Genomic DNA, 144179 nt, shown 5'->3' on the forward strand with positions numbered 1-144179 from the left:
ATAGCAGATCTTTATAAGTTATTGGAAAAATAGCCGTGGCAGTGTATTGACACAGCTGGCTCTCAGATCAATACATCGAGAATGGGCAATACATTTTAATTTAAAGCTGTTCAAACTTTAGCAGCAAATCCATGCGGCTCAGAGCGAAGCAGCCTCCTGCCTGCCCCATCCCGGCAAATTCACTTGCACACATACTCGATGAGAACACGACACGCACACTCATAGGTTGAAAAAGATAGCAACCCAGTCTGCTCGATCACACGCATTGAAAGTAGGGCAATTCTCAGCTACAACTTTGTAAAGTACTTCTAAAAACGCATTTCATCTAATGGTGAACTCAACTGTTAAGTGATACTAATAAACTGTAACAACTAAATTAAAACCGATTATATAAGTGATTAGTAATCAAAAGACCATTTTATTGTCACAGTTATCTAAAAAAAATTTTGTGAGCATGAATGCATGTCTTCACCATGTGTCCAATGTGTACATAGAGCAAATAAGTTATTCATTAATTTTGAGTCATTTTTAGATCAGAAACTAACAGCATCTGTAAAGGCCCAGTTTTTGCACAGGATGAGCAGGGCAGTTCTGACATCTGTTTCCAGCCTGCCTAATTAACATAATTAATTAACATGAATCGATTGATGCAAATTCCTTTATAAAGCTGGAGAATTAATCACAGGACTTTTCATTCTTTAGTACTGGCAAATCGTTTATTGATCATCTAACAAGTGAATCGGCAGCACTTGTATTGCATTTCTATTCATTTCTGTGATCTAAATTCTAAAGTAGTCTATCATTACGAGATCATTTTCCAACAAATTGTGATTGCTTACACTTTTCCAGGAAACCTGCAGAAAATTTCAGCTAGGTTCCTAGTAGTTTACATATTATATTAGATTAACAGGAATTACACTTTTGAGTCAATCAGTCAGTTTAAAGTGTCATTGAGATTTTCCTATTTCACCCAAAAACATGGACCAGTGATTACAAACACTGTGGTTAATAGAGCAGTGAGCTGGACATGCTAAACCAATAAGCAATTTAAAAACAAAATGTAGACAATGAAATTATCTTTTAGAAAAATTATAATTGTACTGGTCCAGTATGTTTGCATTACTTAAGTCAATTTCAGCTAAATTTTTAATGATGAGTGTGTGACTCTGCTCAGGGTTTCCCCAAGTGCTTTTTAGGTACAATCAGTACAGGGTATACGTTTGAAGTAGGCCTGAACGATATTGGAAAAAACTATTTTTGCGATTTTTTGGGGTTTGCGATATATTGCGATATTATATTGCAATATTTAAAAAATATCGTTTTTTTTTAAAGAAATTTTCACTAGCTGACGAATAGCTGTTTGGAAAGACTTTGGATGACTCACCATCACCACAGTGTACAGTGATCCCTCGTTTTTCGTGGTTAATGTGGACCAGAACCCGCCGCGATAAGTGAAAAACCGCAAAGTAGCGCACCCCCCCACCCCAATTTATTTGTGTGTGTGTGTGTGTGTGTGTGTTTTTGTGCTCAATGTATTTATTCAGATTTTGCATTGGAAAGAGATACATATAAGACATGTTTTTTTTTCTCACTTTCCTCCCCAAAGTGCTTTAAAAAATGTTTATAAATAAATGGTTTTAAAGCACTTCAAATGTCATAATTATGATCAGTTTTAAACATAACTGTCCAACCAAATCATTTTTGAACAAGAATAAAGTACTATAGTAGATAAATGCTTGGCTTTATTAAATGCTTCTGTTTATCTACCTTAGCTGTGACCGTTAGAGTGACATGTAGAAATTTCAAACTCCTCATGATCACTTCTGGCATTTATATGTCTTCAACGTTTCCGCACACACACACATTCATTCCAGCGTGGCTTCCTTGCAGAAACTGTTTAACAAGCTAAACGATGATTGACAGATGCCCGTGTGAAGTCTGCTTCTTTGGCCAGATCAAAGCCATGTTAACTTTAATAAGCAAGTGCCGCAGTGACTGAGAGGAACAAAGGGGAGAGGTAGGGTGTGAGGCTGTGCGCAGATCAGAAAGCAAGGTTATGTGGATTAAAAAAAAAAAAAACTATCGCACGTGCTTGCGATGGGACTATCGCGCCCGCGCACATCGCGATGGCGATGTTTAAACGATATATCGTTCAGGCTTAGTTTGAAGTGTCTATGTATAATTGTAAAATTGATTACAAACCAACTTTTTGACATCTACTGTATGTATGACTATTTTAAAAAATAAGACTGAATACACACAATTAATACATAGGTTAACAAACTTCTTATAAAATCCCCGAAGGTTTACTGTAAAAAAAACTTAGGGGCCATTTACATGGTGACACTTTAAGAATATCACAAATTTCATGTTTACATTTTTGGTTGGTTCAGTCTCCATTCAAACGATGTCGCACCTCCGCGTGAAAACAATGTAGTATTCATGCCAGACCCTAGACGGCAGTGCAGTTTTACAAGGTGACAGCCAATGATTCACTTCCTTAACAACAACTTCCTCAATCCGGAAGACATCATACCTGCCCACTCGATGCAATGGCAGTTTTATTCACGGTTTTTCTGTATATTTAATTTTTCTCTCGTATTTCTTGTACATTTTCCGTTCTTCACAAGTTTAAATGACCGTATAATATTGCTTGTCAATATGAAAAAAAAAAAACTCGAAGCAATGACATCCATGCATTTTATTTTGCTTCAAAAGGCAAAAAAAAAAAAAAAAAAGCAACAATAAAATATATTTAAATGAAAAATATAATTAAAAACAGTAAATTAAATCCACCGTTCCACCTTGTTTGCTGTTTTTAATGTTTACTAGCAGCGACTGCGCATGACGTGTGCGAGTGCTGACGTCATCGGAGCGAGAGCGTGTCATTCATCTGGTTGTGGAGCAACCCCCGCAATTGAATCCTTCCGCTCTGGAGGACGGAATCAAAAGTTTGCCTCTTCGACTTCCGTTTTTGCCGTCACCATGTAAAAGTGAGGCCATTCCGCAACAGAACTGTTGCATCTTGGTGGCGCAGCGTCACCATGTAAACGGCCCAATAGTTTCAAATGGCACTGGGACACATGCTCACACACAGGCTCTCACATTCCCACTCAAACACACCTAATATTGTTATATAGCTGTCAGCTTGGCAATGGTGTGGGTTAATCAGAGAGGCAAGGGGAAGGGTGCTATCTACTCACCACACTGCCACATTTATCGATTCCATTTACACACAAATACACTTGCACTCAGATGTGCGCACACACATCCCCACACAAATTGACACCCATTTTCTCCACAAGAACAGGCACCCATAACACCCCTTTAACAATTCTATTGGCCCCAAATAGATTTTCCCATTTTACGCTATAGAGGCAGGGGAAACACTGGTGCAGAACCGAAAGTGATATAAATGCATCAAAAACAGATGAACAAACATTGGGAGAAGATTTATTACTGAGAATTTTAATAAAAGTTGGAGGCGGATGAATTGATTTTGGTTTAAGGGCGTGTGTTCTAAGAAACAATTTATTGGGATGGCCCAGGTAAGATGCATTATTTTCCAATTGTTATCCGGCTCCGCTGTTTAAGGGGCTGATTTGTGTTGTGTGTTGCATTTTATGGGCAAGACGCAAAGGGGAACTTTCAATGATTTAGGTGGGATGTATTAATCAAAAGCAGCTTGTGTGAACCATAGATCGCGATGGCAAGGAGGCACAGGTGACAGCTCATTCAGGGAAAGAATGTTTTGGGGCTGCACATCACCGCTTCTCAATTCGACTTCCTTCTTCTCACTTTCTCTACCTTCCTCTTTTGGCATCACCCCTTCCTGCTTCATCATCCTCGTCAACCCTCTTTCCATCTCTTTTGTAGCTTGCTATCCATGCCTCTTGGCCACAGTTCAGTGCACACCTGCTTTTAATTTTATGAGGCCGAGAGTAGCATGTAACCATCCATGCGGCAAATAAACGGGGATTAGAAGTATTTAGTGGTTTCCTCCTCTCTAAAAGCCTCATACTTCCTCAGTGCTCAGTGACCTTTGCCGCTGCCTCTGACATGTGAAGAGACAAGCCCATCATCATCATCATCTGACATACACTTTCACTCTGCTTCCACTTGATACAGCAGCGTTTGTAAATGATGTACTGTTTGCCTTTGTGAGAATTGCTTGCTTGCCACTCAGTCAGCAACTCAACTTTGGATGTGTTTGGTCTCTTAAGTCACATCCACTCATCTAATGGAAACCTCCTCGCACTGCCCCCACAAATAACACACCAAACTTGCTGCGACAGACCTTCCGTCATTCAAAAAATTGCTAAAAACTCACCTTTTCAACTGGCTTTTAAATTAATAATTTTTCTGTCTGCTGTTTATTTCTGCATCATTTCTTTGTTTTAACTGTAAAACGTCCTTGAGCATCTGTAAAACCACTCTATAAATAAAATGTATTATTATTAAAGAGTTTTTCAGTCAGTTGATTTCTTTGACTGGTACTGTTGAAGCAAGGGTTGGGTGAAGTACTTTTTTACCTACAGAAGTCATTTGAACTAATTTGAAGTTACATAATCATGTTGTGTTTATTGTTCATTGTTCATGTATTTGTTGGACACACGCCCACTTGGGCAAGGTTCACACAATTCAGATTTTTTTTTTGTTAAGCCATTCATATTCCAAAAGCATATTTGACTTGGAGCATGAACAGAAAGCGACCGACGCACAGCAACACGTAACGACGTGACACAGTGTTTATGGAAATAAATCATCACTCTCTTAAAATAAAGGTTCATGTTCGAAAATGTATTTTTTTTTTTTTTTTTTTTTTAAATCATCAAACGGTTCATTATTTGTGTTTCCAGAAAAATCTAGGGGAAAATTCTTTCGATTATTTTAAGAAGGTGTCAAAAAATGGTTTCTTCTGGATTTTATGCAACTGGAGTCACAGTTTTTTTAACCTGATAGTTTCATATGCAGTATCAAAAAGGCAAAGGTATTTTTTGTGCCTTTGCCCAAAATTGCGCATGTTTGCTGGTAGTGGGCATGTGCATTCCCCCAGGGCAGCGGTTTCATGAGCCCCGCTGTTTTGGATGTAGTGCCATTTGACAACTCGAGAAGTCATGCTCCATGATAGTTAAACTGCACACATTCATGTGCGTGTTTCACTTGGAGTAACACACAATTTCTTTTCGTGGTTTATTGTTCCCTACACATTTTACAATACTTAAAGATATTAAGATAAGATACAAGATATTAACGAAGTGTCCAAGAAGTGCACGAGGAGCTCGTCACAGTTTGTTCACGTCAGGCAAGTCAAGTCAGTTTCACATTTTAGATGTTGGGTGGAGTCGCCGGAGAGCCTAATGCGCTCATCAAAACAGCCAGATATGGCTCGCGAGCCCTACGTTCCTGACCCCTGCTCTATCTAAATTCACAGCATAATGTGTAAACTACCATACACACCTGGATAATGAAAGGCTATTTGGCCAGGCCCAGTCACCTGTGGACAAGGTTGATTTTGTTTACTTGAATTTGTATTGCTTCTATAATGAATAGGCTTTGCGACATGTGGTAGTGGACATGCACACTAAATGTGAGATACATTATTGCTTATGCAATCTAGTTCCCTCACTGTTACAATTTTTATCTTCTTAATTATGAAAAGGAATACGTGTTTTCATATTTTGGATTTAAAAAGATTACCTTTGCATTTACAAACAAAGCCTCTCGGGTACATTTAAACTAAAAGCTCAATCATGGTAGTCATTCAGCTGTGAATATGGAGTTGGAAAAACAAATCTATGTGCACATTGCGAAGGGATAAGGATAATGGCCAAACTGGCCACAGCCAGTCAAAGTTCTTTGGACACACACTGCAAATCACAAATGGGAGGCTGTTGATGCGTGTTATCGCGTGGTCACTAGCAGCAACCAGTAACTACTTCACATTTTAAGTGTGGCTCGAGTATCCTTTGACCACCAAGAGTTTTGATTTAGCCCGACAAGACATTGAAGACAAATACAGTTCAGTGCAATGGACATAAATGGAATAACGTACCTAATATTTTAACATTAATTACATTATTGTATTCTTTAAATATTTAAGCCATAATTTGTTCAGCACCTCCAAATGACTTCAGCTGAAGGTCCTTTTATTTAAACAGTATGGCACAGTGAGCGGTTTTGGTATTAGATCAGATATTTTTTTCCTATTCCAATATAGTTGGATAAACTACAGTTATTTTGTTCTATATTGGGGTGTAAAGTGATTATATAGTAGACAATAGATGGATAACCTTAGATTACGCCCACAAATTGCTTCAACAAAAATTGACAAATTATTTAATTAGAAGCCATGCTAGTTACCGTCATACTTTCTTAATTCTATGCCCGATTTTAAGATAATAATAGAAATTAAAAAGGACAGAGATCGTGATTCAACACATCTATCAGGTACAACCAATACCAGTGACCTCTGTCAATAATCATCTTCTGGATGAATGGATAAACATTTCTACAGACACCCTGGAAAGCAAGTATTACACTGTACAGTTATAAAGGACAGACCAATTCAACGACTGGCTTTCACGTCCAGAAATAGTCATGGCCAATTGTCCGACTACCTTTCTCTCTATAGAATTAAATGTACAAGCCCTTTAATCCCTACAACACAGACACAAACAGATAAATGGCATCAAGTGCTTCTGTGGCCCATGAACAATGCCCAGAGACCCATAGGAGTCAAAGGTCAAGGTTTGGATGAGGGACTTAAGAGTGCCAGACAGGGAGGTAGAATGTATTTTGGCATTGACCTGCTTCTTTCTCTACGAAAGTGAAATGAAACGGGGCACAAACATTGCTGGTCTTCAACAGTGATACCAATGTCATCATTGTACCTTATAGTTTCGGTGGTGGTCCTGTACGCTCACAACCAAAGACCCCTAAAAACTGCGTAATTGGTTAGGGGGAGCAATTGTCAAGGGAACACAGAGGCCCAAAGGCAGGTGCGCCCCAAGCAACATGAGTCCATAGCCATTACTGCCTGCCCGAGGCTCACATATAGAAATGATGAGATGGGCTTGATATGCCTGACTGGCTAATAGTGGGTGGCTAATTTGCACATTTTTGTTCAGTCCACTCCACAAACTGAGTCTCTAGCAGGCCTACAGGCCTGTATATGATCTGTTCTGTACACATGATGGACATCAGCTCTTTTATCAGGCTAAAACAGCAATTCAATACAAAAAAGTGACCATTTAGCAGACCACCATTTAGAATTGATGATTCATAAAAAAGTGAGGCTAAGTAAGCATGAAGAAAGGAACTCTGACAATAACAACAGATGTTTCTATAAATGTCCACACAAGAAGCGATTAGTTAATCATTAAATGACTCCACATGTCAGTGCTTTAAATTAAAAAAATCCTCAGTCTCTCTGAGCTATGTCCGTTGTACTTTTCCTGTGTGAGCATGCTGCTGTTTGTGTGTCAGGCCTGATTGCTCTTGACTTCATTAATCTCTACAGTGTGGTTATGATTAGGTCTGCAAGGCATGCCAGAGGACAACTGACACACTCGCACACTCACCGTCAGGTCTGGCCACCTCTCAAGCCTGCCATGCGCCAACCAATTAGCTGAAGCAGAGGAAAAAATTGAAGCAACGTCCAGTGACATCCTTACTTCTTTTTGATCGTGATATAAAATGTCTCTCTCTAGAATGTCAATATTCCACACATTCCATACAGTACCTACATTAATTATGTGAACGTTTTGAACTGTGTAATTCCTGCCTTAACTTTGATTCTCAAAGAGTGGTGCCCAGATCATTGTTAACAAGAAATCGTAAGTGGTCAGCGAGAAACTTTACAGTTGAATTTTCAGACAATGCTTCAGTTTAAAAATCACGTAATGTTTTTAAAATAATAACATTCCAAGTAAGCATTAGTTGTAACAAAACTCATACAACACCAGTACCTCTACTAGGCCTTTAGCTTTTTTATTACAAATCGGGAAAAAGTCAAACCTCAGTTTGGTTTAACATTGGCAAAATCCCCTCTTATTAACCATTTTCAAGATATTCCTACATTTTTTATGATTTATAAAATCCATGTAGAAGTAAAGACATAAAAGTCAGCTCACTGCACACATATCTTACGAAAGTTAACGTGCATGTGTGTAGATTTTGACATATGAGGCCAACATAAATACAGGAGCCATTTTGAACAGCTATATGCTTAAAAAATGACTAAACTTCCTAAATAGAAAATACAAAACACCCAAAACTTAAATTCTTGGAACAACTGAACTACATTTCATTCAATTTGTTTTACTTAGAAATGTGCAAAACATGTTCTCCATATTTTTTGGTGCCAAAAGCTGCTTAATTTGGTTGGGCAAATTGTCTTGTTTCTAATTCTTGCCTGAACACAAGACCCACAAACACACACATTTACAGCAAACATGTTTCCACATGAATCTATTCGTGTGATTGTGCGTCAACACAAGACAGTGCAGTGACAAATTGTTGAAAGGAGGAATGAGAGGAATAATGATGGACAATAATGCCACATGTGTACTGTAGCCAGTGTGTGAGCATGTGTGCCGATGAATCTCTCATCGTGACAGCGAGGCCGGCAGCAGTGAATGTCCTTCTGGGTGGGACACACACACACACACGCACACACTCTCACACAGATGGAAACGACCACACTAATGGATCACCCTGTCTGCACACAATCCGCCACAAATAATGATGAACCACCCCTGCATTAAACTATTTTACACAATGCTCAATTCATTACTTCTCTCTCCCTCTTGCTTTACCCCTTTCTGTGTGTATAGGTGAGCTAATAAAGGTATGATATTTCTCCTCTACCGGCACAATCATAGTTTTTATCCATTAGTACCATATTAGGATGGGAAATGAGGAGAGGTGGGAGGGAAGGGATGGAGAGGGTGGGAGGAAAGTAGATGGTTTCAAATTGGTTTAAAAGCAACAGAAGCCCCAGGCATTAAAGATGAGGACAAAATTTCCTCATGAAGAACAACACTTTTGGACCACCGGTGAGCTTTCGGTTTGAAGGAATGCTCACAATCAGAGTTCACTCAGCTTTTCAATGCACACAGAATTGCAGAGGGAAAAGGGTTGTTTTTTTGTCTTAGCAGAGTTTGATTCAAGTGTAATATATGATTATGTACAGTAGATAATGTTCTATTCTTAAATGAAAAATAATATGTTTTACATGAGTGGTACAGTACAAAAACATCAGAGCACAACTGCATATTCATAGTTAGTAAATCTATTCACAAAATAAATTGTTGACCACATTTCTGATTTTCCCTCAAATAATAATGGTGATAATTAAACTCACAAATTTGGTTCCATTAAACGACATCAAGAGGCGTTGTGTGAATACAGCCACAAACATGATTCCACAGTCCACACACATAACACTAAAAACGGTTAAAAAAAATAAAAACAGGAATAGGTATTGAAAATTATGCGATTGGCTGGCAACCAATTCATGGTGTACCCCGCCCGTTGCCCAAAGTTAGCTAGAATAAGCTGCAGCACACCTGCAACCCTCATGAGGATGAGCTTCTAGGCAGATGAATGAATGAAATTTATTGAACTCCCATTTTAAAACATTTAACAAGACGACTGCTTTTAGTGTTCATGTATATTTAAAAAAATATATATATATATAATAAAGTCTTTTTGTATCAATTTTAGGAATTTGATAGCTTTGTTATAGACTGCAGAGATAGCTATCCAAATTTTTATATACTTATGTTTTAGGTTTTAAGTTATTAATAAAGATCTGGATAACAAAAAGACAAAAAGCAGCAGATCAAATATCTTCCCTGTTCCATGTTCTTATTTTTTTTCATGGTTAAAGTGTCTACTCATGTTTTAGAGGTGCGGAAAGCTACTTCAATAGCTGATAGACTGGTAAAATCTACACACAAAAAATCACTGGCTTGCCTCCTTGTTGGAAAGAACAGAAGAAAGAGTCATTATGGATTTCAATTAAGTGATCCCTGGCCAGTGAGGGATGCGTCAGAGTGGGGGGATTAATGTGCTGCAGACAGATGTTTAATAATAACGGCCGAACCGGCCCTGCCGAGAAACACACATTCCACTCACTGCACCCTGCTGTGGCACGCACACCCAGGCACACGCACGCACACTTCTAATCACTCATACACCGCCACACACAATAATGAATCATGCACAGTGGGGAACGGAGTGTGACAGTCTTACTCACACATATACTCATCCATAGATCGACATTGTCACTATATCAGAAATGTGTGTGTGCACGTGTTTTTTATGACCAGTGCTGGCCACAGTGCATATGGCCCTCATTTAGGAACAATGGGCATGGAGAATGACTGGTTGGATGAGCTTCCTGACTGTGAGAGGTGACTGGAGGCATGTTAAATGACATGCCCCGTATGGCGCGATGGAGCACGTAGCAGACAGAGAAAAGACGAGAGGGTATGAATGGAGTAAGGCTGGATAATGACTGCCTCACTTTGGAAACAAAACATTTTCTTTCAGCGTGATCATGAGGATAATGTAAGAGGAATGCAGAGGGAAAAAAAAGAGAAAGAAAAAAAAAGCAAATGAGTCCCAGGTTAAAAATGGCGTGTTTGACCTTTTAGCAGTGCTTACAGTGCTAAGTATCAGTTAAGATCAGTTAAGATATTTTAATTTGTGCAGTTAACCACTGCACAAATTAAAATAAAGTAAAACTACTTACACTTTAGTAGTTGCATTTCTTTGGTATGTTGAGGTCAGTGTTGTTTTTGGCAGCCCTTTTAATTTTCTTGGTCTTAGTCTTTTAACCGATAATATTTATTAGTCTTCGTCATATTTTATTCATTTCAAAACTTTTCGTCTAGTTTTTGTCGTCGACGTTTACTCAAAATGTATTCGTCTGTAAAATTAAAATCTTTTAGTCCAAAAATAAATAAATAAATAAATGAAGGTTTCCCATAATTTCGAATGGACAGACAAACACTTATTGTAGGGTCTACAAGGCCAACGCCAACTTGGTGATAATACCCACTTGCAAGAAAATAGTCCATTATTTTCAAGATTGCACTCCGTACTCTGTACTGTACCTTGATTCTCCCATATCTTACATACTGTGTGGAAGTGTGGGGCAATACCTATTGCAATACGACAAATCTTTTAGTCATAGTACAGAAACGAGCAGTTCGCATCATCCACAAGACTGAATTTCTGGATCACACCCATGAACTATTTCTTCAATCTAAATTGTTTAAATTTCAAGACCTAGTCGAGTACAACACTTCCATAATTCTATGTAAAGCTTTTAACAATACATTACCGGCAAATTTACAAACACATTTCACTATTCGTGAAAGACCTCATAATTTAAGAGCTTACACGGAGTTCGTACTTCCTAGATTTAGAACGACTCGTAAGAGCTTTTGCGTGTCTGTACGTGGGGTTAAAATATGGAACAATCGGAGTTCATCACTTAGAGAGTGTAAAAATATTCACATATTTAAATTGCACTATAAACAATTCATTTGGTTTAAATATATTCAGGGTGGGTTTTAAATGTATATCTATGTTTGTGGAAGACTTCTTACCATATTGGTATGGACAGGGTCGGATTATGGGGGTCTGGGCCCCAGGGCCACGAGTTTGCAATATAATTTATAATTTAGTTTAATATAAGAATGACTGCCCCATACATGATACCGCCAGTATCTAGTGTTGCCAATTTAGCGACTTTATCACTAGATTTAGCGACTTCTGGCCATGTCAGGCGACTAAAACCTCATCTAGCAACTTAGCGACTTTTAAAGTGAATCTGGCGACTTAAAAAAAAAAAAAAAAAAAAAAAACTCTTTCTCTCGAGTGTCAAAATCATTGTTTTTCAATGTAACTTCAGATCTGCACTGCCACCAGAAGCTTATTTCATGGTTAAGCAGCACCGCACATTAGCCCCGATCTTGAAACTGTACCCTTTGGGATTGTCAACACATTTTCTTGAGATCAGTGAGTCGTGCGTGACGTTATGACATCATAGTAACGTTGTGACGTAATCTAACAACATTTCAGAGAGCCACTTTACTACCAGTATCGTGCATAGTGCTCTGATCGTTCTGCTGCAAGTATGTGCGGTTGCGCACGTAAATTAACCATGAGCCCTAAATCGAGTACTTTCTCGGTCTACTGTAAAGCAGTGCGCTTGAGTCGCACTGTACGCAATTTGACAGGCTAGTACTGTCCCAAATCACACACTGCCATTTCCCCCCCGGGCCCCTGGACCCTTGGGCCCCTGGGCGCCGGCCCCACTGGCCCGGTCCGTAATACGGCCATGGGTATGGATATACGCAATATAAGTGTGTGTGTATATATTTACACACACACACACACACACACAAACATATTATATATACAGTGGGGAGAACAAGTATTTGATACACTGTCGATTTTGCTGGTTTTCCCACTTGCAAACCATGTAGAGGTCTGTAATTTGTATCATAAGTTCTCTTCAACTGTGAGGGACGGAATCTAATACAAAAATCCAGAGAATCCCATTGTATAATTTTTAAATAATAAATTTGTATTTAACTGCATGAAATAAGTATTTGATACATTACCAACTAGTAAATATTTCGGCTCTTAGTTCTTTTTTAAGAACCCCTCCTCTTCTCCACTCATTACAGGAAGTAACCGCACCTGTTTGAACTTGTTACCTGTATAAAAGACACCTGTTCACATGCTCTAACAAACAAACTCCAACCTCTCCACAATGGCCAAGACCAAAGAGCTGTGTAAGGACATCAGGGATAAAATAATAGACCTGCACAAGGCTGGGATGGGCCACAGGAAAATAAGCAAGCAGCTTGGTAAGAAGGTAACAACTGTTGGAGCGATTATTAGAAAATGGAAGAAGTTCAAGTTGACGGTCAATCTGCCTCGTTCTGGGGCTCCATGCAAGATCTCACCTCGTGGGGCATCACTGATCATGAGGAAGGTGAGGGATCAGCCCAGAACTACACGGCAGGACCTGGTCAATGACCTGAAGAGAGCTGGAACCACAGTCTCGAAGAAAACCATCGGAAACACATTACGCCGTCATGGATTAAAATCCTACAGCGTACGCAAGGTCCCGCTGCTGAAGCCAGTGCATGTCCAGACACGTCTGAATTTTGCCACTGACCATCTGGATGATCCAGAGGAGCAATGGGAGAAGGTCATTTGGTCGGATGAGACCAAAATTGAACTTTTTGGTCTAAACTCGGCTCGTCATGTTTGGAGGAAAAAGAAGGATGAGTCCAACCCCAAGAACACCATCCCAACCGTGTAACATGGAGAAGGAAACATCATTTTTTTGTGGTTGCTTCTCTGCCAAGGGTACAGGACGACTGCACCGTATTGAGGGGAGGATTGATGGGGCTCTGTATCGCCAGATCTTGGCTGACAACCTCCTTCCTTCAGTGAGAGCCCTGAAGATGTGTCTTGGCTGGGTCTTCCAGCATGACAACGACCCAAAGCACACAGCCAAGGCAACTAAAGAGTGGCTCCGTAAGAAGCATCTTAAGGTCCTGGAGTGGTCTAGCCAGTCACCAGATCTGAACCCGATAAAAAATCTATGGAGGGAGCTGAAAGTCCGTGTTGCCCGGCAGCAGCCCCGAAACCTGAAGGCTCTGGAGAAGATCTGCATGGAGGAACGGGCAAAAATCCCTGCTGCAGTGTGTGAAAACCTTGTCAAGGACTACAGGAAACGTTTGGTATATGTAATAGCAAACAAAGGTTTCTGTACCAAATATTAAGTTCGATTTTTGTGATGTATCAAATACTTATTTCATGCAATTAAATGCAAATGTATTATTTAAAAATCATACACCGTGATTTTTTGTTTTTTGTATTAGATTCCGTCCCTCACAGTTAAAGAGAACTTATGATACAAATTACAGACCTCTAAATGCTTTGCAAGTGGGAAACCCAGCAAAATCGGCAGTGTATCAAATACTTGTTCTCCCCACTGTACATACATATACATATACATATTTTTGTTTTGTTGTTCTTTGTTTTCTCTATTGCTGACTGAGGGAATCGACATTGACGGTTCTGCCCTCCCGTTACACGTATACTATGGAAGTAAACAAAAACAGGTTGCAGGAAAATAATTTATTTTGATGATAATTGATAAATCGGGGTGGGATTCGTCTTCGTCCCAGTCCCTTTCAGGCATGTTTTGTTTTGTTTCTTTTTTTCCTCTGTGTTTCTTGAAAGCAAAGATCTGTATTCATGAAGATGAATGTAACTGCCTGAAATGAAATGAATAAAAAAAATAATAATAATAATAAATTAATTATACCCACCTAGACGCCAGGAACTTTATTTAAAAAAAGTTTTCCGAATGTTTAAGAGGATGCAAGCCGTTAGCATTAGCCTAATGCTAACATGAACGCGATGCTAACGCTACAAGTTACGTTCAGTGTGTGATGATCGCTCAGCACAGACCTTTAAAGGCTAAAGCTATATTGCATATTCTCTCTTGCCAAGATAAAACAAATCTTGCCGTGTGTTTCAAAACAAACAAGCCTGGAGAGGACATTGGTGAGTTGAGGGGGGGCTGCAGCACGTCACATGAGTGACACAACCAGACACTGCTGCAATATAAGTTAACTATACATAAAAATGTACACATTGTGAACATGTAACGGAAACTCTGGTGCATTTTCATCTCATTCTTGTCCCGCCAGACGAAAACTGGCATTCATCTCCCTATGTTTTAAGCCATGTCTACACGTAACAAGGTATTTGGCAAAAAGAAGAATTTTTTTCTATGGTTTGGCCCATCATCCACACGCACATTTAAACGAGGGTTCTTGAAAAGTGCCAAAGTGAAAAAGTGCGAATTCGGCATTTGTGGCACTGATATCCGAAGATTTAACTGTGGAAAACTTCCTGATGCGACTAACTTTGTCCATACGTCACACATGAAAACAATGTTTACATTTGCAGTAAATTAGGCAGGTGCTTTTTTTGCTTCCATTTATTTATAAACTCTTATAGTGCTTCATATTGAAGAACACATGCCAAGGATGGGGGTATTATGGACAATTATTTTTCGCCCATTGTTTTGAGTGCACTTAAAAATGAATGAATGTGGTTGGCTGTGGAAGCTTTTTTTTCTACAAACGTGCTGGTGTGGATGTAATTATTTTTTTTCCCCAAATTATTAGGGCACGATCCTCGGTTTAAAAAAAAAACAAAAAAACACTAGGTGTAGACATGGCGTCAGTCTCCCTAGACATGCTTTTACCTCGTTATCCGCTCATCATCGTCATGAAAAATTTGTTCGTCGATGAAATATTTTTGTTATCATCAATGTTGACAAAAAAAACCCCACTAATTTAGGTGTGTTTCCAGTGTATAATATGTACAATATTCTAGCATCTGCTCAATCAAACTGATGTTTGAGTATTTTATTAATTCCATTGGATTGGATTGAGCAGCCAGATCCGTTCTATGTTTCAGTTGGTACAAATAGCAACTAGCGACAAAAAACAAACTGGTTCCTTGTTTGTCATTTTGGCAGCACAGTGGACTAGTGGTTTGCATGAATGCATCGGCCATTCCGTGTGAAGTATACATGTTTTCCTGTTCTGGCTTGAATATGTTTGCACTATTAAGAAAAGCAGTACATACAGTCAATGGATAGAAGGCTTATCATTATACTTTTCCTCTTTGTCATCACGCCCCCCCACCCCACCCCCTACAACAACCCCCCCCCCAAAAATTCTGAGCATGTTTTCCTGACATTTTCTAAAACAAAAAATGGGGGATGTTTTACTTTGAAGGTTTCACTGTATTGGAAAACAAAACAACAAAGAACGGTGGTATAACTTGGTAGTGGGTCATTAGACATTGTGTAGACATAACATCTTTCCATGAAGTCATTTCACTCTTTTTTTTTTTTTTGCGAGTGCGACCCTTCCACCTGGTGACACCTAATCAGCAGGATGGCGGGACAAATGGCTTGCTGCAGTCATCAAAGTCTTGTCAGAAAACGATACTTCGCATTCAGTGTCCATGCGGTGTTGTCACAAACACATACCTTCAGTAATTACCCAGACGGCCACCCTCGTGCCGCCCACTCGATGGATGGGCTGAAGCGTAGAGGTTTCGCCCTGGAGTCATAACTTTACATAAAACAGATTCTTTCTCGTAGTCTTCACATCCACCGTGGCCCATGGACAGCAAATTAGCCTAAGAGAAAAAGAGAGATGAGAGAGAACTTGATATTTAAGCTCCCCACATCGGCCGTGCCTATATGCAACACACAATTCAATTAACATCTACTTTTTTAGTTAGAAGATAGGGTTTCCAAAACTTTCAATCAGAACAAGAGCAAAAAAATTGTTGGCAGGTTCGTGAATCGCGAGTGTTCTCTATTCGGGTTGTAGTTCTCTGAAATATGTTACCTGTAGAAATTACATCAGTGAAACTGTTTAAATCTAGCCTTAAGACTTGCCTCTACTGTCTGGCTTTTAGTTAAAATCGTACGTTAGCCATATTTACTGTTGCTTTTATTTTCTCTATGTAAATACTGTAAATGTGACTTATCAGTTACTGGAGTGAAATGCTGTCCAGGCAAAACTATTTTCTAGTTATGTTTCTTTTAATACATTGTTGTCTGTTTTTTTCTTCATCATTAGCTTATGTGCTTTTTGTGTCCATTTAATGGCTATGTATGTATGTGTATGTATTTCAGTTCAGTTCCAACCCTGAAGATGAATAAAATATTTCGGGTTTTGAGAAAAACTTTACAGAAGCTTTGATTTAAGGAATAATCCATAACACGTAGGGGAGACAGATACTGTATCTTTGCTTGCACAGACAGACATGCCGCTGGGATCATTTCGACAGGTGAATATGGCTGAAGAGGAGGAGAGGCTGGTGAAATGAGCGATGAAGTGCAGGTAGAAATAAACTGATAACTGCATGATGAAGAGGGAAAGATGAAGATACTGTCAGGAAAGAGGCGAAATGGATGATAGAAGGGAATGGAGGATCAGCGGACTGGCAGATCAATCAATACACACAATCTGCATCCACAGAAGAGGAATTTTAAACTAGTTCAGAAAATATTTGTTGCCCATTCCTGCTTTAACTCTGTGTGTGTTTTAAGAATTTTAAATATGCAGGAGGTGTTAATTTTTATGATTGAAAACTCATTTCTTGTGTACTTAAAAAAATGTTTGCGAACATGAATATCTATTAGATTTGATTGATTTCTCTTTTTATTGATTGATTGGCTATTTCATTTTCACATATATAAGGCTGAAGGAAGAGTAAATACTAAAGCAACAATTGTTACTGTGCTGAAATTTATCATGGACTCAGTCACCGGGGTATTTCTTTGCAGATTCTGTCCAATATTGGCTGTACACATATGCTGTTGTATAAATTTTCATTGCACATTTTAACTACCATAAAACTCAACATAAACTACATGCACCAGACTAAACAACACATTGGTAGTCAGCAAACAGATAAAAATAAATATGTAACCCACCTTTGGGACTGAATAAGAACTAGCCTACCACGTTGTAGGGACTGACGCTACCCTCCATTAGCGTAAAATGCTTTAAAACAATGTGGTTGCTACCAACGTGCAGAGTAGGGAAATTTAGCGTCAGTGTATGTAAAAGCAAAACATAAAAACTAATCTCGCTGTCTTTTTACAAATGAAAAGAATAAGCTCCAGTCGAAGGACCTCCCTCAGAAGAAATAAAAAATAAAATACAATTAATTAAAATGTTAAAAATAAATCCCCCCGGAAGTGACCTGCGGCTGGTCCGTAGATTGGCAGCTGTGTTTCCATGACAACCGAACAAGCGAATACTCATGGCGGACCTCCAGCAGATTCAGTGCGTGCTAGTCGAGTTCCGAAAGCTAAGGTTCTACAAATCAAGGTATCACCAACGTTGCACGCCACTAACGTCTACACATTTATGCGGGAGAAGATGAAAGCTCACGGCTAAAAGTAGGCTAACGCTAAATTAGCAGGAGTTTGTGAAGACTTTCACATTATGTACCTGTGTATAATTTAAAGTAGCTGCCACATGAAGTTTTAAATTGAATCAAAAGCCGATTTTTTTGCAGCAGATTTAAATTAGTTTGGATAACATGATGTAAAAGTCATAATTAAGTGTGCACATACTTTATTTGTCAAACATATTTTTTTTCTTTTGTGAGAAAAATCAGGGGAGAAAATAGTTTTCTTTTTCCTTCTTCAGGTTAGCTGAGGCAAACAGGCAGCAGGAAAGCCGAGCAGCACTCCGAATTCAGAAATGGTATCGAGGCTGCAGGGTGCGCCTTTACATCAGGTAATTCTTTTACTCAGGTACCATGTCTTAATTTGTCATGTGACACTGACAGATTACATGCTCTTTATTTCATACAGCCCAGTCATTTTATCTTCTAAGTTTCCTCCAGGGTTTATAAAACATCTAAGGAGGCATGGCTATGTTGATTTCCAGGGAATACCCTGCTACTGACTCTCTCCCATAATTGTAGGACTTGTAGAGCTTTGCAAATGGCCCGAGGAATAAATGTCACTTGCCCCATGGGCACCTTCCGCACACTCTCCATGCCTGTTCTATACTGCGACCCCAGCACCATTCTGCAGGGTCAGCAGACAAACTTCCAGACAGTAGGTTAATTCAGATTACTTTAGTTAATTGATCAATACGTTAAGTGGATAATTAGCAACAATTTTAGCTGCCTAAGTGCAACTCTGGGGTTGTGCTATCCCACTATAAGCATTGATTTTCTGGGTGTATAAATGGCCTTTTGGAAATTGATGGCCTCATTGAAGGTGGAGATTTGCAATGGACTTGCATTTAGAGTATGTTTGAAGATGAATACAAATGTGTGCCGCTGCATAAAGGGGGAGACAGGCTCATCGGGCAAGATAGAAAGGCCTGGAGGAGCAGCAATTTTCAGTGTCTGTGTGTTACATTAACGATCCTTTGACCTTTTAATTCAATTCTTTTACAACATAACGCTTGTGCGTAGAAATCAAAATCACTGTTTTCCTTGCTTTTCAATAAAGTGGGATGAGTTCATAATTGTTTTTTCTCTATTAGTAAACACCTAATTTAAATGAATTTCATGCAGGATTACTTTCTACCTTTTTTATTTCCATTTACAGCTCTTGCGGATGATCATGTATTTTAGGTTTTATTTGACACACTAACAAAGAAATTCACAATTTAATTTTAGTTTTCCGCCCCATTTCAGCCGCACAAAATACCCATCTAATCCTCTTCCCAATATGACTTCATGGCAGGCGTCTGCACGAGAAAGCGGTCATTATACAGAAGATATGGCGGGGCTTCAAAGCAAGGGCACGTTGCAGACAAATGGTGATGGTAAGGCAGAACTAGGAACAGCTATAGATGTATTGATTCAGTTATGATAGCATGCATTAGAATTCAATTGCTATATGCCTAAGTCACTGCATCTGACCTTAAGAAATATAATTCACTCATTACACATTGGGAAATTAGCACTTAGGATATATGATGTAATATGCGATGGAATTTTATCTGCATCTCAATTCCTGGGATGCATTTAAAACAAGTGCGGTGAGGAATAGAGTGAGGCAAATGGATATAGTAGGAGTGTGCGTAAGCGCGTGTGCTTGTGTTTGTGTGCTTTAGTAAAACAAGGCCGCCTTTTCGGCATATTGCCTCCAACTGCTTCTTAATTGAACAGATTGTTGATACCGGATCCAATACCCAGTGCTCTCACATATAATTTTCCCCTGGATTGAGTTTTGTAAACGTATCACAACAAGCTATTTATCATGCCCCTAAATTGACTGTTTGCTAAAGCATAACTGCCAGCCGCCATTTGGGACACGTTCAAAAAAACGGGGGAGATGGCAGCGAGGGGCACTGAAATAAACGATGAAGGATGTGTCACATTGCGCATATGGGCTAAAAAGAGGCTGTTTGGGAACAGACGAGCGCTCATTTAAATCACTCACACTTTGCACAGTTTTGAATTAGCCCACTGAGGCCCCATTCCCCTACTCAAGGGATCCCCCATTAAAAGTTTTTTAAAAAGTCCAATTCAGGAACATTTCTTAAATCCAATGTTCGGAGCGCAACAAATGGTAGAATACTAGAATTCATCATAAAGCATTGCCAAATAATTTGTCCCCCAACGAGGAGGCCAAAATTGAATTTATAAAGTCAAATATGTTCTATTTTTTTGATATTCTGAAGGGCACCAATGTAGATAGTTCGGGTGCAGTAATAATTTCTTCCAACATTCCAAAATATATGCTGAAGAGAAACACATTCTACATAGTTTACAATAGCATAGCCAGGCTGATTGGACATCCACAATTCTGTAAGGGTATGATTTTGAGTATGAAAGGTTGTTTGTCTATGTAGTGAAGAAAATAAGTATTTGAACACCCTGTGTTTTTGCAAGTTCTCCCACTTGGAAATGATTTGAAATTTTTATGGTGGGTGCTTGTCCACTGTGAGAGACAATCTAAAAAAACAAAAATCCAGAAATCACAGTGTATGATTTTTTTTTAACAATTGATTTGTATTATACTGCTGCAAATAAGCATTTGAACACCTGAGAAAATCCATGTCAATATTTGGTACAGTAGGTTTTGTTTACAATTACAGAAGTTAGACATTTCCTGTAACTTTTCACCAGGTATGCACACACTGCAGCAAGTATTTTACACCACTGCTCAACACAGATCTTCTTTAGATCCATCAGGTTTCTGGACTGTCACTGAGAAACAGAGTTTGGGCTTCCTCCAAAGATTTTCTGTTGGGCTTTGGTCTGGAGACTGGCCAAGCCCATCTAGAACCTTAATATCGTTTTTATGAAGCAACTCCTTGGTTGTTCTGGCTGGGTGCTTCGGGCCATTGTCGTGTTGGAAGACCCAGTCACGAACCATTTTCAATGCTCTAAATGACATTCGCACAATACATGGCCCTGGTCATCCTCTCCTTAATACAGTGCAGTCGTCCAGTCCCACGTGCAGAAAAACACCCCCAAACCATGATGCTACCACCCCCATTCTTCACAGTAGGGATGGTATTTTTGCGATTGTACTCATCATTCTTCTTCCTCCAAACACTTTGAGTTGAATTAAGAAAAAAAAGTTCTCATATGACCACATGACTTTCTCCCATTACTCATCTGGATCATCCAAATGGTCATTGGCAAACTTAAAATAGGCCTGGACATGTGCTGGTTTAAGCAGGGGAACCTGCCGTGCCATGCATGATTTTAAACCCATGTCTTAGTGTATTACCAACAGAACCCTTGAAAATGGCGGTCCCACCTCCTTTCAGGTCATTGACCAGCTCCTTCTGTATGGTTTTTGGCTGATTCCTCACCATTCTTAAGATCATTGAGACCCTACGAGGTAGATCTTGCATGAACCCCCAGTCCGAGGGAGATTGACTGTCATGTTTAGCTTTTTCCATTTTCTAATAATTGCTCCAACAGTGGATCTTATACCACCAAGCTGCTTGGCAATTGCCCCGTAACTCTTTCCAGCCTTGTAAAGGTCTGCGATTCAGTCTCTGGTGTCTTTGGACAGCGCTTTGAGGTGTGTGGTGTGGGCAGGTGTTTATATGCAACTAACTGCCTCAAACAGCTCAAAAAGTCAGACTCAAAAAGTCCACCTCCACTCATTTAGTAGAATAAGTATCATACAAATCAATTGTTAAAAAATCATTCACTGTGATTTCTGGATTTTTTTTTTTTTTTAGATCATCTCTCACAGTGGACAAGCACCTACAATGAAAACTTGCAAAATCGCAGGGTTTTCAAATACTCATTTTCTTCACTGTACGTGACATACGATTGGCTGGTAACCTGTTGAGTGTGTACCTCACGTACTGCCCATAATTGGCTGGCATCAAGTCCAGTCAGGATAAGTAGTGAGGAAAATGAATGAATGTTAAAGTTTACGTTTCATTACTTGGCTGATTCCTCACAATTCTTAGGATCATTGAGACCCTACGAGGTAGATCTTGCATGAACCCCCAGTCCGAGGGAGATTGACTGTCATGTTTAGCTCCTTCCATTTTCTAATAATTGCTCCAGCGGTGGATCTTATACCACCAAGCTGCTTGGCAATCGCCCTGTAACCCTTTCCAGCCTTGTAAAGGTCTCTAATTCGGTCTCTGGTGTCTTTTGACAGTGCTTTGAGGTGTGTGGTGTTGGCAGGTGTTTATATGCAACTAACTGCCTCAAACAGGTCAAAAATTCCACTAGCTAATAGACAGGTGTTCAAATACTTATTTTTGCAGCAGTTTAATACAACTTAAGTGTTAAAAAAATCATACACTGTGATTGCTGGATTTTTTTTTTAGATCGTCTCTCACAGTGGACAAGCACCTACCATGAAAATGTCAAACCCGCCCATCATTTCTAAGTTAGAGAACTTGCAAAATCACAGGGTGTTCAAATACTTATTTTCCTCACTGTACTTGACCTACAATTGGCTTGTAACCTGTTGAGTGTGTACCTCACCTACAGCCCATAATTGGCTGGCATTGAGTCCAGTCAGGATAAGCAGTCAGGAAAATGAATGAATGTTAAAGTTTACGTTTCATTATAAACATATTAGTGGTGGGACTCGATTAAAATTTGAATCGAGTTAATTACAGGGTCTGTAATTAATTCATCGAAATTAATCGCATTCTAATTGAAAACCATATATTGACAAAACAAATCATGTTCTCAATAAAAAAGCCTTTTTGAGCTTAACAACAAATTTATTGCTGTCAATATGTAATGTCATCAGCAAACCATTGGTCAAAGTGCTCATACAGCTGTTCAGGTTTCAAGTGTTTCAGACACCCTGATTATTCATGTTCTTTGAAAACATTTTTCTTTAGATATGTAAACAGTTAAAAAACAGTAACTAACTACTTTCCAGTGCGTAGTATACAAGATAAAACTATGAGGCATAAAATATTGCCAAACATTTTCTATCAAATAGTGAAATATAAACACTGATAATAAAACTGCAAGAAAATAACAATTAAAGTGCAACACAACACTTCAACATTAAGTTTTTTAACAATCCGTACCCAAAAAAAATGGTCTGCAGTTTACTGCATAGTGTCTGTCGTGGCTTTTTGCAGTCAGGACGAAAGACGCCAAATACCATTCATTGTTGACGACTTGTATTGTATGTGCAGTCACTCCAAGATAGTTAGAATTGATCAATGAAGTCCAGTGGTCCCGTGTTAAAGCAACATACTCGACAGACTTCAATAGGTCTTCTTTGTAATCATATAGCAGCTTGCACAGGCTGAGGCGGCCCGCTGGGGGAAACCGCGACCGCCAAGCCGACCCCGCCGGGACCCTCGCCGCCACCGCGCCCTGGTTAAAGGCCGGGTGGGAAGAGGGGGGCGAGGAAGGCGCGCGGCCGCGTTGGCAAGTTGCACAAAACGATGCTCTTGTCCATTGTCCCATCAGAACGCGTTGTATAGGTAAAAACTAGCCCCTAACTGTCCAGATACAACGTCATCTCCCATCACTGACACTGTTAGCGTTTGTGTGTGTCAGATTTACCGGCGTACCAGAAACACATACATGAGTAGGAAGGTTCCGCATGCGGACAATTGGAGCTGAAACAATTAATTGCGTTAAAATCTTTAACGCGTCAAAAGCTTTATAATTAATTAATCGAAATTAACGCGTTAAAAGTCCCGGCCTTAAAACAAATATAATGCACAATAACAGTTTGAGGTTAACAGGTTGAGCATGTTAATTTGGTGCAATGTTTTTTTTTTAATATAGTGTATATCAAGAAATAATTCTAATACTTGCTGCTACTAACAACTATACAACATCTATCACATTATTTGTTGCCATCTACTAAAGTGGGTGGAGTGGCATGGCACAGTGGTAGAGTAATTGTCTCCCAACCCATAGGTTGTGGGTTTGATCTCTGTACTGATGACCATTTCAAAGTATCCTTGGGCAAGATACTGAACCCCACGTCGCTCCTGATGCTGTGTCATCAATAGGTGAATGAGGTGACAGTATCAAAGTGTTTTGAGGTAGAAAAACGCTATACAGTTCAAAGAGCATTTACCATTCAAGTTTGCTTCGCACGCAACCCCTTGTTCTACTCGTAAGTCTGCTCTGAATAAATGATTTGATTGGCTGAATTGAGTAATGTGTGAGGTGTTCATATGCACCCCAATGACCTGTGTCCATTGTGTGCTATATTACCAGAACCTGCATCAAAACTTTCACAGGTTGAATTCCAAATAAGCATTTAATATCTTGGCAGATAAAGTAAGGCAAGTAACCCAGCCAGGACTTATACTGTCTTACCTTGTCTACTGACTAACATGAATAGGGTTAGTTGAACAAAATCCTCATCTCAAAACACAAAGCTGAATTTACAGCTCCTTTTCAAGTATCCTTCGTGTATTCCCCTTTGTTATTTAAAAAAAAAAAGGGAAAAAAAGGAAAAAAGATTTCTTTTTAGATATTGAATTCTTTCTATTTGCTACCAAAATGTGCCCCCAGTGGTCGGCTCAGCACAATTGCTGTGAGTGTGCCACAACATATTCTCTGGCCTTTTGTGAGTCTCTTCTGGCAGCGCTGTCATTGATTATGAAATCCAGAGGAGAGCGTTTGGCCGTCATACATCTCCATTAGCTCGCTGCTTCAACGCCATAGATTTTCCTGGCCCTTGCGTGTGTTGGTGTATTAAAAGAGCACTGTCCTCCCCTTGATACAAAGTCCCCCTAATCACTCTCTCTCGCTACCTCCAAACCCCCCTGACTCTTTGTCTTTTTCTTCTCTGGTGCTTTCCCCTCCTCTCCTCTCCTCTGGAGTGGCCCTATCTGTGCTGCCTGTGTGAAATGTATTATGTATAAAGAGCTCTTTATCTTTGACGCCTGCTGTGGACAGATCAGAGGGCCGCAAGACAACATGTAACGCCATCTTTTCCTTTTGTGTTCACAGGCAGCATATTTTATCATGAAGATGGATTTCTACAACGCGATGGCGGTCAGGGTAAATATTGCCGCTGTGTCTGTTAACAAATATACTGTCATGATGGAGGGACACACTGTGATGGGACAACTGATCTAGAGTGGCTATAGTGAGAATATCATATACCTACGTTGTGGCAAAATGACCATCACAGTGAAAAATGTCTTTTGATTTTTTTCAGAATGGAATATGAGATAAGTCAGAAAATTTCACAAAGATATTTATATTAATTACAAGTTCTCCCAGCCCGCCCCTGAAAGGATACTTCCAAGATCCTCCACAGCTCAATTTGACCCCCTTGAGTTTGAGGGAAAAAGGAAAAAAAACTTCCACACAGTTAGGTTGCTCAGTATGTTGATGTTCTTCTCAGCCAGGGAAAACTATCAGTTGCTCGGGACAACATGAACGAGCGCACTGTCATGGTGAAGTTACCACAACGCTCACGTCTTCTTGCGCATCGAATAAAGCAAAATCCACACGATCTTTTTGCAACGTGCATGTTGATCTTCTGGCCGAAAGCAAGTTTGTAAAATATGTTTTGTGATACCAGGCTTTGAAACTTTTTGAAACCTAATATTTAAAAGACAATATATTGATCTTCAAAAGTTGGGGGTGCTAAAAAAATATCCTGAGGTGCAAAAAAAAAAAAAGTTGGGACACTATACAAATTGTGAATAAAAACTGAATGCAGTGATGTGAAAGTGCAAAAATTTCTTTTTTCAGACTAGAACATAGGTTAGCGGGCAAAGTTTAAATTGAGAAAATGTATGAAAAATATGTTAATTTTAAATTTTATGGTGTCATCAAATGTTTCTTTTTAGAATCCGGGTTGTATGAACATTTTGAGAACACATCAGTACAGTGATCCCTCTTTTTTCGCAGTTAATAGGGTCAGAACCCGGCGCGATAAGTGAAAAACTGCAAGTAGCATACACCAAAAACATTTTTTTTTTCTGTGTTTAATGTTATTATCCAGATTTAGCATTGGAAAGAGAAACATATAAGACATGTTTTTTCAATATTTTCCTCAAAATATAATTTTAAAAAAAGTTATCTATATGTATATATTTTAATAAATGTTTTTTTAAGCACTTCAAATGTAATAATTATGGTAAGTGTTAAACATGTTCCTGTCCCACCGAATTATTTTTGAACAAGAATAAAGTAGAAAAGTGCTTGTCTTTAATAAATGCTTCCTTGAATGAGTCCTCTCAAATCCGCTCAAGCTGCTCACTCACACACAATGAGTTGCCACAGCAACTATTTAACAAGTTAAACAGTGATTGACACATGCGGCACTTTGAAACTTCGGCTTCCAACCATGTGTAGCAAGATCAAACATTAAACGTCTGTCAATCATCGTTAACTTTAGTAAGCAACTCCAGCGCACTGCCTGACCAACAAAGTGCAGCAGGGGGGAGAGTGAGACTACGCGATCGGCTCATCTGTATTTTTTTTTTTTTTTTTAAACTGAATCTGTCTCACAATGGTCTAAACTTCCCTGTCAATAGATGAAGGCTTTCACATGTATCTTGTTGTAATGTTGAAAAATCAATGCAGTATTCAAACTTTACCTGTCCATAGGTGAAGGCTTTCATATGTATCTTGTAGTAATGTTGAAAAAACAATGCAGTGTTCAATTTTCCCATTTATTATATGCAGCTGCTACTTTCCAGCCCCTATATCACACACACGAACTATGACACATGTTTTTGGCGTTTACAATACATTTGCACGGAAACCTAATAGTTTTTACAATTCAATCTTTTGGGGGGGGGGGGGCTAACGGCTTCATTCTGTGTCAACAATTAGGGGTTTTATAGGCCAACATAGAGGGAAAAAAAGACACACTTTAATGAAGAGGTTGTGTTGCTGACCAGCTGGATGAACATTTGTCAGAAAGCTTGGAAATTGAATCCATTTAAGTTTTACAATTTTATTGGGACAACAACTAAAACTGACCACCCAATTACTTCAGTAAATGTCATATTAAGCTGATCATATATCCAGGAGGAGACACCGCCGGTGTAGGTCACTGAGATGAAAGGTCAGGGGTTGCTGTTACCATGTGCAGTTGAGAAAAAGCTTCTTAAGGTGAACTAAGAGCTCCTTTATGGCCCTTATAAAATATCCCTGCTTCCTTTTAGAGCACAATCGCAATTTTAATGGAAAGAAAGTAAACGCGAATGGAGCAGGGAATTGACTCCGCGGTTGATGTAAGAAAGATCTAAATTTGAAACCCCACGAGGGCCAAATAAGACTTTTCTTTACAAAGTTAGTGTTTCACTTTTACAGATTAATGAGGGTTTTGTCTGGAATTCTTCACATCGTCCCAACACTAAAGTCAAAATGAGCATTATAGGAACAGACCTGCCATTACCTTGACCAAGGCACTGGCCCCAGAAGAGAAGTTAGTTATAGCCACTGAAAAATGAACTGCAAAATGACCACAAGTATCTTAAAATAAGATTATAAATGGTTAGTGGTAGTGTACTATGTTTGATATTGTTACACAGCGTAGTTGTAAGTTGTAAAAGTGTTTATATCAAATAAAAGAGTGAATATGTTTTTTTATTGCTACTATTACTATTTAAAGAACTTCAGTGGACATCCAATTTTCCCAAAAAGGGCTGCCGTAATTGATCGACTAATTGATTATACAATTAATGAACAATATTTTGATGATAGTCGAAACGTTTAGAGACGTTGACCTAAAAATTGTCAAAGTCTACATTTTTTAGCCTTTTTCATCTCATATACAGTACTGTATAATTATATTTAATAGAGGAGGCGAAAATTTCCAATTCTTAGATTATTCGCGATTCGGCCGTGGAAGATTCGAGAACGAGTCATAAACATCCAAATTCGGACTACTGAATTATACCAGGTAAAGCGGAACTAAAACTCAGTCAGCGCGGTCTTCGGGACACAATGAGGAACGGACCGAGAGTAAATATCATGTTCAACTCATGCCGCTAGATAAAAAAACAATAATACCGATACCTGACAGCTGCTGCAAACAACGCCCAGTTGCCAGTTGCTACAAACATACCGCCACATACGGCTACGGTAGATATCACATATATGTAGATCTAGATGTGAAATGACAGACTTGCCTGTGTTAGTAAACAGTCGCCATCTCAAAGCAGTAGACTTCTCCAGAAGGCTCTGTTGTAGAGAACCTAATTAACTTTTTATCTGAAATACTCCTAAATCCGCAAAATCTTATCTTTAAATGATGAAACGGTTTTAAAACTTTGACATGTCAAAAGTAGACATGGGAAATTATTTAATAACGGGAGCAATTTTAACAACTTTACCGGTTGATTCACAACATAAAATTAATTGAATGTCTTTTCAAGCTGCTGATACAGAATGGGGACTTGAGCATTTTATTTACTGTTATTAACTGTTAACTTGATACTGAAACAGTAGTTTGGTTTAGCCTGAGAGGATTTTTGAATGAACTAATGTACAAAACATTAAAAGTGTGGGGGGGGGTGCATCAATAATCGATTTATAATCGAATCGGAGCCTCTGAATCGTAATCGAATCGTTAGGGGCCCTAAGATTCCCATCTCTAATATTTAATGTAAAATGTATATAAAATGTTTGTTTTTTTATTTATACATTTTTTATTTTAATAAAAAAAAATTAAAAATGGAAAAACCAAATGTTTTTATTTTTGATATGTGAAAAAATATTTATTTTGAATTTTAAAGAAAACAAAAAAAAACAATACGACTACAGAAATTTGAGTTCAATTTTATTTAGCAAGAAACATTAAGTCGATGCACGTAATTTACAATTGCAGGCACACAAAATGATGTAGCGGGCCAAATCTGAGTTTGACACCTGTGCCTTAATGACTTGTTGAGGTGTGGCGTAGTTTTATTTTCTGTTTTTATTATTGACATTTTGGCATCGAAATGTGCACAAAAGTTAAAGAACTCGCTTTGTGTTGCAAAACTTGCGTGCGACCTCTCACTTGCACTCTCTGCAAGAGTACGTGCACATGCGAATAAGGCTGAAATTCAGTCCCAGTGACCCTTTACAAGAACGAATCAGTGAAGGGCGTCGGTACTCTCCAAGCCTTTATTACCAAAGAAATATTTGGTGGCGTGTGAATGGAAGCGAAAAGACACAGTGGGAGAAACAATCATCTTCGAATCCCCCTGTGACACTTCCTTTGAATCATTCTTGTCATTCCCCTCCAGTTTATGGTGCCACGCTAGCTAACGGAGGATAATGTATTAGCGCCATAATAGAAACCAATGTTTACATGCTGCACCTCGGATTTGTATCAGATTCAACAGCATTGATTTCACTTGTCAACAAAGGTCAGCGTGAACTCGAGAGGCGGCAATTACTTTATTTAAAATTATCTATTGACTGGCAGATCAATGCTAATTCTCATTTTGCTCTTTGTTGTTTTTCTTCCCCATCCTCCATTCGTCGTCTCTCCCACTCCTTCGTCTGATAGTGTGATGATTCTTTTACACGTTGTTGTTTTAATCTCCTAATTAGTCTGAAGGACATCCAGGCTTCTGCCTCACAATGCTTCACTCACACATGTGGGTGTGTGCGAGGAGAGGCTAATCTGCAGCCCCGACAATCAATCTGCAGCGTCGCAATAAAACATATGGAGCTCTGACAGCTGTCCATCCCACCTTGGCTTGTCCCTCCATCATGACAGTGAGAAAATGCCTAATGATATGATGTGTGATTTAAGGCTGTTGTTCAGGCCATTAATATGGTCATCTATTTACGTAATGTCTTCTTCCATGCTTTCCCTCTCTCCAGATCCAACGACGGTGGAGAGGTTTCTATGTGCGGAAGTACATCCATAGCTTCTATTCACGCAAGAGCTTTCTGCAAAAGCTATGCAGAACAAATGAAATAGTGAGGTAAAAAAAAAAAAAAACATTATTCATAATTTCATTTTAAAACCTTACAAAGTGTACTTTTAAAAAATTTTTGTACTTGATTCAAATTGTAACATACAAAGGACTACATAGAAACTCATAGAAAATGAAATGTATGATATAAAAGTCATAAACGCACATAAAAAAGATGAAATGTCAGAAATATCTTTGAAATGTAAATGTAACAGTAACCAGGAACCTAAACAATGTTTACATTAAATTTTCTCAGACTAACATGAGATAATATAATAGCTCTACTTTTGAGATTATTACTTTTTCTTAAAATTTTACATATTTTTATCCTTGTAAAATAATACATTTACATGTGCATCCTTGCAGAAAAAATCTTGATAGTTAAACACACAATTTATTAAGTATTTCCAAGAAATGTTATGCTGGACATAGGAGCACACAATTTAATCAGTGCGATACAATTTCATCCAATCAAATGCGAGTATCCCAGATTACACGCCCTTCCTAAAGATGTCATCAATGCCCATTATCACATGCACCTGTGATCAAGTTGCAACTGACGTAACTTTTTTTTTAAATTGTTTTCTCTATTATCAGAGGTTTAAGAAATTTGACTTTGTTTAGTTCTTTCACATTTATACTACATATTGTCTTTCCTTTTAATCCTCATATTATGACTTCCCCATAGCATTACAAAGTTATTCTATTTATTTTTACAAAGGTTGTAAAACATGGTGATTTTAAAGCACTAGATAAGTTTGTTCATGCAGTATACAGAAATAACAGTAGTGTTACAGTGCACAATCTGTTTTAAAGTTCTATAACAGAAACATAAGGTTGATCAATAATCTCCTGAAATGACTTCATAAGATCTGATTGGTTACCTCAGACGTGTGTGTGAGGGACCAAGCAAGAGCGACATTGGTGCTGAGACTCATCCTTGCGAACAAGATATTACCTCAGAGAAAATGTAAGGGAATAAAAGTGACAGAGAGAGACAAAGAGCCAAAGCGCTAAGAAGAGGGAAGGAGAAAAATCCTTTAAAGTGCTTGAGGCTAAACGAAAGGAGAAGTGAACGATGTGAAGAAATTAAAAATTAGCCTCTCATGTGAACCCCAGCTGCTGCATTAATATAACACCATGCGCTCCGGGGCCTACTGCTAGAGCTACACCATCTTTTACTCGTGACAAAAAAAAAAAAAAAAAACACATAGTTAATAAGTCATATTTTAACTTTGATAATATATTTTATCACAAAATATCTTTAGGCTTCTGCTAAAATTAAATGTAAATTTGTTAGCGTACGCCTTGGATCACTGACTTCCCACCTACTTCCCAACAGCATTTCCACCTTCGGTAGAGGGAGGTAGGAGCAGGCTGTTTAAACTCATTAAGCAAGTGTTGCCACTTCACTACATTAACAAAGACGGATACATGCACAACCTCATTTTGATACCTTTTTTGGCCTTTTTTTGTTGTGTGTGTTTTTTTGTTTTTTTTTTAATCATTCACACAAAATGAATCCAAGTGCCTGTTATTAAACACATCACTGTCCAATCTGCAAGATAAGCATTTGTAATCTAAAAAACATCCAATTGTATTGGCATAATTTGAACGCATCAACTTTTCATGCTGTTGAGAAACAAAATAAGGTTTAACATTTCTTTAAAATAAGGGTTAACGTTTTGTTAAATTTAAACAATATTAATATACCAAGATTATTCTAAATAATTTAGCTTGTTAAGTTGTCATCTCTGACGTTCTCAATGATTCTACAAAGCCCCTCAACTGCTGCGGTGAGGTTGTTAAGGTCATTTTGTCTCCACTTAATCACATGTTTATTTAGTGCCACCGAGGTCACGATCAATTAAAACCGCTCGGGTGTTTATTTGAAACATCCGTTCTCTGTGAGCTGCTGAGCTCCTCGCTGCCTGATCAGTCATCACGTAAAGGTCTGCTTTTTAATCCACCAGCATGCTCCTTTCCTCTGTAGGACTGTATGCCTGTCCAGCGCACTGAATGAATTATTCAAAATTGGACTAATGGATCCCATTTAGCACAGGCCGATCAGCTGTGCATAGTAATCTATGATTTTACTGCCCATTCTCGTTGACTTGTATTACAGTTTGCACCTACATTTTAATTTGGTAATTTGGAAAAAAAAATCTATATATATAGAATAAACTCACATCAATTGCATAACTATGTTTGTTGCGTTGCATCGTTATTCAGTCTGTCAGTCACATGCCATAGAGGCAAATGGCACTATGACCATAACATTTTCAAAGTCATTCCCAGAAAATGCACAAAAACAACCATGCAACAACTATATATCAAGGAAAATTATAGAGTAACATGTGATTATATAATAGAGTTAAATAATGTCTCAATACTTTAATACAATGTTAATAAAACAATATAACGATCACAAATCAGATACAGACAAAACATTTGATTGATATGAAGTAAAACCTTAATAGTTGAACACATTAATTCCGGGTTGCTAGATGATGATAAACGTTTTGTTCAAAATATTTTCTGGCACACGGATTTACATACACATGCGGCACAAACGTGGATTTCGATTCCAACCGTCGCGAAATAACCATAAATCTTTAAATATGACATAATGACAAAAACGATCAATAAAACGTATATATGGTAAGTGAGCATGCATTCCACATATTTTACATCTCTGCTAATATTATTTCTCATCTTAGGGAATTTCAAATACAGTGATCCCTTGTTTTTCGCGGTTAATGGGGACCAAAACCCGCCGCTATAAGTGGAAAAAAACACAAAGTAATGTGCCCCCCACCCCCCAAAATTTGGGGGGGATGTGTGTTCAATGTCTTTATTCAGATTTAGCATTGGAAAGAGATACTGCATACAGAAGATTTTTTTTTTTTTTAACTTTTTTCCCCCGTATAATTTAAAAAAAAAAAAAAAAAAAGGTATTTAAGCACTTCAAATGTAATGATTATGATTTTTAAACATGTTACTGTCCCACCGAATTATTTCTAAACAAGAATAAAGTAGAGAAATGCTTGTCTTTGTAAAATGCTTCTTTGAGTGAGCCCACTCAAATCTGCTCACTTACACACAATGAGTTATCACAGCAACTGTTTAACAAGCTAAACATTGACAGACACATGCGGCGCTTTGAAGTTTCAGCTTTCAAGCATCCCTGGCAAGGTCTGTCAATCAGCGTTAACTTTGATAAGCAACTCCAGTGCACTGCCTGACGTAGAAAAGCAGCAGGAGGGAGAGTGACAGATCGGGACAGCTTATCTGTATTTATTTATTCATTTTTTAATTTTAAAAAAAAAATCTGCAATGGACTGAGGCCGCGAAGTTTGAAGCGCGAAGTAACGACGTATCACTGTAATGTATTTTTGTGTCAAACTTTTGTATCACAAGTACACGGTGTATATAAAAAGTTACACACCTGTCTTCAAGTTACAGGTCTTTTTAATATTCTTATTGAAGATTTAATGAATTTTATAATTTCTTTTACATTCTAGAAGTTTGAAAGGTTTGCTAACAGACTGCTATTTCAGACTTTGCAAAATTTCTACATTTGAGTGCAGATGTTTTGCATCTACCGTATAAGCTTTGAAATAAGTGTTTTTTTTTTTTCTCATCAGTGTTTTGTTTCAGTACAATACAGCATCTGAGCTAGAATTCTTTATCTACTGGCCAGCATCTCTCTTCCTCTAATTCCACTTTGTTTGTATCTCTCTCACCCCCAGCACCACTGCCATCAGATCACTGTGCGTCCAATGTCCATTCTCATTCATCCTTCCTCGCCTTCTGCATAGCCTAATGAAGTCAAGACCCCAGTGCAGTCCCCACTCTGCCACAGTTTTCCTTGGCACCCCAACAATTTATCACTTTGTCAGCGAGACACTTAAAGTTCCTGGGCTTTAATAAGGGCATGCGGTGGGACAATGGGGGCAATTAGGAAAGCAGAGCAAGGCTGTTTTGCATATTTACTAAATGTGCTGGAGTCATCGCCGCTGCCACCAACACGGCCTGTTGGCTGCATGAATTATTCCTCTATCTGCCATAAACAGCTGGGTAATTATTACTGCCATCATCTGATAAATATTCTCCCTATGATGCTGCAACAACACAGAAACATTTGAAACTTATTTAACTTCAACTTAAAGAAATGTGTAGACAGTGTGGCAGGGGTTATTTATTGTCTTCTGTGGCGTCTCACATCTTCCAGTTACTTTTTCTCCTGTCTCTCTTTTCTCCAACCTTCTTCATCATTCCCTTTCTCATGTCCCTCTCAAGGACATTGATGAAAGGCGAGCTGCTACACTGGAGTGGGACCTGCACTGCCAACATTCCCTGCTTCTATGCGTCACTCTTTCTTTTGCCGCTTCTTTCTGATCCAGTTTGGGTGGAGACAAGTTCACTCCCTCAGTTTGATTGGATTTGTATATTGAACGTGTGTGTGTGGTATGTGTGTGGTGTAGCATAATCTAGCTGCTGCGCTCTCCTTGACTCTTAAGAAAATTACTTTTGAGGAGGAAACAATGGTAAGAGATGAGAACCATTTGAGAATGTTTTAACTTTTCCAGAAGAAGACCGTGATTGGTTCTAAAATATAACTGCGTGTGGCACCAGTTTTTGGTATTTTACAGAAGGAACTGATTAATTTGTGAGTTACTTAGAGTAGATGGAAAGTCAGTGTGAAAAGCTCAAAGTATTGAACTGGTCATTGAATCAATTGGCTGATACTCCTTTCACCTCCTCCTTGCCTGCTATTGAATCATTTAATTGAAGCAATTAAAGTAGCCAATCAGGTCAGGCCTCCATTAAATATTTAAAACTTGGCCAATTAGTTGCACTGTTGCTGGCCTTGATGACCGCAAGTGTGGCTCGCTGTCCCACAATGCCTCAGTCTCTGATATCCCATCAGCCCTTGACTCCCCATTCTGATCCAGGAGGTAAATTATTGAGCAAGACTGGGAAATTTAGCTGTACTATATTAACCATTAAATAGGTGAACAGACCTGGGTCGTGTCGGTTCGGGTTCCAGTTGTTTAAAAGTGCTTGAAGTGAGCTTGATTAACACCTTTCACGATTTCCACAATGTTATATTTTCACTGTTCTGTGAGTACACTACTGTAACTATTTTTATCTTGAATCACTCTGAAACTTTTTAGATGAACTGGAATGTTTTAGTGAAACACAATTCATTCCAAGATGTTGGCTGGCTTCATATCTGTCTTGATTTTGGGACGGGGGGTGGACAAGATTCATTAGGAAGTAAAAACACAAATGCATATCTTTTTTGTGTACCGTATTTTTCGGACTATAAGTCGCAGTTTTTTTTTCATAGTTTGGCTAGGGGTGCGACTCAGGAGCGACTTATGTGTGAAATTATTAACACATTATGATACCATTTCACATGTTATTTTGGTGCTTTGGAGTGACACTGATGGTTTGGTAACCTTGTTAGCATGTTCTTTATGCTATAGTTATCTGAATAACTTAATAGCTATGGCCACATTCGGTTCTGCCTTTGGCAATGTGTGTTCAATTGTATTATTGACTTTTTTATTATGAAATGCATGCTTTGTGGTGCTTTCACGCCCACGTGGGGGTGCACTTGCACTTGTTTACGTGAAGAAGAGCACTCACACGCCAGAAGAAGACCGACAGCTACGTAGCTGAGTGAGTGGGCGAGTTAGCGAGAGAGAAACACAGCTGCGAACCTACGTTCATTGTTTATGCTTGTAAAATATCTCTACAGAGGCAACGCCTGTGTGGATCATTTTTTCTGTTGTTGTGTGTTTTCCACCCGCGATCGGACACTTAGAGCCAGTTGTGTGGTTGTTTGAACGATACGCTAATGCAAGCGAACGCATGCTATCCGTTTGTGTCATGTCATTGCTGTAAAAGCACCTAATTATCATTTATTTATGTCAATGCGAACTTGTTTGGTATCGAGGACCAAATTGATTCAGCAAATTATACGGACGTCCAGCATTGTCATTTGGGAGTTTAGCCCGGTGAATAGCCAGGACCGAGCCGTAGCGTCCTGTTGGACAGTATATGTGCATTTCGTTGTTCATGCACTGTACGCTGTACACTTATTCAGCATGTTGTTCTCTATTGTATTTTTATATTAAATTGGCTGTCAAGATGACACGTGTGTTCTATGTGTTGGATTTTATCAAGTAAATTTCCCCCAAAAATGGGACTTATACTCCGGTGCGACTTGGATATGTTTTTTTCTCTTCGTTGGGCATTTTATGGCTGGTGCGATTTATACTCAGGTGCGACGTGTAGTCCGAAAAATACGGTAATCATAGAATTGCAGGCATTTTTTTACCAATAAATTGAAAATAAAACCTTTCAAATAAAGTTAAAGGGAGATACAACACAGAACAAATGGCATCCATTTATAAAACATGTTTGCTTAGTGTATGCATGCAAATTGCATTTTTTGTTTTACACCTCTGATAATGTAAAGCATAATGTGTAAACACAAAAAAAGACACCGTTTAAAGGCGCAAACATTTTGTGATGTCAGTTCTACCCACACACACTGGTACTGACACTGACTTGTGCAGAGATGGTAATGGGCATAATGACGTAACGAGAAAGGGCGGGAAATTTGGATACTCACATTTGATTGGCTAAAATTGTACCGGTATTGAGACAATGGCTAATCTCATGTCAGGCGACCACTTCCTGGTATAATGACTTTCATTTATGTTTTTCTCCACTATTACACAACATAAAAATATCAATCTAAATTTACCAAACAAGACTCCACTGGGTTGGACATAATAAAGGTGCTATCATTCGCTTTAAATAGTTAACTGCTATTTAAATGGTTAAATACTGTAGTCATGGAAAAAGTATTGCTGGGGTCTTACGTCAGACCATAATCAATTTGGCCTTAATCACGACAAATTTCTCAAAGGGCTTTATGCAGGCCCACAGTTGAAAGACATTTACATCTATTAATGTGAACATCTAAAAGAGAAAGCCCCAAAACCCCAACAGAGGTAAATGGGAAATATGTAGAATTTGTTTAGGCTTACTTCACAGTGTACATTGCACCTCTTTCCATGCAGCAAAAAATCCCAAGAAAATGCAAAGAGTATCCAAAGGGTTCGTTTTTACTGAAGTGAAATCTCATTGGGAAGCTTTAAATCTTAAATTCTCAAGGTGAGGGCAACTCAAAACAGAAAGTTTGGTGAGGCATCCTGAGGTGTGTATTACTCCAAAATGTTCAACAGGGCCCTCCCATTTAGACTTTCAAATAGGTTTTTTGCAGGGATTGCACATTAGCAAGATAAGTAAGACATAGTGATATAAAGGGGCCCGAGATGTGTTCCCATGCATATTTGCAGTTGCTTTGGTGCCCACATGTGGCATCTTGGTACCAAGGAACTATGTTTAAGTGATACAGGTAGCTTCATTTCATCAGCCCATTGCCAAAAGCAGTTATTTGCAACTGAAAGCAATAATAAACCTTTTGGCATAAAGTAGTTACAGATTCTCATTTCTCAGCAATGACATGATAGTGCTTAAAGTAAGAAGTCTTTATCCCAGGACCCCAAATTCCTAGTGACACCCCATGAGATGAATGTATTATCTGCAAAAAAAATAAAAACTTAAATCATGTGTTGACACGGTGTTCTGCTTAGAATGGAGTTTTAAGAATGTTTTCCTCTTTAACATTCGGCATTTATTTATTCACATATACACGCACGCACACACTAAGTGCATGTTCAGCGTGCCGAACAGGGCTAATGAGGGTTGTATGTTGTGTCGGCTGGTTGGGTCGACACAGATCGAGGTCCCTTCAGCCGTTACAAATCTGTTTGGCTTTTGTCCACTACACAGCAATTAATAACGTTGAGGCTGGGGGCAGGGAAACAAAGGTCACCCGTTCGGCCGACACACATACATACACGCACATTCGTCCTTATTGCAATGTTCAATGCAGAACGCACAATCATGAAAACCCTTTGAAAACTATATGAATATTGACACTTGCTGTTATTGTCAACTTTGGCAGTCACTCACCATAAATTTTGAACAATATCCATTTAAAAAGTAATGCATAAATGAACATAACTGCACTGATAAAGTACTCTGTTAGGTGTGCACATTCAATTAGTTTGCGAACCTTGCTGTCCCAGAGTAGACCCAAACTTTATATTTCAAATTAATAAGTCATATTCCTGTTAGCAGGGCAACAAATAGAGGCCAAGCAACCTCTATATATTTATGCATATACACACTATCATACATAAACATACACAAAGTCTTAAACTACTTAGTTTAACACCCAAGCACACACACACACACTCACACACCACCTAAGCGTGTGGGTAATGTTCTGCATATTTCATTTATTTTGTAATTTAATCTGATGCTGAGAAAGAAATGAGAATGCAAAGGCAGCGGGGACCGTGTTGTGATTTCTTTTTAAATGCCACTAGCCGATGAATGTATTAACCTGCCATTACAGACCCACTAAGAATATTCTGATTCGTCTGTTGAGGTCTGTAATTGAAAATAGAAGTTGGCTACAACAGTGGAGTGGAAGCTGTGAAAATTGCTGCGAATTGTTGATGAGCTAAGCCAACTCGTACTGGAATTGCTCTTGAGGAAATAGATTGGCTGTACGCGTTGTGCGTGTTTCCACATTACTGTGATATGAGTGTTTTAGTAATTGTTTCCAATTCCCACTTTTAAGTTATTACCCCCTTGTAACAATAAGGCTTTGTGATTGCCGGATGAAATTGCTGTGTATGGGCTTTTAATGCATCCCATTTAAGCAGCTTGGCTTAACAGATGTCATAGACAGACCTGTCCTGGCTGTTGTGATGAAATATATTCATCATCCTCCTACTTATACCTTCACACTCGCTCACTTTTTCTCCCTCCTGTTCTTGTTTTTCTCCCACGGTACCTCTGCTGTCCCAGCCTCTTATTATCAGGCACATTTTCATTCATCTGAAGGACACTTCAGGGAATTACCACCAAACGCTGCATGATAAATACACAGGCACAGCTCCACATTAATTGTCCTATATGTACTCAAATCTTCATATGTCCACGAAAGCATTAAGCGTTCGGCTGTACTATCTTTATAAGACATGGAAAATCAAGATTATATTTGGCAATTAAAACACACAAAAACACATGATCACAATTATTTTAGCTTGAAATATTGCTTGTGAATATTTTCAGCAGTGCGCATGGAGGTGCACCACGAAAATGTTTAAGGTTGAAATAATCAATAATACTACGGTAATCATTTTGTTGTTTCAGGAGAGAGATGGATGAACTTGAGGAGCTCCAAAAGAAGGAAAGAATCTGTCTGAAAAAGTTGAATGAGCAGAAAGCCAAAATGTACCAAGCTTACAGATGGCATCACGTACTCAGTACAAAACAGGTTGGTTGAGGACACACAACCCACTCTCACAGTGTCTGTAGATTTGACCATGATCAGGTACAATTAATGGTCCAGTTGGAGATCCCACGTTCTTTCGTAATAACAGTTTAATGTATTCGTCTGCATGCAATGTGTCTGCTGCGACTTTGGCAGTTATGTCCTTATTATTAGAATATCAGCTGAAAGCGAACAAGTTTTTTCTTGGGGGGGGGGGGGGCTGTAAGATCCGACAAAATACTGTACAGTCAAACAATGTGTGTCAGTAGATTGGGATGCTACAGTACTATGTTTCTCCTAAACCAATGCTTCTGATTCGTCTGCTGGAGAAAAGGTGACACAAAGCCACATAGTTTATGTGTGGTTCAAATAATCACAAAGCATTTGCTGTCTATTGTAGGAAGTTGGCAGTGACGTACAGTGGAGCAAATAACTATTTAGTCAACCGCCAATTGTGCAAGTTCTCCTACTTGAAAAGATTAGAGAGGCCTGTAATTGTCAACATGGGTAAACCTCAACCATGAGAGACAGAATGTGAAAAAAAAACACATTGTCTGATTAGTAAAGAATTAATTTCCAAATTAGTGTGGAAAATAAGTATTTGGTCACCTACAGACAAGCAAGATTTCTGGCCGTCAAAGAGGTCTTCTTCTAACGAGGTCTAACGAGGCTCCACTCATTACTTGTATTAATGGCACCTGTTTTAACTCGTTATTGGTATAAAAGACACCTGTCCACAATGTCAGACTCCAACCGCCACTATGGCCAAGACAAAAGAGCTGTCGAAGGATACCAGAGACAAAATTGTAGACCTGCACCAGGCTGGGAAGACTGAATCTGCAATAGGAAAACCGCTTGGTGTAAAGAAATCAACTGTGGTAGCAATTATTAGAAATTGGAAGACATACAAGACCACTAATAATCTCCCTCGATCAAGTGTTCCATGCAAGAACTCACCCCGTGGCGTCAAAATGATAACAAAAACGGTGAGCAAAAATCCCAGAACCACACGGGGGGACCTAGTGAATGACCTACAGCGAGCTAGGACCACAATAACAAAGGCTACTATCAGTAACACAATGCGCCACCAGGGACTCAAACCCTGCACTGCCAGACGTGTCCCCCTGCTGAAGCCAGTACACGTCCAGGCCCGTCTGCGGTTCGCTAGAGAGCATTTGGATGATCCAGAAGAGGACTGTAAGAATGTGTTATGGTCAGATGAAACCAAAATAGAACTTTTGGTAGAAACACAGGTTCTCGTGTTTGGAGGAGAAAGAATACTGAATTGCATCCGAAGAACACCATACCCACTGTGAAGCATGGGGGTGGAAACATCATGCTTTTGGGCTGTTTTTCTCCCAAGGGACCAGGACAACTGATCTGTGTAAAGGAAAGAATGAATGGTGCCATGTATCGAGAGATTTTGAGTGAAAATCTCCTTCCATCAGAAACACAGCCAGGGCAACAAAGGAGTGGCTTCGTAAGAAGCATTTCAAGGTCCTGAAGTGGCTTAGCCAGTCTCCAGATCTCAACCTATGGAAAATCTGTGGAGGGATTTGAAAGTCCGTGTTGCCCAACAACAGCCCCAAAACATCACTGCTCTAGAGGAGATCTGCATGGAGGAATGGGCCAAAATACCAGCAACAGTGTGTGAAAAGCTTGTGAAGAGTTACAGAAAACGTTTGGCCTCCGTTATTGCCAACAAAGGGTAAATAACAAAGTGTTGAGATGAACTTTTGGTATTGACCAAATACTTATTTTCCACCATGATTTGCAAATAAATTCGTTAAAAATCAAACAATGTGATTTTCTGGGGGGGGGTTGCCCACATTCTGTCTCTCATGGTTGAAGTTTACCCATGTTGATAATTACAGGCCTCTTTATTATTTTCAAGTGGAGAACTTGTACAATTAGTGGTTGAGTAAATACTTATTTGCCCCTCAATTGACAATGCACTACACAACCTACATTATCATTAAAAACATTTATATTCACATTTCAAAATTCTAATTAGGTTGTGTATTTTATTGAGTTGTCCAATATTATCAGGTAGTCGATAATATGTCCGATATTATCGTCCGATAATATTGGCCGATAAAAGCATTTTTATAGACCCTACCCACGTGACGTCACAACTCCACTCTCCTGACTGGTGCCGCCCACTTGTCCGTCAACACATCGTGTTGACCTGTTACGGCTACGTACATTCCTTCTATTTACGGCGTGTTTTTCTGCTCGTTAACATTAAAAATCAAAATGGTGAAGGCGTGTGTGGCGGTCGGTTGCAATAACAGAGAAGATAGACGGAGAGACTTGAAGTTCTACCGGATTCCGAGAGACACGGAGAGGAGAGAGCGAGATGGGCTGCTGCAATTCGACGAGAAAACTGGGCTCCAAACGATTACCACAGATTATGTAGTAGTCATTTTACATCTGGTAAGATGCATTTAATATATATTTAGAGGGTTTTGGGCTGACAACCACAATTAAGATCATTGCTAGGCTAATCGCCGACAGCATACACGTATGTATGTAGTGAGAGTGCTATCGCTAAACCATATAAACATTAAAAGCCCTAGCTCCATTGACAAATGACATGAAATACATTAGACTTGACAGTGGATGTTAGCAAGAACAAAAGATTTTGAATTGAAAATTTCGTAACTCACCTTCCGAGCACAAGATTCCTGCCGAATTTTCGTGTACGAGGACCTGTTTCACCCAACCAGCAACGTAGCATTTATAAGCCTCCAAGCTCTTAAAGTTTTTCAAACTTTCGTGAGAATAGACTGATTTTGTGTGGACAAGATAGTTGTAAATATCAGGGTCAGGCAGAGACGGCGAAGGCAGCTGGTCAAAAATCATCGATTTAGGCATCAAATATGGATCTGGCGACTGTATAGAACGAAGTTTTTCCGCATAACGCCTTTTATGCAACACATCCAGTGAGTTTACGGCATCAGAAAGCACCGGGTCTTCCATGAAATGCATTTTAAATTCCTCGATCAATTGAAACCAATGCTAATACGAGACAAAATGACGGACAAGTGGGCGGAACCATACAGCGAGCACATGGTTTTATGACGTCGGTGGGTAGGGTCTATAATGATATCGGATAATATCGACATCGGTTTTTCGTTATCGGTTTTGGGCCTATATGCATGTTGCCTTCAAAGTGAATGTAGAAGCCTTCTGCCTTTCTACAAGGGCTGGTCACAACTTAGCACAGCAGTTATGCTTAATGACCATTAATTGTTTCCCAAATTTAAACTGAGAACTTAAGATTTGTTATGTGAGCAGGCCATTTGACCTGCGCATCATAATGTGTGGAGTCCACGACCTCATATATTGATATCTGTTTAATATCGGTATCAGATCTTTAGAGACTGACAATATCGGGGTATCGCTTATTGATTAAAAAGTCATTATTGGACAACTTGAGTATTCTAACTTTATTAACTCATTGCCTGTCATTGACAATGATAGACGTCCATTTAAACTTGAATAATAATAATAATAATAGTAATAGATTTTGTTTTTAACGCACTTCACATTTGAAAAAAAAAATCTCAAAGTGCACATTGCCATGTGAAAAAATAATAAAAATAAAAAGACTAAGACGAAAATTTGGCAATGTTTCCGTCATAAGTTCACAGTTTGAGATATTTTCTTATCATATGTGTAGTTAGCACACATTTTAGCAGTGTTTGATTGTGCCACTCATGTGACGTGCTGCGCCTCAACCCCGCCACACACACAGGCTTAAGCGTGTGCCCATTCCTGGCTCCTTTTGTGAAAATGTGTCTGGTGCTGCTTAATAAGTTTTGTTTTCTTATCTTGGCTATGCCATGTTGCTTTAGCCTTTTTGTGCTGAGTGGTCATCCCACACTAAACCATGGGTGTCCAAACCTGTCCGCAAGGGCCGCTGTGGGTCCTGGTTTTTGTTCCTACCAATCGAGCACAGACAGTTTAACCAATGAAGTTTGTGCTAAAACAAGCAGCTCCTGACTGCAATCAACTGATTACACTTGTGAGACACCAGATTGATGAAGAGATGTCATCTTGTTTTGTAGGAATAAAATCCAGCACCCACTGCGGCCCTATGTGGAATAGTTTGGACACCACTACACTAAACTAACTTGTAGCGTTAGCATAGCGTTTGCGTTAACATATCGTTCACATTAGCATTGGCATTTAGTGCGGTGATTCGGTGAGTGTCTTCTTAAACTCCTGGAAATCTTTTTACATACAGTTATTGGCATCCAGATGAGTTTAATTAATTGCAAATAATGTGTTGTTTTCCTGCTGAGTGTGTATTATCATCATGAAGATATCGATGTCCCTGTAGATTTTACAAGTATGTGCTCGTCTGTCAATGTTCATTCGAAATTGTTGGAAACATTTTATTTATTATTTATTTATTCACAGACTAAAACTTTTGAAGTTTATAGACGAAAACATTTTGACAATTGCTGACTAAAACTAGACAAAATTTGTCTGTTGACTAAAACTAAACGAAGATGAAAACATTTTGATTTGACTAAAATATGACTAAGACTAATAAGTATTTTTGTCCAAAAGACTAAGACAAAAATTAAAAGAGCTGCCAAAAGCACCAATGCTCGCAGTTAAAATAGATTAGACATTTAGCATCGTCAGTGGCAGCCAATTAGTTAATTACTAAGATTTTTAGTCCAGAGGAAAAGTTGTGGTGCCCCCACAGTCTTATGTTCGTCCATTCATTTCTCTACATACTGTATATTCTGTTCTCCCTTTCTGCATATGGCAAGGGACTCTTTCCCTTCATAGCGCTGACCTTGTCAGTAGTGAATAGATGGCTCTCCCACACAGTTCATCCTTCTGCACTTCTCGGACCCTTGCCCACACACATGCACGCACACGCACACACACAGGGATACTCACAACTTACCAAAAGGCCCCAAGTCCCTCTGACAGAGATAGAGATGCTGTGTTCTTGGGGTCAACATCATTGCTCTTCCCATAGCTACTGTGGGATTAGGTGCGTGTAGGGGTGTGCATGTGTGATTGTATTTGTGGCAAGTGACATGTTAGTGTCAATATTTGTGTGGTTTTGTTTGTTTTTGTTTTGTATCTAATATTTTTCCAAGTCCCTATCGGTTAATGTAGAAAATTGGCGATAGATATTATTAAGAAATTTTGTGTGCTACTTTGTGTTTGTGTGTACGAACGTAGGTAGTTTCACGCTTAGTACCGGTAAGTAAAAATACATACAAAATTTTTGGAATACCCTCATGCTCTGATATCCAATTGTCCAGCTTTTTATTCAACAATAATTACTTGAGTTTGTTTTTAAAATACAAACTAAATCCCTTCCGTTATTAAACAAACCATCATGAATTAACCAGTCTACAAATATAATATTTTGAAGAGAGCTGAGACACGGTAGTCTCATTTCCAACTTAAGCCCTTTTCTCATTTACAACAGTGTCCTAAATAGTAAGTGGTGTTATTAGCATATAAAGTAGATTCCTCCAACGCAGAGCTTTGGTCTTGTAATTAACATGCATGCAAAAGGATCACTGTGGTGTGAATATTTCTTGCTAAAGCCCTCTGAAACAAAGTTCACTTCAGATCATCTATGTGTAGAGTCAGGTCCATAAATATTGGGACATCAACGCAAATCTCTTTGAATGAAAACACCACAGCCATGGATTTAAAATTTTTTAAAAATTGACTTGAATGGTGAATGGTTTAAGGGATTACATCATTTTTAAAGCTTCACGCTTCTTAAGGAACCAAAAGTAATGAGACAACTTAACAATACTTGCTTACAAATACTTTCAATCAATTTCAGCCTGACGTCTGGTTTCCATCGAATCCATCAAAAGCTCGTGTTAATTTTCCTTCATTTTTATTTGCAGCAATTGAAATACATACTTAATCAGATTCAGGTCAGATTATTGGCATGAACACTACAACACTCAAAACATTGTTTAGTTGTTTTGGGTCGCTGCATTTCCACTAATTACAATTGAAAGAGTTCTGAAGCGTTTGACTAAATGTGAGCAAATTATATCGCATATAACACTTCAACATTCAGCCTACTAGCTGCCTCTGTCAACAGTCACATCATCAGTAAATAAAAGGAACCTAATTCCATTGTTAATCATACTGCACATGCCTATGCCATGATACTCCCACCATAATGCTTCACTGATGATGTAGTATATTTGGGGGCCTTTAGCAAATCATTTCCCATCACGATGGCACAAGTTGGATTTTGTCTCATCTGTCTATATGATGTTTTTTTTTACCCCAGAAGGGGAATCTAAAATTATTCGACAATCTACCATTCCTGTTTTTGAGGCTTGCCAATGGTTTACAGTGATCTCTGGTTTTTCGCGGTTAATGGGGACCAGAAACCGCCGCGGTAAGTGAAAAACTGCTTAGTTGCGCCCCAAAACCCCGCAAAAATAAATTTGTGTGTTTGGAGTATTTATTCAGATTTAGCATTGGAAAGATACATACAAGACATGTTTTTTGACTTTTTTTTCCTAAAGTATAATTTCTTTAAAAAGTATTTTTTTAAATGTTTTTTAAGCACTTGAAATGTAATAATTATGATACATTTTAAACAGGTTACTGTCCCACTAAATTATTTCTAAACAAGAATAAAGTAGAAAAATACTTGTCTTATTAAACGCTTCATTGAGTGAGTCCACTCAAACCCGCTCAAGCTGGTCACTTAACACACTTAACACAATGAGTTTCTACAACAACTGTTTAACAAGTTAAACGATCGACGCATGCGGCGCTTAGAAGTTTCGGCTTTGAGCATTTCTGGAAAGATCAAACCTTAACATCTGTCAATCATCATTAACTTTAATAAGCAACTCCAGTGCATGCCTGACCAAGAAAAGCGGCAGGAGCAAGAGTGAGAGACTATGTGATTGGATCGTGACAGCTTCGGATCGTGACAGCTCTATAAAATACTGCACTTATTTATTTTTAATTAAAAACAAAACAAACAAAAAAACGCAATAGACTGAGGGCGCGAAGTTTAAAGCGCGAAGTAACAAGGGATCACTGTACATCATTTAAACCAGTGGTGTCAAACCGGTCCTCAAAGGGCCGCAGTGGGTGCTGGATTCATTCCAACCAAACGAGATGCGTACCTTTTCATCAATCTGGTGTCTTACAAGTGTAATCAGTTGATTGCAGTTAGATGCTGCTTGTTTTGGCAGAAACCTCATTGGTTGAACTGTTTTTGCTGGATCTGTTGGAACAAAGACCAGAACCCACTGAGGCTCTTTGTGGAATCTGTTTGACACCGCTGGTTTAAACCCTTTCTATTCACGCTGGTTGAATAATCCATTTGACACACATACAGTACATTCCTAATCTGGCCAAGTGTTATGAAGGTGTTTTTCTCACCAGGAAAATACTTTTATGGTCATCAGTGGTAGATGAAGTACTCACTTTTTTTACTTAATTAAAAGTACAGATAGAGGGGCAAAAAAAAGTAAAAGTACAATTATCAAAGAAAAAAAAATATTTAGGTAAAAGTACAAAGGTACTTGCTTTAAAATTTACAAGTAAAAAGTAAAAGTATTTTCTTCCGATGCGAAAAATGTGATATATATATTTTTATATATTTTTAATATAAATATATCATATAACTGTGCAGAATGTAAATAAATTACAAAATTGACTGTGCTTTAAACAGAAGCTTAACAAGCACAGAAAACTTTTATCTTAATGGAGGCGCATACCCCCACCTACTGTAAAAGAGTGTGCAGCACCCATATGAAGGCACGCTGCTCTCACTGATGTTGTTTCATCGGTCAATATCTTGTTCACCTGCCTTATCTTGCTTGTACTCATGTTGCTCCCTCTAGTGCTCAATAACAGTATAGTTGCACGGGGCTTATTGATTGCGCTGTAGGCATGAAAACGAAACTATGAATTCACAATCAGAGAAACACAAACAAAAGTAACGTTTAACACAGGTGACAGTTTTAAAAGTATTGAAGTAAAAAGTACAGATAAATGCTGTAAAATGTGGTGAAGTAAAAGGTACCACTTCATTTTTGTACTCAAGTAAAGTACAGATACCCAAAATGTACTTAAGTACAGTAACAAAGTACTTTTACTTAGTTACATTCCACCACTGATGGTTATCCACCACAGTTTTTTTCTGTGCCCTTCTGCTCCATTTGTGTTGAATGAACACTCTCAAATTAATGCTGAAACTTGGAAGTGAAAGTACATTTTTTTCATTAATTTCCAATTTATCGTGATGTTTTTTAGAAACACAAAATACTGAATTTTAGTAATATACCAATATTTGTGGACCTGAATGAATTGACATTTGATCAGCTGTATGTTTTTTGTGTCTTCATCATGCAACATTATGTATACAGTATTAGTGTGACATTGGCAAATTTGGAAGAGAACCACTCTCTTTATATTGTTCTTCGATAGAATAACTTATCTCTTCCCCCCCACTCGGTCTTTAGCGCCCAGGGGTGTTCAACTCTCCATTCAGGGTGGCCCCTCATGAGATGGAGTCACTTCTGAGGCAGGTCACATACCAGGCCCCCATCAGACTAGTCGCTAGGGAATGCGATCAGCTCACACCTGAAGCTACACCAGTCGGCAGTTTTCATCGGACTGCTGAATCTCCAAGGGGCAAAACCAGAGCCTGCTGTTCATCCAGGGTCGTACTTCCACCCATCACTAGTGGAAAACAGCACGTAAGATGCTATTCAATTAAAATTGCACATTCACTGTCCTTCACCAAAAGCCTCAGTTCACAAATACGCTTAGTGGTATATTAGTCCAAGTGTTTTTTTTTTGTTTTTTGTTTTTTTGTTATTCAAAATAAAGTCATCTTCTATTAGCAGTGAAACCTCTCAGACCATTTATACACGGTTCTGCAAAGTTGATTGGCCTCGCATAAAACCTACAAATCAACTACACAATCTTAGCTGTTAGGACCAATAAAGGTGTGAGGTCAAATCCAGGTGTATCTCTGGTATGCCCCATTTTAAAACAATTTTATTTGTGATACTAGTGTAAAAAATGTCATTGTTGAACTTAACGCAAAAAACGTCTTAACTTTAATATGTAATTGAGGGGTTGCATAGGTGAATCCTAAAAAGTGCATTTCAATCTTTCTTGTCAAAGATTTAAAGGTTGAATCCAGCCATCCATTCTTCTGTGGATTTTTCTATACAACTGTTCAACAATAGGGTTGCAGGCAGGTATTTAATAATAACAATAAATGTTTTGAACTGAATGCTAATACAATACAAAAAATAGATAAATAGCTGCCATTTGATATACTGTATTCTGACTAATTACTGTAGACTGACCATTTTTTATTTATTTTTGCAAGAATCCCAAACAAGCATGATAACTATCTGGTAGTGATGGATAAGGTTGAGGTGCAGCCTGTGGAAGTGGTCAGGCAGGGCCACTGATCCTCTGACGATAGGGGCAAGGACAGGTTCCCTCACACCTACTTCTCCCTCCATCTTCTTCCCATCTTGCCTTTTTAACAGCCAACAAGGTGACCTCAGCATAGCAACAGCATGTTGCAGCTGTTTGATATGTTCGGCACTGTCTAATTAAACATTTTACAAGCTACACATGAATGCGAGTATCGCCATTTAAACTAGAAAATTAAAGAGTATATGCAGTCCAGTAATCTGTTTTACAAAAGTGGATAGGGGTCACACTGAAAAGAAACAAAAAGTAACATACAAGGGAAAAGTGTTACAAGAGCTTTAAATTAAAGATTTTTTAGTATCGATTTAAATATTTCTAAATGAATGCAATACATGAGTCCACAAGCTAGTGGCTGTCTCAAGAAATGCAAATTATTCATTGAGTAATGTCATTAAAAAATAAAAATAAAAACATGTATTTCGGTGACATGATGTACGTTTGTCTGCAATCTTGACTCAATGATTAGTTGGAGCCGAGCCGTCATACACTTATTTGAGCACATTTCTTGTTTTGTCTTCATCTTTATCTGTTCATCTTGCTTTGCACTAATCTTTTTCATCCCTCAGTCATCCTCAGAATGCCTTGGATTTACTCTGCGTAATTTTTTCCCTCTCAACTCTTTCCCTCTTGCCCTATCTCTTGGTCTCTGTGTCACAGGAAGGGATTGGCCTCTGCTTTTAGCTGTAAACCATTACCACCTATGAGATAGGGATCAGACAAAGACAGAGGCGGGAGGCTGAATTGGAAAGAAACAGTTACTGTATCATTATTTGATACTTGGGATTCTCTGTGATTATTTCAGGTCCGGATAAGAGACCCCAGGGAGATGTGGGAGCAAGGTGAACATTTTCCTGAGCCAGCTGTGGGAATGCAGACCTCGTGCGCACACCTAGAGGAGACTCCGAATGAGTTGCAACTTTGTGATGGCACACTGTGAGTCACACAAGTTATACATTATATACATTCACACTGATTGTTAATTCAAAACCTTAATTAAGCACAACATGCAAAGTCCAGACAGAAGGCTTGAACTAATTTTGGAAATAACACTAATTATTAAATATACAATTTCAAAGGTGTACCACAGATATAAAGGATATTGCCTAATCTTCTTTGGAAATCATTTGAAAGAAAGTGCGAAACTAAACCTGGCCCTAAAAGGAAACTTACTTATAAACATTCCTGTCACAACCCTCGGGGGCCAAAATATTAAAAATGTACACAACATGATGCATTTAAGTTCCACACTAGTTCTCCAATGTAAACTACAGTATACCAAAGTGATACATTTTTTGCATAAGGGCATGATGACGTCCTCCAAAGAGTGGCTTATAATCTTTGAAATGGAAGATTTACCCAAAGAAAAGAGAAACAAAGCATCTATCAGTCTTGCAGGTTTACATAATGTTGTGGGTGCTTCCTATACTAAATATACGTAAATAATGTGTTTACACATTTAACACAAGCACATGTATTCAACATGAAGTACCAAATGAACACATCCCCATTATTACATGTAATGGGTGGATGCCTGGTGATTATTATAATACTGCTTTCGTACCCATGGTGTTACAGGCTTTTCCATGTAATTAAGATGAGTGTGTGAGTGTGTGTGTGTGTGTGTGTGGGGGGGGGGGGGGGGGGGTATATATGAAACAAGTGTTGCTGCAGTGCAATTGTGACTTCGTTAAACATATGATTATAACCTCATTACTACTCCCGGGCTAATCTACTCAGTTGTGTGTGAAGTGCTTGTATTAACCCTCAGTTAGATCTTGCTCACTGTAATTTCCGTGGCAACAGAACAAAAGACCACCCAGTTTTATTGCCATTGTACTCTTCTTTGGTATTTAGCGCCGCTTCAATCAAACTGAAGCTACATAGACAAGCACAAGAGCGTCTGACATGGAAATTTAGTGGCTATCAGCAATGCCAGGTGTAATAACAGCTTGTGATTGAATTGGTACATCAGACCTTGATTTAACTATTTGGCAGGAAGATAATGAATAATGAAAATATTAGAAACCCACTTCCTGATGCTCTCATTTTCTGTTGTAAAAAGATTTTCTTTTACTGTTAAAATTTATTGCGCATTTGTTTTTTGTTTTGTTTTTTTTATACTGGGAACTAAAATTGCGCCATTTATGGGAATGACCCGTGTACATACAGTATTTTAATTTAGCTCTTATCTTGTTTTTGCTCTGTACTGTTCTTGCCCAACCAGAGACCCAGGAAGTCTGCGCCACCTTTTGGACCAGAGGAGTAACCCCATCTCTAATCCACAAAATGCCAACTTCTTTGTATAGCACTCATAAATTGACACCAAAAGGAAGGTAGGTTGGCAATTATGAATAGAATTTTACAATATAATTTTTTTTCAACCACTTAAACTTATTCTTGGAGATGAGCCATCCACTAAAAAGTTGGATGAACGGAGTGCAGAGATAATGTACCTCAAAATGCAGTATACTGTTAAGGGTCATGTTCACCTGGATGGAGGCCTTTTCCAGCTACAAATAAATTGAGTTCATATAGAAATAAACCATAAATGGGGTTGATGCAGGATTGCTAGTTCTCCTGTCTGAAGTGTAACACAACACCTTCAAATAAAAATGGAAAAACACAGACTTGGTGCAGTCAAGCCCTTTCAATTTGAGTTGCACAAATTTGTCAAAAGTGACAGCAATTTAATAAATTGCAGTTCTCTATCACACGCATATGTACACCCACCCACATACGCCAACACAATTCCCAGTTATGCCCTCCATTGCCCCCTCTCCATGTATACGTAAATGAGGTGTACGCATGGTTGTGTGTGTGTGGGTGTGCCTGCATGTCGGAGAGTGAGAGTGTGCGCGTGGGCCCTGCGGTCTGGTCCAGGCATTAGGTAATTGACTGTGTCTTTGCTCAAGGCCTTTCATGGATCACCATCCTTTATTAGCTCACTTCCCAGCATGCACACGCATACATATATGTGCATGCACACACACACAAACTTCCCAGCAGTTCCACCCCAACCTCTTACCCCCCACCACCAGAAGCACCCAGGCCCAATTGCCCGGAAACAAGGAGTGAAACAAGCGAGAGAGAAAGAGAAAGCGAAGAGCGAGAGAAGGAGAGAGCAGCGTCACGGGAATGAACTAACATGGCCCCAGGAAGTGGAGATAAATAAGAATGGGGATTGAGAGGGTGGGTGAATGGGGTCTTCTCAGCTGACATCTCGGGCTGGAGGAGTACAATCTGTTTTGATCATCTGGTCTATTCAGGCTTTGTAAAATGCAGATTAAATAACGGTGTCTTTAACGCAATGACAAGATTAGTACTGATTCAGTTGCTGATCATCAAGAGATCACCTTTTTAGACACTGAACCGTTGCCTTGACTTCAACCAACCAAGCATAAGGTTGTATTTATCATTAATTTGGTTAGACAACACACAACCCAACCTGAACTGTAAAGACTAAGTGTTTTGAAACGTAACATGCCCCTCTAACCTTCACAAGTTGTACCTTTAAATTAAAAACCACCTTTAAATACAACAACAACAACTATATGTGCTTAGAGTGCTGTCAAATCCAATCAAATTAATTAGTATTATCAATAATAAAAAGATTATTATCTATTTATATTTTCCTGTGGTGGTCATCTGACTGGGGTTAGCAAAAGGTTGTCAATGTTTAATAGTTCATCTATGAGAGGTGCTAGTTCTCCAAATAACTCTTACAGTGCAGTCTCTCCAAAGTAAAAATTAAAGGGTACCATGGATAGAAAGACATGAAGTTCTTAAAAGATAAATGTTATTGCGAGTTATAATAATTTGTTATTAAAACCATTCTTAATGTTTTCGTTTTAATAAAATTTGTAAAATTATTTTAACTAGTAGGTCACCATTGTTGTTGCCGTCATAGGGCGGTGACGTCACATGGGGACGCTGACGAACTTCCACAGTGTCACTCTTTAACTTACTAAACATGTCATCGGGTCTGCCCTTCCAATTTGAACCTAAGTGAAACATTAATGAGAAGAACAGCAAAAGCAAAATAAACAGGAAAGACTGGATGAGACAAATAGCGTTCATGTATCAAGTTGGCTAGTGACAGCACTCTCCTGCTCTAGTGACGAGAGCAGGAAAGTGTTTGATGTCAAAAAGTGTTTGCAGATCTTCACGGTAAACTATTGTGTGATCCAACCTATTCCAATATTATTATGGACATAGTTAGCATTCAGAGCTGTTGTGTGTTTTACATATGATTAGGGTATACAGCTTAACACAGCAGTTTGATTGTTTTTGCAGATAGCCCGTGCATCACAGCACACGAAAACATTGATGCAATTTGCCTCTACCGAGACGTCTAATGGCATCTAATGTTTATTTATTTATTTATTTATTTATTTGGGCAAGGTGCACTTTGAGATTTGTTTTTCAAATGTAAAGTGCGTTATAAATAAAATGTATTATTATTATTATTATTATTATTATTATTATTACCTTATTTTTGTCACGTAAAAGCCCACAGAAAATTCTGTTCGATTGCTATACAAACATGGAACCCACCAAAAGAAAGATTAGACTCTCTTCTTTCAGCAGAAAAAAAAGTCAATTCAAATATTTTTTTTACATTCTTTAGAAAACAGCATTAGAAAATAGCTCAGTTTGAGCATTTTTCCAATTTCTGATGAAAAAACGGAGAAATTGAGTTTTTACATTTCAAACATAACTTTGACTTTGACTTTAACACAGCTATTTTATGCTTTAGTTACATCCCAAACATCTGAATAATGTTTTCCTTTTACATAAAAAAACAGAAACAACAAGACAAATAGAGCTTTTGATAGCAAAGTAACAATTTATTTAGACATAACTAACTGAAAGGTGACGTTGTGTTGGCCACTGCAGCGGGTTAAACTTTTCCCTCATCGCCGCCTGTTTCAAAAAGATGAATTTTTTTGAGTCTCTGAGGGCTTTGCTCTCGAGCAGCACGGACTGTACGGCATCTAGTGGTCCCGGTCGTTCTGCTAGGTCGTCCAGCGCCTAGCATCCCGGGCGTTCTACCGGTTGTTCTGCTCGGTCGTCCGCCGCCAGTCATCCATTCAGTCGTCTTCTGCCGTCTCCCCGGCTTTGCGGATTGGCCGTTGGTTGCCGTTGAATAGGGTTGTAGGTCTTACCAAATGCGCTACTGCCCTCCAGTGGCCAGTTTTATTGCTTTAAAATGGGTTTTGAGCTTTGTGCATTATATCTGAGATACATGGGAACCTATAGATACCGATTGTGGAAAAAAAAACGTAAAAGACGTATAAATAAGTTTTTGGGACACTGAAGCAATTAAAAATAGAACGTATTTTTACGTTTTTGGAAGCAAATGAGTTAAGAGGGGTTTTAATATCAAAGTATTATAACCCGTACTAACATTTATCTTTCTTTCTATCCCTGGTTCCCTTTAAGGGGCTATTTTGGCTTTTTATTTGAGCACAATTATAAAAGTTGAGTTGGTGTGGTGCTTTAACCCACCCTTGATCGAATAACGTGGCTGCTTTTGCAGGACAATGTTGTGGAGACAGCGTCAATTACTATTCTTAGCCCACTTCTATTTTAATGCTGGCAGTCAGCGCTCTTCTGAGCATATTGCCGTCTGTTGCTTCATCCTTGTGTGCCTCTCTACCTCTATTTGCGCACTCTTCTCTGCCTGTGTGGTAATTAGTGCGTAGGTCCTATCGTTGGAAGCACCTCCAGCCACAGCAGCAGCCAGCAGAGCTTTTTGTCACAGCTCAGAAGGCCGATGGAGTGGACAGCTCAGCCTTGATACTCATCATCTTCATACTGTGCCGGGGCCATGCCTCCCCTGCAGCCACATTATCTGGCTATGCTATCCAACCACGCTCCTAATTATTTTCAAATCCCAGCCGAAGCCCTATCACCCACCCTGCCACATTACCCTGCTCTGCTTGTAATCATCACCTTAAGCCTTGCTTTGTAGCCTGAAGTCCCGTCATTAGCATAGCCCAATTTTTGCTAACTGCATACTCTGCCTCTCTGGCTTGACCATCACAGCTCTGGAAATAGCCCATGACTTCTGGACCTTTATTTACCATACCCATCTGTGTCACAGCAAGAAAGGCTGTCAGTGTTAATGTGGTGTAGCCTGTCACGACTTACAGCCATCCACACATAATCACACTGATGACAGCCCCTACCTCTCCAGGAATTCAATGGCCCCCATCTTAGACCAAGGGGTGCTCGCCCTTTCTCCATCGTCTATGTGTCCTTGCCCTCATTACACAGGGCCTTTTACAAAGATAAGCTTCATGCAAGTCAGCACTCTTTTGTTGTATGACTATATGCGCAAACTACAATAATTGGCTAAAATTCTCTGTTTGCCCATTAAGAACATTTCACAACAAAAATATATTTCCGTGAGACTACTCATCATTTCGAGTATGTACTTGTCTCCATTTGGGTCCAGTGTTTTTGTCAACGGTGACGATAACGAAAATATTTGGTCAACGAACAATTTTTTCATGAAGATGACGCGACAATGACGAGCTAAAATCAAGTCTTGGGAGACTAAAACATAACGAGACGAATGCCAGTTTTCGTCTGACAAGACATGACGGAAACTTTGGCGAATTTTCATCTCATTCTCAAGTTCACAATGTGTGACATGTTCTTAGCGTATGTGTAGTTAGCACGCATCATAGCAGTGTTTGGTCATGTCACTCATGTGCTGTGCTGCGAACGGCCACCCCACCTGCCCCACACAAACGCTTACTCACCGATGTCCTCTCCACGCTCCAGACTTGTCTTTTGTGAAACACATGTCATGTGCTGGTTGGTGAGCTTTGTGTTTCTAGGCTATAGATGCCCTGTTGCTTTAGCCTTTAAAGGTACTATATGTGCTGAGTGATCATCACACACGTCAGCATAGATAGATAGATAGATAGATAGATAGATAGATTTATTAACAGACTCAAGGTCCAACAACCTTGCACCCCTCTTTAAAATAAACTGCTGTATTTTAGGCCAAAAGAACTGTTGTGTTTGATAGAACAATATGTCTATATGCTGCCATAGCAGATTCATGGCCCATTAAGCCCCCGAACTATTTTTAATTTGTCCGTTTTACCCTGGAAAACCCCGTTTACAGATGTCGCGCAAACGCTTTTGTTTCAACCCAGCCATAAAAATAAGGTAAGTACTTATATTTATTATTCGAAATGTCTGTCATTTTTAGCTTAGAAACATTAGTTGATGTCTAATATTTGATTCAAAAACGACTTTAAAAAAGTATTCACTCGCAAAAATTTAAAATTTTAAACAAATTACGTCACGATGAAAAAAATTGCGTCTTTAAATAAGTCACGGATATCTACCTTGTAACTATCGCTTAATTGTATTTTTTTTGTTACTGTCGCATTTTCCCCGTTATTTGAGATGATAAATAATCGATCCAAACAAAGAAAATTTGAAAGAAAAAAAAAACGTTTAAAACGGTAAATATATGAAAAAGAAAATCTCGACCACTCCTTGATGTCTGTGATTTCTGCATCGCGACCCTTGTTGTACAGTGGGGAGAACAAGTATTTTATACACTGCCGATTTTGCTGGTTTTCCCACTTGCAAGCCATGTAGAGGTCTGTAATTTGTATCATAAGTTCTCTTCAACAGTGAGGGACAGAATCTAATACAAAAATCCAGAAAATCACATTGTATAATTTTTAAATAATAAATTTGAAATAAGTATTTGATACATTACCAACTTAGTAAATATTTCGGCTCTTAGTTGTTTTTTAAGAACCCCTCCTGTTCTCCACTCATTACCGGAAATAACTGCACCTGTTTGAACTTGTTACCTGTATAAAAGACACCTGTTCACATGCTCAAACAAACAAACTCCAACCTCTCCACAATGGCCAAGACCAAAGAGCTGTGTAAGGACATCAGGGATAAAATAATAGACCTGCACGAGGCTAGGATGGGCTACAGGAAAATAAGCAAGCAGCTTGGTGAGAAGGTAACAACTGTTGGAGCGATTATTAGAAAATGGAAGAAGTTCAAGTTGACGGTCAATCTGCCTTGTTCTGGGGCTCCATGCAAGATCTCACCTCGTGGGGCATCACTGATCATGAGGAAGGTGAGGGATCAGCCCAGAACTACACGGCAGGACCTGGTCAATGACCTGAAGAGAGCTGGAACCACAGTCTCGAAGAAAACCATCGGAAACACATTACACTGTCATGGATTAAAATCCTACAGCGCACGCAAGGTCCCGCTGCTGAAGCCAGTGCATGTCCAGACACGTCTGAAGTTTGCCACTGACCATCTGGATGATCCAGACGAGCATTGGGAGAAGGTCATGTGATCAGATGAGCCCAAAATTGAACTTTTTGGTCAAACTCGGCTCGTCGTGTTTGGAGGAAAAAGAAGGATGAGTACAACCCCAAGAACACCATCCCAACCGTGAAACATGGAGGAGGAAACATCATTTTTTGGGGCTGCTTCTCTGCCAAGGGTACAGGACGACTGCACCATATTGAGGGGAGGATGGATGGGGCTATGTATTGCCAGATCTTGGCTGACAACCTCCTTCCTTCAGTGAGAGCTCTGAAGATGGGTCATGGCTGGGTCTTCCAGCATGACAACGACCCAAAGCACACAGCCAAGGCAACTAAAGAGTGGCTCCGTAAGAAGCATCTTAAGGTCCTGGAGTGGCCTAGCCAGTCACCAGATCTGAACCCGATAGAAAATCTATGGAAGGAGCTGAAAGTCCGTGTTGCCCGGCAGCAGCCCTGAAACCTGAAGGCTCTGGAGAAGATCTGCATCGAGGATTGGGCCAAAATCCCTGCTGCAGTGTGTGCAAACCTTGTCAAGGACTACAGGAAACGTTTGGTATCTGTAATAGCAAACAAAGGTTTCTGTACCAAATATTAAGTTCGATTTTTGTGATGTATCAAATACTTATTTTATGCAATTAAATGCAAAATTATTATTTTAAAATTCCGTCCCTCACAGTTGAAGAGAATTTATGATACAAATTACAGACCTCTACATGCTTTGCAAGTGGGAAAACCAGCAAAACCGGCAGTGTAAAATACTTGTTCTCCCCACTTTATTACCAAGTTTCACCCATAACATTTCCCAAAAATCCGGCTGTGGCCATTCACAGCTGTGTCTTGACACTCGGTGATACATGCTACATGGAGTTTTTGGATCAAAAAGATGGAAGGATGCGATAATATCTCGTTAAAGTCATGGCGTCTTTAATTATGCTCTCTCGTGCTCTCACCTCCAGTTAGGGTTTTGCTGTTTAATTTTTTTTGTTTAATAATGCACTCCTGTTCAAAATTTTTCTTCCCCCAGAAAATTGAGATTTCAAGCTTTCCAATGATGTATCACACATGCATATAGGACAATTTTGAAATTTGGTCAAATTGGGGCTCAGAGCGGAACTTCAAGTCACCTGAGTGTTATCCGCCATATACATATAAAGACTAATAACTATTTACTGGTTAGGTCACAGGGGAATAGAGCAAAAAAAAAAAAAGCAAAAAAATAAAAACAAAGGAACAGTGTGAAGTACTCTCTATCAGCTGTTGAAACCCTATTTCTATTACATTTTGTGGTGTTTGACTTGTCTATTTTGCAGATTTGTAACATATTTGATTTTTAACATTCCTAAGTGAATAATTGACCAGAGATTTAGTGAGAACGAGATACAAAATGTTGCACACTGAACTAAGCTATTGTTTGTGTGATAAAAAATTGTCACGTTTCTCTTGTTAGCCGAGTTAAAATAGTTCAAAATAGGGAAAAGAAAAAATGAATTCGGTGAAATAGATCCAGTGATAATATTAAATACTATGGTTTGTTCGTGATTCCTGCTATCTGCATGACTAATGAGTAATTTCAAATGCAGTTATGGGAAAGCCTTCTTTGTCTAGGCTAATTTCGTGGCTTCGTTATTAGCCATGTCACCAGCGGTACTGCCTGTAACCATAAAGGATAGCTAATTAGGAGGCCACGTGCTAATCAAATACACTAGACTGAGTGGTCACGTCTGTGTTTTCTTGCGCTCCCAGCATATCTTTCCCCTCATATTAGACCGGCTCCCATCACAACTTTCAAAAGCTGACCAGGACCATGTCTGCAATGCACAACAGAACACATGCATAGCCATCAAATGCATTCTTTAACCTGTGCAAATACTAGGCAATCCTTGCCAACCGACATACATTACATATTGACCTTTCAGGTAAACCTGCAAAAGCCTATTTGATCCAGTACCAGAGACATTTTGTCTTTACAAGCCAATAATGTTCACCTTTGCTTTATGAAGTTAAATGTAGCCCAGAGCAAAATATTGAAGCATTATACCCAATAATGTAGGCCAGAGAAAAATATTAAAGCGTTATACCCAATAACAACAATAGAGGGCATGAGCGACATTTGAATGAAGTCAGAGACTCACAACTATGACGTCAGCGCATGCGCACTTCCTTTTGGAACGTTGGCTTTTCTAACTAAGGGGGAAAAGTTTTGTTCGCCCAGAAAGAAATGAGAAAAAGAGAAAAAAAAGCAAATTGACGAATGCATCAACTGTTGCTGTGTGGCGTCTGTTGCGTGAAGCGAATTCAGACGGTCACGTGGTGAAAATATTGAGCAGAAACCACTCGGTAAGATGTGGAAACGATTCGCTAATTCGCTAATGCTAAATTTGCATTCATGGCTAACTGCTAGCGCCTTATTCATGCAGGCCAAAAGCCTTGTGTGAGAAGAAGAGGACCAGGCGTCGTCAGTTAAGACTATTCGGTGAGATAATTTTATCAAAATATACTGCTGTTTGAAATGGTATAAACTATAGTTCCATTTGAAAGGAAAAGAAATGTAATTATTAATGTTGTTTAATGGAAATGTCATTTATTGCGTACAAAATGCTTTGTAAATGACTAGAAGTATATTCTTGAGTGTTTACACTCAGTAGTGTTTGAAAAAGTTGTACAACAAAAATGAAACTGAAACATTGAAACTGAAAAGATTGTAACCCAAGACCTGTGTTAAATACAGGTCAGGTTTTTTTTCTGATTGGAAAAAAAAGAAAGATCATCAGATTGGATTCAACGATGGCGAGCTAACCCAGAGTGATTTGAAGAACCAAGAACATCGAAAATTCTGGAATAACAGACGGACTGTCTGTGTGGTAGGATTGTATCAGTCATCGGACTGATACATACATTTTTTTCTTCGAAAAGAGTGCACTCCAACGAACATTGAAAACTATTGCAATAGAAAAACTGAGACATTGAATTAGTTGCCACTACAACTAATATTGGACAAATTTTGACTGACAAAACAATTGACTGAGACTCAAGACTATTTTTTTTTTCTATCTTTCTTGTTGTGAATTTTATAGTGTGTTATTTCTAATTCATTGTTGTTTAATTGTTAAAAAAATTGTTGTTAATATTGTTCATTAAAAAATATACAAAAAAAAGCATTCCGATTGCCTAAACCTGATGTTAGACGTGGTTATCGTAGCCAAACCAAATAAACCGAACCTAGATTGCAGCTCCTATCGGTGTACATACAGGAGGGTATAGATAGGGGCTACATAAAAAGTGGCGAGCTAGCCAGGAGATACTTTGATACGATTACTGCACTGCATCAGGTTTATGTAATTCTTGCACTCAGTTGAATACTAAACATTTTTTGGGTGTCCTTTAAAAAAAAAAATGGACATCATTGAGAAAGAAAATGTAAAGGTTCCAAATTCTGTGATTATCACTGGTTTGTCTAATACAGTGGTAGATGAGGAGATAATGGATTACTTGAAACAATATGGCGCTATAGAGAGACATATTGTAATTCCGCAGTTGCCGGATCATCTAATAGTAGAGTTCAAAACTGGTGCAGCTGTTGAATTTCTAAAGCTGCCATTTGACAGAACCGCCGAAGCAAACACCACAGTAGTTCACCATGTTGATGCATTAGCCAATACATATTCTAATGAGAAAGGCAATGACATTGCAGACAAATTTTTGTCTGATCTTAAAACCATGGCGAAAATAAGTGGTAAATCATTTGAGAATATTTTGAGAGAGGGCTTAACTAGAATAACGGAAGTTATTGGAGAGTCAAACGAAGAGCCTGCTGATGTTGAAGGACATGAACCTGATACATTCAGAACTATTAGTTCAGAAGTAAATGAGAACATTGCTCCAGCCACAGTAACTTCAGAATCCAACAGAAAACTTCCATCTGAACAGATTATCCCACCAGAAGTGCAACGTTTAGTTGTCGAACACATTGTCAAAACCCCAGATACCTCTTCGCAGAGTATTTCCACTGCAAGGTTGCGACCATTTTCAGGTAGGATGCCATGTCCAAATTTTGAAGTAGACTATGACACTTGGCGAGATAGTGTTGAGTTTTATTTAGCAGATTCCACAATTTCAGATAGACAGATCGTAAGGAAAATTGTTGACAGTTTATCATCTCCAGCTGCGAGTGTTGTCAAGTCGTTAGGTCCACACTCAAATTCCAGAGCGTATTTAGAACTTCTTGATGCTGCATTTGCTACAGTGGAGGATAGCGATGAATTGTTCGCCAAATTCCTTAGTCTGAACCAAAATGCTGGTGAAGCAGCATCCAACTATCTTCAAAGACTTCAGAATGTTTTGAACAAATCTGTACAAATGAAGGCAATTTCAGTCATTGATGCAGATAAGCAGCTTTTAAAACAGTTCTGTAGGGGATGCTGGGATAATGACCTTATAAGACAGCTTCAGCTAGAAAGTAAGGTTAAAGACCCACCCAGTTTCTCTGAACTCTTATGGCTGCTGCGCACAGAGGAAGATAAGCAAGCTACAAAAGCCACACGAATGAAACAACATTTGGGCTTCACAAAACCCAAAGCCCAAACCCAAGCTCACAATATCAGTTTTTGTGACAAGACTGATAGCATCTCAACTGCTGAAATGAACAAACAACCTACAGAACTACAGAAAATTCAGAAGCAACTTGTCAGTCTTCAGTCTCAAATTGCAACATTAATGCAACTCAAAGAAAATAAACCTACAATGAACCAAGGAGAGAAAACCAAAAACAAAAAGCCTAGTGACAGGAAGGAATCATCTAGTGTGAAGCAATCTCCAGCCAAACCTAGCTCTGTGTCCAAACGACCAAGACCATGGTATTGCTTTCACTGTGGTGAAGACGGACACATTAAAACATCTTGCAACAATCCTCCCGACCCTGCACTTGTGAATGCCAAGAGACAAGAGCTGAAAGCCAAACAAGAAGCTTGGGAGAAGAGCAACGCAGCAGATAATTTAAACGTAGCTGTTTCCATTGAGGGGCAAATGGGAACAGAAGTGAAAGAAAGTCCCAAAACTAACACTGTGCACAAATCCAGAATTTCACTAAAACAACACCAAACAGTCCAAACAAGAACAATTCCAAAAGGGCTTGTTGGCACCAAAACTGCAGCTAACATTAAAGTCAATGGAATTGAATGTAATTCACTACTCGATACCGGTTCACAGGTCACCACGGTTTCAAAATCGTTTTACAATTTGCACATGTCAGACCAAATAATGCACCCAATTAGTGATATTCTTGAAGTGGAAGGAGCAACTGGTGATTTGGTCTCCTATGCTGGTTATGTACAGTTAAATGTACAATTTCCTAAAGAGTTCATTGATTGTGAACCTCAAATTCAAACTCTAGCCTTGGTTGTGCCAGATGTTCGCTCCAACAGCGACACTCCAATACTGATTGGAACTAACACTTTAGATCCACTTTATGAACAGTACTGTGACTCCATACCTTCAATTAACCCTTATTGTGGTTATCATCAAGTACTGAGGATTTTACGATTTAGACAGGATCAACAAGATGACCAGTTTGGGTTTGTAAAATTGCGAAGCAGGAAACCAGATGTTATTCCAGCTGGTCAAAAAGTTGTATTAGACGGGTTTGTTAATGTCAGTGGTGTCAGCAATGAAAAATGGGCATTGCTTGAACAACCCACCCTGTCATCATTACCGGGTGGAATCTTTATTGACAGTTGTCTCATTACTCTACCGGCCTGTTTCCCACACAAAATTCCAGTTGTGCTTAATAATGAGACCAACCGTGATATTTCTTTGCCCATTAATTGTGTTGTTGCCAAACTTAGTGTACCCCAGAAAATTACTGACATCCAGAACGTTCCGCTAAGTCAGAAATGTGAAGGAAGTTCTGAAGAGTTTGCTAAACCGACAAATCAACAGACATATGACACATCAGGAAGTCTAAAATTTGATTTTGGAGATTCCCCACTTCCAGAAGAGTGGAAGGCTAGAATCATTAAAAACTTGAATACATACTCTGATGTTTTCTCTCATGATGATCTCGATTTTGGTCATGCAACTAAAGTTAAACACAGAATACAGCTAAAAGAGGATACTCCTTTTAAACAGAGACCTCGTCCTATACATCCTCAGGATTACAACGCTGTAAGACGTCACCTCCAAACGCTCCTAGATGCTGGGGTTATACGCGAATCAGAATCACCATTCTCATCTCCTATTGTTGTTGTAAAAAAGAAGAATGGTGATATTCGTTTGTGTGTCGATTATCGAAAATTGAACAGCCAGACTATCAAAGATGCGTACGCTTTACCTAACCTTGAAGAATCATTCTCGGCACTCAATGGGTCTCAATGGTTCTCGGTTATGGATTTAAAATCGGGCTACTATCAGATAGAGATGGAGGAGAGCGACAAGGCGAAAACAGCATTTGTATGTCCGCTTGGTTTCTGGGAGTGGAATAGAATGCCACAGGGAATAACTAATGCGCCAAGCACCTTCCAGCGCTTAATGGAGAAGTGCATGGGTGACATCAACTTGCGCGAAGTTTTGGTTTTCCTTGACGACATAATAGTTTTTTCAAAAACTTTAGAGGAACATGAGATTCGTTTAGCCAAAGTTCTTGAACGGTTACGAGAAAATGGTTTGAAATTGTCACCAGAGAAGTGCCGTTTTTTTCAAACGTCAGTTCGATACCTCGGACATATTGTGTCTCGAAATGGAGTGGAAACCGATCCAACAAAGATCGAAGCTTTAAAAACCTGGCCGAAACCTCAGACACTTAAGGAACTGAGATCATTTTTAGGCTTCGCTGGGTACTATCGCCGGTATGTGGAGGGATATTCAAAAATCACAAAGCCCTTAACCAACCTTTTGCCAGGCTACCCACCTAGCCGTAAAATGACCAAAGTATATAAAAATGCCGATCAGTACCACGACCCAAAAGGCCAATTCGGAGAAAGATGGACAGCTGATTGTCAAAATGCATTTGAAGACATAATCGAGAAATTAACGTCATCTCCAGTTCTCGGTTTTGCTAATCCCGAGAAACCTTACGTCCTTCATACGGACGCCAGCACAACGGGACTTGGGGCGGCATTGTATCAGGAGCAGGATGGGCAGAACAGAGTTATTGCTTATGCGAGTAGGGGTCTTTCAAAGAGCGAAGCCCGATACCCAGCACACAAGCCGGAATTTCTAGCTTTAAAATGGGCTGTTACTGAGAAGTTTCACGATTACCTGTATGGAAATACATTCACGGTTGTAACAGACAACAATCCACTCAGGTACATTCTCACCACTGCAAAGCTAGATGCAACCAGTTACCGTTGGTTGGCCAACCTGTCTACTTACTCCTTTGATATCAAATACCGGGCGGGAAAACAAAACCAGGATGCTGATGGGTTATCAAGAAGGCCACATGGAGAATTGATCAATGACCAAATCTCTCAAGACGAAATGATGAGAATTCGTGATTTCACCTCACACCATTTAGTTTCTGAAGACGTAGTCAAGGCAAGCTGTCAACATCATACTTTGGTACAAGAAGAAGAGCTAGGTCAGTCTCCTTGTTTTATAGAGTCACTAGCACTCCATCCGGATGCTATTCCAGCCGCCTTTGAAGAAGATGGAGAGATATCTGATGAACTTTTCACATTCCCAAAGTATAGTGATGCTGAATTAGCTAGACTACAGCAAGCAGATCCTGTGATTTCTACTGTCATTAAGTCCCTTGAGTCAGGGGATCCCGTACCTGACAGCTTAAAGTTAGAGCTGCCAGAGCTTTGTCTGATGCTTAGAGAGTTACCTCGTCTAGAACTGAAAAATGGACTTTTATTCAAGAAACGGCATTGTGGCAACACAATAGTGTATCAATTTGTTCTTCCACGTGCATTGAGATCATCCATTTTCACTAGTCTGCATGATGAGATGGGTCATCTTGGAATAGATCGTACTCTTGATTTGGTCAGATCCCGGTTTTACTGGCCAAAAATGGCGTCTGAGATTGAGCTCAAAATCAAAACCTGTGCACGATGTGTTAAAAGAAAGAAACAACCAGACAAAGCTGCACCTTTGGTCTCCATCACAACTAGCCGTCCAATGGAGCTAGTCTGTATGGACTTTTTGTCATTAGAGCCAGACAGTCACAACACAAAAGATGTTCTCGTTATTACTGACCATTTTACAAAGTATGCAGTAGCTATCCCAACGAGAGACCAGAAAGCATCTACAGTAGCACGTTGCTTATGGGAACAATTTTTCATCCACTACGGATTTCCCGAACGTCTACTGAGTGATCAAGGTCGTGATTTTGAATCTGTGCTCATCAAAGAACTTTGTACCTTACTCGGTATAAAGAAAATAAGGACAAGTCCATATCATCCACGAGGAAACCCAGTTGAGCGGTACAACCGTACGCTTCTCAGTATGCTGGGAACTCTACAAGAGAAACAAAAGATGAAGTGGCGTGATTATGTGAAACCTCTAACTCACGCATACAACTGCACGAAAAATGACGTAACAGGGTTCACACCCTATGAACTCATGTTTGGCCGGCAACCACGGTTACCGATTGACATAGCTTTTGGGTTGCCGGTCAAGGAGGGCTCCATTCCAACACACGCTCAATATGTGAAAAATTTGAAATCTTACCTGAAATCAAGCTACCAGATTGCGACAGAAAATGCAAATAAAGTGGCTGACAAGAACAAGAAAACCTTTGATGTGCGGATAAGAGAAAGTACTCTAGAGATAGGCGATAGGGTACTAGTGCGTAATGTCCGTCTCAGGGGTAAGAATAAACTTGCTGATCGTTGGGAGTCAACCATTTATGTTGTCCAAAAGAGAGCAAGTGATTTGCCAGTGTATACTGTGTGCCCTGAAGGTCAAGATGGACCAACACGTACTTTGCACCGGGATCTATTGTTACCTTGTGGATTTCTTCCCGAAAATGAGGAAACACTTGCTAAGCCAAAGACTACCACCAAGAGTAGAACAAGAAATGACACGCAAATGGATGATGACCATCAATTTCATTCTCTTGATGAGGATGAAGATGAAATTCAGTTCTGTTCCCCGGACATTGAGACGGTGTTTCACCCTGTCGAACCCATGGTAAAACTAACAATACCAACAAAGGATAGATTAAAACCTGTACCAAACTTGGAAAAAGTACCCGATGTGGAAATGGAAAAATCAATTCCGGTGAAACAACCCAATCTGTCAGAGTTGATCAACACTCAATTCCAAAAATCGGTTGTGGAAGAAAATGGACACTTATCCCACGATTTAGCAGGAGAATGTCAATCACATTCTAATGATTCCGAGCCAAATGAAGAAAATGGAATACAAACTGAAAATCCACTAACCGAAATGGAAGAGAATGTGTTTAGGATTGAAACAGAGGACCTAACTAATGCAAAAGAAAATGAAATGGGAAGCAAAACTGATCAAGTTCTTGTTGACAACTCCTTCCAAAGTTCAGCTGAATTTGCAGAGGTTACACAAGAGAGTAACCCTTTACCTGCAGAAGATACAGGTGAAAGTGATCAATATTCCCAACAATCATTACGCAGATCTGTACGCCAACGAAAACCACCTGAAAAACTTACTTATTCTCAGTTAGGAAAACCATTCCTTTCTTTGATTCAAACTGTTTTCGATGGTTTCAATACAGCATTAGGCGAAATGTTTGAAGAGAGATTGAGAACAGAAGCACATGAAGGGACTCATGTTATATAAGGGGGGGAGGATGTAGCCCAGAGCAAAATATTGAAGCATTATACCCAATAATGTAGGCCAGAGAAAAATATTAAAGCGTTATACCCAATAACAACAATAGAGGGCATGAGCGACATTTGAATGAAGTCAGAGACTCACAACTATGACGTCAGCGCATGCGCACTTCCTTTTGGAACGTTGGCTTTTCTAACTAAGGGGGAAAAGTTTTGTTCGCCCAGAAAGAAATGAGAAAAAGAGAAAAAAAAGCAAATTGACGAATGCATCAACTGTTGCTGTGTGGCGTCTGTTGCGTGAAGCGAATTCAGACGGTCACGTGGTGAAAATATTGAGCAGAAACCACTCGGTAAGATGTGGAAACGATTCGCTAATTCGCTAATGCTAAATTTGCATTCATGGCTAACTGCTAGCGCCTTATTCATGCAGGCCAAAAGCCTTGTGTGAGAAGAAGAGGACCAGGCGTCGTCAGTTAAGACTATTCGGTGAGATAATTTTATCAAAATATACTGCTGTTTGAAATGGTATAAACTATAGTTCCATTTGAAAGGAAAAGAAATGTAATTATTAATGTTGTTTAATGGAAATGTCATTTATTGCGTACAAAATGCTTTGTAAATGACTAGAAGTATATTCTTGAGTGTTTACACTCAGTAGTGTTTGAAAAAGTTGTACAACAAAAATGAAACTGAAACATTGAAACTGAAAAGATTGTAACCCAAGACCTGTGTTAAATACAGGTCAGGTTTTTTTTCTGATTGGAAAAAAAAGAAAGATCATCAGATTGGATTCAACGATGGCGAGCTAACCCAGAGTGATTTGAAGAACCAAGAACATCGAAAATTCTGGAATAACAGACGGACTGTCTGTGTGGTAGGATTGTATCAGTCATCGGACTGATACATACATTTTTTTCTTCGAAAAGAGTGCACTCCAACGAACATTGAAAACTATTGCAATAGAAAAACTGAGACATTGAATTAGTTGCCACTACAACTAATATTGGACAAATTTTGACTGACAAAACAATTGACTGAGACTCAAGACTATTTTTTTTTTCTATCTTTCTTGTTGTGAATTTTATAGTGTGTTATTTCTAATTCATTGTTGTTTAATTGTTAAAAAAATTGTTGTTAATATTGTTCATTAAAAAATATACAAAAAAAAGCATTCCGATTGCCTAAACCTGATGTTAGACGTGGTTATCGTAGCCAAACCAAATAAACCGAACCTAGATTGCAGCTCCTATCGGTGTACATACAGGAGGGTATAGATAGGGGCTACATAAAGCTTTAGTAATGTATTGTAAGTTTATTTGTAGTTGGCAGTGGTACATTACCAAGAGGTGGAACACCCTTTTGTTTCCAGCTTTCAACCAGAATCGTCTTCAGAATATGTAATGTATGCTGAATCGATTTGATGAGAACAATATTCATCTGCAATTAATACCTGAAAATTAGATATAATTATGAATAATGTGTACTGGTAGGACAAAAGGGGAGAGCTTATGCTTGAAGGGATGCCTTCATTCACAGTATACTTCAGATTATGCATTTCCTGTTATCATGTGCGTCCATCTATCATCTGTCATTCTGTATAAGTGTACAGGTTACTGCAGTGGGAAAGAAAGAACGCTAATTCTCCATAACAATTTTACAGCGTACGTAAAACTCTGCAGCCCCTTCATTTGCACAGTCGTAAAACATTCCCCCTGCCGTTCTCTGTCCCACTCAGGAGTGTGTGTTTTTCAATTAGCCCATACTTCCCCTCCATTATCGTGGCATTTTACACTGAGAGGCCTTCAACATGTAGGATAAAGATCGTAGCCTAGCGTGCACGCGTGCAGGACTTAAAGTATGCAATCTCGATTAAGTAATTAACAGAGATGTCTCCTTGACACGCGAGTGGTTGAATGACATAAGAGTTGAATAGTTATTTTTAAAGCTGTTGACCATTGCTAAGAACTTGGGTCATTTAATTTTTTATTATAACTATCAGAAAGTGATTGAGGATTATGTCAATGTCTTTTATTCATAGGCTTTATGAAACATGAACTTGCTCTGGACTGTTTAGCCTATTTGGAAGTGAGTTTCTTGACTGTGGTAGAAATCAGATTTATATTATTTAAATATACTAGTATATAATATACACTGCTGGCCAAAAGTATTGGCACCCCTGTAATTCTGTCAGATAATGATCAATTTCTCCCAGAAAATGATTGCAATTACAAGTTCAAAAAGTTCTACTTTTGTCTGAGCTGACCAGAGAACATTCTTCAAAACTTTTTTGGCTTTCTCAGGTAGGTTTTGGCAAACTCCGGCCTGGCTTTTTGTATGTCTCTGGGTCAGAAGTGGGGTCTTCCTGGGCATTCGACCAGAGAGCCCCAACGGATAGTAAGGGTTGACACTGCTGTATCCTCGGACTGCAGGATAGCTTGAACTTGTTTGGATGTTAGTTAGAGCTGAAACGAATACTCGAGCAACTCGAGTTTAAAAACTGATCCGAGTAATTTTATTCACCTCGAGTAATCGTTTATTTTGACAGCTTTAAGCATCACGTTTTGCTCGGACTACTTTTAATGCGAAACAACGCGCTGATGTCACGTGCGTGGAGGAAGAAGCAAAAAAAAAAAAAAAAACTTACTGCAACCGACAGCCGCTACAAACGACGCCGACGTTGCTAAATACTAGCCCGCAAGATGCTACGTTGGTTGGTAGCGTCTGATGAGTCTCTTAGAGATCACATGTATGTTGAACTAGATGCGAAATGACAGACTCGGCCGCGTCTAGGCAGCGTTAGTAAACAGCCGCCATCTTAAAGCAGTAGAGCGCTAAGCGCTAATAAAGAGCGCTAAGCGCTAATAAATAAAGATTAACGTTACTGTCGCTAACTCAAGCAACGTTAGCCCTGCGGAGGGCTAGGTTTCTATTAATTATGACCACTGTCGATGCGTGGCTAACGTGTCTTACATACAGGCTTTAACATAACAGCGTTGTGGGGTGGTGAGGGTGTAAAATAAAAACTCAATAATGCTAACTATCAATTTTAGCTCAGTTGGCATTGCTGGATAAAACACCAAGTAGCACTGGTCCCTAATGTGCTCCAATACAGCCTGTATCATACATTAATTTTGAACACTGCAAAAATTCAAAATCCTATCAGGACTTACAGTTTAGACAAACTTAAAACTTAACTAGAACTTAAAAATGGCTTGACACAAATAGAAATTCAATTGAAACTCGTGGCAAAAAATCCTAACTTCTAAGTGATGTGTGTTATCAAGCGTAACGGCATTTTTAGGTATATATATATTTTTTTTAATAAGATCTAAAGGTTTTTGAGTGAAAGCAGTGATTTAGTCTTTTTTTTTATTCTAGTTACATCTGAGAGGCAATTGTTGGCTGTTTTCAACAATTTACATCGAAAATAAAGACATTGATTGACTGAAAATGGTTCAAGATTAGATGAAATGTTTTGTTTTCTCATGTATATTTATAATTGCTCTTCACCTAAAAATATATTTGTTTTATCCGATTACTCGATTAATCGATAGAATTTTCAGTCAATTACTCGATTACTAAAATATTCGATAGCTGCAGCCCTAATGTTAGTCGAGGTTCTTTATCCACCATCTGCACAATTTTTCGTTGAAATCTCTAGTCAATTTTTCTTTTCCGTCCACATCTAGGGAGGTTGGCCACAGTGCCATGGGCTTTACACTTATTGTTGACACTGCACCCGATAGACACATGAACATTCAGGTCTTTGGAGATGGACTTGTAGCCTTGAGATTGCCCATGCTTCATCAAAATTTTGCTACGCATGTCCTCAGACAGTTCTTTGGTATTCTTTTTTTTTTCTCCATGCTCAATGCGGTACACACAAGGACACAGGACAGAGGTTGAGTCAACTTTAATCCATTTTAACTGGCAGCAAGTGTGATTTAGTTATTGCCACCACCGGTTATGTGCCACAGGTAAGTAACAGGTGCTGTTAATTACACAAATTAGAGAAGCATCACATGATTTTTCAAAGGATGCCAATACTTTTGCCTGGCCCATTTTTGGAGTTTTGTTTAAATATCCTTGATTTAATTTTTTCCCATTCTCTTTTGTGTTTTTTCATTGCAAGCAAAAGAAGATATTACTACCAAAGCAATGTAATTGCAATCATTTTCTGAGAGAAATTTAGCATCTGACAGAACTGCAGGGGTGCCAGTGCTTTTGGTCAGCAGTACAGTATGTATACAGTGGTAAATCTACTTACGACGTTGGTTGGTTTTGGAAATAGTCTCGTAACCTGAAAATTCCTTAAATAGAGACACGTTTTACATGTAAATGCCCTTATCTGCTCCAAGCACTACTGACACCCCACATTAAATTTTAAATCGGGGTAAACCAGAATAAAACAACAGCCAAACACATTTGAATCATTCAACCTACCTAAACTGACCGTTAATACCTTTAATGAAGTAGATAATACATCATAATGCAAAGGAAAAAGGAAAAAATTACTTAACTTTTGAGTGAGGCAATGTCTTATTTCAAGAGATCGATGGTGCCTATCGCCTAGCTCTCTCTTCGTCACAAAAAAACATGAGGAGAGCTGTGCTTTAATGTTCTACTAATGTAGTGAATCGTCTGTGGGCTAAAAAAAAAAAAAAAAAAAACGCGAAAGAACTTGTGCTGTTTTGGCTCGAACGTCGACCCACGAAACAACAATAACACCATCGCACCTGTACACGTCGTCATACTGTGACACCCAAATTGAAATATCAACAATAGGCAAATAAGAGAGAAGAATCCCATTACGGAAGTGAAGATATATATTTCCTTTTATTCACATAAAAAATATCTTTTTACTTCATATCGTCACACATAATCATTTATTGTCCCCATACCACTGTGTTTTGTCTACTTTGTGAACACAGTAGACGAGTACTGCTTTGCTTACAAGGCCAAGGTTACCAATGTACAGTGAGTTCTTCTTTTCCCTGATGTCCACATTTTCTTCACTCTAGTGTTTTTCCAGTTTTTCTTAAAGAGGCTGGCTCTAGCTTGCCGCCTGCTATAACGACAAATTAGTTAAACCGTCACTGTAACTAGCCTAATGTAATTTTTTAACATTTCTTGTAATGAAAGTGTAGACTTTTTTTTTTTTTTTTGTACAGCACTTATGCTTTATCAAATTGTCTGTACTCGCTTGAGGTACATAGGGACTACATTTGTGCTATATAGGTTACACTTTATTTGAATGCATCTTACGACAGTGTTACAACAAGACTGTCATAATCATCATGTGACACCTGTTATGAATATGAATAAATGCTTATTACAGATCATTACGTTTCTTTCATGAAACTGTCACTTTTGATGTAAAGGTAATATTGTTTCAACTGTCTTTAGGTTAGGGTTTAGGAACTTTGCTAAAGTTAGCTATACAACACTTAATGACATCGTCATTAACGTTCATTCACATTCATCATGACAGATTTCACGACACAATTGTGAGTCTGACACTGTCATAAGCATTCAAATGTTACCAGATATTCTTTATAATGTCCATTTATATCTTTGTATTTAATGTCGTAGCTGACCTTTTTACCCGAAGGTCAAATTTTTACAGTGTTAGTATATATGGTTCATACAGTATGTGTGCTTGCATGTGTATAAACCTCAAGAGTTTTTGCCAGTCAGCACAGGGTGTAAGTGTAAAGGGGGGAGTCGGGGTGTCAGTGGGACCTGTAAAGCAAAGCAATCACAAACACTTAAATGTGCAAATGGCATTGATGTCCTGTGTTAAGCAGCCTGTGTTGACTGATGAGCCTGTTAACCCCGCCTGAAACAACTCCAGCGTAGGGGATTAGACGTTCACTCGGCCTTGCAGGCTCCTATCCCATTTTGCATTGGAATTGTGCATATTTAATCTAAGATGTGTGCCAAGGAGCAAAGACAACCACCCATACCCCTCCTTTTCTTCCCAGTTTCTCATTATTGATATGTAACAGCACCCCGAGGCTGGGTTCCTTAATTCACCAGCCCCAATCTTAATCTAAACCTCAGTCTCTGCACACAACTTCCCCCAATCTGCAGTTTTACTTGAAAAGGAAATTCTTGTTGCGGCCTTCATTCCAATATTTCTCTCCTCTTCAGTGTGTAAGTTACATAGTTTTTGTTAGTTTGTCTGGTTTTAGTTGTTGTTTAGTCATGACAATTGAAAAAAAAAATAAGATGAATTAGAGGTGCACCAATCAATATTTTTTTCCACTGATTTTTGAAAAGCCAGACGTGCATATATATGCTCAGCTGTAGATGTGATCTGTGGACAAGATTGGTTATATTTTTAGGGGCCGTTTACATAGTGACTCTCCGAGAATATGCAAAATGTCAAATTTGCATTTCCATTTGCGTCTCCATTTGAACAATGTCGCGATTCCGCATGAAAACAATGTAGTATTCATGCCAGGCCCTAGGGGGCAGTGCAGATTTACTGGGCGACAGAGAATGATGCACTTTGACCCCACCAAGCTCCCTCAGCCCGGAAAAAAAATATGCCCGCCCACTCGAAGCAATGTCATTTTACTTTTGTTCAAAAAGGCACAAAAATTGAAACGTTCAACATATTTAATTTAAAAATATTATTAAAACAGTAAATTAAAGCCGACATTCCGCCATATTTGCTGTTTTTAATGTTTAGTAGCACCCCAATGTGACATGTACTAGTGCTGACGTTAACGACGCGGTCTCGCGCCGCAGCAGCCTTTGATATGCATGCCGAGGAAGCCCCCCTCAACCCTCCGCAATCGGATTCTTCCACTTTGGAGGCAGGATTCAGAATTTTTTGTCTGCGCCTTCTGTCTTCGCCGACACCATATGCACACGAGGCGAGTCCGCAACTCAGTCATTGCGTCTTTGTGTCGCAGAGTCGCCATGTAAACTGCCCCTTAGTGATTCACTGATCACCTATTACGATCCCCCAAAATGTATTCAATCGACCCCGAACAATCACTTAATTGGCACCTTTAATAATATTAATAAGACAAATAATGCACTTGATAATTAACAGCATTTGTAGGATTTTTCTTTTTTGCTATAGACAAGTTTCCGAGATATTATTCCGCTTTGTTTACTGCTTTCTGCTTGAATTTCATCAGTTGTTTTTTTCTTTATAACTTGCAAGTTTTTTTGTTTGTTTTTTTTAATCACCATGCACCTCATGTGTGACGTTATCTGTGACTTCACTTCAAATATTCTGATTTGCATACAAAATGAAACCTTATATTTCAGTGCAAAAATGGTTGTGAATCTTGTGTTCTCAATTTATTTATTTTTTAAAATAATTTTTTAACAGGATAAGATAATTTAAAAGTTCATAAGAAAAACATTCATATCAAAATTTCTATTAAAGCTTTTCAGATAATTTGATTATTGGGACTCTCTAGCCGAAGCATCTGTGCTCCTATGTAAAATCGGGCATCAGTGTTATTTTTGGCAGCCCTTTGTAATTTTCGCCTTAGTCTTTTGGACTATAATCCTTATTAGTCTTAGTCATATTTTAGTCATTTCAAAATGTGTTTGCCTTCGTCCAGTTTAAGTCGACATTTACTCAAAATTTGTTCTTCTGTTTTAGTGCAAAAAATATCCAACAATTTTAAATGAAGATTGACAGACTAGCACATATTGTAGCGTCTACAAGGACAACGCCAACTATATGATTATACACACCCAGCAATAAAACAGTACTGTCATGCCCTTCCTTGAGTTTGTGCCCTATTGGCCATTTACATGGTGATGCTGCAACACCAAGACGCAACAATTGTATTGCGGAATGGGCTCACCTTTACATCGTGACGGCGAAAACGAAAGGCGAAGATGCAATCTTTTGATTCCGACATTCAAAGCGGAACTATTTAATATTTTATTTTTTGCGGTTTTATGCCTTTTAAAGCAAAAGAAAGAAAACATATGGACGTCCTTGCTTCTAGTTCTTTTTTATTTCTATTGACAAGCAATGTCATACAATCATTAAAACTTGTATAGAACAGCAAAAGTACAAGAAATACGAGAGAAAAAAATAAATATACAGGGAAAAATGTGAATAAAACTGCAGTAAAACATTTTTTTTTTTTACTTATCGTTCCCATTTTAATTTCCCTATAGTCCCCTTCCTTCACATACATGGTAAAACTTCAGAGACTGTGTGTGTGCATGAACGTAGTTGCAAGAGGGACCTCATGCTGTGTGTGTAATTTTGTGTTTGTACATGTTTCTAGACCTCTTTGTGCCCTGCACAGGAGGAGGAGATATGTAGAAAGGCTGAGCAAGACAAGAAAGGTTGGTAGAAATGGAAAGACACACAAGGAGGGATGGGAAAGGGGGGTACAAGGAAAAAAACAGGATGATAACAAAAGCAGCTCAGATTTCACAGATGCATATTTCATCAATCATGTGAATAAGTCGTTGTGATTATGCATGGTGGTGACAGACCAAGGGGGTAGTGGTCGTGGCGAGGGTGATTACCATACACCATAAAGGCTGCTTTCTTATCTCACACACACTGATTAGTTTCTGTCTGGAGATAGCTTCTCACTCTTCACTCCTTTCCTGTAAGCACACACATAAACACGTACACACTACCACTGTCTCTGAATGTATGTAAACAATCACACACATGCTTACTAGTTGGCAGTGGGTCGGCCTCAAGAAGCAAGATTACTATAGCTCACTGAATATCTGAATTCAAATTAACGCACCAGAGACGTCATTACACTTGCACAATCCTAAACAGGTTTTATTACTTTCAAAGGTAAGCTTTGAAAAGATATTAATAAAACTGGTTTTAAATTAATGAGTTCATTGGCATACAACTTACTTACATATTTATTTGTATACTATTTTGCCTTAATATATAAAACGCCTTTGGATCTGATTTGTAAAATAAAGTATTTATCTCCTAAGTTAAAACTATAAATCTATTAGTTTCACACAAGTTCCTAATTAGTTCAAATTTAGAACAGTAAGGGTTTTTTTATATTGTGAGAGTGACAGTACTTGTATGTGAACAGCACAGAAAGGTGTATATATATATATATATATATATATATATATATATATATATATATATATATATATACATACAGTGGGGCAAATAAGTACTTAGTCAACCACCAATTGTGCAAGTTCTCCGACTTGAAAAGATTAGAGAGGCCTGTAATTGTCAACATGGGTAAACCTCAACCATGAGAGACAGAATGTGGGGAAAAAACAGAAAATCACATTGTTTGATTTTTAAAGAATTTATTTCCAAATTAGAGTGGAAAATAAGATTTCTGGCCGTCAAAGAGGTCTAACTTCTTCTAACGAGGTCTAACGAGGTCTAACAAGGCTCCACTCGTTACCTGTATTAATGGCACCTGTTTTAACTCATTATATCGGAATAATAGACACCTGTTCACAACCTCAGTCAGTCACACTCCAAACTCCACTATGGCCAAGACCAATGAGCTGTCGAAGGACACCAGAGACAAAATTGTAGACCTGGACCAGGCTGGGAAACTGAATCTGCTATAGGTAAAACGCTTGGTGTAAAGAAATCAACTGTGGGAGCAATTATTAAAAAATGGAAGACATACAAGACCACTGATAATCTCCCTCGATCTGGGGCTCCATGCAAGATCTCACCCCGTGGCGTCAAAATGATAACAAGAACGGTGAGCAAAAATCCCAGAACCACACCGGGGGACCTAATGAATGACCTACAGAGAGCTGGGACCACAGTAAAAACGGCTACTATCAGTAACACAATGCGCCGCCAGGGACTCAAATGCAGCACTGCCAGACGTGTCCCCCTGTGAAGCCAGTACATGTCCAGGCCCGTCTGTGGTTCACTAGAGAACATTTGGATGATCCAGAAGAGGACTGGGAGAATGTGTTATGGTCAGATGAAACCAAAATAGAACTTTTTGGTAGAAACACAGGTTCTCGTGTTTGGAGGAGAAAGAATACTGAATTGCATCCGAAGAACACCATACGCACTGTGAAGCATGGGGGTGGAAACATCATGCTTTGGGGCTGTTTTTCTGCAAAGGGACCAGGACGTCTGATCTGTGCAGAGGAAAGAATGAATGGGGCCATGTATCGAGAGATTTTGAGTGAAAAATGTCCTTCCATCAGCAAGGGCATTGAAGATGAGACGTGGCTGGGTCTTTTAGCATGACAATGATCCCAAACACACAACCAGGGCAACAAAGGAGTGGCTTCGTAAGAAGCATTTCAAGGTCCTGGAGTGGCTTAGCTAGTCTCCAGATCTCAACCTATGGAAAATCTGTGGAGGGATTTGAAAGTCCGTGTTGCCCAACGACAGCCCCAAAACATCAGTGCTCTAGAGGAGATCTGCATGGAGGAATGGGCCAAAATACCTGCAACAGTGTGTGAAAAGCTCGTGAAGAGTTACATAAAACGTTCGGCTTCCGTTATTGCCAACAAAGGGTACATAACAAAGTATTGAGATGAACTTTTAATCTTGACCAAATACTTATTTTCCACCATGATTTGCAAATAAATTCTTTAAAAATCAAACAATGTGATTTTCTGGGTTTTTTTTTCCACATTCTGTATATCTTCAATATGTTGAATGTTTCCATTTTTTGTGCCTTTTGGAGCAAAACAAAAATGCCATTGCTTGGAGTGGGCGGGTATGTTTTCTTCCAGGCTGAGGTGTTTGGTGCGGGTAAAAGTGCATCATTCGGTATTGCCTTGTAAATCTGCACTGCCCCCTAGGGCCTGGCATGAATACTACATCGTTTTCATGCGGAATTGCGACATTGTTTGAATGGAGATGGAACTATATAAATGCAAATTTGAAATTTTTTTTATTCTCGGAGAGTCACCTTGTAAACGGCCCCTAAACATAACGTGCCTAATGCAAATTTTCTTCTGACAAGACGAGAACGAGACGAAAATGCGCAATAGTTTCCATCACATGTTCACAATGTGTGACATTTTATGTGTAGTTAACCAGGATCTAGCAGGGTCTGGTCATGTCACTTATGTGCCCTCTCCAGTCTCAAGGCTTGAACACACGGTAATATTTGTTTTCTTATCTTGGCCAGAGAGAATATGCAATGTTGCTTTAGACTTAAAAGGTCTGTGCTGAGTGATCATCACACACTATATTTAACTTGTAGTGTTAGCATAGCATTCATGTTCACGTTAGCATTAGGCTAATGCCAAAAGCGAGCGTCCTATTATACTCTTGGACAAGCTTTTTTGTACATACAGTGGCGTCCAGGTGGGTAATTGTCAGCATATTCCATCACAGCCATGTTTCACAAAGACTGTGTACCCCTTAAAGTGTCTCAAAGAACAACTGAGAACACAAACATGTCACAAAGAACAACTGAGAACAAAAACATGACAGTTACCAGCTCTGTATATAAAGCATGGACGCATATTTTTCTGTGTCAGGTCGTCAGAGAATCAGCACACTCCTGCATGTCGGCTGTCCATTACCACTTGATTTGATTGTTTTCTGCCAACATCAATAAAATCCTATGTTCGCGATACGCAACTGGTTCCTCCGTTTCATACCTGACAATTATCACGAAGTGGGCGTTGTCCTTGTAGACGCTACAATATGTGCTCGTCTGTCCATTTCATTTCATTTTCTGAAATAGTTGGAAACATGTATTTATTTTTTTAGTTTTTTATTTTACAGACAAAAACATTTTTAGTAAGCGTCGACTACAACTAGACAAAATTAGTTTTGAGATTTTGTCAACAAAAACTAGATGAAGACAAACACATTTTGAGATGACTAAAATATGACCAAGACTAATAAGTATTATCGTCCAGAAGACTAAGACGAAAATTAATGGCTGCCAAAAACAACACTGGCTCAGACAAAATTCGTCTGCCGTTGTTTTGGTTGTGATGTGTTCGTACTTGCCTACATTCACCTTAAATGGCATTCTCAATTTTCACAGACAATTTACCATCTCGGTGGGAAACTGAATTTTATCTTTTTTTTTTTTTTTTAATTCAAAAAAATATTGTGATACTCCAAAACATGTTTTTGTCACAATGGGAAATGTTTATTTTCTGTCTTGAATCTAAAATTTTATAATGTGAATACCCCTAGAGAATTAAACCAACAGTGTTCGAGTCAATCTAACCCCTCCACTAAAAAAACAATAAATAAAAAAGAAAATGTTGTGGAAAGAGTGAGCCCGATAGTAGTTAATGTTCATTGGCTCTTAATGAATATCAGCTAAACCAAAAGTGTCATTGTTTTGGGACTGTAGGTCAATTTCCGCCAAAGCAGGCCTTCACATGAGAGTAGAAATCAATAGGAGGAGGTGAAAAATTAGCTTCGTATGAAGCACCTCGCTATGTGTCTCAAGAAGGTGATTAAAAATTACTCTTTTCTTTTGGGCATGCACTCTCTCTTGTTCAGATTTTTAATGTCAACTCATTTGATAAGAAGGCTTGGCTGCTGCGTCGCGCTGTCTGAGCAGTGGCTGCATGCGAGAAGCGTGCATAGGAGGCATTAGGGCCTCCTGACAGGGGCCCGGGTGAAATAAGTGAAATTAATGGAGCTCCTTTCATGTCGGACAAGGCCGCGGCACCCCTTTCACGCCGCGTACAGTCGCCGAAAAGTCAATACTTTTTTATTACTCCTCGCTTGCCCTACATTCTCCGCTACAAGTGCTCTGCTCACTAATTGGTTTCAGTTTGCGGAGGAGAGAGCAAAAAAAGTGGAAAAAAGAGAGGGAGAGGAGTCTTTCCCGGAGAATATTGAAACAAATAACTCAATCTCATATTTTGTTGCACAGCGTCTTTTATTCATTGAGGAGCAACTTGTCAACATGGACAGTTGAGGAAGACAAAAAGAGATGTGATGGTAAACTGTTGATTGGAGCACACCTGCTTTCTAGCTGCATAATGATATCCAGAGGCCTGTCAATGGGGAAGCATAGTGCTAGTGGTCCGAGGTCACCCCTGTGGATTCGCACCACCACCACCATGTTATAGATATTTATCTATATATACTGTATTTTTTTTTTTTTTTCCCGGTATAAATCCAACCTGTGAAAATTTCCAATCCACAGATCATGTCTTTGGTCTCCTTCAAGGAGCACGAATTTGCTTGAGCTCCTCAGTTTTTTTTAATTTAATTTTATCAACAGATTTACAGCGCTAATGTTGGATTTTGGATTCACTTTCCTTAGCGACAGCCATTCGGCTGTTTGCAAGTCCATTGCAACTTCCGGCTTGCGATGGAGTCGGCGTTGTTGGTTTGTATAATCTAGTGTAAAATGGCTGTATTGGAATTTAACAATAAGTTAGCTGTTGTTGCTGTATCCATCCATCCATCCATCATCTGCCGCTTAATCCTGGGTCGGGTCGCGGGGGCAGCAGCTTTAGCAGGGAAGCCCAGACTTCCCTCTCCCCAGCCACTTCAACTAGCTCCTTCGGCGGGATCCCAAGGCATTCCCAGGCCAGCTGAGAGACATAGTCTCTCCAGCGTGTCCTGGGCCTCCCGTTGGTGGGACATGCCCGGAACATCTCTCCAGGGAGGCGTCCAGGAGACATCCGAACCAAATGCCGAGCCACCTCAACTGGCTTCTCTCAACGCAGAGGACTAGCGGTCATCCTGGATGACTGAGCTTCTCACCCTATCTCTAAAGGAGAGTCCCGACACCCTGCGGAGAAAACTCATTTCGGCCGCTTGTATCCGGGATCTCGTCCTTTCGGTCACGACCCACCATAGGTGAGAGTAGGAACATAGATCGACTGGTAAATCGAGAGCTTCGCCTTGTGGCTCATCTCCTTCATCACTTGTTGCTGTAAGGTTTATAAAATATATACTGCAAAAGGAGGCAAGTTGAATTTCACCTGAAAAGCAGGATTTGACACCTACCTTCTTGCATCAGCTAAGCCAAAAATTGGGTTGCCACGACGACGAGAAAAATTTTCTTCCAAAAATTATGAAAAAGGCATCAAGCCAGTGTTGATGATTATAACGTAACGAGGAAAGCTCAAAACGTGACTAAAACACAAGAGACTAAAACATAAAGAGATGGATGCCAGTTGTCGTCTGACGAGACGAGAATGAGACGAAAATTCCCCAGTTTCTGTCATAAGTTCACAATGTGTGATATTGTTTCATTGTATGTGTAGTTAGCACGCATTTTAGTAGTGTTTGGTTGTGTCACTCATGTGACGTGCTGCGCCTCCAACAAACACTGGCTTAAGCGTGTGTCCATTCCAGGCTCCTTTTGTGAAAAACGTCTCAGGTGCTGTTTGGTAAATTTTGTTTTCTTATCTTGGCTATGCCATGTTGCTTTAGCATTTGAAGGTCTGTAATGAGTCATCATCACACACTAAACTAACTTGTAGTGTTAGCATAGTGTTCACGTTAGCATTAGCATTTAGTGCAGCGACTCGGTGTCTTATTAAACTCTTGGAAAACTTTTTACTTACAGTTTGTGGTGTCCAAGTGAGTTTAAGTAATTGCACGTAATGTTTTGTTTTACTGCTGAGTGTGTAATATCATTATGAAGATGTTGATATTCCTTTAGACTCTAAAATTATGTGCTCGCCAATGTTCCCTCTAATTTTTCATGTGTCTGAGCAAACACACAATCTCCCTGAGCACACTGCGGCCCACGGTGAGCAACATCAGATGTGCACCGTATTTTTTGGACTACAAGTCACACCAGCCAAAAAATGTGCATTGAAAAGGTAAAAACATCTATGTCGCACTGGCGTATAAGTTGCATTTTGGGGGGAAATTTATTTGGTATACCACCAAGAACAGACATGTCATTTTGAAAGGCAATTTAGAATAAAAATACAATAGAGAACAACAGGCTGAATAAGTGTACGGTATGATAACATTACATGACTCATAAACAACGAACTGAGAACATACCTGGTATGTCAATGTAACATAGCTATTTAGAGTTATTCAGATAACTATAGCATAAAGAACATGCTAACTAGCAACAGTGATATAATAATGTGTGAATAAGTTCACATATAAGTCGCTCCAGAAAATAAGACGCACCCTCTGCCAAACTAAGAAAAAAACTGCGATTTATAGTCCGAAAAATACGGTACATCGCGGCCACACAGCAGTATCACGCCTTTTCACACCTATTAGCATTTCTACTGCCCGTAAATTATTTAGTAGTAAGAGCATTTAATGATTAATATCCATAATTAAAATATCTTAATAAATGTCACTGGAATACACACCAATCTGACTTAAATTGTACCTTATTTTTCACGTCTTAATATATAGGACTTGCATTTGGTGTACTGATATGTCAGTGCTCTCATCTACTATCAGTGTATTCCAGGGTGCATTTTTAACACTGCACATAGTCTCGTTCTCCACTATATCATTGATTGAGTTTACAAATTCAAAGGCATAGTTTTTCCTTCGCCAGCTTTCTGGTATACTCACATACTTTGCCATGTGATTGCGGATTTGTTGAACTGACACCATTGACGCATTCATTTCGATGGCAAGTAAAATATTGTCAATGAGAACTTCAACTTGCTCTGGGTCAGATTTTGTTTTGTGGGACAGCTCGTTTCTCCTCTGTCGGTCTTTTGCATTCTCCCGCAATAATGTACCAATCCCCTGTCGCATCTTGAGTTTTTGTAATTTTCAACAGCTTTCAAATGACTTTTCTGCTGAATATGACACTTGAGGTAGTCGAATTTCCATTCAGTCCACATTTTTCCCTCTGAAAACTCACTTGGTACTTTGGCTTCAGTTTCACCGCTTGTTCGTCTATTTGCACATGCTCCGACAGCCACTCCTTCTTATGTGAACCGCATTTCTTTTTTACTTTGGCTTGGTGAGTGGATGTGTCGCTGCCCGTCCGTTTCGCCATGATAAGGGGTTGGCCTTTACGTCTCTCAACTCCGCCGCACTCACGCACTGTTGTCAGTTTGCTAACCTACACCGCGCGTGTAGGCTGGGCAATACACAAGCAATGTCAATGCTATGATTGGCTGCGTAGCGGAAGTGAACCTTATCGTATCATTTGCTGGACACCTGTCACCGAGTTACAACATACGTTTCTGCTGATTTTTTTTTTTTTTGTGCGCGGCATTGTATTTCTTGTGCGCAAAGTAGGTGCCAGCAGTGCGCGATTGCGCACGCGCGCAGCTTAGAGGGAACATTGGTGCTCGCCTGTCAGTGTTAATTCGAAATTCTTGGAAACTTTTTATTTATTCCTTTAATTATTCATGGACTAAAACGTAGTTTATAGACGAAAACATTTTGAGAATTGTCAATTAAAACTAGACAAAATTTAAGTTTTCGTTGACTAAAACTAGACAAAGACGCACACTTTTTGAAATTTAAAAAAAATTAAATAACTAAAATATGACTAAGACTAATAAGTATTTCCATCCAAAAGACTAAGACCAAAATTTAAAAAGCAGCCCAAAACAACACAGAACTGGGAGCTAGTGTCAATCCGGCTCGATGGGCTCCATTTTTGGAGATTGTTGCTCAAATATGAGTTTTGCCTGACAGCCAGGATTTGACACCGAGCCAAACCAAAAATGGTGGGCCTTCGGTGGCTGCGAGAGAGGAAGTTAGGGGTTGTCTGCAAATATTTTGTAATGCCTTTATTTTATTCCAATTAGATTGTGCGCCATTGTCCCTGTTATACCTCAACGGTCAGACTTTTTCATGACTAGCAAAAAAGATTTGAAGCTGGACAAATCTTTGCAAATTGGCATATTTGCATTCATCAAAGATCTGCAATTATACCGTGCGTGTGTGCATGCTTATGTTGGTGTGTACTGTATGTGTGCTGTCTGCCAGTATGCTGTGCACTGTTGTGCTAAACTCAAGTGGCAGGGGGGTTAGCCTCTTTCAGAAACAGCACAGCCACAAATTGATGTGACACTTTGAACCCCCGCCCTCCCTCCCTGCAAGCCCACCTCATCCCCTCCCACACACACAAACGCACACACCAATCGGCCTCCAGTTAGAAGAAGATTCCACCAGTCTTGTTTTCTTCCTGCATCGCAGCTTTCACAGTTATAGTGTGTGTACGAGGGTAGGTTTGAGGGTTGGGTTCAAGCGTACGTTTTTTTTTTTTGGGGGGTGGTCGTGTTAGTACGTGTGTGTGAAAGAGCTGTCACAGAGGGCTGGCATCACCGTCCACTTCGCCATCTTTTCTACAGCTTGACAAGTCCCTGCTCCCTGCCCCTTGGCACAGATGACACACACACAAAAAAAAGCCAAGTGCCCTTCTGCCACTTTCACTCCTCTGTCAGACATACAGAATAATGATATGTAAGCACACCCTTCACACACCTGCATCCATTAAATGCTTATAATACAGACGTATGTATGCGTTAAAGTGGAAAACTCGACACCAATGGGATGAAAGCAAAAACGTAAACTAAAAAAAGATATTTTATTAACTTGTTTAATACAGACAAGTTGACAAAATGTCAACCAATCCGGTTGCCGAAAATTATTCATGTCATACTATTTATTTCACCGTGTAGATTTGTCCATTATATTTGCATGCGGTCTTCATGGAAGTTGTCGGCTTCAAATCACGGAGGGCCACTGTTTGTTACAAGGACAGGCTTGTCCCCGCTCCCGGGCGTCAGCGCAACGATGATTGTCATGGCGATGGAGTGTGAGTGACAGGCGGGATCGCATGTGCTAGCCGCGGAGCAGCAAGCTCCAACAGCCTCAGTCCCTGACATTAGTTTGTCCTTCATCAAAACTTTGCACTCGTTTACAACTACCACTCACTTCCATCAGTTACAAAATCTCACTTTTTTACCATCTGTGCTCCCTTTATGATGATCTGTTCTACATCTTGTGTGTCTATGTCTGTGCAAGATGCCTGCTTGATATTTTCTGGTGTCACAAAGTTGTTTATTTAATCTTTGAAATCAGTGAGAAGTACAGGTTGTAATATACTCTATTTTTTTCTAGCGACAACAGAAAAGAATGTCATTTTTTTAACCATCCCAGTCTTTCATCATTAGTCTGCTGCTAGAAATGTTGACGCTTACAACCATAATTAAGGATTTTGCTTAGTACCAGTAGCCACTCTTTTCTGTCTCTTTTTCCCTTGCTCACACACAAACTTATACACACACAATTGAGCATTTGTAACTAGTGTAGTCGTTTGAAGGAAAACCATGTTACACCATCACTCGGTTTCACAGTTAAGTATCGTGTTTATGTGTCTCTCATTTGCTTAGAGGCACTGAGTGATTCACCCACAAGCTGAGAGACTCACATAGAGACATACACTCATACAAATAGGCATACTGTGAAAAGACAGAGGGACCTTTACAATCACATGCTCCTGAAGTAGTAAAATTGGGAAATTGACGAATTCACCAACATCATGCAAAATCTCAGTTTAGTCAGTATCATGAGCATTAAATCTGGCAATGGATTTGCATTTTCTTTGTGGACTTTTTACAGTACAAAAGACTGAAACCCTTTCAGTAGACGATTTCACGTGAGACTGGAGCCTATCCCAGCCAACTATGGGCAGTAGGCAGGGGACACCCTGAACTGGTTAGCACTTAAACCAGATCACCTCAATTTGTTTCACCTGTTTATGCATAAAATAGTGAGAAAACTGTAATTTGATGAATTAGATTTTAATATGTATACCGTATTTTTCTGACTATAGGTTGCAGTTTTTTTTTCATAGTTTGGTAGGGGTTGCGATTTATACTCTGGAGCGACTTATGTGTGATTTTTTTCTGGTCAAGTTGGGACGGACTTCTCTCTCGCAAACTTTTTTTTTTTTTTTTTTTAATATATTTAAATATTTATAATAAAACAATGTATGGATGTTAAATAAAAAAATAATTTGGATAAAACAGAAGGCGCTATGCATGCTTGTGCACGTGAACGCGCGTGGCCCTGCTCTTTTTTCGATCTTCCCCTCCCGCTCTAGCGCCCTCCACGAGTGGCATCCTAGTATTTCCTTTTCCATATGGAGCAGTTATAGTGAAAAACAAAGACGGGGGAATTGAAACGGGAAGCATGCACCGTGGTATGAGTGAGGTAAGGGAAGACTTTAAATTGATTGTTGAAGATGCTATACAGAAACTTGTGTCGGCTTTGCTGAATAACAAAACGAATGGGATGCTTTGATCTCATACGAGAACTATATTTCTAGCGTTATTTCGTTGCGTAAATGCATTTATAATGATCATAAAAATATGTAGACTATTTAAACATTGAGAAAACTTGCATTTTTTTCTGCCAGCTCGAAGAGATTAAATGTCAAATCCGCTATCCGTCTGTTAGAACAGACACAAAATTTAAAAGATATAAATATTTATTGAATATTCATCTTAGAGTCTTGTTTAACTGGGAAAATTCATTACAAAATATAGGCTTTAATTTGTTATCATTATGCATGTATGCACACGCATACATACAAATGTGATCACACAAAACACAACCACATATGCATCGCATCCCGCATTTCCTCCGTCTCCTGAGTCCTCACAAATAAAACATAAAATTTTTTTTGGGGGGGGGGTTCGGACTTAGGCAAGCAAATCAAGTTAATTGCCCAGGCTGTGGCCGGGTCAGGCTTTAATACCCGCGGGCCGGTCGAGTCGGGCTGGACTTTTTTAGGCCTGATCTGACTTCTAGCGTCATGTAATGTTAGCATACCATACACCTATTTAGCCTATTGTTCTCTATTGTATTTTAAATTGCCTTTCAATATTACATGTCTGTTCTTGGTCCTGGATTCTATCAAATAAATTTCCCCCAAAAAATGCAACTTATATGCCAGTGCGACTTATGTATGTTTTTTTCCTTTTCATTGCGCATTTTTTGCCTGGTGGGACTTATACTCAGATGCGATTTATAGTCCAAAAAATACAGTACATAATTTCTCATAACCTCGAATGCCATTTTACCAGGTTTGCATGACAGCCTTGGCTTGGGTTTCTGCAAAAGTTTGATAGTCATTAATATGTGGCTCCCTGGATCCAATTTGAATATTCAGTGTTTAATTTTTAAACTCGTTGTTCTGATTGGCCGTCTGCAGTGGTAGAATGTAACGAAGTAAAAGTACTTTGTTACTGTGCTTAAGTGCATTTTTTGTGTATCTGTACTTTACTTGAGTCCAAATATGAAGTGATAATTTTTACTTCGCGCTTTAGAGCACGTATCTGTACTTTTTTACTCCACTACATTTCTGTCGCCTGCGTTAAACGTTATTTTTATTATTTTTTGTTTTGTTTTGTTTTTCTCATTGTGAATTGATAGTTTCGTTTTCATGTCACCGACGCAACTGATAAGCCCCGTGCAACTATACCGTAATTGAGCACTAGAGGCAGCAACACGAGTACATGCAAGATGCCGGTGAAAGATATTGATCAATAAAAACCAACAGGAGAGCAACCCACCTTCAGATGGGTGCTGCACACTCTTGTACAGTAGGTGGGGGTATGCACCTGATAGTTGCTTGCAATCCACCGTTAAGCTACATTTTAGGAGGGTTGCATGAGGAGAATATACTTTTACTTTTTACTTGTAAATTTGAAAGGAGGTACTTTTGTACTTGTAAAAAAAATTCTTAGATACTACATTGTTTTTTTTTTTTTTCGCCCTTGTATCTGTACTTTTACTTAAGTTAGTAAAACTTCACTGGCCATCAGTGGAGTGGTTGTTATCGGATTGTAAGGTTGGTCATTTGGTGTCAAGAGTCAACACCTTGACGATTACACAATAATACAAAATATAATATTCAATCATTTGACAATCCCACTTCAGCAAGGTTCCGTGCGTACTCAGGCAGAAAGCTTTCAGTAGGACCTCCTAATTCCAAAATTTGTAGCTATAACCTATTAAACCTTATCTTAAGCATGATACTGTGACAAATATTGGAAAATGACTTCCCTGCCTCTTTAAATTCTTGTTTAATAATGTTAGATTTGAAGCTAGGTTTATCTACACCTAGCTTGGCTAAAACAAACACGCAGGAAGGCGATGTAGCTTTTGTGAAGGTTGGTAGCTGCTCCCCCAGTTGCTGTGATAGCAAACCTCTTTACTCAGGGGAAGACAATACGATAGGAGAGGCAGGAAAGAAATATAGAACATAAAATAGAATACATAGGCCACATGACTTAGGACAAAGCAAAGGCTAACTAGACACAAGTTATCCTATCTGGTGACTAACTATAATAAGGAAAGCATAAATTTCATCTATATGCACAACAATTGTAACATATACATAGAACTCGTAGCTACTGTTATTAAAGTTATTTAAGGTATAAATTGACACGATAACAGCCCTATAACCCTTGTTTTTATTTATTTATTTTCAAATAAGTATTTTGAAATCCAAATTTGACTCGCAAGTATGTCCATTAGCTATAAACACCAAAGTGCTGACATACTGTAACTCTTCAGTGGTTGCTACTCTGGAGACTAATACAATACAATTTTAAAAATTTTTCAACAGACCTCTTTGACCATCTTATCAGAATACTCTTCAGGATCAGCGATCACCAGCTCTCAATGGCCTCGAAGGTAATGCTCCCACCCAGCATCATCGTGCCCCACTTGTCAAGTTCACAGAGCTACAGAAGCATCCAGACGCCAAGACACAGGTTTAGCACTGTTTCTTAGACACGAGCCCAGTATTAAGCAGTTTGAATGTGCCCTCCACCTTTCCAGTTTTTCAGTAAAAGCTGCCTTTTAGAATTTTTTAAAATCTTGATTTCTAAACAAAGGTTTGAGTTACGAGCACGAATTCTGATGACAACAATTTTCACTATAAACAGCAGTTTTTAAGATACAGAAACGAGCATGAATTCTGATGACAACAATTTTCACTATAAACAGCAGTTTTTTAGATACAGAAAAATTCTCACATTTTGAGCATTATTGTGACCATGTACTAGTATGTGTATATTCTGCTCTCAAGTAAAATACATCTTCCCAAAATTGCACTTTTGCCACTGAACTGTACTTGTATAATACTTATCCTGCAAAATTGCTGGTATCCTGGCTAAAAACAATTTAACTATTTTCTGCATTATGCAAGGATACCAAATATCCACTATTTTTTTTAATATATATGATCAAGATAATAAAGAAATGTGTGTTTTTGTAAAGCACCAATGCATATTTCCTCACTTTTGTATCTGCCCTCCCTCTCTATGCCACGGGCACTCCCGCAGGCCTACGTTGTAAGGCCTGGAAGGTTTAGCAGAGACCGAGCATTTAGTAATGGCTTCTTAATGGGCTTGTCGACAGCCACATTAGAGCGTGGTGCAGGCGGCGGGCGAGGCCGAGCAACGATATGCCAAACCAGATGCCATGCCAGCTGTGGCACTCAGCTCACTCGCTCACACTCTCATTTGTAATCACATTTCTCAGACGGATGGATGCCATGTGCGTAATGCGTGCGAGCAGATACACATTTGTTGCCCTTTTTCCAGCGCTTGCCAGGAAAGATCGTTTTAATCTGCTGTGCCACATTTATCTGTCGCGTCTGTCACGATCATCAAGTGCCGCCCGAGAACATTTTACAAAGGAAATGATTGTTTTCCTCTTTAAGTGTTGGACACAACCGCCTTCTGTTAATATGTTGCTTTATATTGTCCTGCTGTTTGGAGTAAGAGGCTCTTTACTGAAGGCTCAAAGGAGTTTGTTTTTGTTTTCATTACTGTGGGTTCTAAAGGAAATTTGCATTTTCTGGAATCGATAATTCCAATGCTTGAGTGTCAGTTTAAGATGAAAAAATAAAAAATTACTATTATTTTATTGTTTGTTTTGCTCTGTGTAATTGCTATTTGCACTAGTGCCAGCAGTGTGAAGGATTAAGGATATATCGTAGGTTTTCGGGCTGTGGAATGAATTAATGGAATTATAAAGTATTCTTATGGTAAAATCCTGCTCGACATTCGACCATTTCAACTTACAAACAAGGTCCGGGAACGAATTACCTTATTTTTCAGAATATATGTCGCATTTAAATGTAAGTCGCATCAGCCCAAAAATGCACAATGAAGAGGGAAAAAAACATATAAGTGGCAGTGCAGTATAAGTCGCATTTTTGAGGGAAATTTACTTGATAAAATCCAACACATAGAACAGATATGTCATCGTGAAAGGCAATTTTAAAAAAAAAATACAATAGAGAACAACTGGCTGAAAAGGTGCACAGCATGATAATGTTACATGATGTATGAACAACGAAATGCGAACGTGGCCGGTATGTTAACATAACATCGCTATTAAGAGTTATTCAGTATAGCGTAAAGAACTTGCTAACAAGTTTACTAAGCCATCAGTGTCACTCAAAAACACCAAAATAACATGTAAAATGATATGATGTGGAAATAATTTTACACATGTCGCTCCAGAGTATAAGTCGCACCCCCAGCTAAACTATGAAAAAAAACTGCGACTTATAGTCCGAAAAATACAGTAACTTCGTATGTAGAGGTACCACGGTACTTATAAGTTATCTTTTATAGAGGATAAAGTATATAAGCCTGGGAGTATTTATTAGTGTTATCTGTTGAAGTGTTGCTCCTTTGTTTGTGTTTGTTTCATAAAGAAGTCTCAAAGAGCAACTGTAGATGTTAACTTTTAGTTTGTCAACTGCTTTTTGTATTGAATTTGCATTAATTCCTAGGTTTGGTTGTTTTAACCCTCTGGTGCACGGGTCGGAAACCTTTTTGGCTGAGAGAGCCATGAACACCATATATTTTTAAATGTCATTCCGTGTAACACTTTTAAAGTACAACAAGTCTCTCAATTCTTTTTAATAATATTGTTATGCTGTTGCTAATCAATGATGACTTTTCTTACCATTAATGCGACTTCTGGTGCCGCATGGTTTTGCTGATGGCTTTGTAATGTGGTTGATACTTAGTGGGGTTAAGCTTCATGCAGGCGTTGAGAAACTTAGGATGCGTCTCTTTTCATGTTCACGAAACAAGTTAATCCATCGGTAGATTTTTTTTTCTTTAGCGAACTCAGTGAAGGACTTGAATAAATCCTCCCCTCTTGTTGTCCCTTTCAGTCAAAACCTGGCAATCACGCTAAACTGGAATTTGCTTACATCTGTTGACTCATCCAAAGTGAGAGAAAAAAAACTGTGCCGCATTTATGTCCTTATGTCCTGCTGATAAGTACGATACTCCTCATCTCTTCAAAAGGGTTTCGAAAATTAGCTGGCAAGTGACAACGCGGAAAATGAAACTGAAAACGAGGGAACTTCCTGATCTCACGCACATGAGCACATCGGCCGCTATTTTCGACAGCAAAATAGGGCAACTCCAGTTGAACAGTGTCTCTGCCTCATCTGCGTTGCCGATGCAATTGATAGATAGTTAACTAGATAGACATAATGACATGTATGTTTGCCACTTTCCCACTAAAATTACTGCAAACTGGCTTTCTAGTCGCCGGTGACCGTCGCCGTTTCGCGCTGTTACCAATCATTGTCGTGAGTGGACTAGCAATAGGGAATGGGACGTACTACGTCATTGTTTGGACGCGCCTCCATGCTGGCAATATGATTCACTTCCGGGCCGGCAGACTCAATGTGGATTGTAACGTGTGGTCGTGCTAAGCTAACTCTTTCGGTGTTTTAGAAATAAATTATGGGTGTGTATTGTTGTGTTACCGGGTGCAACAGCTTCTCCTACGACTAAAAAAAGGGCGAGGAAAACTGGACTCACTTTTCACCGTTTTCCTGCATGGAGGACCAAATATCAGATCACGAAGGCACGACGGATGGCATATTTCTGCTGGAATGAGAGTGTATTCCCCTCATCTCTACTCTTGTAAGTTGAACGATTTATCCGTTTTGGTTTCAATACGTTTTTTTTTGTTTTTTTTACTGTTGTGTAAATCTGCCTCGGTAGCAATGCTAACCTTCTCCTCCTCCTCACCTACCTGTTGTGTTACTAGGAAAACCTGCATATGAAATGCTGACAACACATCCCGATTGGTCACCATATCTCTTCTTGGGTTATTCTGAGGTCAAGCGCACCACATCGGAGCGTTATGAGAGGTTGGAAAGGCGAAGAGTGCACGCTGAAACTTCAGTTTGCTCTGCTCTTACAAACACGATCCCAAGTGTTGTTGTGAAAAGTCAATAAAATATGAATACCAAAACATGACTTGAACAACTTCTTGACAAACTGTAACTGCTTGTTGTTTACTTCAGGTCTTCATAATAAACAGGTGTAATAATTACAAAGTCAGGTGACTTAATTTTGTTATTCTATTTGGAATATGCATTGACAATTTTTGGACAGTGTTGTAGACAAGAACTGGGACTGATAAGTTGCAATAGATTTATTTCAAGTAATGCAATTTCTCCAATACGATATTTGAATTGACAGTTTAAAATCTTTAAATTAGTGCAAACAAGGCCCACCCTCTGACGGTGGCAGCAAATATTATATAATTATAAGTAATACACAAATACAAGATCACAATAAACGTGTCTTTGTCAAAGCAGTTTAAAACACTATTTACCGGCCTTGGGTAAATTGCCAGACAGGATAAATATGTGCTTTAAAGTTCTTGCATTTCCATTTTAAGTATTGCAAGTACTAGTCTCCAACACAGTATTTGAACTGACAGTTTAAAATCCTTTTAGTACAAAATGGCCGACACTCTGGCAGGGGGCAGCAAATATTACAATACATAATACATTATAAAAAGCTATATACTATATAAATACAAGATCACAACAAAACCTGTATTTTTCAAAGCAGTTAAAAAACATCCAGTGGCCTTAGGTAAATAAAGGTGTATAAATATGTACTTTACAGTTCTTGCATTTCTATTTTAGGTATTGCAACTTTTCCAACACTATTTGAATTGACAGTCTAAAGTCTACATAAGTGCAAATAAGAATATTATAATTTAAAAATAATAATAGAATATATAAATTCAACATTACAATGAAACGTGTCTTTGTCAAAGTGGTTTTAAAAAAAAAAAAAAAAAAACGTCACTGGCCATAGTTAAATAGCCAGGCAGAATAAATATGTGCATTAAAGTTCTTGCATTTTCACAAATTAAAAGCCCGCAGTTCATCGACGAGAAGGGCAGACCCAGATGGCGTCTGCTGCAGGGGCTTGTTTGAGTCCGACACAGGACAAATGGAACCACTCCATTGAACAAATTTTCTTTGTCAAATGATCCAAGAAGAGAGATGGTGACCAATCGGGATGTGTTGTCAGCAGGTTTACCTAGGAACACAACAGGTAGGTGAGTCGTAGTAGGCGAGCATTGCTACCGAGGCAGATTTACACAACGGTGTAAAAAAACAAAAACGTATTGAAACCAAAAGTGGATAAAGCGTTCAACTTACAAGAGTAGAGATGACTGGAACACACTCTCATTCCAGCAGAAATATGATCATAAATGCTTTTCCGACGAACCGCTGCAATCCAGCCATCCGTCGTACCTTCGTGATCTGATATTTGGTCCTCCATGCAGGAAAACGGTGAGAAGTGAGTCCATTTTTCCTAACCCTTTTTTTTGTCGTAGGAGACGCTGTTGCACCCGGTAACGCAACAATAAGCACCCATATTTTCTTTCTAAAACACCGAAAGAGTTAGCTTAGCACTACCACACGTTACAATCCGCATTGACTCTGCCGGCCCGGAAGTGAATCATATTGCCAGCATGGAGGCACGTCCAAACAATGACGTAGTACGTCCCATTCCCTATATCAGCGGCTCGTTCGTCGTCGCTCCTATGTCCGGTTCTTCCTTCGGGGAGGTGGCATAGTGTATAAAAACACATAGATGTGTCGGATGGGTTTTTTTTATCGGAGACTTTATTAACACAAACAAAAACCAGTGGGGGACACCCAGCCATTCAACACAGTGCTCCAGCGCAACTCTCTCTTTACACCTGTCTCTCTACCCTTAAACTCACCCACTTCTACTTCTGCACTAAATTGGCAATGTCAGTCATATTGAAATGGGACAGCGGCCCCTTGGGGATGCAAAGGAGTATAACCAAACTTTTTTTTTTCTTTTTTTTTTTAAGTAATTAGAGATCTGTCTGCGAGCCAGATGCAGCCGTCAAAAGACTGGCTCTGGCTCGCAAGCCATAGGTTCCCGACCCCTGCTCTGGTGCATAGTGGTCACTGCAGTGGACAGCTATGGAAACGTACCTTTCTCTTTAATGCATTGGTTTCTATGGTTTAACTGTATAGCAACCTCAAGAGTGCTCTCTGCTGCCATACTCTTTGAGGTAAATTCAGTTATTAGTCAGTGTAACTGCAAGTAAATATCCTCTGAATCCGAGACAACCTGCCACCTCTGTAGACTACAACTGGCATATCCTGTCATTACGTCTATGCCTAGAGAGCTACAGTGATGAAAAATAAATAAATAAATAAATATGATATACAGTAACATCCAGGGAAAGATTATATCTGTTTGAAATATGAAATATGAAATATCTGTGTATAATATATAAAAATGTATGATTAATCATGTGTCCAATAAGTAGACATCATGCATCCCCCAGTATATTTTTGAACACGTTACATAATTATGTCACTGTTTTTATGACTGTTTTAGTTATAAGTTAGTATGTAATTGTTATATTTATAAGCAGTTAATTTAAAATGTACATTTTTGTGCAGATTAGTTGTAGTTTACATTACTACATGCATTTTATCTTATTTTGTAGACTTCAAAAGCAGCAAAGAATAAGGCAGTTTACAGAATAGCCCAGGAAACAGCAGTGACGATGAGTGGCAGCCAGACAACAACAGAGACATTGGTACTTAGGTGTAGGAGTACCCCCAACTAGAAGTTTCATTTGTTCTCTTATTCATGCCTTCAAAGCATAAAAGAGATCATGGGTATTTATATTACAAATAGAACACAAGTTAATTCATTTTTGATAGTAAATTTACCTTGTTTTATGTTGAGTATGCAGTTGCATGGAGTCCACTGGATTGGACATGTCTGTAACTTTCTGAAAAAAATCATATTTTTGGAAAAATAAAAAAATTGTTTATTTTCATGTCCTAAGAACAATAAAAACAAAAGAAAAAAAATCTTGACCAAGGAAAAATCTTGACCAAGGATGTTATAATTAATGTATCAGAGGGTTAAATGCACAAGGTGTATTTTTACTTGTTCCATGTTTGGTTTGACAGTAAGCCTCAACTAAAAGTAGCATTGAACAAATCGAAGCTTCTTGAGGAATTGTGCACTATTTGTGAAACTGCTACCCGTTATGAACTAAATTGAATTAATATCACCACTTCCATACAGCACTTATATCTCAAAAATGTATCTCAATATTTATTAATGGTTGTGGTTAAAATTGGCATAAAAATGCAGTGCTATTCTTGATATTTTACCCACCTCATTAGAGTACATGAGAGCGATTCCTGTGTTTTATCTTCATACTATGGTGGTGTAGCTAAAGTGCTCAGTGAGTGTACACGTCCATTAGCCAATCTATAACATAACATAAAGGTTAAGTACAACTTTTCACCTTTTACATGCAAAGTTGTAAAATAGCAGTAATCTGTCTGGCGGCAGATGCCTTTAAAAAGAGGACATGTACTATACTACTGTATAGGTGAGGGAATGAAGAAGAGGCAGGGCATTCAGGAAGGCTTCAAGGATACAAGTAGTGGCAGTAAATATAGAGCAGAAAATGTAGGGAAAAGAAGTAAAGATAAAAGGTTGTTGGAAAGTGGGAGGAGTGATTAAATGACTACATGGATGATTGGATCAATTAATGAATGCTAATGTGCTTCAGTGTCACTACCAAGGGTCTTACAGGTCTCCAGCAGGGGGAGCCAGGTGTTAGCATGGATGGAACTGTCTGTGGTGACTTATTCATGTATAGATGGAAAAGTCAGAAGGTGTTCCTTTGTTTCCACATCTGATCAAGCCTTTTTTGCTATCAAACCAAATTTCTCTGCATCAGCGATGAGCAAGTGTGATGTGATTGCATAGAGAATAATGTATGTGTGTAGTACAGTATGTGTCAAGGGATGGGAATGTAAGTGTGTATTGGCAGCTGATAACATTTCACGAGTTGAAACGTTGACTATAGATGGCCATCGCTGGACCCTGTATCGACAGATGCCAATTGTCACTGCGCTGACTGACAGTGTTGTATTGATGGACGCGAGTCGCTGACAGAGAGATGGAGGACAAAACAAAAGGGAAACAATTGGCGGAGAGAGGAAGAAGAGACAGTTGAAAGAGCAGAGGAAAGGTGCAAAGAGAATGCTGACTGGGTGCCAGTGAGACTTTGTCAAGGTCACGGACAAAAGAAGACACTAATATATACCTCACTAGGTCACCCTATAACAGTGTTTCCCAAACTTTGTAGGACCAAGATTATAACATCAGAAAACTCTCACAGCAAACCACCAACTCTATTGAAAAAATGTATGAAGCAAAAGACCACCATACCTGGAGTGAAGAATGACGGTGGCAGCTACTTTGAGAGCTCGTGGACCTAAGGCCTTAGTCAAGGTTGAAGGGATAATGAAAAGTTTAAACAGCAGTTGGTACTAACAGGAAATGTTCAGGCTTCTACAAAAAAACAACAAAAAGCTTAGGTTATATTCAGATGCAGATCTTTTGACTCTGATTTTATTTTTTTTATTCTATCTTTTTGTGTGACTGTTCAGACTACCGGACACATCCAAACCATGTGCTGAGTAAAGTGACCAAGAAACGCAGTCGACCTGTCCAAAAAAAATGATCTTTGGAAAATTGCTGCTCCACAAGGTTATATTTGTTCCTTTCCTAGACAATAACAACTACAAAAAAAAAAAATCACGTTGATAGTCCTTTATTTAGTGTCTACGCCCAAGCCCTCAAGTTGTCCACTAGTGACCGCTCTTTATGTGTTGCCCTAAGGGTGAGGAATAAGAGATAAAGTCTCACCTAAAGTAACGCAAAATGAAAACAGAACCAAGCGGTTTGACGACCTACAAACACACAAAGAAAGGCACGGTTATTCATTTCGGATCACTTTTTCGGTTCATTGTGGTTAAAGCAATAGGGAAAAACCATTATGGAGGGCGCGGACAGTAATTGCGTACCGAATGGCACCAAACTTCACACATAAGTCTCGACCTAAAGATGAACCAAAATAGCCTTGTGGAGGAGAAATTCAAAAACTTTTGAAAATAACCATTATGCAATGTACCGGTCTAAATTAGAATAGTACACTGACCATTTGCGCTGTGAGCCCTCAGTTTATTAGTTGTTCCACCTCACTCTGCCTGCGCTGCGCACGTCTGTCCATTCTGTCGCCCGTGTTTTGATTTCCCACTACTTCACCCCACCCTCACCATATTCAACCGTTGCTATGCAATAAAAAAATCGACGTCATCACGATCGCCTGAATATCGGTTTGTGGGCTCTAGACTGAAGAAAGCAGCCATATTCCCATATTGGATTTAAATTCACATATGAAATTGGGCCAGAACAGATTTGAAAATATCCGCTTCCTCCATGCGACTTCTTTTCAGGCCATGTCTACACCTAGCGGGTTTTTTTTTTTTTTAAACAAAGGATCCTGCCCTAATACGTCTGGACAAAATAATTACGGAAGCAAAAAACCACCTGTCTAATTTACTCCAAATGTAAACATTGGTCTCATGTGTGACGTAGGGACAAAGTTTGTTGCAGCCAGTGACATTTGCACAGTTAAATCTTCAGTTATCAGTCTCCACTTGATACCGCCAGAAACGCAGAATTCGCACATCTTCAATTTGGCCGACGTTCTTAAGAACCCTCGTTTAAATGTGCGTGTACATGTGGATGATAGGCCAAATCGTCGAAAAAGTTTTTCTTTTTGCCAAATACTCTGCTACGTGTAGACATGGCCTTAGACTGTCAAGAAAGTATCTCACTCAAGATGAATGTAAAGGGCAGTAAAATCGGAATTGGCTCATATTAGCCTGCAGGGTGAACATAGCTTTTGAGTGGTGGCAGGTGTGTGCATTTGACATGAATTTGTTGTCTGTCACATTGTGTTAGGTTAGTTAGCAGAAAAACAACCTTTACCTAACACCTGATTGACCTTTGCGTGTCCCCATCAAATACAGTATCTTGCATACACAGACAGTGTGTGGCCAGTGTACAGCATGTGTGTAGGTCTTCACCTCGGGAAACGTGTTGTTAATTCCATTAGTGGCAAGAGAGCCTATGCAAATGAGGGGAGACAGCTGTTGATAGCGGGAGCTTGAGGGAGGTTTCCTGGTGGAGTGCAAACCCTGGGAGAACCCTAAAATCTCAGAACTTTGAAGCAGTTGTGCTTATCACTCGGTCATCATAATGACCCACTCTCACAATGAATCTTATTACTGGACATTCAGCACACATGCAACATTAAGTGGGATCCAAGAGTTCAAGGTGTGTGAATGTGATCATGAATTGTTGTTTTTCAATCTATGAATGGATGCATCTCAAAGTTTAACAGCCTGAAATATTGATATTCACTTCATTTTTCATTCCACAAACCTTTGTTTGTAGTTTTGCTAGGATTCACCAGCTATTCAAAATAGCCCGAGTTTAATTCTGTCCTCTGTGGTGGCAGTTTTGCATAATACCCTCCCTGTATTAAAGTGGAAATTCTCTCTATAGGTATTGAAAATAGCTGCAAGGAAATGGCTGCAGATGGGAAGCAGGGTCTTTTAAGCGGTGCTAAATGTCCACATATATACGTGAAAATGTCCCAAAGCGCATGAGCAGCATGTTAAGACTGTAATTGGATGGTTTTCCCCTTTTAACGTGAGGGTATTGTTGGCCGCCTGTGACGTACTCTGCTTGATTGACAGGAAATGAGAGAGGAGGCTGGCGAATCTGTCATATTGCTAATGTGATAGGTAAAGCCCGGAGGACACACACACAAATAACATGGTGACTGGACTTCTATCTATATCTCCATACATACCTCTGTTTCTCCATATGTCCATGTCTCAATCGCCTTCTGACCCACAATTCTCTGCTCTTGCTCCCTCTCTCTACATCACTCACAGATCAAAACACTCCTTCAATGTTAGGCCGTGTGGCGTTTTTACCACAGGTTAATAATGACAGGAGAGGTGTGTGACCCTGTCAGGAGTGTGTGAAACTGACCCAAAGATATAAGACAGAGGCCGAGACCCCCAGCCCTGAGGGTGTCAAGTGTATGTGTTGGAGGGAGAGAGTGGGTGAGCGGATGTGTGTGTCCATTGCCATCTTCTCATGGATGACATATGTGGGGTCATTTACATGCTATTACCTTTCCACTGGATTTGATGTGCCACACACACACAAACAGTGATCTGGTGTGATGCCCCTGTCAGATGTCAGGATGCAGATGGGAAGGGATAGAGGGGGGTAGGTCACGTCTGTTTCCCCTCTCTATTTCATACACACACACACGCATACTCACCTGTCTCCCCCCCTACAGTGTACAGTTACTAAGAGAGTTGTCAGCAGACCCGTGTGAAGCATCAACTGTTTGACATGTGCCAGGGCTCCCAACCCCCCAATACATACACACATAGACACAATCACCTCATTTCAGAACAACAGACAATCTCTCTATGATTAAAATTTAGACACGGTCATCATTTAACAATCCCAACTGCCACCACACACAAACAAAACACTTAAGGACAGTAAATTAGTCAAACCGTCACCGTCATAAAACCCTGATTAGACGGGCAGGGAGAATTTTAATTAGGGCTGCAACTATCGATTATTTCAGTAGTCGATTAAATGATGAACTAGTTAGTTCGAATAATCAAGTAATCGGATAAAAACGTCCACTAGCTTAAATGCTATAAAACGCTAACTTTTTTTTTTTTTTACAATGCTCTTAACAAATGGTTCAGACACATATTCCTACAAAAAACAGGTAAATATACCTATAAACTAAATAACGAATGCATTAGAAAAAACATTAGCTCAAAGAAAAACAGCTGGATTCAGCCATGTGAAATGAGCCAGACAAGAGGGCAGTGTATCCACCCAAATCAATAAAACTAAATACAAACACTTTAAAATTTACCATAACAACGCCACTTTAATTAAACGAATGCTCGAAGCAGCAAAATTTAATTCGAATCTTTTTTTCTAATCGAATACTTGAGTTATTCGATTAAACATTGCAGCACTAATTTTAATATTCTTAACTGATACTTTTAAATATTGACTACAGTATTTTAAAACGAACTAGGCCTGCAATCAGGACCGAACGGGCCCCCGCAGTTTGGCGCAACATGGACATCACGCAACTCGGACGGCGTGCTGCTCAGGGTAGTGGAAGATCGTCCCGCTCTTATCATCTCATGAGAAGCTAACGTGGTCGAAACTGGCCTCTTTTTTTGTGTGGAACCTCTTTTGTGTTGTGGGCATGGCTGACCGAGATGATTTTGGATCTCCTGAGATGAGAAATACATTCACACACCTAGGTGAAAAAAACCCTATTGAAGAGGGTTCTACAAAAAAGAAAGCGCTACTAAACTGTGCAGCCACGTTCTTATTCAAAACCAAAATGAATCTTCTAATTGGGTCAAGTCGAGCAAGTATGCCAAATTTCATGGCTCTATAAACTACCTGAGTCCCTGAAGAAAGCTACTTTCTTTTAATGGTGAACAAAGGGTCGTCATGGCAACAGACAGAGACGTGGACATGGGCATTAAAATGTAGGATTTAAAAAAAAAAAAATTTTTAATTAATCTTTATTTTATCAGGTAGTCTCATTGAGATTAATATCTATTTTACAAGAGAGGCCTGAGCACAAAAAAACTCACAAATATCAAACAACACAAAATACACTAACGGAAACAGTTACAATAATCAGTAAAAACATCAGACAAAAGAGATTTAAAATCACCAAGATGAATGATTGACTGTAGTCTAAGAGTAGAATGCAATTCATTCCATTTAAGAGGAGCCTAATAGCTAAAGCCAGTTCTGCCAACATTAGTGCGTGTGAGTGGAATGTTTAGGGTTAAGTAGTTGGATGATCGTGTTTTGTAGTATTTATGTATTACAAAAGGTCTTGTAACTACGTTGACCAACCTGAAAGGAACTGGACGTGTGTTAGTAAAATGAGTAACTTTCTGTTGCCACAAGTTGGCGCTATAGGTTTGACGCAAATGACCCCTACAGAGGACCCTTCAGGGTACGACTCAAGAAACACGGGAAGTTTTGCACAGATATGTTGTATATCGGCAAAGTTAGCTGGTGGATGTGGGTAAAAAATGGAATACCCGGTGAAAACCCAACCAAGAACTTGAAGAACATGCAAACTCCGTACTGGAAGGCCGGAGCCCGGGATTAAACCTTTGACCTCAGTACTTTGAGTTGGACCTATTAACCACTCAATCACCATGCCACCAGGAATACAACTATTGATTCATTCATCTTCTGAACTGCTTATCCTCACGGGGGTTGCAGGGTGAATACAACTAGCAAAAGAAAAAATTTCAAACAATATTCTCACTAAGCTTACGACGCATATACTGTACTTGGCGGCCTTCCGAATATTACCACTGTTAGGATGTTCAGATTTAAATGTTCCACTCTACTTAAAGCATGAACAACGCAATCTAAAAGCCTGATTGTATGTATGTGTTAAATTTGTTTTGTTCAGCCGTGCATGCTTACATCTGCTGTGATCCAGATAGACAAGGCTCCATTTGTCCCACTTTTATACAAGATAATGAAGCTGTCATCCGCAGACAGCCAGACAACTTCATTGGATTGGTTCAAAAGCGCAGACGGCTGCTCGGGGAGACACATACACACACACACGCACGCACGCACATACATATGAACACAACACTGCGAGCAATCCCCTCGGCCCCTGTTAAGCATATGTCAAATATAACCACGTATAGAAAGTGAAATTGTGACATCTGTATAGCCAACTGAATGGCAGAGGCACAAGGCCCAATTCCACTCACATACACACGACATATCCTCATCTTTTTAAATGCAAACAGGCAAGACAGCCATGATAGCGACTAATATGAAATCAACCTTGAATGCCAAGACCCTCTGTGAATACTTGTTTCACCTTTACAAGTCAATTTCATATCCTGTAAATGCAGACAAATCTAAAGAGATTCAGTAACAATGTCAAAACAGTCAGTAGATGGGCAGGACTGAATAGAGAGTCACAGAGCGGAAGTGGGCAAGCAGCCGGGGTAAGTGACAGGTCAAGTGTGTTAAATTGAGGTTGAAAAGTCAAAACTTATAAGTGTGACTAGCATGAACAGCGCTGGTTTGATGGGTTAACACGTACATTATATTACGTTATGCCTTTAACGTCTTTGCTGCTTGTCACCAGGGCTCACAGTTTCTTGTTAAAGAGTCTGGTCATTCTGTAGCTTATAACTTGCATTAATACTTTTTTACTGTTAATAATAAAGTATGTTCCTTTTCCTCGTGAATGTCCAGCTTCAATCATGCCATCGGTAAGTGAATGCCAATGACCCATCAGGGCTCCAGACATTTTTTTTACTAGGAGCACAGTGGCCCCTAACTTAAAATTTTAGGGGGGCAAGCAGAGCATTCAGGGGTGCACACAGTAAATCGACATGCAAAGTTTTCCTCTAATTTTCACTGTTTCACTGTACAAACTTATGAATCTATAATATATTCGTATGAATATACATTATGATTCTATATTATATTCTCTGTCAGTTTTGACATCAACCAGTATACTACTTAGAAATTAGGTGAGCAAGCGAATTTGTCTGTCTGTCACCTGGCTTTGCAAGCAATCAGCAACAATTTATTGATCAACAAATCCCCTGCAAGGAGACTGGCCAACCAGGAAATTCACATCCTCACGCCACACTTTGGCTAGGTTCATACCAAAGGTCTTAATGCACGCATCCGATTTTTTCATGTTTTTCCCGACTCGAGTGAGGCATTAACTTGACCGTCTGAACGGCAAAAGCATAAAAGTTGACCATTTCAAATCCGATCTTGGTCACTTTCGTATGTTGTTAAAATCCGATTTCGGTGACATTTTTCCAGAAAGTGGCTGCTATCTGAACTGTCAAGTCCCCCAAATCGGAATTCATGCCGCAATTACGTCAGCAAAGAGACGGGAGAGACGGGGCACTAAGGTAGTGGTGCATCAGTGCGTTAAGGCTGAGAATACTCAGTTTTCTCTCTGCTCCAAATTAGCCATATTTTAAGATTGCTTACACGCCCGGAAGTCGGGGCAAACTGTCCGTATGTGTGTGAGTGTGTGTGCATCATGTGTAGTCATTTGTTTTGATGCTCCTGCACACGTGGGTCAGTTTGCTCAGCTATCTCGGGCTGCGAATTAGTGCGCATACGTGATACTTGAACAAGCTCAACGGACAAAGGCAGTCTGAATGGGCACGCCAAAAAAACTGAAATGACAAAAAAAAATTGAAGACGTGTGCCTTTGTCAGCATGGAGGAGCGTATCATTTTAGCAGCGTGGGACCAGCACATACTTTATGATACATGGCATGCTTTCCAGGACATAATTGGCATGATTTCCAGGACATACTGTAAATAATAAAGCAGCGATATGGGAAGGTGTTGGCGCTCAAAAAAGAATGGAAATTATAAAATGCCCTGCAAAATCATTACTAATCAGAGACTAGCATTGACGCACAGGCCGAGGGCAGTGCGTGTAGCTGTCGCTTACCGCTGCAGTCGCATCGTGCCCTGTGGTTTGGCTTTCAGCTCAACAGTGATGACTTTCGCATTTCGCCATCGCTCATCGCCTCCCCTATGTCGAGCCCCTGAGTCTGACTTATTCCCCCATCGGCCTCCATTGAAACAGTGACGGCAGGTTTGTGGGAAAGAAAGTATTATTATTATTATTATTATTATTATTATTAGTTATTGTCCTTTTCACCATTGTTCTCAAGTGTTGCCAAGTTTTCTCACTACCTCAAATATAATCCGCTCCACACATCTCCCACCTCCACCTTCTTTTTCTTCTGTTGTATTTTCCCTTTGGCAAACCCGCTCGTTATATTATGGCCAACTAGTGGATTTAACAGTGAAGGAGTTTGTCAACAAAGAAAAAAATCTAGTTTTTAAGGTCCGTTTTTTGGCCGTCACCATTTTTTTTTTTACTTATGAGGAAAAAATGTGACTCATGTAGTAACCAGTGTGTCGTTTCCTTTGTTTTGTGTTAATGGGTACATTGTTACATGTTACACTTAAAAGCACTCATTTTTGGCAGAAAACTACAAAAAGACTGTTTCCTAGTTATTGTTCTCAGTAAAAGTTTAAAGAAAATCCAAAAGAAGTGCATATTTTTTACATTCATAAAAGCAATACTTTGCCAAATTTCTTCAGTGTATTCTACTTCCGCACTATGATTTTTTTTTTTTAATTTCCAATGAAAGCATGATTCCATCCTCAGTTTTGAATAAATTATTTTCAATATTGAAGCCAGTCACCATATGTACCGGTAATTCAGTTACTGAAAGCTGAAGGCCGGATAACGAAGCGTAGACTTAAAGCGCTTCATAGCTGCAATCATTTTCAGAACATGATATTTATGTTTGCAACTACTGTGTTTTACTTTGAGCAAACACTTAAGTCCTATTAAAATTGGACAGTGTGCCATTTTTTGTGAAGCCTGTTACCATATTTTTCGGAGCCTAAGTTGCACCTGAGTATAAGTCGCACCAGCCATAAAATGCCCAACAAAGAGGAAAAAAACATATATGTCGCACCGGAGTATAAGTCGCATTTTTGGGGGAAGTTTACTTAATAAAATCCAACGCATAGAACAGATATGTCATCTTGAAAGGCAATTTAAAATTAAAAATACAATAAAACGGCTCAGTCCTGGCTATACAGCGAGCTAAACTCCCAAATGATGATGCTGGCCGTATGTATAATTTGCTGACTTTATTTTGGCCGTCGTTATGAAACCGTCATTTGAAGAGTGAAACTAAAAATAGAAATTATACAAATCCATTACGTCCTCGATACCAAACCGGTTCGCATCAACGTAAATAAATGATAATTAGCTGCTATTACACCAATGACACAAACGGTTAGCATGCTTTCGCTAGCATTAGCACATCGTTCAAACAACCACACAACTGGCTCTAAGTGTTCGATTGCGGGTGGAAAACACAACAACAGAAAAGATGGTACACACAGGCGCTGCCTCTGTAGAGATATTTTACAAGCATAAACAATGAACGTAGGTTCGCAGCCGTGTTTCTCTCTCTCTCTCTGCCCCCCCCCCCCCCCCCCCCCCCCCCCACTAACTCAAACGCTGCGTAGCTGTCCGCCTCCTTTTGGCGTGTGAGCGCTCTTCTTCGCTTAAGCAAGTGCGAGTGCGCCCCCACTTGGGCGTGAAAGCGCCACAAACTAAGAGCATGCATATAAAAAAGTCAATAATACAATTGAACACACATTGCCAAAGGTAGAACGCGAATGTGCCCATAGCTATTAAGAGTTAATCACATAACTATAGCATAAAGAACATGCTAATAAGTTTACCAAACCATCAGTGTCACTCCAAAACACCAAAATAACATGTGAAATGATATAATAAAGCGTTAATAATTTCACAAATAAGTCACCCCTGAGTATAAGTCACACCCCCAGCCAAACTATGCAAAAAAAAAACTTTGACTTATAGTCCGAAAAATACGGTAAATCAAATCTCAAACCCCGTTTATTTAAAATCCATTTTTTGTATTTTATAAAACCAATGTCCAAATCTCTTTGTGTCATGTGGGTGTCCAAAGGACAGTCCAAGGTGGAAGAAAATTCATAATGTATGTATTAGTCTTCCTTAATAACACTGACTCCTACATTTCCCACAATGCAATTTCTCTTCAGAGTCTCCTTAAGAGCCCCCCTGGTGATCCTGAGGAACTGTGGTTCTCTCATCAAGGCTTGCATTAAAACTGGACTTCAAAGGTGAATCATTAGTTCAAATAAAACACTGGAGGTAGTGACTGGAACAGCTTTTTAAAAGTTTAGTGAAGTGCAGCACAATGGACACATCAAGATGGACACATCCAGAAGCCCAAGCGTGGAGTGTCTATGTTGTGTGAGCAAATGACAGAGAAGAAGGAAGGCTGTTAACTTGCTTTTTTATCCGATCATCCACAAACCCACTCATCTCTGTCTATTCAAAGACAAGACATAATTACCACTTTGAGTATTTAGCTTCATAATTTACTCGTTCTGTCACATTATTTACAAGTCTTTCCGCCGTCTTGGGCTCCCGGCAGGGGTTCGCCTCTATAATCTACTCTGTTAGGGCCGATCCATATTGCAAGTTATTATCACTCTCATTTGCTTATTAAGTGCTCCCTTGTTTTCTTCAAATAAAGCTATAATTACAAAATCAGCGGCTTGAAATACTATCTTCTCTTCGTAGAATCTCGGCTGGGATGAGAGAGAATGGTGTTTTATCACACTCGCGGAGTTAATGAGGATGTGCGCAACTTGATACTGATGCTGTTTGTAAGCGTGTGTCTGTGTGTGAGAGAGAGAAAAAGAGAAATGTGTGTACAAGGGATTTAAGAAGTCCACACACGCCTGTACAAATAAGTGGGTTTTGTAATGTACAAAAATGAAACTAAGATCATTTGGTTTTTTCCCCCTCCATTAATGTGGCATATAATCTGTACAATCCGCTATATATTAATAATCGTTTTGAGAGGTGAAGTTCAAACAAAAGAAATAAGGTGGTTTCACAAGTGTGCATACCTCCTAATCCAATAGGGAATATAAGTATCAGACCGCCCTGCGATTTGGCAAGTTCCCCACTTAAAGACAATAGGGAGGTCTGAATTTTACATCGTAGGTACATGTTCACTGTTTAAGACAAAATCGGAAAAACTGGAACACCTGCCAATCAGCAGGAATTCTGGCTATCCAAGATCTGTTTACCTGCCTTAAAAATTCACCTCCACTCCATTTACGAATGTCCATTTCTAGCATCTCTTTGAGCTGGTTAAAGAGACCTGTCCACCCCACACTCAGCCAGTCTCCTTCTAGTACAAAGTGACCATTTTGGTCACTCACGTGCCCGGCGTATCAATCTACACCCCATGTTAACACAGGCTGCACAGATTGTTAGAACTTTGTCCACGACCGATGAACGAAGAGATAAGAACAAACATGCAATCTTTTAAATGGATCATTTTGAGGGTAAAGCTGCGAGCCAAATCCTTAATCTACTGGTGGTTTGGATTTAAGATGTATGGCAAGGTAGATTCACTCTGGCGCTTTAAAGCTGGACACTGTTCAAAACATTTTACTTCCAAGCATATATATATAGGCGCTTCCGGGAGTTCACACAACCAAGCACAGCACAGAAAGTCCCGGAGTCTCATGTACGTCGTGCTGAATCCATTTTTAGAGATTCCGTGGGTTCCTCTGTTTTGATTTAGAAGTTTAAAACTTTGTCTACTTCAACAGCAATCCATTGCGTTCTGTCTAAACCAGAAGTCCGTAGCAGAAAATGTCAAAAATGGCACCGCCCATGTTTCGCTCATGAAAAGTCTATTTTGCAGTAATTTTTTTGCAGTAAAGTGATTGCTTGTTTTGTAAAAGTAACACGTTACAGTGGTATGAAAAAGTATCTTGAATCTTTTGGAATTTCTCCCATTTTTGCATAAAATAAATCATAAGATCTTTGTCAAAATCACACAGATGTAAAAACAGTGTCTGCTTTAACTAAAACCCAAACATTTATAGTTTTTCATATTTAATGAGGAGAGCATGCAAACAATGACAGAAAGTGGGAAAAATAAGTGAACCCTCTGCCTAAGGAGACTTAAAGAGCAATTGAAACCAATTTTTACCAAACAATTTAAGTCAGGTGGTTGCCCAATCACTGATGAGTGGTTTAAAGTTGCCCTGCCCACTATGAAACACACACCTGGTAAGAATTGTCTTGATGAGAAGCATTGCCTGATGTGCATTATGGCTCGGTCAAAAGAGCTGTCTGAAGACCTGCAGTCAAAGATTATTGATTTGTAGAAAGCTGGGAAGGATACAAAACCATCTCTAAAAGTCTGGATGTTCATCAATCGACAGTCAGGGAAGTTGTCTACAAATGGAGAGAGTTTAGCACTGTTGCTTTTCCCCCGAGGAGTGGCCGTCCACCAAAGATGACGCCAAGAGTTCAGAGTAGAATACTGAGAGAGGTAAAAAAAGAACTGTAGAGTATCTGCTAAAGATTTACAGAAATCACTGGCACAGTCCAATATCTATGTGCACACATCAACTATATGTAAAACTATGGCCAAGAATGGTGTTCATGGGAGGACTCCACAGAGGAAGCCACTGCTGTCTAAAAAAAACTTGTTTAATGTTCGCAAAAAGGCACTTGGACACTCCACAGAAGTGTTGGCAATATATTTTATGGACTGATGAAACTAAAGTTGAATTGTTTGGGAGTAACACACAATGTCATGTGTGAAGCAAAAATGGAACAGCTCACCAACATCAAGACCTCATCCCCTCCGTGAAGCATGATGGAGGGAGCATCATGATTTGGGGCTGTTTTGATGCCTCGGGGCCTGGACAACTTGCAATCGAAACGTTTTTCTTTAGCGGCACGTAGCATTGGTTGGAACCCTATTTGTCTTTGAGGGAAGTAAGTGGACGGGGCATTGATAAGACTAAACAGATTGTGTGAACGGGGGTCAGGGCTACATTTCTCACAAATATGCTGATGTGTTGCCTAGGAAATCCCCCTTTCTTCATATAAAGGAAATTTACAGTGGTTGTTTTTTGTGTTATTTTCTTTTGGACGGGGGGGGGGGTTAAAGAAATATCTGCATAGGCTGCAGATAAAATTATTTTTAAATGAATGATGGAGAAAATAAATATATCTTAATTAATTAATAAGTGCACACTTGAATTTACGATAACGGTAGAAAACACATATAGCACAGGAGGACACTTATCTCTAAGCTGCTTCTTCCTCGAGTTTTACAGTTTAGCAAGTTCACACTGTTTAATGTTATGCTAACTGTGATGCATGTCGGACTTTCAATAGCAAAATTAGTGGTGTGTTCCCCACCTCCACAACATTGACGTCTACTTACAGTGGCTGCTACTGCGGCTGTCCGAAAAAAATTCTCATATCCCTCATCTTTGAAGGGGGTGGAGAAGGCGGCATGGTGACATGTATTTCTGTCGGGGGTGTGTGAGTGTGCGTGTTTGTATGTTTTAGTCATCAGCCAATCAAACGTGCGTTTGAGGGGAAAAATGGACCGGGATTTTCAGCGAGTGAAAAGGGGTAAATGTAAGTCTGAACATAGTGAAAATACAGTAATTCACTTAATAATGGAAGGGTCAATTCTATTCGAACAACATATGGGAAAACATTATAAATTATTATCATTAATGATTATCATCAGTTATAATCATTATATAATTCAAATATGGTTGCTTAAAAGTTGGTGGGGAGAATTTGAGCATCCTGAAAAGTGGGTAGTTTTATGTCGCTACCGTCCCTATGCAAAGCTACGCCCTGGGTTACTGGGATCACTTTTGTAATAAATAAATCATTTTAATAACTTCCCAGTATAAAATGTTTTAAGGTGTCTGCAAATTCATAGTCGTCAATGAAGTCATTTAGGTGAATCATGGTTAGCCACGAAACCAAATAAAGAAACCTAACCATAACCCTACAAACAAATGAATAAATTTGAAAAACAGATGAAATAATAACAACTAAATTATTTTTAGAGGAATTACAAAAAATTTCTTTGTCAAAATGAGAGGAAGAAAACTTTGCACCGTACTATACTTTAAATTTAATAAGAACTTTCAAGCCTCTTACTTTAGGCGGAGGGAGTTCTCAGCTTTGAGAAGCAATCAAAAAAGCTTCCCGAGGATGGTCCACTGATCCATTCTTACCTTCTTGTGACCCCCCCTGCGGGCCAGGCCCCATCTTTGAGTGGAGTACATTAGGACACGGCCCAGCGCCACTCTGATTACATATGCTAGCCGCGCTAATGAGCTGAGGTGGACAGTGGAGGACTGCCGCTGTTTATGGCAACTCATTATCTGGCCCATTGACCAGAACTGTTCTACACATCACAGAACCTTGTGTCCTCTACATCTAGTCGACCATCACTCTCTGCACTTGTCTGCACCGGCTGGGGGAGGGATGTGGGAAAGTGTGTGCCTCCCTGTGTGCTCTCAGGTGAGGTTTTTCTCGTGTGGCAAGTCGGATGTGGTTGTCGATAGCTAAACAACTTATTTGCTTACAAGCTTGTTTACGTGACGAGAAATGAATCCCACAGCTAATGATCATATTTGTATAACGCAGTAGGTTTTCAGTTCTATTAAAGTGTGTGTTAGTTATTGCCAAGTGTGTGTGTACATCGCTATGATGGCCTGCCAAAGTAAAGTGTTTGCAGGCCCAGAGAGAGACGAGGGCGCGAAGCTCAAGGGCACATTTGTTTCAAGCTAATGATAGAATGTAAATGGAGCAAATTTCCTCTGCAAGAACAGAAGCGCTCTGGCTTCAACACACAACTCTTTCACACACACACACGCATACACACGCATAGTGGCATCGTGTTGATGGAGTGCAGAATCTCATTACACATCTAATAGAATAAGTGTAGTGTGCGTATGGGGATAGGAGAAGAGCAGCCAACCTGATTAGCCTTATCACTTTATTATGCCGCTCTGCACGCAGCACACGGGACAATTGCATTAGAGAGGAGCAGATGAGCTGAAGGCAAGGAGAACTCAGCAAACACTGCCTTAATTGATTCTTCACCAAATTAGCAGGGACAGGTTGGAAGGGAGAGCTAGGGGGACAGAGCTTTGCTGACTGAATAGTAGCTCAAGACACTTCTTCACCAGCTGGATGACTGACTGGTCCACTGTTGCGGTGGATGACACAGCGGTTTAGTTGGGAGGTAGATTTCTGGTGGTTGTGAAAGTCCTCATGTTGCAGCCAAGGTGGTAACTCAGCAAGCCTATGCAATAGCAATACAGCTATATAATTGATTCCCCTTAAGGTGAACAAGGACAGCCGAGGTGAGAAGTTTTCCTTTCCATTGTCTAAGCATCGCATACCACAAAAGTTAAAACCTCAAACCTGAATGTTTGTCTTTTGAGGTTCTATCCAGAAGTGCGTTTTGAACACGCGTCCATGTACTTACGCGAACGTTGAGATGTACACACACCTAGGGAGGAGAAGTAGTGCATTAACATGGGCTAGATTGCTGTAGAGACTGCTTAAAGCGCCTCTGCCTCAACCAGGATGCAGCTCCTCTCATGGCGATAAGGTGAACGAGCGAGGAGGAGACAAAAATCCAAAGGTTAACCCCCTTATCAGGCAAATTATTATTTTTGGTAAACCTGCAGTGGAAGAAGTCCTCTTAAAAATCCCCATAGTATTTAATGAATTCAGAGCTTACGTCTGTCGACGCTATCCATCGCAGCAGCTTTGTTGCAGCGCACTGTAGCTTTCCGTTCCATTTAAATCTGTCAAACTGCTCACTAGCCTTAAAGTTTTCTTCTATAATGCCATCAAGCATTGGGCGACGCCTTCGTTGCCAATAAATCTTAGTGCTAATTGAAAACGGCTATTCAGTACCAGCATAGCCTCCTATGGTAACAACTGTCAATATCCATCCTTTTTAAATCCATCTTACAAACCATGTTAATCTTGAAACGTTCTTCTTTAGAGGCACGTAGCATCGGTTGGAACCCTATTCGTCTTTGAGGGAAGTAACGTAGTCCAGTCTCAAAAATGACATGAGCACCTTAGTCCAATTTGTATAATCTTCATTTTAAGCGTTTTTTTTTTTTTTTCGTTTGTATTTTAATTGGTTTAGAGCAGCATTACAAAACAGTAATGTAAAATGTGACTGTTGACCATTGTAAGTTACCTTATAAGACAACGTCCAGGCAAATACAGTGGTATGAAAAAGTATCTGAACCTTTTGGAATTTCTCACATTTCTGCATGAAATCACCATCAAATGTGATCTGATCTTTGTGAAAATCACACAGATGTAAAACAGTGTCTGGTTAAAAGACCAAATGTGAAGTAAGGTTGGCCAACCATGTTTTTGAATAATATCAATGGCTAAACAATTATAAGAATATTTTCGTTATTTTTTTTAATGCAACCCTTCCAGATTCTTTGTTTAACCCATAGCAACGCTCTTGACAACGGAAATGCTTTTCTTCAACAATCTTCAGAAATCTTCGGATATGACGTCACACCGAGAACTGCGAGGGAAGTCCGCCATGCACACAGTATTGTTGCATTGCTTCTCGGTAAGATGCCACGGCGGTGCGTGGCGATGTATTGTTCTCAATCTAAAGAAAACTTGTATGACTGGCCAAAGGATAGCAGGGCACGACATCTTTTGGTCGCACTAAGCGAATGAATTTTACGCCATCATCGAGTCGTGTTCTCTGCTACAAAGACTTCGAAGATGCCTGCTTCCTCAACTGGTCTGCTTATGATCAAGGATTTGCAAAAAAGTAAATGTGATATTTGGATAGATGACTGATAACTTTGTCAAAGCAGAGCTGCCAACTGTTGTGGAACAGTGCTTAATTTGTAAATCATAAGGTGCCGGAACGCAAAGTACATATGACAGCGCAGGGATGACGGCACGTGGACAGGTCCCGGAACATATTTTAATAGCCCGAATAGGGAAATAGAAAGGAGAGGAGTGAATGATGGCTTCCTTCACTTTATTGTGGCAACAGTTAGATAACAAATAACAAAAATAACAGCGGACTGCTGCAACATGCGACCGCCAACTTCTCTCTCACACTGCACTCTTCTCCTCACTTCCCGCTACTCACCACTCTGCTGTCCGATGGCCCCTTCACGGGGCCGCACCCAGTTACGGACATTACATTATGCAGAAAATGGTGCTGAAAGCAAAACGCAAATGTCCGCTTGCCATGCTGTGGGACTTTCCTTTTTTTCTTTCTTTTCTATGTGCTTTTCTGACTCGTTTTGAACCATCTTCCTTCTTTTTGAAAAAAGACAGTAAATGCAACAGTCTTTTTGGCATGTTGAAATACCGTTTGATCCTGGCCGCTTGCTCCCAAGATGCCGCAAATTTAGTTTTTTTTTTTTTAATATATTTATAAATGTCAGGAGTGTGATTTCTTGGTCCAGCTTCTCAGTGCACCAACAAATCTCCGACTCATTCATATGACGTTAATTTTCATAAACTACATGCAATTCTTGGGATTTGTTGTGTAAATGAATTTATGCATATTATTATTTTATTCTATACTGTAATGTCCTAACTATGGAGGACCAGGAGTGCAAAAATTCACTAAATAAATACACAATTAAATAAATAATTAAAAGTGTCATTTAAATGCTTTTATTTCAATATTTATTTATTTATTTCAATATTTATTTCAATTTTTATTTATTTCAATTTATATTTATTTATTTCAATTTTTATTTATTTATTTCAATTTATATTTATTTATTTCAATTTTTATTTATTTCGATTTATATTTATTTCAATTTTTATTTATTTATTTCAATTTATATTTATTTCGATTCATATTTATTTATTTCAATTTTTATTTATTCCAATTTATATTTATTTCAAAATTTATTTAGATTTTTATTTATTTATTTCGATTTTTATTCATTTATTTCAACTTTTATTTATTTATTTCAATTTTTATTTATTTATTTCAAAAGGTATTTCGATTTTTATTTATTTATTTCAATTTTCATTCATTTATTTATTTATTTCAATTTTTATTTATTTCATAATTTATTTTTTCATTTCAACATGTATTTATTTCACTTTTTATTTATTTCATTCTTGCACTCTTGTTCCTCCGGAGTTGCAACCATGAAATAATTTTATCTGTCACGTTTGCTCGTCAAAGTTTCTAACGTCTGATTGGTTGCTCAGCAAAGCAAGTCTTAACTAGTCGATCTCAGATAATAGATTGACGCCTGAGGCATTGGCTAATTTTTATGTACACCCGATACATAAGGTGGCAGTGTAGATCCGTATAATCTGAAAAATAATTGCTCCCTCAAAATCACAAAGACGACGAAGATTAGTAGCGTGGTCAGTGTAGAGAGGAAACTGTGAGGAGAACTCCACCAGCAGCCCATGGTGGAGTCCAGTCTGTAGGTTCTACATCGCGCGGGCCAGCGCCTTTAAACGGGCTTATGTCTGCTTACAGGAAACTCTAGTATACCTCAGAAGTGGAACGGTCCTTGGATATCTCCCTGATTTTGTTATTATTTTTTTATCAAGTTTTGAAATAAGGCTAAATGACAGAAATAACTAGCAGTTTTCTAAGTAGTTTTACTCTGAACTCCGACATCATTTTTACATCATAATGATTTAGTTTGGGTCCAGGGGTGCTCCTGTGTCTCTCTAAAGTTGACCCGTTGTCGAATAGGTCACCGTTTTTTTTCTTCATATATTTAATAAAGGGACTTGCGCTCTGAAGCCACCTCATTGCATTCTGAAGCCAGCGCATTGCATTACCGTAATGCACATAATGCAAACAATAATCCAAATGAGGGGCGGCTGGTTTGACTTCGTTTTTACGAGTGGAGGCTGGTTTGACCGCAGTTCTAAACTATCGAAAACTCTTCTATCATCATCTTGATCTGACAGAGCCGAGATGATGCCAATAACGTTAATTAATTGCTCTGTTTTGTAGGACACGTACTCAGGGTCCAAATTTCCTGCTTCAATTTGTTCTGAGAAATCTAACATGTCCCGAGAGAGCTCATGCAAAATCTCAGATAACGCCGCCATGTTGGGAAGAAATAGGACGAAGCAATCGCTTATTACTCGATCAACTCAAACCCCGCTTAGTTCACGCCCGCCCACCGAGTTTGATGAGCCAATGACGGATAAAATTATTTCATGCGGCCACACGGGGAACAAGCGTGCAAGAATGAAATAAATAAAAAGTGAAATAAATAAATGTTGAAATAAATAAATAAATGATCAACTACATAAATAAAAATTGAAATAAATAAATAATGAAATAAATGCATAAAAGTTGAAATAAATGAATAAAAATTGAAATGAATAAATAAAAATCGAAATAAATAAATAAAAGTTGAAATAAATGAATAAAAATTGAAATAAATAAATACAAATCGAAATAAATTTTGAAATAAATATAAATTGAAATAAATAAATAAAAATTGAAATAAATAAATATGAATCGAAATAAATAAATATAAATTGAAATAAATAAATAAATAAAAATTGAAATAAATAAATATAAATCGAAATAAATAAATAAAAATTGAAATAAATATAAATTGAAATAAATAAATAAAAATTGAAATAAATATTGAAATAAATAAATAAATATTGAAATAAAAGCATTTTAATGACACTTTTAATTATTTATTTAATTGTGTATTTATTTATTGAATTTTTGCACTCCTGGTCCTCCATACCTAACTGCATGTAATATTCTGATATAATGTTTTTCGAGGCTCCCTGAAGTGCACGCAACATTACTCTTGTTTTGGTCACGTGACACGGGAGTGATAGAGAGGCACAGGGCCACAGGCTCTATCTATCGCTCCGCACAGCCTGCCGAGAGCCCCAAGCTGTGTTTGCACTGTTAGCTCCATGTGTTAATAAAGAAACAAAGTTGTCAGCATGTCGTGTGTTCGATACCTTTGTCAACAAAAAGCTCATAACAAGACACTATGCACGATCTGTTTAAGAGACGCTGGGACTGGAGAGCTGTGAGTAGTAGGAGGCGAATGGGAGATAAGCGAGAAGCAAAACTTCACGGTCGAATGTGGCGGCAGTCCGCTATTATTTTGTTTTCTTATTGTTGTCACAATAAAGTGGAGAAAGCCATCAACAACTCATCTCCTTCTTTCCCCCCAACATTTTTATATTATTATTTTATATGCACGAGAGCTGCCGGATCTGCCAAAATGAACATGAAGTCTGATTATTATTTTTTTAAACAATGTGATCAGATAGACAAAAACATAAATTTATGTGCAAATGCCTGCATCTTCAAATCATGAAAATAATAACGGCCTATATTTTACCAATCTTGTAATCTCGATGGGTCTTGTCTTCATTCCATGTCAGGTAGTCTAGGCACATTGTTTGCATCCTGATTAGCGTCTGGCTAATACATGTTAGGTCCAACATAAAATTCCAATCTCCTCTTCTTCCTACAACTCTTCAAAAACTCTCCCTTCTCCTCCCTTGCGCTCGATCTATCGCTTATATCGCTGTTTGAATCATTGTTTGAAGGGCTTTGTATGGCGGCTGTATGGAGCGTTGCCATCGCTATTCTCGGTGTGACGTATCACTTCCGGGTTCGTCCCCTTTCAGGCTTGAACTTCGGAAACGTGATTATTTTGTCAAATATACAACATAGAAATTATTTTTTCATGCTTTATTTGTTGGACAATATTTAATTACTTTAATTGTGACCCTATTTGGCATGTTATGAAATTACTTCACATTTGGTCTTTAAGTAAAACCACCCAAACATTTATATGTTTTCATATTTTAATGAGGATTGCATGCAAACAATAAGTAAGTGAACCCTCTGCCTAAGAAGACTTAAAGAGCATTTGAACCCAATTTTAACAAACAATTTAAGTCAGGTGTGTGCCCAATCACTGATGAGTGGTTTAAAGCTGCCCTACCTACTAGAAAACACAGACCTGGTAAGAACTGTCTTGGTGAGAAGCATTTTCTGATTTGCATCATGGCTCGGTCAATATAGCTGTCTGAAGACCTGCGATCAAGGATTGCTGATTTGTATAAAGTTGGGAAAGGATACAAAACCATCTCTAAAAGTCTGGATGTTCATCAATCGACAGTCAGAGAAGTTGTCTATAAATGGAGAGAGTTTGGCACTGTTGCTTCTCTCCCAAGGAGTGGCCGTCCACCAAAGATGATGCCAAGAGTTCAGCGCAGAATACTCAGAAAGGTAAAAAAAAAAAAAAAAAACAGTGTCTGCTAAAGACTAACAGAAATCACTGGCACAGTCCAATATCTCTGTGCACACATCACTTATATTTAAAACTATGGTCAAGAATGGTGTTCATGGGAGGACTCCACGGAGGAAGCCACCGCTGTCTAAAAAAAACATTGTTGCTCATTTAATGTTCGCAAAACTCCATAGAGGTTTGGGGAAAATATTTTGTTGACTGATTAAACCAAAGTTGAATTGTTTGGGAGTAAGACACAACGTCATGTGTGGAGGAAAAATGGAACAGCTCGCCAACATCAACACCTCATCACCCACCGTGAAGCAGGGTGGAGGGAGCATCATGATTTGGGGCTGTCTTGCCTCAGGGCCTGGACAACTTGCAACCATTAATGAAATAATTAATTCAAAATTTTATCAGGATGTTTTGTAGGAAAACCTGAGCCCGTCTGTTCGACAGTTGAAGCTAAAAAGAGGATGGATGCTGCAACAAGACAATGATCCAAAACACAGAAGTAAATCAACTTCAGAATGGTTTCAGAAGAACAAAATACACGTTCTGGAGTGGCCAAGTAAAAGTTCAGACTTGAACCCCATTGAGATGGTGGGGCTTGACCTAAAGACAGCGATTCATGCCAGACATCCCAGGAATCTCACTGCACCACAGCAGTTTTGCAGAGAAGAATGGGCCAAGATTAGTCCTGATGAATGTGCCAGACTGATCTGCAACTAAAGGAAGCATCTGGTTGAAGTTATTGCTGCCAAGGGGGTGGGGGGGGGTCACAAAATATTAAATGTGATGGTTCACATTTTATGCAGAAATCAGAAAGGTTCAGATACTTTTTCAAACCACTGAAAAATCAAATGCTAAGTCTGGTGTCTGGAAAATGACTCATCAATAACCATAGCAAAAAATGGATTCCAGACATCCTCAACATTTTCTGATTGACCCCAGATTGTCAACGTAATTTTTAAAGTTTAAAAACAAAATTTCTTCAGGCAAGGAAAGTGGCAATGGCCAAGGCGTCTTTCTGAGAAGAAGAGAGGCAGAGTAGGGGCAGCGGAACCCCAAATTTAGCTGTGAAGGGATTCGGCAGAACCAGTACTCCCAAAATTGCAGATAAGGTGGAAAGGATTTATTACCGAAATTTTGACAGGTTGGGCATTACCAAAACATGTGAACATAACTAGCGAGGGATTCGTAACAACGATCACAAGCCGGAGACAAGGTCTTATACGTTCTTGCCAGACATTCTTTGGTGTGGTGAGCATGTGGCTTAACAGTAATCCTAAAACAATAATGTAATAGACAAATAATCAACCCCCTCATTACGTTTTTATTTTTTACATGTGCAGTCAGACATGGCACATCACTCTTCCTAAATAAACCCAATTTTGGGTGAAGGTGTGCATTAGGGAAACAGAGGAGGGAGACGGAGGACATGAGGGGGAGTGAGTTTGTCTTTGTCTCCATTGGCGCCCCGGGGGATTGTGGGATAGCAGAGGGTAATGAATCTGATTGGCTGCTGTGAGTTTTTCTGCTTGTGCTGCGGTTTGCTCACTTGTGCAAGTTCACTTTGTTTCTGTGGCCAAGTTTGTGCAGCATGAAGGACAACCTGGTAGACAGATACTTTTAGACATGATACATGTTAATGCCTGTTGATATATTATCACACATTATACAGTGTACTGCTGTGTGTATAGAGTCATAAACACAGAAACTTACCTCCAATTACCTAAAGTTTGTATGATTTTAAGCCCAATGTTATTAAAATATATTATAAAATATAGGGTTTAGTTTTTTTGTTTTTACTTCACAGTGAAGATGAATTCGTTATATTGAAGGTTGAAAAAAAGTTTAGAAAAGTTCTTAGTCAAATTTGTTTATATATACAGTATTACTAAAATTTGCCATCTGTACGTACCATCTGTAATATTTGGACACACTTCATTCAATGCAACACAAATGAAGGTCCCAACCCCATTGATAGAGCAATAAATTCCACTAATCAACCCGGACAAGGCACACCTGTGAAGTCAAAAACCAAATTTGGCATTCATGATGCCATGCACCCTAACAAGGTTCTCAGGGCCTTTGGAAGCGAAACAGCCCCACAGCATCACTGACCCACCCCCATACTTCACAGTGGGTATGAGGTGCTTTACAGCATGCGTATCGTTCGTGGCACGCCAGACCCACTTAGAGTGTTTGTTGCCAAAAAGCTCAATCTTGGTCCCACAGTCCCAGGCTTCAACTGGGACCGTTGGTCAATGCTTTGAAATACCAGGACATTTTAAATCAAAATCTGTTGCCCTCTGCCCGAAAGCTGAAGATGGGTCGTCACTGAGTCTTTCAGCAAGACAATGATCCTAAACATATGGCCAAATCTACACAGAAATGGTTCACCAGACACAAATTCAAGCTCCTCCCATAGCCATTACAGTCCCCAGACCTTTTTTTGTTGGCAAAAGGGGGTTGTACAAAATATTAACACCAGGGGTGCTAATAAATGTGACACACATTATTTGATGTCAAATAAATTTTTCTTTATGTGGGATTTTTTCCTCACTGAATGAATGCACTTGTACTGAAGGTTGGAGTTTTCTCTTTTTTTCCATTAAGGTCCCATATTATTTGAATAAAAACATATATATATATATTAGAAGCTAAAAAACACATCTTTTTCAGGGGTACCAATAATTATGGAGGGCACTGTATGCTTATGCATACATTGAGGTAACTGAGATTTTAACTCAATTACTTTTTGGCAGAATTAATTTGTAACTGTAATGAATTACTTTTTTAAAAGAAGATTAACAACACTGCCTTTGACCCTCTCTCTTTTCATCACATAACCTGTCACCAAATTTGAGTTGGTGGCTAAAAGGCTAGTCTGCTATTAAGTTATCGCAAAATAGCTTTTTTGACCCCAAAACGTAATCACTTCCTCGGTTCCGTAATACAAACATATCCTACAAGTTTGATGATAATACCTTTATTCGTTCTTGAGTTATCTTGAAGACAATCATGCAGACATACAAACAACATGTGGAACCGAAAACATAACCTTGCCTTCTGTGGGTTTTACTTACTGGCCGAGGTAATGAGCACAACACAAGGAGATTGTGTGAAACATTGTACATTCACTAGACGTTTCTACTGTACATTTTTAGTCTGTATGTGAAGTTTGGAGGGGGTTGCAGCAGTCCGTCCTCTGCTCTCCCGGCAGGTCACGGGCGACAGATGTTACCAGCATATGTGGCGAATTAATTAGCCGCTAGTAAACAGAGGGGGCCGCCACCGCTTGGGCCGCGCTGCCGTCTAGCTGCGATGGGCCTTCCTTTGTCAAAATGTTACTTTTCTCTCTGCAGCATAGATGTGGGGAGCATCAGTCTTTTCTGCAGGAGCTCCTTCAACGTCCTGGGTCACTTGCACTTGCTGAGTTGAATCTGTTGGTATAAACATGTCTTTATATTAATCTGAGTCTCTGGATTAGTTGCCAGATGAACATTTTTGTGGGACCGTTGATGACTACATGTCCTTTTTTTCCTGTTAAACCTGTCCTGTTCAGCTGTTTGACATGGAGAATGGAAGTCTAAGTGTCCGGTTGGTCTGAACAGTTTTAATGTTTCACATTGAGAATATGACTTACTCCCATTGTGATCATTCAACATATCTCGTATATTATGACAAAACAGCGAACAGGAAGGGTTTATGGGGGGACAGAAGAAAAGAAACACAAGAAAAGAAAGACAACAACAAGAAATACATTGAAGGCCTACATTAACTATTAACTATGTTGGTGCTATTGTCAGCTAGATTTTTCATTGACATAGTATCAAAAGATACAAGAACTCAACAAATATCACTCTGCTCTAATGAACATGTCCATAAATATATTCGAATATATATTATATATTCAGTTTTGCTCAGCAATACAATATCTTACAGTATTTTGGACTAAGAATTTAAACACCCCACAATAATATAGACCTGCGGATCACTTTGAATCCTGTCAAAAAATTGGGAAATCCCCATTTTAAATTAAAATTTTTACCCCTCTTGAGATTTTTGTGGTTCCCTGCAATTTGAGATTTTTTGTGTGCCTACTTGTGCTGTCTGTGTATGTGTCTGTGTGTGGCTGCAATAATGAAGTTGTTACTTAAAGTGGTCCTGACCACTTGGGGCTGGCTTAAGCTGTGTGTGATTGCTTAGGGATAGGACACGCATACACTCACACACACGCGGTGAGAGTCATTACTCCATTACGCACATGGACTATTGATTTCCTGCCATCTTTCCATCAGGTGAGAGCTTGCCAGGGAATATGGGAATGAGCGGCTTGGCTAGTAAAATCAAAGTGTCACTCCTCCTTTTGCTGTCTTCCACTCTCGTCTCCTTCATTACAGGCGCATGACAGGTCAAAGCTGTTGTTTTTCCTTCTCTTCATCTCTCAATCACGTCGCTCACATCTCAGTCCGACGTTTTTGGATACGTCGCTGTCTTTCTTCATTTCCGTCCGTCTGTTCCATTTAGCCTCCTTTTGGGTTTCTTTATCCTTTCCCGACCTCTTCTACCTCAGAATGATTCCTGTCTTCCTGCACTGGGGCTTTCCTGCGCTCGTGTGATGGATTCCTCCCTCTGTTGTCTTTCCCCCAACACTCTGTCTAATCAATCAGAAGACCACCCTCCCATCCCTAAAACCCTCGTAGTCCCTCTTTATTCCCTCTTATCTCACAATTCCTTCCTGACTGCTTTATTTCATCATTAGACTACATGTACAGTTGTGTACATTCAGGACAGATTTGAAGCAAATCTTAGAAAGTGTCACCCATTCATTTTCTAAGTTGACTTTTAATAATAACCTCAAAGCATCACACTGCCGACACTGTGCTTTGGTGATGAGAGGTGTGTTTTCACCAAATTTTGAAAATATTGTCAACAATGTGGTAAAACTGTTCTAAAAGGTCACATCATTGGTCTTAATCACATTTTTGCAAAATGAAAACGTAATTATTTTTGGATTTATTTCTTATTATGATAGGGTTTCTGGCTTACCACATTACTCTATGGTCTGGACAGACATAACGAAAGACATGGTTGTCACATACTACACTGTAAAGAAAATAAAACAACTCAAATTCTTAAATTCTCTCAAGTAGCTTATTTTGAGTATTCTTAACTCAAGTTCTAGCTATCTACTAGAAGTCCAGTTTACGTAACCGTTTTAAGGACAAATGACAATTTTGTAGTAATGAGAAAAAAACACCAAAAAATTTCACCTCAACCTCATAAAGAGCTGAACATTATGTATGCCACAATATTAACATTTGGTATACAAGTGTATTATTAAAGAATTTTTTGGGATCATTATTTCTTAAAATGTTTTTATGAACTAATAAATTAAAAATTAATAAAATCTTTAATACACACTAAATTATTCATTCATCCATCCGTTGTGAACGTAAAATAAATAATTGGTTATGGGCCACAATAACACCAGTCTATAGCTTTGTTGTATTTATTTATTTATTTTAGTATTCAAGTCATGGCAGCGATCATTCGCTGTCAACCTCTCATTGTTAAAATTTTCTCATGCCGTCAATGGCAGCCAATGAGTTGGATGAGTGCCCTATAAAGAGTTACAAATAGTTTTAAATTAACTAATGTTTTTTCGTTAGTTTTTTTGTTAAACAAACTCCTGAATATGATTGATTGACAATAATAACAGTAGTAATAGAATAATAGTTTACTTCAAATATTGAGTTTTTAACCCGGTAATAACTTTTAGTTTCCCATCAAAACTTTAAAAGTTAGATGAAATTGGTATACTTTAAATTTGAAGTTCAATCAACTATTTTTTTTTAACATTTTTTGGAGCCTCATTGTCCTTTTAGCCCTATACTGTACACTGTAATTTGATATGAATTTAAATTTTATGACAGCCATATTCCAATGAGATTTTCATGAGCGTGTGTGCAAACTTAAATACCACAAAAATTGTGTTGATTTTTCATTTCCCTTGTAAATGATTTCATATTTTTCATTCATTTATTTTTAAGTTATTTATATGATTAAGACACTTTAATGGTGGAAAGTAGAGATGTCCCGATCAATCGGGTCCGATCACGTCATTTTCAAAGTATCAGAATCGGCAAAAAAATATCGGCCATGTCTTTTTTTTAGGGCTGTCAAAATTATCGCGTTAATGGGCGTTAATTAATTTGTTTAATTAATCACGTTAAATAATTTGACGCAATTAACGCACTAGGCCCGTTCAGACAGATTTAAATGTCAGTACAGTGAAAGGCCAACTTGTTAATTGTGTTTTATGGAGTTTTTCCGCCCTCTGCTGGCGCTTGGGTGTGACTTGCATAAGTTATGTGGCGTAATGTCGCCCTCTGCTGGCGATTCAGTGCAGCTGATTATTTGGGTTTCGGCGCGCTTTTCTGACGTGATTATATGTCGACGCGAACTCACACTAATAGACAGTGCGGAGCCAAGATGGCGGCCAGCGAGGCGTGTTTTTGAGGTGCTCCGAGGCTATATAATGTACCCCGTCAACAAAGAAAAATTAAACCAGTACTGACAATACCTGCAAACTGGGGCTATTCTAAGGACAAGCTAAGCAGGTGACATTGTGAGTGAGGCGTTTGTTTTCGGCGGCGCTTACTTTGTGAAGCTGCGTGGCGCTACAGCTAAGCTGCAAGTGGCTATAGCTAAGCTACGTTGGGCGCAGAAACTACGTTGGGCGCAGTGCTGAGTGCGGCTGTTGCAGCATGGCGAAAAGAGCGAAAGATGTGAAATGCAGTGCTTCACTGCTTCTCGAAGACGTTGGAAAGTTTGATGGCTCACTCACTCCGCTACCAATCACACCTACGAAAAGCCCAGAATCCAAGAAACAGCGTGTGAAAGACATGAATAGAAGCGCATCCACTGATGACATATTGAATGCTGTGCTTGAGCTAACAGCCCGTTTTGATACATTTGATGAAAAACTGTCTAACACTAACAAATTCATTGAAGATGTGCACAACCATCTGAAAACGGTGGAAGTGCAAGTACAATGCAACGAAGATCGGATAAAAACAAACTCGGAGCAAATTGCCAAGATTCAGCAGAAAAGTGACGACGCAGAGCGGTACAGCAGGCGCTGGAACCTGAGGATCCACGGGATGAAGGAAAGGCCGGATGAAAACGTCAGAGCTGAAATAATGTCTCTGTTTGCCCTTCTTACGCCAGAGGATAAGGAAAAAATGGGATTTCTTATCGACACGGTGCACAGAGTTGGGGTTTCCCGAGTCGACTCAAACCGGCCTGTCATCGTCCAGTTCACCATGAGATCCTACAGAAGCAAGATTTGGAGAATTGCAAAGGACAACGTCGTCTTGAGGGAGAGGAAGCTGTATCTTAAAGAAGATCTGACATATGCTGACAGGATGGAGAGGAATAGACTGTGGCCTTTGATTGAAAAGGCCAGAAAGCAAGGGAAACGGGCAGGCTTCCGTGGCCCCGACGCCTACATTGAAGGAAAGAAGATAACTTAGAGACACTACCTTGAACTCTACAACCAGTAGTAGAATTGCAAGGTAATGTTTCAGGGATGGTTTAGAATGTGATATCGTTATGATGGTACGTATAGTTGAGGTTTAAAGTTAGCTTACTGTTTATTCTGCAACTTGTTTTGCAGACGAGTCTTGTCTTTTTTGCAATGTCGTCTTTTATTTTTGAGGCACTAAATTTATGTTCCTTAAATGTTAGAGGTTTACGTGACAGTATTAAGAGGAAAGCTATTTTTTTATTTGCCAGAAATTGCAATGCAGATATTATATTCCTACAGGAAATTCATTCAAATAAGGAGGATGAGAGGTTTTGGAAATCACAATGGGGTGATACTATACTTTTTTCTCATGGTTCTAACCATTCTGCAGGTGTTGCGATTTTGTTTAACAAGTGTAAAGGCGAAGTTTTGGAAACTGTAACATCAGACGATGGTCGGTGGGTTGTTGTAGTTTTAAGAGTGGATAATTTGATCTTCATTATTGGAAATGTTTATGGACCAAATAACGTTACCCACGCAAAACTTATTTTTTCCAAACTGACTGAAGTTGTTGACACGTTAAAGCTGAAACATAAAGAAGCACTTGTTGTCATGGGAGGGGATTTCAATGATGCTTCTGATGATGAAAAAGATAGACACCCACCGAGGTTTTTAAGGACGGGATTTAATTCCACAAGGTTTCTCTCAAATGCATTGTTGCTCACAGACGTGTGGAGGTTTATGTACCCGAATGGTTCTGAGTACACGTGGACAAACTCAACGAGGTCTTTACAATCACGTATAGACATTTGGCTAATGTCTTCTACAGGTTTGCAATTTGTGAAGGAGGTTAGTCATTCCCATGCTCCGTTTTCGGACCATAAATTGATAAGATTAAGATTGAAAGGTCAAATTAGTGATGTAAGTTGTAGAGGTTACTGGAAATTGAATAATACTTTGTTAGATGATGAGTGCTTTAAGAAAAGGGTGGTATTACTTGTAAGTGAGATATTTGGTAATAAAGAAATGACTCCAATTCAAAAGTGGGAGTTTTTCAAGTTTAAAGTTAGACATACAGCAATATGTAGAAGTAAAGAGTTAAAAAAAGAAAGCTCCTGCAAAATGACCTCTATATTTAATGAACTTCAGCTGTTAATTACGAAGCAGAACCTATCGGAAGAAGAATTGAAATCTTTAGATACTCTTAAAGAGTCTTTGGATAAAATGTACGTTAACATGGCAAAAGGGGCGTTCGTTAGGTCTAGAGCCAAATGGTTAGAAAATGGAGAGAAAAATTCAAGTTATTTCTTTGCATTAGAAAAAAGAAATCGGAAGAGAAACAATATTACAACTCTCAACATTAATGGTGTGAGAAATTCAGAACCCAAGGTAATCTCTGATTATATTACAGCATTTTACAATGACCTGTACAAATCACAATTTAGTCAGACCAAATGCGAAATTTTTCTCAGCCAAATTAGAGAATTTACACCTACAATATCAGAGAACTTTAGAAGTGCTTGTGATGCTGAGGTCACCTACGATGAAATATCTGAAGTTGTCCGTTCTATGAGTCCAGGGAAGACTCCCGGAAATGACGGTCTAACTAGTGAGTTCTACCTTTGTTTTTGGGATTTAATAGGTGGACACCTATTGCTTATGTTGAAAGAATGTATAAAAAGAAAAGAGATGACGGCAACAATGAAACAAGGTTTGTTGACCCTAATACCAAAACCTGGGAAAGACCTTTTGTCAATTGAAAACTGGAGACCCATCTCTCTTCTAAATAATGATTACAAAATAATTGCTCAAGTTTATGCAAGGCGACTGAAAAAATATTTAAAGGAAATAATAAGTGAAAATCAAAATGGCTTCATGGCAGAGCGTCATATTTGTGATAATGTTAGGCTTGTATTGGATCTAGTAGATTATGCTGATTTAATAGAAACTGATGCATTGATGCTTTTTCTTGATTTTTATAAGGCTTTTGATTCAATAGAACATCCTTTTATCCTTCAAACATTGGAAATCTTTGGTTTTGGGAACGAGTTCATTAATATTATTGCCATGTTCTATAATGACATTAACAGCTCCGTTATTTTGTATCCCACGATGCCTAAAAGATTCTCTGTCTCGAGAGGTGTTCGTCAAGGCTGCCCGATTTCTTGTTTTTTATTTATTATTGCGGCGGAACTCCTATTTTTGCACATTACAAAGAATCCAAATGTCCGTGGCCTATGTATATTTGAACAGGAGGTAAAGATTTCACAGCTTGCAGATGACACAGTTTTATTTCTGCGAGACAAATCTCAAATTAGTGCAGCACTGCTGGCAACTCAGGACTTTTCTGACGCCTCAGGTCTTAAGCTTAATATCAATAAATCTGAAATATTGTGTCTGCATGACACTGTTGAGCATTTTATATCTGGTATTCCGGTCAAACAAACCATTAAATACCTAGGTGTTCATATAACCAAAAGCTCTTCTCAGAGACAGCACCTAAATTTTTCCTCTAGAATTCAGAAAGCGAAATCAATTTTCAATTTGTGGCTGCAACGAGACCTTTCGATTTACGGAAGAGTCTTACTATCCAAAGCAGAGGGTGTGTCAAGATTTGTGTATCCCGCTCTTTCACTGTTTGTAAATGAAAAATTTTGTAGGGAGATCAATAATTTGTTTGTTCATTTTGTTTGGAAAAATAAACGTCACCTTCTGAAAAAAGAAATTCTTAGGCTAGAAAGGGCAGAAGGTGGTTTGGAAATTTTGGATTTTTTTCATCTCAATTCCACTTTCAAAATTAAATGGCTTAAGAAATGTATGGAAAGACCGAAGTCACTCTGGAATTTTATTCCACACAATGTATTTAGAATTGTGGGTGGTTTAGATTTTCTCTTGAAATGCAATTTTGCTGTGGCAAAGTTACCTGTAAAATTATCAAAATTTTATCAGCAAGCTTTATTAGCTTGGAAATTGTGTCATGTTCATAATTTCTCACCGCATAAAGAAATAATCTGGAACAATTCAAATATTACTATTCGGCGTAAAACACTATACAATAAAGATTGGATAGACAGGGGTATAATTTATATCTCAGATATGTTTGATAATAAGGGTAGTGTTTATACTTATGAAAACTTTATGAAAGAGAAATCTTTTCCTCTGAAGTTTCAGGAATACAACTCTGTTGTGAAAGCTATTCCTCAAGGTATAGCTGAATTGATGAAATGTCATCTTACATATCAGAAAAATAAGCTTCAAATGCCATCTCTGACAATTGCGGGAGTTGATATTCTTGATAAAAAATGTACAAACAAGCATATTAGGAATGTTCTCCATAGTTACGAAAAAATTTATCCTAGAGGAAAATCGTTTTGGAATTCATTTTTTAATGTGGTTAACTGGCGAAAAGCTTGGTTGTGCCCCTTTCAATTTTGCATTTCAAATAAAATAAGAGAACTACAATTCAAAATACTCCACAATATCTATCCCTGCAATAGTGTGATTGCCAAATTCATGGACATTGACGATAAGTGCTCTTTCTGTAAATCTGAACCAGAGACACTTGTACATCTTTTTTACTTCTGTCCTGTGACAACTGCATTTTGGAAAGATCTTGTGCATTTTTTTGGTGTAAAAACTGGACAAACGATTGTCATTGAACTAAGTGTGTTAATTGTAGGGTATAAATCTGATGTTAAACCTTTATCATTTGTAGTTAATTTGATGTTGCTGCTTGGTAAATTTTACTTGCACAAAGTGAGATTTTCAAGGTCTGTGCCATATTTTCGACTATTTCTTTTGGACTTTGAGTCTTATATAGTTACGCTTAAACATATGAAGAACAAGAAGAGTATTTGCACACTACAATATCTCAGGGATCTGTCATTGGCTGACTCTTAATGTTTGTATTTTTTTTTTGTAATAATGTGAATACGGCAATTGAAGTGCCTTATGTTTGTGATAGCATTCTGCCACGACTCATGAGTAGTACACTATGTACAAAGTGCCTCAGTTATTTGTTGTCTTTTTTTTTTTTTTCCTCTTTTCTCATGTAGGTTTTGATGCTTGTCTTGCACAGTTTGTATCATGTGTGTATGTTATTGTTTGAAATAAAAAAAAAAAAATAAAAAAATAAAAAAAAAAAAAACTAATAGACAGTGCTATTCAGACTAGCTAACGTCCGCATCCAGTATTCAGTGGCAGTTCTCATAGTCCCATCACATTGTTTGTGTCTAATACATGCATCGCTTGTGAGTTATATTCCTCCTTTGTTTATATTCATGAGCATTAGATAGTTATTGATGATGTGTATTTGAATTTGTTCACATATATGGTGAAATGCAGTTACATTGTTAGATGCTTGTGAGCTAAGTGGCTAGTGCTACTGCTCAAATGGACACGTGTGTGTACATTTTATGTTATTTTGTGATTTATGCAAGTTATTGACACATTGCCTTGTTATTTTCAGTTTTACAAAAATACAAGAAACGTGCTCCTGTCAAAAAGAGATGACTTCAGTAAAGCCCATGCAACTTTGCCACACCGTCTGATTTCTTTTTGGAACTTATGTTCGCTATCTGTCAATTTGTGTACTCACACACATTGAGGACAGAATAGGGCTACTACTTTATTTTTTGATTGAAAATTTTACAAATTTTATTAAAACAAAAACATTAAGAGGCGTTTTAATATAACATTTCTATAACTTGTACTAATATTCATTTTTTAAGAACTACAAGTCTTTCTATCCATGTGTAACGGGTACACGCAAGTCCATGTGGAGCGTGGAAACCTCCCTGCCGATTCCTTCATGTAAGGACGCTAGCGGCTGTGCCATTGGCTCGAGCATATTGGTGCAGTGGTTACCGATCTTGCCTGGCGAGTGGAAGCGTCGTTGGCGCGCGGGGTCGCGTCCCGGCCTAGTCAGAGGTGGGAGCGGAACGCGGGGCGGCGCTGACACAGGGGTTACAATGGTGCCGTGGACCCGGCTCGGCAGCGAAGGTTTCGGGGGGTGAGTGTAACGGGTACACGCAAGTCCATGTGGAGCGTGGAAACCTCCCTGCCGATTCCTTCATATGAGGACACTAGCGGCTGTGCCGTTGGCTCGAGCTTATTGGTGCAGTGGTTACCGATCTTGCCTGCCGAGTGGAAGCGTCGTTGGCGCGCGGGTTCGCGTCCCAGCCTAGTCAGAGGTGGGAGCGGAACGCGGGGCGGCGCTGACACAGGGGTTACACATGGATCACTTTAACAGAATGTTAATAATGTTAATACCATCTTGTTGAATTATTGTTATAACAAACAAATACAGTCCTTATGTACTGTATGTTGAATGTATATATCCATATTGTCTTATCTTTCCATTCCAACAATAATTTACAGAAAAAAATGGCATATTTTATAGATGGTTTGAATTGCGATTAATTACGATTAATTAATTTTTAAGCTGTAATTAACTCGATTAAAAATTTTAATCGTTTGACAGCCCTACTTATTTAATATATATTAGGGCTGTCAAACGATTAAAATTTTTAATCGAGTTAATTACAGCTTAAAAATTAATTATTCGTAATTAATCGCAATTAATCTCAATTCAAACCATCTATAAAATATGCCATATTTTTCTGTAAATTATATATATATTCTGTAAAATAAATTGTTGGAATGGAAAGATAAGACACAAGATGAATATATACATTCAACATACGGTACATAAGGACTGTAGTGGGCATTTCACTCTACTGTCATTTAAATCTGTCTATGCTGTCCTCATTCCAAAGCGTCTACTTTTTCCAAAGCTAGACAGCTAGTGAACGACGCCTTAATAATCAGACTTCTTCCTTTTTCATCTGATTTATTAATAAAATGGCCTCAAACCATTGTCCTCTTTAGACCGTCGTAAAACTAAAAAAAAAAAGTACACAAGCATTGCATTAGCAACAACGTTAGCTTAGCACGCTATACAGGTTCACTAAACATAAACAAAAAGCGTCTAACATTATAACATTTATAACATATATAACATTTCGCTTACTAACATATGTACATTCTTTACAACAACCATACTTACGGACAAATCTTGTCCAAGGATCATATAAGCACAACATTACAACGTAGGCGTCAGCCCGAGACGTCGTGCAGCCATATTGAACTGGCAAGAAAACAATAAACCATGTCGCAAAGCGACCACAAGAGTTCGCTGTTAGACAGAACAAAAAGCCTTGCTGTAAAACTTACCAAAAGGCAGAATACTGTCTGAGCGGGACATGTGCGTTAATTGCGTCAAATATTTTAACGTGATTAATTTAAAAAATTAATTACCGCGCGTTAACGCGATAATTTTGACAGCCCTAATATATATATAATAATAATATAATAATATATATATACTCACCGGCCACTTTATTAGGTACACCATGCTAGTAACGGGTTGGACCCCCTTTTGCCTTCAGAACTGCCTCAATTCTTCGTGACATAGATTCAACAAGGTGCTGGAAGCATTCCTCAGAGAGTTTGGTCAATATTGACATGATGGCATCACACAGTTGGTGCAGATTTGTCGGCTGCACTTCCATGATGCGAGTCTCCCGTTCCACCACATCCCAAAGATGCTCTGTTGGATTGAGATCTGGTGACTATGGAGGCCATTTGAGTACAGTGAACTCATTGTCATGTTCAAGAAACCAGTCTGAGATGATTCCAGCTTTATGACATAGCGCATTATCCTGCTGAAAGTAGCCATCAGAAGTTGGGTACATTGAGGTCATTGAGGGATGGACATGTTCAGCAACAATACTCAGGTAGGCGGTGGCATTCTAACGATGCTCATTTGGTACCAAGGGGCCCAAAGAGTGCCAAGAAAATATTCCCCACACCATTACACCACCAGCCTGAACCGTTGATACAAGGCAGGATGGATCCATGGTTTCATGTTGTTGACGCCAAATTCTGACCCTACCATCCGAATGTCGCAGCAGAAATCGAGACTCATCAGACCAGGCAACGTTTTTCCAATCTTCTATTGTCCAATTTCGATGAGCTTGTGCAAATTGTAGCCTCAGTTTCCTGTTCTTAGCTGAAAGGAGTGGCACCCGGCGTGGTCTTCTACTGCTGTAGCCCATCTGCCTCAAAGTTCGACGTACTGTGCGTTCAGAGATGCTCTTCTGCCGACCTTTGTTGTAACAGGTGGTTATTTAAGTCACTGTTGCCTTTCTATCAGCTCGAACCAGTCTGGCTATTCTCCTCTGACCTCTGGCATCAACAAGGCATTTCCGCCCACAGAACTGCCGCTCACTGGATATTTTTTCTTTTTCGGACCATTCTCTGTAAACCCTAGAGATGATTGTGCGTAAAAATCCCAGTAGATCAGCAGTTTCTGAAATACTCAGACCAGCCCTTCTGGCAGCAACAACCATGCCACGTTCAAAGTCACTCAAATCACCTTTCTTCCCCATACTAATGCTCCGTTTGAACTGCAGGAGATTGTCTTAAACCATGTCTACATGCCTAAATGCACTGAGTTGCCGCCATGTGATTGACTGATTAGAAATTAAGTGCTAACGAGCAGTTGGACAGGTATACCTAATAAAGTGGCCGGTGAGTGTATAAATATATACAATATATATATACAAATACATACATATTAAATAAATCGTTTTCTAATTGTATTTAACGTTACAGACATAATATGTTACACTCATCCAGAGTCTTTAGTTTAGGCTTAAGGTAGGGTTATCAAAAGCATCCCGATAACGGCGGCAATTAATTTATTAAAAATTGTGTCATGTTAAAATAATTAACGCAATTAATGTATGCGTGGCACGATCCTCTCACTCATTGTCGCGCTCAGTCTGTAATGACTCCGTTTTACCTATATAGAGAGATAAAAGGCAGCGCTAAATGAGTAGAGTGAATTTTGGCAGCCTTTGGAGCCTTTCTTCAATTGGCTACAGCCTTGCAATCCCTCTCCCTATGATTAGAAATATCATGGGAAGCAATATGGGGAAGCAAGGTGGCAATTGATTTTTGTCTTAACACCTTGAGTTATTTCCCAAAGCAGAGAAGAAATATCCATTGGTAGCACGACGCACCGTCATGGTTCCACTTGCCATCATGGTTCCACTTCCCATCATGTATTGGGGCATGGCTGCAGTATCATTTACTGAGAGCTCAACAAATACACTAGATGGCAATATTTAGTCACAACATACAAAGTCACACGTCTTTCTATCCGTGGATCCCTCTCACAGAAAAAATGTTAATAATGTAAATGCCATCTTGAGGATTTATTGTCATAATAAACAAATACAGTACTTATGTACTGTATGTTGAATATATATATTGCCAAAATGTACTGTATATGATCGGGAAAAATTATCGGGAAAGATTGGAATTGAATCGGGAGCAAAAAAAAAGCAATCGGATCGGTAGCAAAAAAACATGATCGGAACAACCCTAGTGGAAAATTAGGGGGACTTGTCATTTAAGCCAGATTATTAATATCTGGTCTACAAAGTACAGTGGTATGAAAAAGTATCTGAACCTTTTGGAATTTCTTACATTTCTGCATAAAATCCCCATCAAATGTGATCTGATCTTTTTCAAAATCACACTGAGGAAAAAAACCGTGTCTGCTTTAAGTAAAACCACCCAAACAATTATAGGTTTACATATTTTAATGAGGATAGTATGCATACAATGACAGAAGGGGGGGCGGGGGGGTGAACCATCACATTTAATATTTTGTGGCCCCCCTTTGGTAGCAATAACTTCAACCAGACCAGGACTAATCTTGGCCCATTCTTCTCTACAAAAATGCTGTAGTTCAGTCAGATTCCTGGGATGTCTGGGATGAATCGCTGTCTTTAGTTCATGCCACAGCATCTTTTGAAACCTTTCTGAAAGTGATTTACTTCTGTGTTTTGGATCATTGTCTTGTTGTAGCATCCATCCTCATTTTAGCTTCAACTGTCTGACAGACAGCCTCAGGTTTTCCCGCAAAACATCCTGATAAACTTTTTAATTGATTCTTCCAGTAATTATCGCAACTTGTCCAGGCCCTGAGGCTTCAAAACAGCCCCAAATCAGCTCCCTCCACCATGCTTCACGGTGGGGACGAGATGTTGATGTAGTTGAGCTGTTCCATTTTTCCTCCACACATAACATTTTGTGTTAATCCCAAACAATTCAACTTTGGTTTCATCAGTTCACAAAATATTTGCCAAAACGTCTGTGGAGTGTCCAAGTACCTTTTTGCGAACATTAAACGAGCAATAATGGGTTTTTTTTAAACGGCAGTGGCTTCCTCTGTGGAGTCCTCCCATGAACACCATTCTTGGCCATAGTTTTACATATAGTTGATGTGTGCACAGAGATATTGGACTGTGCCAGCGATTTCTGTAAGTCTTTAGCAGACACTCTAGGGTTCTTTCTACCTCTCTGAGTATTCTGCGCTGAACTCTTGGCATCATCTTTAGTGGACTGCCACTCCTTGGGAGAGACGCAACAGTGCCAAACTCTCTCCATTCGTAGACAACTTCTCTGACTGTCGATTGATGGACATCCAGACTTTTAGAGATGGTTTTCTATCCTTTCCCAGCTTTTTACAAATCAGTAATCCTTGACTGCAGGTCTTCAGACAGCTCTTTTGACCGAGCCATGATGCACATCAGGCAATGCTTCTCATCAAGAAACTTCCTACCAGGTGTGTGTTTTATAGTGGGCAGGGTAGCTTTACACCACTCATCAGTGATTGGGCACACACCTGACTTAAATTGCTTGGTAAAAAATGGTTTTAATTGCTCTTTAAGTCTCCTTAGGCAGAGGGTTCACTGACTTATTCTTCCCCCTTATCTCATTGTTTGCATACTATCCTCATTAAAATATGAAAACCGAAAATGTTTGGTTGCTTTTAGTTAAAGCAGACACTGTTTTTTAGAGGTGTGCAAAATTTCCGATTCTTAGATTATTCGCGATTCGACCGTGGAAGATTCGAGAACGATTCACAAACATCCAAATTCCGATTATTGAAATATGCCAAGTAAAGCGGAAGTACAACACACTCAGCGCGCCGTGCGGTCTTCGGAATGAGGAATGGAGCGAGAGTAGCTAAACATCATGCTTCTCATTACCCGGCTCCTCGCCAATGCCAATGGGTTAGGGTTAAAAAAACACAACAACACACCTGACTGCTGCCGAAAAGATGCTTCAAAGTACATCCACATAATGTTACGGTAGATATCATGTATATAGGACTAGATGCATAATAGATTCGGTAGCGTTAGCAGAACATCTACAAAAAGCTAGATGCGGGCGTTAGTAAACGGCTGCCATCTTAAAGCAGTACACTTCCCTGCAAGGCTGTTGTAGTGAACCTTCCAAGCAAACCTAATTAACTTTTTATCTAATATACTCCTAAATCGGTAAAATATTGACTTGAATCTATCTTTAAAATAGTTTTAAAACTTTCACATGTCGAAAGTAGACAAAAGGGAAATTATGGAAATAATGGGAGCAATTTTAACAACTTTAACGGTTGATTCACAACATTAAATCAATTGAATGTAGTTTAAAGCTGCTGATACAGAATGGGGACTGGAGTTTTTTATTTACTATTATTTTTGTATATTTGTTTACTGCTATATGTTAACTTGATACTGAAATAGTAGTTTGGTTAAGCCTGAGAGTATTTTTGAACAATTTTGGAACTAATGTACAAAACATTTTAAAAAAAATAAAAAAAAAAGGAGGGGGGTGCATCAATAATCGTTTTATAATCGAATCGGAGCCTCTGAATCGTAATCGAATCGTCAGGTGCCCAAAGATTCCCTGCTCTACTGTTTTTACATCTGTGTGATTTTGACAAAGATCAGATTGCATTTGATGGTGATTTTATGCAGAAATGTGGAAAAAAATTCCAAAGGGTTCAGATACTTTTTCATACCACTGTACAAGTGGCTGCGATCATCTGCTGCCAGCCTATCCAAGTCAAAATGGTCAAAACAGCCTATGAGTTCAATGCCCTATAAAGAGTTAACACATTTTCTGAATTAGTCATTTTTGTACCTTTCATTTTTCAATTTATTCCCATAACTTTTCTGCATGTCCTTTCTTCCCGAAAACTTCTCATCCTGCAGCCTAAACTATCCGTCACCCCAACCTTCTGCTCCCCTCCTCATTTCACCTCCTCCCTCCTCACCTCTCTCCTCCCTGAGAGGAGGATATGGGATCAAAGGATGACAAGGGTATCTATATTTAATATTAATGGCCACGTAGGACCCTGGACACGCGCATATGGACACACACATGCTCCCAGCCAAATAAAGAGTGATCAGAAGGCTTCCGCGCCCCCCTCAGGACGCTAGACTCGTGGATACATATGCAACACACACATGCGCACACACCTACGTGGCGCTGCAGGATGGATGTGGCATCATTAGGCCGAGGAGAGCGGCCATTCTCAGCAGAAACCTCCACACTGGTGGTACACATTAATCTATAGCGCCACATGCACTTTCTGCTGTAGTTTGCACACACACACACAAACACAGGGAGATGGGAAACACACAAGACAACACTATTACAACGTAACAGTGACTAACATTTATTGCTACAAAATACATGACTTGAGCTAATAGAAAAAAAACGTTGTTTTTTATCACTATTGTATTCTGTCTGTTTGCATGCTAATGCAGTATTTTCCCCTGGAAAGGCATTCATTAATAATCTAGTTTTGGACAGGTGTGTCAATGTTATCTTTGTTGCGGGCCACAATGTAGTTACGAGTGCCATTACGTAGTATGACAAGTAAGGCTGCCGCAATGTTTTTTTTTTTTAATTTTCATGTTTTATTTGGAGAAAAAAAACAGAGAAAAACTGTATTTTTTTTTTTTTTAAATATTTTTTTTATTGACTTACTCTACTATTTGCATTGTTCTCTCCTTTAATTATTTAGTTTTCCTTCGTGATGAATTTAAAAAAGAAAAACATTATTATGCTCTTTATATTTTTTTTCTTTAAAAAGGAAGCTTTTACTTCAATTTCTTTGGGGGGAAAAGATTAAATATTTTTCTGATTTCTGTAGCCCTGAAATCTTTCATTGGAGCCTGCAGAAATTATATTTAAATTTTCTATTTCAAAATTCATCAGGCAACATAAAATGATGTTGAGGGCCGTATCTGGGCACTCGGGCCGCAAGTTTGACACCACTAACCTTATGATACCAAGATACTGTACAGCAAATGTTTTGAGTAACATTTGGCATAATATGATAAGCACTTTGTTGAATAAATTGTATGTACTACTGATTTTTTAAATACTTTCTCAAAGTTGTTCACATTACTACTTTTACTAATCTACATATGAGGGGTGTATGAAAGTATAAAACTGCAAAGTTGTTTATTTTATTTTATTTTTTTAACTAAAATAACTTAGTTTTGTAAAATCTTGGATAAAAAATAAACATAATACACTGTATAATCAACACTGTTTTCACTTTATTGCGCCTGACAACATAAGAGCGTGTCATACATAGATAATTATAGTTGAAGCAAAAAATTTCTGACTATATGTTTCACTTAAGTGTAAGTCGCACCAGACAGAAAATGCACAATGAAGAGGGAAAAAAAACAAAACAAATATGAGTCACCCTGAAGTGAAAGTTGCTGTTTTGGGAGTAATTTTATTTGATCAAAGACTGCGCAAAAAAAGTTATGCATGAAAGTAATAACAATACAATTGAGAACAACAGGCTTAATAGGCATATGTTAACAGAACATATTAACAGTTTTTCAGATAACTGGCCAAAACACTACCAACTTTCTGGATGCTCAAATTGTCCCCACCAACTTTTAAGCAACCTTGTTTGCATTATATAATGTATTCAGTTATATACGTCATTTCGATTGTCTTCCCATATGTTATAACGATAGAATGTAGAATTAAGGATAGAATACCATTATTAAGTGAATTATTTTCATTATGTTCAGACGTACATTTACCCATTTATCACTTGTTGAATTTACCAGTCCGTGTTTTTTCCTCAAACGCACGTTTGATTGGCTGATAACTTAACCCCCCCGCCCCCTCCTCCCCCACCTAAATAAGCACACTCTCACAGTACGAAATGACGTTACCTCCTCCACCCGCTTCGAATATTAGAAGTTTTTTTTTTTTTTTTTCAGCCAGCAGCCCCCGTAAGTAGTGTAAGAAGTTATTGTTGTGAAGGTGGGAAAGGCACCACTAATTTTGCAATTGAAAGTCCCACCTGAATCAGAGTTAGCATAACCAACCGAACTTGCTAACCTGTGCAGGAAGCTGCTGTGTCCTCCTGTATGTGTTTTCTACTACGTTAACGGTAATTAAACTTTGAGAGATATCGTGAACTCTCCTTACCTGTAAGAAATGTTGTGAACCAAGGTTTACAACTTTCTCCCCAGTTTTTTTTTTTTAACTTATGTGGTCTTAAAGCAGCCCAAAGGAGCTTTAATTTTTTGCTGAGTTTGGCTGTGCTTGTGGACAAAAGCAGTAGTGTTTTTCCTAAAGGAAGGCTCCATTTTTATTTATTTTTGTTATCCCCTAAGTTTTTTTGTTATATTCAATTTACAGTGGTACCTCTACATACGGTCGCTTCGACACACGAACTTTTTGACATCCGACGTAAAATTTGACTCGCCATTTGTTTCTACATCCGACGACATGCTCGAAATACGACGACAATGGCAGCACCGCAGACGAATGCACGGCGGATTTTCTTGTGTGACAAATCAACACTGGTTTCAGAAAAGGTTGGTACAGGTGGTGAAAGAAGGAAAAAGTTGACGCTTACCTTCTAAATGAAGATGCAAATGACAGAAAAATATGAGCGTAGGGTGGGCATCCGTGAAATGGCTCAACAATACATCTCCACGGTCCTCCTCCGACCATCGTTCGCCAGTCTTTATAAGTTAAGCTGACAATTCTTATTGCGGTAACATCTCCAGAGAAATCGCCAACTTCGGCACGTTTTTATCATTTATTTCACAACTTATTCAAAACAAAAACACCTTCTGTCTGCCGCAATTGACGGTGTTCTCAAGAAAACATTCAAAGTGAAAGTGAAACTCAAGCTCACCGGTCTGTCTCTGGCACGTCAGCCCCGCGGTGCGTTCAGGGTCAGCAAAAAACGTCCGCCACATTAGAACCCGATTCGTTACATTAATACAGGAATTATTATTATTATTATTATTATTATTACGATTTTGATTTATAATTTATTTGTTTTGCTATGTGTAATTGCCATTTGTAATAGTACCAGCAGTATTTTTTAAGGATTTAGTGAAGGTTTTTGGGCTGTGGAACGAATTAATGGAATTATAATGTATTCCTACGGGAAAATCCTGCTCGACATACGACCATTTCGACTTACAAACAAGGTCCTGGAACGGATTAACTTTGTATGTAAAGGTACCACTGTATTTGGACTACAATTTTGAGTGGTATTAAGACAAATGTTTTGGGTTTTTTTGCATTCCTGGATACTTTAGAGATGATCAATAAGTTTGTATTTCTTGTGTATGCTAATATAATTTGTGTTCAAATAATGTAATTTTAATTTGCTAATAATATCCAGACATTTATTCTGGAAGTTTTCAAAAAGTTTCTTTAGTAGTTTTCGAAAACAAAGGTTGGAATCAAACAGTGTATCAACTGAACCAATACTTATACACTGCAAAAACCTACCTCCTTAAAACTAAAAAAAAAAAAAAAAAACTTAAATTCTCTTGTTTTCAGTGTAAATCTACTAGAAACAAGTCAATTCTACTCAGACTTCTTGAAATATGAAAAATAGCTAGCTGAAAATAAGCTTAACAGAAATATTTTCGCAAAAGGTTTGTATATTTAATGCTAAACAAAACTTGTTCGTCAGAAAGTTTCTTAATTCAAGAATATTGTTCAGAAGATTATTTGAAAAGCTTTTTTTTTTTCTTTATTTAGGTGAAAAATGACCGACTTCTAGATGCATGGGCTTAATAAGAACAAATGATAATATTTACTTAATGTAAGTGGAAGAATCTGACGCATTAATCTCTTAACTAGTGTAATTTAAAACTCAAAACAAAATGATGAAAATTATTCGACTAGATTTAAGAAAAAGTATCAGATTAAGACGCACTCTAAAATTTGCAGTATTAGAGTTGGTATAAATCAATACAGATTTATTTTTGCATTAATCATTTAGCATATCAATTAATTAGGTTCTTATTGGTGAGAAATGTGGCCCTGATTGCTGTTCACCCAATCTGTTTGGTCTTATTAATGTCCCATCCCCAGCAAAAAATGTAAATGCAGGTTATGCTGTGATATCGTCCCTACAAATATTGAGACCAAACCTACTGTACGCTCTTGGCCTGCACAACTCAACTATGGAAAAAAAGTGTGACTTATAGTCCAAAAAACACTGTACACTTACAATAAAGTTTATCGTGATGTATTTTCGTGCTTTTAATGATGTCCGTATATGTTTCACTGAACCGAGTCGTCTGTGTGTGTTGTGTGTGGTATTTATCAGTTAAAAATGCTTTAATATGCTGATTTCTGCAGGGGAATTGTATCCATCTGCATGTGTTTTCAATGTATTTTTTTTCTTTTTTTCATCCTATAGTGCTAATGATCTTCCATATGAGAGAATAACAAGCGTCTACTACAGATAGCATCTGCCTGCAGGCTGCACACACACACCTTGCGCATTTGTGTGTCTGCACAGTGTCTCCTTGGCTTGCATTGATCTGTGGCTATCACACTGTATCACGTAATAGGATGCTTTGGGACAGGGGCAATATTTAAATGAAAAGCGACCGGTGTGCATTTGCATAGACACTACTCTCTTCCTGTGTGAGTGTGTACAGTGTGCATGAGTGTGGTGCCGAGTGAACTTTTCCAGCCGTCAGAGGCATTGTCGGCCATATTGGCAATCAATGGTCAAACTCCAGCCATTGAACAACTGTCCGCCTTTTCAATTGTGTCCCGTTTGAGAAACAATTTGACAATAATGTCGGCTTGAGAAAAAAAGACACGCGGTCAATACGCAGGGAGAGCTGTGTGAAGGACAATTTAGAGCGCCTTGTCATCCTAGTGTGTATGTGTGTGTCTTTTGGACAGTACTTCACGACAGAGCGTTGTGTTGCCTTTACTGATAAACAGCTTCCAGAGTTGTTAAAATCGAGTTAGTGTGCAGACTGCGAGTCACAGAGGTGAAACTGGAAAGACAAATGACTAAATATAATTTTAAAATTCAATGTTCTCTGTCGAGTTAAACCAAGGGATGAGTTCATTTGGATTGCAATGTGAATTATTGCCGAATTAAATGTCTATTATTGCGTTAAGGTTAGATGTGCTGTCATACTCGCTCATAAAAAGCAATAGGTGTGAAAAATATTGTGCTATTACATTATACAGTATGTGTGTGTTATGTTGCATTATCGGAAATCAACTGACGCACTGACTTTTTAATGTGTTACTCCGGAAAAGTTACTTTTGTTCACGATTAATATTCATTCTTAATAACTGTATGTAAAATTTGATATATAAAACTAAAGTATAATATTTACAGCTGCCTTGCAATATGTAAATGAACTTTCTTTGCCATATCTAACATGTCACTGCTATTCTACAAGGTCCTTCTTCATTATGCAATTTGCTGTATGTTATACTGTGTGCATACATGTGTGTGTGTGTGTGTGTGTAGGTGTGTGTGTGTGTGTGTGTCTGATTAAGGTAGGGTGTCCCCAGGGGGGAGGAGTTTCTCCCCCCTCCCCCCACCTGCACATCCATCAGCTTGATAAGTACCTGAGGAGTCAACAACTGCTTGGGCCGCAAAGTCCAAAGTAATAAGTATGTGCATGCATTTATGCATACGTGAGCGTGTGTTTGTGTGTGTGTGCGTCTAAAGGCTGTGTTAGAGAAATACTGTAAGTGGATGAACAGAGAGATTTAATCATAACTAAAAAAAAATTTTAATAATTTATGGAATTGGTCTGGTTAAACAGAGATGGGCTGAGAATACATTGAAACGCAATACCAAAAACCTAGTTTGACACACATATTTCAAATCCACATTTCGGTTAAAATATACTACGTACAATGCAATCTTATTTTGACAAAATTATGGGCAGCCATTATTTGGACAATCTACACCCTAAGTACTAATAAACTGATTATTACAACCCAGTGATAGCAAAAATTAAAACGCGATCAAATGGAGATCTATGCTGTGTATTTTATTAATTGATTTGATTTAAATTTAGTTGATACCTTTTAGGAAAACAATTTTTTCAAAGAGGATGGTATTTAGTCGACTTCTATGAGAACTATTTTTAAATCCAGCAATTCAAAATAACAACTCTATTGGAGCAGATGAGTGGAATGAAATAACTATTGATTCTGATCGGATTTTATGAGCTGCTCCATACAAGTTACCGAGAAGTCCTTCTTTTGATCTGCAAAGTAATTCAACCTCAGCCTTTAAGTGAAGACCTCTCTAAAACCTCAGGGTCTTTTTTAAAAAATGTCTTCTTCCATTGTTGGAACAGTGACACAAGCAGTCTCACCTTCTGCAACAAGCCAGCATTGCTTTTTGAATCATTTTTTTGTTGTCTATTTTTTGGAGATGCCATTGCAGCTTGAAATTTGGATGTGTCAGACTTTAGTAGCAATTGGAAAAAAGGACCAAATCTTTCAGAAAACTTCCAAAGTATGTAGAATGTTAATATAGTAATGTAAATTGGCTATATAAATGATGCCTCAGGTTTTACCTCTACATTATCAGTTTGTATTTTGAATACACTAATATACGTAAAATAGACATTGAAGTACTTTAATACAAAATATGATGGCATTTTTAATTGTATTTCCTGTTGTCCTGATGATACAAATTTTGAATATATGTACAGTAGTATGAAAAAGTATCTGAACCTTTTGGAATTCCTCACATTTCTGTATAAAATCTACATCAGATGTGATCTGATTTTTGTCAAAATCACACAGATGAAAAAACAGTGTCTGCTTTAACTAAAACCACCCAAACATTTATTGGTTTTCATATTTTAATGAAGAGTATGCAAACAATGTCAGAAGAAAAAAATAATTAGGTGAACCATCACATTTAATATTTTGTGCCCCCCCACCCCCTTTGGCAGCAATATCTTCAACCAGACACTTCTTGTAGCTGCAGATCAGTCTGGCACATCGATCAGGACTAATCTTGGCCCATTTTTCTCTAGAAAACGGCGTTAGTTCAGTCAGATTGCTGGGATGTCTGGCATGAATCGCCGTCTTTAGGTCATGCCACAGCATCTCAATGGGGTACAAGTCTGGACTTTGACTTGGCCACTCTAGAACGTGTATTTTGTTCTTCTGAAACCATTCTGAAGTTGATTTATTTCTGTGTTTTGGATCATTGTATTGTTGCAGCATCCATCCTCTTTTTAGCTTCAACTGTCCGACAAACGGCCTCAGGTTTTCCTGCAAAACATCCTGATTGCAAGTTGTCCAGGCCCTTAGTCAGCAAAACAGCCCCAAATCATGATGCTCCCTCCACCATGCTTCACAGTGGGGATGAGGTGTTGATGTTGGTGAGCTGTTCCATTTTCCTCCACACATTACATTGTGTGTTACTCCCAAACAATATAACTTTTGTTTCATCAGTCCACAAAATATTTTGCCAAAACTTCTGTGGAATATCCAAGTGCCTTTTTGCGTATATGAAACCAGCAACAATGTGTTTTTTAGACAGCAGTGGCTTCCTCCATGGAGTCCTCCCACGAGCACCATTTTTGGCCATAGTTTTACATATCGATGATGTGTGCACAGAGATATTGGACTGTGCCAGTGATTCCTGTAAGTGTTTAGCAGACACTCTAGGGTTCTTTCTACCTTTCTGAGTATTCCTTGCTGAACTCTTGGCATCATCTTTGGTGGACGGCAACTCCTTGGAAGGGAAGACAACTTCTCTCACTGTAGATTGATGAACATCCAGACTTTTAGAGATGATATTGTATCCTTTCCCAGCTTTATACAAATTAATAGTCATTGAGCGCAGGTCTACAGACAGCTCTTTTGACTGAGCCATGATGCAGATTAGACAATGCTTCTCATCAAGACAATTCTTATCAGGTATGTGTTTTATATTGGGCAGGGCAGCTTTAAACCACTCATCAGTGATTGGGCACACACCTGACTTAAATTGTTTGTTAAAAATTGGTTTCGATTGCTCTTTAATTCTCCTTAGGTAGAGGGTTCACTTACTTATTTTTCCCCCTTCTGTCATTGTTTGCGTGCTGTCCTAATTAAAATATGAAAACCTATAAATGTTTGGGTGGTTTTAGTTAAAGCAGACGCTTTATTTTTACCTGTGTGATTTTGACAAAGATCCCATTTGATGGTGATTTTATGCAGAAACGTAAGAAAAGGTTAAGATACTTTTTCATATCACTGTATTTGTATACCGCCCATCCCTGACCTACAGTTGTGGTCAAAAGTTTACATACACTTGTGAAGAACATAATGTCATGGCTCTCTTGAGTTTCCAGTTATTTCTACAACTCTGATTTTTCTCCGATAGAGTGATTGGAACAGATACTTCTTTGTCACAAAAAACATTCATGAAGTTTGGTTCTTTTATGACTTTATCATGGGTTAA

At 38.9% G+C, this 144179-nt stretch overlaps 2 protein-coding genes across 5 annotated transcripts; both read left to right on the forward strand.

The window, feature by feature from the left end:
- Positions 1-17892: 17892 nt before the first annotated feature.
- spata17 (spermatogenesis associated 17) lies at positions 17893-89863 on the forward strand. The gene is made up of 10 exons (XM_057851972.1): positions 17893-17975; positions 18300-18389; positions 19355-19436; positions 25045-25095; positions 29878-29981; positions 39288-39411; positions 47910-48146; positions 49706-49836; positions 51128-51236; positions 88486-89863. The coding sequence occupies exons 1-9, from the start codon at positions 17908-17910 to the stop codon at positions 51207-51209; spliced, it is 969 nt and encodes a 322-aa protein (XP_057707955.1). The 5' UTR covers positions 17893-17907; the 3' UTR covers positions 51210-51236; positions 88486-89863.
- LOC130926721 (uncharacterized) lies at positions 59126-68302 on the forward strand. Of its 4 annotated transcripts, none has more exons than XM_057851852.1 (2): positions 59126-59706; positions 59962-68295. In XM_057851852.1, the coding sequence occupies exon 2, from the start codon at positions 60627-60629 to the stop codon at positions 66984-66986; it is 6360 nt and encodes a 2119-aa protein (XP_057707835.1). In that variant the 5' UTR covers positions 59126-59706; positions 59962-60626; the 3' UTR covers positions 66987-68295. The 4 variants fall into 4 exon arrangements, 2 of the variants coding, with proteins under 2 accessions (XP_057707835.1, XP_057707822.1); XM_057851839.1 differs by having other exon boundaries at positions 59128-59570; positions 59651-68295; XR_009066276.1 differs by having other exon boundaries at positions 59131-67465; positions 67721-68302.
- Positions 89864-144179: the final 54316 nt, after the last annotated feature.

This window comes from Corythoichthys intestinalis, chromosome 1 (assembly GCF_030265065.1).
Source record: "Corythoichthys intestinalis isolate RoL2023-P3 chromosome 1, ASM3026506v1, whole genome shotgun sequence".
Lineage (NCBI taxonomy): Eukaryota > Metazoa > Chordata > Actinopteri > Syngnathiformes > Syngnathidae > Corythoichthys > Corythoichthys intestinalis.

Excerpts from the sequence above, each read along its gene's own strand:
- spata17 (XM_057851972.1), top strand. The coding sequence starts at position 17,908 with ATGGCGGACCTCCAGCAGATTCAGTGCGTGCTAGTCGAGTTCCGAAAG. Across the intron at positions 39,412-47,909 it reads ACGTACTCAGTACAAAACAG|CGCCCAGGGGTGTTCAACTC; the intron begins GTTGGTTGAGGA and ends CTCGGTCTTTAG. Across the intron at positions 48,147-49,705 it reads TCACTAGTGGAAAACAGCAC|GTCCGGATAAGAGACCCCAG; the intron begins GTAAGATGCTAT and ends TGATTATTTCAG.
- LOC130926721 (XM_057851852.1), top strand. The coding sequence starts at position 60,627 with ATGGACATCATTGAGAAAGAAAATGTAAAGGTTCCAAATTCTGTGATT.